Source organism: Gossypium hirsutum, chromosome A09 (assembly GCF_007990345.1).
Source record: "Gossypium hirsutum isolate 1008001.06 chromosome A09, Gossypium_hirsutum_v2.1, whole genome shotgun sequence".
NCBI classification, from domain to species: domain Eukaryota; kingdom Viridiplantae; phylum Streptophyta; class Magnoliopsida; order Malvales; family Malvaceae; genus Gossypium; species Gossypium hirsutum.
In genome coordinates this window covers 83,799,596-83,928,967 of record NC_053432.1, presented here as the reverse complement: position 1 = coordinate 83,928,967, position 129,372 = coordinate 83,799,596, and the positions used below count along the sequence as shown (strand labels likewise).

Genomic DNA, 129,372 nt, shown 5'->3' with positions numbered 1-129,372 from the left:
GTAAAAGTTATGATTTTTAAAAAATTAATTTAGCAATATATCTAAGTTTCCTTTTCATTAAAATACTATATGATTTATTTATTTTTCAATAGGCAAAAAAATTATAAAATGCGGTAAACTATACCAAAAGTTTTCATTTTATACTATAAAAAGTTAGAATTCTCTTTAATTTTATTTAAAAAAAGTTAAATTTTTTATATTTTAAAACAATAAATATGCATTAAGTCCATTAACCTAGACTGACAAATGCAAGGTAAAGAAAATAAATGGTCAAAATACCTGAGAGATTTCTTTACAAATGAATTTGAATATTGGTTGCAGTGAAATGTAAAAAATGTGCCAAAAATGGTTATCAAGGGATACAATAGGAAATAGTGTTTACTTTGGAAAAGAAGGGATTTGGCTATTTTCAAGGGTCAAAATTTTAGTACAGACCAAGTCGTCATGACCATTTTATATTGGTTTAAATTATTAATGTGGATGGCATCTGAGTCACAAAAATTTGTATTTATATTGTAGGAAGTTCTTCAGACAGACAGAGTGGTATAAACTTAATATGGATGGGAGAGTTAACATGCGATCTGGAAGTGCGATAACAGGTGGGATAGTAAAATTCCACCAGGGCGACTGGGGTAGTTGGGTATGGGCGTAACATAGGTGTTAGCTCGATCCTAGAGGCAGAACTCCGAGCAATTGTTGATGGGGTAGAAACAGTTTGGCAGAAAAAGCGCGTCAGCTACTAATTGAAAGTGATAGTAGGACAGTAATAGACCTAATACTTGGAGCCAAAGTGGTGGGATTGCCGAGATTAGCATCGAACGTTTGCAATTGGATATCGAGGGATTGGCAAGTGGACTGGAGATTCGACATGTACTATGAACAACAAATATGGCTGCTAATGCTATACACAAGGCAATAAGGCGTTGCCAAATAGGTTTTTTATTTTTTCTCACAATCTCCTTTGACAATGTAAAATGTAATGTTGAAGGATAAGTGTTGAGTAACTAGTCTATTGTGTTATCGGTTGAGCATTATAGTTGAACTTCCTTTTGTAACTAAAAAAAAAATACCTAAGAGATCCATGTATTATAAGGATTGTATCAAATTAGTCATTTTATTGTTAAATGGACCAATTTATTCTCTATACCATTAAAAAGAATCAGATAAATTCAAATTTTAACAAAATAAACAATTGTTCTATAAAAAATGTTTTAATTTTTTTTCAGTTGTAATTCAATTCTAACAAAAAATTTAATTTATAAAACCATAAAAAATTTAAAAATATTAATTTAGCTAATCAATAAATGATATTTATTAAACAATAATGTTTACTCTATTCTAATTTGACATTATTTAATTATTTTTAATAATATAAAGATTAAATTATTGAATCAACCATCCCATTATGCAAAACACTCGGTGGATTATCAAGTTCTTAATAGATGTTGTTAATTTTTAATGATTTAATTATCATTTTTTCACTCGAAACGCAGCGTTTTCACGTGATTTTAAAAGATAACGCTTAAAGTGATTAAAAAAGGAATTAGGACTAAAGTGACAAAAAGCGTAAACATTAGGGATCAAGTTCAGAATTATGCTTAGCAGCCATGTTTAAAGAAGCTTGTATATTCCAACCGCCATAATGTGAAAAGGGGAAATTTTCTTAAATTCCCATTTTTGCTTTCGCCATACTTTCTCTGACTTTTTTTAAAAATTTTAATACAAAGTATAAAATGATTGGACTACTTTAAAACTATCTTTTGATTCTAGATATTGAATTGAAATGTTATTTTAATGAAATTTTGAACTTGAATGATCTCTATCTCTCCCTATGTAACTTCAACACAAATAGCTTTCGTATGTAAGCTTTATAAAAATAATTGATATCCTGAAAGCAATGGCTTAGGGTCATAAATGCTAATTTCCCAATTCTTTATTGTTTTATAAAAAAAAGTATTCATATTCTATATAAATGTATATCGATCTAGACAGAGAAATTGAATCAACCTATAAACAAATTGTTTAAAACCAATAAAAAATTAGAAATCGAGATAAAAAATCGACCGTTGAACCAATATAGCTAATTTTAGAATATATTATTGTTTCTATGATTTTTTAAAATTATTTACTTAATTATTATCGGATCGAATATTTGACTTGAAAATCAGTAATTTGATCTAATTATTAAAACATTGACATTGAGCAAAGGTCTTATTCATTAGACCCGAATACCAATGGTCCATAAAAAAAGGGATTAGATTATTTTACAGTCATAATGTCAAATTTAGCCCTCAGCATTTATATCCATTATAAATTTGATCCTAATTTTGTAATTTATAATGTAATACATTAATATTAATTTTGTCTAATCTTATACACGACATTTTAGTTTAATTTAATTTTCACAAACCACTAGCACCATTATTGATATCACATAAACAAATAATTATACTTATCTAACATAAAAAATAAATATAAAATTAAATTAAAATATATTTTTTTATATTTAAATTAAAATCAAAGTTTAAAATATGAGTTTAAATCAAAATTTCTCTTTTTATATAAAAAAGAAGTTTCCTTATGTGAACGCTATCTCTGTTATGCAAACTAACCCATCTTTTCTCCTCATCGTATATCAAAGTCAAATATTTGAAAATACTATATATATATATAGACATCTCTTTTGGGTTTTTATATATAAAATATGTTGCCACTTATAGGCGGCTAGCAGTAGTCGCTTAGCCAGCGGGGCTGGTTGCTTAAAATAGAAATTTTTTATATTTTATAAAATTTAAATTAATAACGATACAATTACAGTTTTGTTATTTTAAAAATAATAATAATTTAATTTAATTTTAAAAAAATTAAAAAAAATATAAATTATTAAAATAATAAAATTATATTTTTTTACTATCATAAAAATAACTTGACTCTAAAAAAAATTGTTACTCCCAAACTGGCTAAGAGCCAATTTGCAACGACAGAAATTTGACAGCCTAGTCAAATGTTAAAACAATATAATATCAACATTAACACAAATTGCAATGACCATGTTGACATATATTAAAGGTAATCAATTATTTTCGATCTCTCTAGAGGATCATATACGTATGGGAACAAGTTTCCATCGTGGTGAGAAAATCTACCGTTATCTAAAATTATTTTTTTATTTAACAGTACATATGAGTATGGTATGGATGGGTAATGTGGAGTACAGTGGCCCGTAAATATTATCCGAGCCTTTTATTTTCTTTAAAAATATTCATTTATTACGTATTTAAATATGGATGATAAGATGTGGTTGAATCAAATTAGTCTCAATTTTTTTAAATATGTTGTTTACTTTTATAAAATATAATAAATTACGAAAATAAAATACATTAATATATACTTATAATCAAAACGAATAATTGACTATTGAAAATATAAATACGCGTTCAATCCTTGTAGATTGCGAAAGTTGAAATTTAATCTTTATAATATACATAGAAAATTAAAAGTTAAAAGTTAAATTCTCTCATTTTCTCGCTTATTATCAAAATTTGCTTACTATGTTGATAGTATTGAATGATAATAAAATTTGACAAAAAATACTAATGGTATGAAAGATGGTCTATAATTTCAAATCGAAAAAATAAGAAGAAGATTCCATTTTTTAAAAATTTAACATATATATGGATTAAATTATAAATTTCATTCAAGTACAGTGACTCACAGCATAATTTGACCAACATTCCAGAACCAAATGCAGATTATAATAAATTTCGTCGTCCACTCTCCGACATAGTGTGAAACAGCCAGAAAAGTCCCCAACAAAAAAAAAAAAGCTAACATAATATTCAAAACATTAAATTAAAAAAAATTTCAACAATTGAAATTATTAATCAACTTTTGAATGGCGTGCGGGGAATTCCAACCAAATTTCATTTCTTTACTCAAAATTTACATTATATAAATACCATTCCATCACTTCATAACTCTCCATATATCCATCATTTTGCCTTTGCTAGTTTCCTTTTAATTTGAACAATGGAATCTACAGATAAACCGGCGGCGGTAGCGGCGACGACAACCACAACACCATCAACGACGGTTGCTGCTAGCAAATGCCCTTTTAATTATTCAGCTGTAGATGTTGGTCTTAGGGTGGTATTGTTTGCTGCAGCTGTAATTGCTGTGGTGGTTATGGCTACTAGCAAGCAAACAGAAATGGTTCCTGTTCCAGGCTTGCCTACTTCAGTTAGGGTTCCTTTTTCGGCCGAGTTCACTGATTCACCTGCCTTTGTGTAAGTCTTTTTTAACTTATATCACTCGTACTCGGGTTTGGTTATATTCTATATAAATAGAGGTAAGTATTTAATCGAGTTGAATCAAGTCAAAAAATTTTGAGTTAGTCAAGTTGACAAATTTTATTTTAGCAATTGAACTCAATTTAATTTTTTTTCAAATTAAATCGAATCGAGTCAAATCGAGTTGAGTTAACAAACCCTATTATTTATTCTCAATGTTGCATTTGGATAAACCAATTATTTAACTAGTAGACGAAGTACAATATTATTTAACTATAGCAACAATATAATGATTTTACCTTTTTAACTTAATGGGTAAATATTTATCAAAACGACATAGTTTTGACTTTTAACTTAATTATTTTGAATTTTAACTTTTAAAAAGTAAACATTTATCAAAACGACATAGTTTTATATTTTCTTATTCGAATTTTTGAATAACTTAAATTGTATAATTCATATTCGAGTTAAATAAAAAAACTTAATTTTTTATTTAAGTTGATCCGAATAATTTGATTAACTCAAATAACTCGAATTATTTAATTCAAAATTTAAATTTTTTATCGAGTTTTTTTACATCGAATCGGATTTTGCTCACCCCTAGATATAAATACACATTTCACATGAGTACATTAAAGAGTCATATTATATTTTATCTTCTCTATTTAAAAAAAATAATAAACCAATATTTATTTGTTAGATTAAAAAGTACTATTAAAATTTCATTCGTTTCTAATGTTAAAATTTAGTCCTTATACATTAGGACGTCATGCGTAACTTTTTAATTAATTTATCAATTATGTGAGCTTTAAAATAAGTAGAGATCATATTATATGAGAGATATATCATGTCGAGGTCGGATAAAAATATTTTCCCAATAAAATTTAGTATTAAACAAAAATTCCAAGATTGATGTTATAGGATCATGATTTTTATTATTAAATTATATCTCGGTATATTATATTCATAAAATGAGTTTTCCAATAAACGCTATGAGAAATCTAGTTTTATAATAATGTAATTAATAAAAATAAATATTATATAATTGTGCAGATACTTTATGGCAGCATTATCAACAACAGGCTTATACAGCATCATCACTGCTCTCGCATCAATTTTGCTCGGCCGCAAGCCTTCTTATACCAACACCATCTTGCTCGCCTTTGCATTAATGGATGTGGTAAGGCTGATAATTATTCCTTTCAAACCCCTTTCATTAAGGGTTGTCAATTGATTTGTTTTGGATAGGATGAATTTAAGTTTGTTTGTCAAGTTTTTCGAATTTAAGTAAATTTTTAGGTACATTTTTAAATTATTTTATATTTAAGAAATGTTTTGAGAATTTTAACGACTCATAATTTAAATATTTTGTCTAATTTAAACAATGTTAGGTCTAAGACATTTTAAATTTATATCATTCAAATTTTCAATCGATTTTTATGGTCAAGTCATATTAAATTAAAATCATTTCGAATTTAAATTTTTTTGTTTGGATCATTTCAAACTTAAGTTAACTAAATTTTAAATTTTAAATTTTTTTTATAGTTTCACCTATAAAAAGTTAATAGGTGGGGATATTCAATCAATTTCAATTTAATTTTTTTTTGGAAAATCAATGTAAAATCAGCCGAATTAATTAAAATGCTTTAACCGATTAACAAATTTTCAAAAAAACCAATAACTTACTAAACTAACTAAATAAATTGATTTTCAGATCCGATTAATTTAAATCAAACCGAATTAATCAATCTTAATCATACAATACAGGTATTTGTGGGAATCGTTGCCTCAGCCACCGGTTCCGCCGGTAGCGTCGCATACATCGGATTAAGAGGCAACAGCCACGTCCGGTGGGACAAAATCTGCAACGTTTACGACGAGTTCTGTCGACATATTGGAACGGCAATCGCATTCTCGTTATTTGCGGCCATCTTGTTGGTGTTCCTCACCATGTTCTCCACCTTCGCCCTTTACAAAAAGATCCGTTGATAATTTTTAGAAACACAGTTCTTAATTACTCTCATGTCTGAATTTGGATTGTGTGTTCATCTTTTGACTATATAAGTGGCAAGTGTTATTGTCTGTAAATGATGGCTTAGTTTGTATTTTGTTTTTTTTTTCTTAGATTTGTTTGTATGTTTTTTTATTATATAGTAAATTGAATTGTTTCACATTTAAATAGTTTAAATTAGATAATTGCCCATGGAATAAAATATACTATAATTTATTTACAAAGTGAGTAAAAAAATAGGTTAAAATATGTCATAAGTTTATCTATTTTTCATAAATTTAAAATTTAGTTTATGTATTTTTATTTTTAATAATTTAGTTTTTTTATTTTAAAATTTAAGTTCAATTGTTAACTCTATTAATTTTTGTTGGTCAATTTTATTGGTATGACATTTTGGAATAAAAAAAATACTCATTTGATAGCAATGCACCTATAAAATGTCTTGTAATAAACTTAAATTTAACAAAATAATTTTTGACTGTGTTAATATTTGGATTTCGATTTTGAAATTTGAAAAATAGAAAGATTAAATTCTTAAAAATAAAAGTATAGAGATTAAATTTTAAATTTTCGAAAAGTACAAAAACTTTGAAATAATTTGAAGTTTAAGACCGATTTAGAATGGGTTAAAGTACCTGAGAGGCCATTGTATTATACGGACTAGATTAAATTAGTCCCTTTATTATAAAATAGATCAATTTAATTCTTATACCATTAAAAAAAATCAAATAAGTTGAAATTATAACAAAATTAATATTTTTTATAAAAAATATTTTGAAAATTATTTTTTTCAATTGCAGTTCAAATCTAAACAAAAAAAATTATTTATAAAATTATGAATACTTTAAGTATATTAACTTTATTAAACAGTAAATGATATTTTTATACATTAACATTAATTTTATTCAAATTTAGTCTTATTTAAAATTTTTAATAAAACAGAAACTAAATTAATTTATTTCAAATTCCTATAATATAAAATTTGAGCCATAACTCGGCAACAACAAATGGAAAAATTCATGTACCTAAAACGACGTAGTTTGTAACTTTAAATCACAGCCTTCCGCTAGGAAACTCACAGAATCCTAGATCTCAAAACAGACAGCCAAATCCAAATTTGGCCCACGTTGCAAGAATCCGACAATCGAACATATTTTCTCAGATCTTCTAGTTTCCCATAAATTTCGGACAGAACACAAAATCCCACTTTTAAATAATCCCAAAAATTTAGTAACCAACCAAAAAAAAAAAAAACCACATGAATCAATCAGATTACTCATACAGTTCACTACCAAATGATATAGCTCTCAAAATTGCTTCTTCCCTTGAGGTTCGCTTACTTGCTTTATCTCATTTCTTTTTACTTTTTTTTTTCTTTTTCTGGGTATTGAATTGAAAGTAAATGAGATGTTTTTGGGTATTCGGGTTTTTAGGTACCGGATCTTTCTTCATTGGGTTGTTGTTCTCGGGTTTGGCGAGAGATATGCGGGTCGGATTGTTTATGGGAGTCACTTGTTAAAGAAAGATGGCCTCTTTTATATGAAGCTGTTAAAGACCCTAACTTCAAGGTTGTATTTTTTGTTTTGTTTTTTGGTTAAGTTTTTAATGTATGTAAATATATGGTGTTTTTTCCCCCTCATTTAAGTTGTTTTGGACTAATTGCTCTTGTTTCATGGCTTTGAACTGGGTGTTTTTAGCGAGGATACGAGTACGGGTGTAAATGAGATGTTGGTGCTCATAAGCTATTCCAGTTTAATTTGGAAAAACTTGAATTTGATCTGGTAACTGTGGAGCCGATTTACTATTTGGATGGCTTACGAGCCTAATCAAGCTTTTTCCTTTTTAGTATAATTTTATATCATGAAATTAGAAAGAGCTTAATTTCAAATTACACGATAGCCTAATTGAGCTTTTCCTTTATGAAGTTACATTTTTATTATAGAAAGAGTTTAATTACGAATGAGATCGAGCTTAATCAAGCTCGAGTAGTTGGATCATGTTTGGAGCTGAGCTCAAGCTTTGAAATTGATGTTCGAGTCGACCTTGAGCTTGCCACTATTCGATTACACCCATAGTTATGAGTTTTATATTTGTTTGGTAGAAAGGAAAAGGAAGGAAAATGGTGAGGAAAGAAAATATGGAGGGAAAGGAAGGTAAAGTTTCATATAAAATTATTAGCTTAAATTCATGAATGTTTTCTTTCTACACTTGGAAAGATAGGATTTTGAGGGAAGGAAAACTGTAAATCCACTCATTTTACTTCACTCTTCCTATTTTCCTTCCTACCAAACAGAGAAAATGATGGAAAAAATGTAACTTTTCCTTTCTTTTTTTCCCCTCATACCAACCAAACTATTACTTTTTGTTGATTAAGCAAAAAGTACAATTCCTTCGGATTGGTGTTTGAAACTTGTGAAATGTATATGATATAGGATTGGCGAGGATTTTATGTAAAGCAGCACGAAGAGAAGAAGGGTCAAGCCGATTCTGTCATTAACTTGGTGGAACAATGCTCGCAGTCCGATTCATTGAAGGTTATAGACTATCTGCATGCAATCAGAAGCCTGAAAACGATGCAGTTCGGTTTCAGAGATGTTCAAATGCTGCTGTTGAAACAGAAGCTGAATGTTCTGCTTAACTTGATTGGACTACATTACTGCCTTAACATTCTTCAAGTGCAGGTAAACTTCTTTACCATTTGTTTTCGTTTTGGATCGTGTTGAAATAGTGTTTTTCCTGTCTCCATTAACTGTTAAATCCGAGAATGTAGTGCTGTAGTGAAATATTTTGGTTTAAGTTGTTAGTTGATATATGTCGGTATTGGTTGTTCATGTTGAGGAATTTGTGTTTATGTTGAAGATCGGTTCTAATAAGCTTTGAAGAATTGAAATTCTTCGATGACTGGTGGATCGGAAGCTTCTTTTATTTGATGATGATAAGACAAGATGACGTGTTAAAGAAAATTAACCCCTTAAATTTTATTGACATGGTCTGTTTTCCAAGTCGATTGTGACGTAGGTACACTCACGCTTTCTAATTATGTTTCATGTCATAACCGAACTAACATTTAATGCCTAAATTGACAACTAGAATGACGGTTAAAAATATCAAGGAGGCCCCTATACTCTAACAAATTGCATTTTATCCCCTACTAAAAAAATGGGCAAATTAGTGTCAGTACGTTAGATCAAAGAGTAAACTAGTCCTTTCTATTAAAAGTTTTATCTATTTCTACAGTTAAAAACTTACATGATTGACAAAATAACCAAACAGCAATATGTGTACCTTCTACTGACATATAGGGACCAGTTTTTAATAGTAAAAATGGATGAAATTTTAACAAAATGACCAATTTACTCTTTGATCTAACATAAAAGGATTAATTTGTCTATTTTTTAAGTGGAAAGGGCAAAATGTAATTTGTTTCTTAGTACAAAAGCTTCCATGGTACTTTTACTTAGAATGACCTGATTAATAAAAGACTAATATTTGAGTATTCAATTAGAGTGTTTTGAAGTCTAAGGACTAATTTGGAATCTTTATGATAGTTTGAGGGTGTTTAGTGCCATTAACCCTAGATTTTAACTCTTCATTTCCCAAAAGTAGAGAGCCAAAATCCTCTACGTATGTGGAAAACTTAAATTTTCGAGTACGCCTGTATGAGATATATATCGGTTCTACTCGCCTCCGATTTTGACATCGTAATTGTACAGGCTTTTTGTATCGCAGAAGCACTTCGGAGTGGTAAGATAGTTGATCGACAAGTTTGCGTAAAGTGGCGACAGCCCAGGAGATGGGTCTACGGCTTTCGTATCCGAGATGGATATCATTCCCGCTGTGTCTATCTCGAAGATCTTGTGACGGGAGAAGATGATGGCGAAGTGTTGACGGTACTTGAACGAGGAGCTACTCATGAATTTTTACGAGTTCAGGTGTTTGTTGTTAATTCCCCCAAGCAATCTCCAGTCTAGCCAAACCTCAAATGACTGGTTTCATGTATATATATATCTGTACAGTGTTCTTGCCATAATGGTAATAATGTAGTAATAGAACTAAAAAATGACATTATAATGAACTTCAAATTAACAAAATAGTTAACAATATTAACTTTTGGATTTTAATTTTAAAATTTAAAAAGTTTAGAGATTAAATTTTAAATTTACTAATAATTATGACATATTATAACATAAAAATTGGAATGGTGGTTGAACTGGTTAGATTATTGTTTTTTGATTAAATTGTTGGTTCAATAATAAAAATTTTAAAAATATATTAAAAAAATATAAACTTGTTCAATCAATTTATTTTATTTTGAATTACCTTTTTTATTAGTTCCGAGCGTTTTGACTTAAAATTGATTCTATCTCTTGTCTTTGAATTCATATATCAATCGGTTCCGATCTAATTATAACACTGTAAAATGATATGAATATGCGAATTGTGAAGTAAAAAACAACTTTGAATCATATTAACTTGATTTTATCTTAATTTGATTATAAAAATTGAATTAATTCGAATCAGTTAATGAGAACATAAATTGACTTAATTTAAAACTAGTTTAAACTTAATGTTTCAAAACAATAAATCTAAAAAAAATTTAACTAAAAGAAAATAAATAATCTGAAATAACTCGAATTCATGATAATACAACTTTCAAAAACTAAACTTGAAATCATTTGAATCTGAATTCGAAGTAACAAGCATATCTATTTCAAACAGATTAAAAACATGTTGAACTGTTATTCAGATTAGAAAAAAGAATCCAGTAATTCAATATTTCAAACATCGACAACCCATATATTTGAACCCCAAGCAGCAAATTTTCCCGGAAAAATAGGCGAAAAGAGCTCGTAAATTCTTACAAATTTCAACAAATTTGCAGTCACCGTATATTCGTTTTCCGATCATCGGTAACGATAAACAGCATAAACAGGACGTCGTGGCTGAGGGCTACAAATCGACATCAACAAAATCGCCAAGATTAAAACGATGAGAAATCCGGTGAGACTTAAACCGGCATCATCGGATTCTTCCATGCAACATACTTTCCCCATTGTGAAATATGCCTTTCAGCTCAGAAATTCTTTTTCTTTGTTTATTTGCTTAAATATAACATTTGATGAAAATAAAAACATTTATAAGAAAAATATCTAGAGAGAAAAGTCAACTTGGATTTTCAATGGTTTTATTGTGGAATTTTGGTTTTCTTTGAAAATAAGTAAACAGGGTTTCTAATATTAAATTTCTAATTAAAATTTGACTTTAGCACTGATGAAAATATAAAATTTACAACTATTTTTCTTTTGATAGTTGGGAGTGAGAGAAAGTTGGTTCAAACGGAGGGAGTTTTAGTCTATAGAAGGAAGTATATGAAAGTCTTGGAATAGGTGCGTGAATAATGAGGGCCACGTCATAGTTTAAACCACTAACTAAAGCTTCACCTACCTTCATTGATCGAGACGCTTCTCTCTTTGAGCTGTACACAACTCCCCACAAAAGGTTTGAGACAAAACTTAAAAATTCGAGTCAACTATCTAGAGAACGACACTTTAAATTTTTCTCTTAAAAGAGTTGATTTTCCCAACAATAAAATGATTTTATTACTTTTATTATTTATTATTATAACTAGTTTTTTATTTGCTCGTTCATGAATATATGTGTTCAATTTTCTTGAAAAAGTTTATAAAAAAACACGAGACATAATTTTAAATAAATTGATCTTAAACATAATGTGAAGTCTTATAAATGAGCTAAATACTATAAATAGAAAAAAAATTAACCAACAAACAAAAACCTTCATAATTATAACACCCCTAACCCGTACTGTCGCTGGATTAGGGTTACAATGCATTACGGAGCAAAAATAAAACTCCAAACATTCACATATTCATACAATTCATACTCATAAATATATAAAGCACATGGCTAATTAAATATTAAACATGCTTTATTTATCATATTGCATTTATGAATCATATCTCAAAATTTAACCGAATCTATACCTTTCAAAGAATCACATTTTCATTAACAAATATAAACATACGCATATACTTTCATTATATACCCAACCCATCATTCGAATTAACAATAAAAGTACATGTATACACGTACACATAATTATCAATTTTGCAAAAATGCATATAATGCTCATGGTGTACTATTGCATAAAGCCACTATTCAAATGGTCATTTATCAATGTCTCACTTACAAACATTATTAAACAATAAAATCTCAATAATTCACCATTAATAAACTCATAACTAATTATAGTACTTATACATTTTTTTTTCATGCAAACCGAACTAAACTAATCTTTGCATATTCGAATATAGGCATGCCTCATATCATGCATTTCTAGTATACATGAAACATGCTAACACCTGAGCTTACGTTTATAAATGAATAAACATATATCAAAATCAAGTCATCAAACCATTTTTATTTATATTTAAACATATCAAAACCAAGCAACCAACCACAGCCAATTCCACTTATCATTTCAAGCTATTACCAGCACATATAATACCATTCACATTTACTTTTCATTCGCTTCACATATCATTATGATCAAAATGAGATAAACCATTGCCAAACATAACCATATCCAAACTCTAAAGATAAGCCATATTCACATGGCTCAATATATAAATATACATATTCAAAGTTGAACAAAATACATATTAGCCTATACATGCCATAAGTTCGAAAATAAACTTTTAATAGTACCGAAAGTTGATGATAGTGTAGATGACTTCGATAACGATCCCCGAGCTCGTGACTTACAACCAAAATCTATAAAACAAAATAAACAAACACAAAGAGTAAGCTAACTTAGCTTAGTAAGCTTTAAGCACAATAAACAACTCAATGAATAATCAAAACATTCAACTAACCAAATTATATCAATAATATTACAGATTAACACATTAAGATACCTTAGCCGAATGTTCAAAATCAAATATATATCACCATATATATATTTCTTATATAACCGATTATACAAGAACAAATATGTTATCACATTAGCACTTACATGTATAGCCGAATACACAAAATTCTTAATGGACTCACAAATGGGCGAATATATAAAAGTTAAATAAAACATCATATGTAACCTATAGTTCAAATTCAATAGAACATCACATATAGCCGAATAGGCACATTCAAGTTAACTTCACATATGACCAAATACACAAATTCAATATAAACTCACTTGTAATCGAATATTCAAATTCAATATAACCTCACATGCAACCGATTATACAAGTTCAATATAAGCTTACATGTACTTACCTATGTGGCCGAACATAAACAAGGTAATTTATCTCAATTTCACTTGCTCAATATCCACAATAAATTGAAATCTTATAATCACAGACTTGTAAACAAATCACCAGTATAAAACCTGCTAGGCATAAGCCTGAATCACACACCGGCTCAAGGCCTGCTAGACCTAAGGTCTGATATTTATTCACTGGCATTAAGCCTGCTAGGCACAAAGCCCGATCAAAGTCACCAGCACAAGGCTTGTTAGGCTCAAAGCCCGAATATCACAAATATAGAATCATTCCATAACATTTCATATATCGAATCATATAATATTCCACGTAACACATACACACTTTCAGAGGTTTTAAACTAGTCGAATGAAACTCAACCACAATAATTCAATGATACACACATTCGACTATTATACTAATAGATTATAAAATTCGAATCATCACAATAAAACATTCTATGTTCAAAATAAACCATGTTTAATTGCTTAAAGACTTACCTCGGGTATCGACGGACGTTACAAATCGGCTATTCGACTATTTTTGTTTTTCCCCGATCCAAGTTCGATTTCCTTTGTTCTTGATCTATATAATTTCAAATTAAACTCATTTAAACAAAATTTCATTCAATTTAATCCAACAACACATAAATGAGAAAATTACCATTTTACCCTTGATATTTCATGCTTTTTACAAATTAGTCCTAATTGTATAAAACACAAAATACACAAAATCTCACAACAATGTAGTTGGGCCGAATTTTCCATATAAACATACTAGTCCATAAATTTCATCTATTTCACATTTTAATCCCTCAATTTATTATTTTTGCAATTTAGTCCTAATAACTCAAAATCATCAAAAACTCCAATACAAAATATGTTAATCTAAAACATATTTTTGATATTTTATCATCAAACATCACAAAACACAAATATTCATCAAAGGCATAACACAAAATATTCACCGAAATAAAAAATTAGAGCATGGGTCGGATAGAATTCGAAGCAACGATCACAAAAACGTAAAAATTATCAAAAACAAAACAAAACATGCCTTAAAATTGAACCAACAATGGCCTAATATACCAAGCTTTAGTTCTTTTTCTTTCTTTTTAGTTTCGGTCACAATATGAGCTAAAATGCATGGCTTTCTTTTCTTTTTTTTTATGTAATAATATATCATATATGTCTTTTATTATTTTACAATTTTAACCTTAAAATTTTAATTATAAAACCATATAAATCATGCCTACAACCGTCCACTCATATAGCCAATGGCATAATTACAACATAAGTACTTCCATTTAAAAAGACAATAACAATTCAACCCTTATACGTTAAACTATCAAGTTTTCATTTTATGCTATTAAACCCTTTTTATTTAATTAAGCACACAAACAATCAAATTTTTATACGAAACTTTCACACATGCAAATTCACATATAATAAACACGAAAAATAATATTTAAATATTTTTTTGTCTTGGATTCGTGGTCCCGAAACCACCGTTTCGATTAAGTTCTAAATCGTACTCATCTCAACATTTCATTGGATAGGGTGGATTGGCCATGCCTCTTTAGGATCATTGATTGACGTATTTGGAAGAATCAAAACTTGTTTACCTTTCAAGGCATTTCTTGGAGTAATGATGAGATTCTTAAATTTTCGTTTAGTAGGGCAAAGCAATACATTTTAATCTCCAAAATTGCATGTCACAAGCCTCACAATTATCTCCACTCTTCACTTTTAGCTAGTTGTTGGGTTTGTTTGAGAACAGATAGTTCGGTTATGCTTGATGAAAGTTTTGCAGTAATTGGAGGTTAAATATGTTATCATAATGGTGGGTGGATCATTAGATTCTGCCGATATTTGGGGAATTGCACAATGACAAAGGCTGAGCTTTGGGAAATCTTGGATAGGTTAAACCTTTTTTTGAAAAGATGATTCGATGGGGTCTCAATCAAAACTGACAGTATTGAGGCTGTTAACATTATTCAAGATGGCTCTTCCAGAAACTCTAATTTTATCCTAATCAGGAGAATACTTCAAGTCCTGAATATGTTTAAGTAATGGAAGATTCAACATTTGCCTAAAGAAGAGAACTCAATTGCAGATAGTTTGGCTAATGTTTAGTTTAGCAATGCTTCTCAAAAGTATTTTTGGAGAAAAAAAAAACTTTTGGAGAGAAGCTAAAATTTTTAGCTTATCAAAAAAGTACTTTTGGATTAATTTTTGGCTTGGAGAAACACTGTTTCTCTCAAAAAGTAATTTGTTTAAGAGTGATTTTGTCTCAAAAGTGTTTTTTGTCCCAAAAATACTTATTAGAAGTAATACTAAACACACCCTAAGTCAGTTCGCATTAGAAGCCTTAGTTTAAGATTATTTGAGGATCCTCTTTGTTTATCTAGTTTAATTATTTTGTAATTTTAATTTTTCAAAAAAAAAACCAACCTCGAATTTAGCCCAATTAGATGCATTCATTGTTAGCATACATATAAAATATTAAAAGGTAAAATATATGTAAGGTCATTAAATTATTAGAAAGTTTACATTTTGATCACTTAACTTTAAAAAGTTACAAAATAGTCACTAAATTATTCGAAAGTTTTCATTTAATTCATTAGGCTATTAAAATCGATGTTGGATGGCCTCCTTCGTCTGCACTGCTTACACCAATCAAAAACTCTTATTCCCCTTTCTACAATTCAGTATTTTTTCATGAAATAACTTTGAATATCATGTATCTATGAACCAAAATCCAAACACTTTTTTTCTCCGATCTTTGACATGAATCTAAGGTATGTTATTTTACTTGTTGATGAGTATCGATTCACTCAATGGCGGAGCCAGGAATTTTTTTTTGGGGGCGAAATTAAATTGTATATTTTTACGATAGTAAAAATGCAATTTCACCATTTTAATAGTCTATATCTTTATAAATTTCAAAGGATTAAATCATTTTTTTATTATTTTGGAGGGCCCAAAGTGTAATTTTACCATTATTAATTTAAAATTTTATAAATTATAAAGGGCCTAAATAGAAAATTTTTCATTTTAGGGGGTCGGGGCCCTTGCCAGCCCCTTGGGTCCGCCACTAGATTCACTGTACCAATCTTCGAATCATCTTTTTTTCTTTAGAAAAAATTTAACAATCAAATTACTTAAAAGAAAATTTTTTGAATAATTCAATGATTTAAATAAAAATTTTTGAATAGTTCAATGATCATTTTGTAAATTTTTAAAATTATATGATTAAAATGTATACTTACTAATACTTTAGTAAATAGTTTACCCAATACTGAAAATGTAGTTATATTTTAATTTTTATTATTTAATTTAAATTTTCACAGGTTTAGTTGGTGGAATATTTATTTGTAGCCCTGAAGACTCTAATAACGATTGCTTTTACTAATTTTAAGAGTTACTTTAAAGTAACAATAATATAATAATATTTTCATATAATATATTAATACGTTAACTTTTTACAAAATTAATTAATTATGCCTTTTTATGAAATATTACTTTACTGACCACTTTATTAGTCATAACAGTTTTCTTTAATCAAACGTTAATAAAAAGTAATTTCAAAAGATAGAATAAGGTTGGAATTTTAAAGACAATAATATTGAAAGAGATATTCATGAATATAAAATATTAATATTAAAATATAAAAGAAATTGTTATTTTACAAAAGGGTGACCTACTTTTTTCTTTCCCTTTTTCTGATTTAAATTTGAACGGTCGTGATCATCATGATGACCATAAGAACAACAAACAATAATAAGTGAACATACATTGTAAAACCAAAAATAAACGGTACGGATGTTGGTGACTCACTGAGTCGTGTACATATTTAACGCAACAAAGGCATCATTACAGGCTGAGTCAAATGCCGGCAGCACTGTTCCCAACTTTTTTATTTTATTTTTCTTTTAAATGCATCATTGGGAAAAAAGATATCTCATGATGAATCTCACCGTCCACATGATTTCCAGGTGGAGTATCAACTAAATGGATCCTCCAATTTTTTTAAAGGGTTAATTCTACCAAAGTCCTCTGGTTATGGTCTGGATTTTAAATTGGTCCTTGATCTCCAAAACGTTGTGATTGATTCTTTTAAGTATTAATATCATATTAATCAGGTCCGTATTACATTAGCCGTTAGCTTAGACAATAAATGTTAGCTCAAATATGATGTGATGCATATTTAAAACATGTTGATTGCATTATAAATATGTATATATCTATTGCATAAACTTGGGGGCAGAATGTCATTGGAACCAAAGGGGCCATAATTTTGGAAAATGTTCAACATGTCCTTTGTTTGAATGTTTTAACTAGGTCCCTCAAGAATTTTAAAGATACTAATTAAGCCTTTCAAAAGGTGTAAAAAACTTAATTAATCCCCCTCAAAAATTAAAAATTATCATTAATTTTAATATATATTTTTAAAAATTTTAACTAGACCCACTGAGATATTTTAAAATTTTAAGAGGTCCTTCAAAATTTAATGTCATGTTCCGCCACTACATTGGCTACTTGAATTGACATATTAAAAAGAAATAAAAAAAATTAACCATACTAAATTTTGTTGACATGTATGGTTTTTTTAATATGTTAAATACAAATTGCCCATGTGATATGTAGCTTTGTATTTACAAATCGATTTACGTGTTAAGCATGCTCAACATCAAATCCGAACTTCATTTAACATCTAGATTGACATTGAGGCCATCGTACAGACCTAAATACAATACTCTGAAATTTTGATTATCCAATTAGAACATTTCAAAGTTTAAGACTGATTTATAATCTGAGTAATAGTTTAGGGGCATTTATTGAAATTGATCCTTGTTTCTAAATTTATGTTTCCTGCTCCCCACTCGTGGGGTTTTTTTGTCTGCACCGCCACCGCGTGGCGTGGATTGCAGGCACATGATTATGTCATTTGTTTCACTTTTTTAAAGATTTTTTTTATAGTTTTAATTATGTTTGATTAATGTCGTTTGGTTTTATGTCATTAGTGAAATGAAACAAAAAAAAGGACAAATTTTATTAATAACCCACAAACAAGGAATAATAATATTCGAAAATTTATAAAATCTACATTATTTGATTATTAATTTTTTTAAAATATAATTATATTACAAAATAAAATACAGTAAAACTAAAATTGCTTATTGTATTGCAACTAATCAAAGTTGCCGCCAGCAAATGTCACTGGTGCCAGTGAAGGTGGCTTTTCACAATGGGTTCGTGTTCCATTAATTAAAATAATTTTATATTTATTGAAGGAAAATAGGTTATTGGAAGAAATTTTCAAAATGTTGTCTTTTGAGTAATTGATTTAGATCTTAACAATTAAAGATTTTTAAAGTTTTGTCTTTATCTTTTATGGAGAGGTTGTTTCAATCGGTAGAGAAGTAGGTACTTGCAAGACTTGAGTTAGGTGTTAATTTTGGACAAGTCAATGATAATAGAGATGCATGAGTATGCCGTAATTCAAACCACCAACTTTAGCCTTATATGCACTTTATTTGTAAACATTGTGCCACTCAGCAATCTTGTAAATACCTACCTCCACTAATTGATGCGTTCTCTCCGTAAATCGTATACAGCTCTCTGTGAAAGTTGGGAGTGAAATCCGGAGACAATACCTTTAATTATTAAAATTAATATTTGCTACCTTGACTACTTTGAAAAAGTCAATTCTCTCTTAACGATTATAAATAAAATATAGCACAAATAAATTTATTAATTATATTATGATTTAATAATAAAATAAATATTAAGCTATTCTCGAAAGAACTTTTTCCATAGAAATAAATAAATAAAAATAATTTATTTGAGTTTATTTCAAACAGTAACAATTTTTTTGTGCATAATTATTTATTTAAGGGTGAATGTAACATTTGGCCTTCAACTTGTAAGTAGGTTGATATTGGCTTCTTAATTTTTTTTATTCGCTTTGATATCTAAATTTGCAAATGGTTATTCATTCAAGTATATTTTGTCAATAACTATGAAAAAAATGAGATAATGTAACTTTTGCCTCCTGAATTTGGCAAGTAGGTCCACATTGACATCTGAACTTGACAATTAGGTTTATTTTAGTACTTGTTCTTTTTTTTTTGCCCACTTTGGCATTTGAATTTAATAACTAGGCCTATTTTGATCCTTAACCTTGAAAAATCTAAAAGATTGATGATGTGGTACTTTGAGGTTGAAAAATAAAATAAAATTTTAAATGATAGTATGGTACAATTTCAGAGTGCCATATTTAGTATTTTAATAACCAAATCGATAGTTGAACAAGTTAAGACACCAATTCTTAATTCAACCAGTTTAACTGATTTGACCGTTGGACCAACGATAAATAAATAACCATAAAAATGTGAAAAAAAGTAATATATATAATACTGGTTTTACTTGGCTTTTTAGATTTTTATGAATTTTTAATTATTTATTTAATTGTTGTTGGTTCAACTAGTTGAACCTAGAATAGGTGATCTAACTTGCTCAACTATCAATTTGGTTATTAAAACATTAAGTATGTCACTCTAAGATTGTACCACATTATCATTTTTTTTAGGTGATGATGTGGCATAATCTCAGAGTATCATATCATCAAACTTTTGGATTTTTCAAGTTTGGGAATCAAAATGAACATAGTTGTCAAGTTCAAATGTTAAAGTGAACCCAAAAAAATTATAGGTACCAAAGTAAACCTAGTTGTCAAGTTCAAGAGCTAATGTGGATCTACTTACCAAGTTTTGGGGCCAAAAGTTACATTATCTCCATTTTTTTTACTATCATTAACAAAATGGACTAAAATGAATAATAATTTTTATGTTCAAGGGTCAAAGTGGATAAAAAAATTTAGGGATCAAAAGTTACATTATCCGTTTATTTAACTAAAAAATCTTTTAAGGCGGTGGGTTAGGGTACAGTTGCACTTATGTAAGCGCATTAGACTTGGTCAGCCATGTAATGAACCGAAAGTTACAGTATCGGAAATTGAGTCTTAAGTACTGTTTCCGTGAAATTTATTCATGAATATTTATTAGAAATATTTATGAATTATAGTTTAATGGTTATTTAGTGTTTAATTAAGTGAAGTAGCTTGAATTTAGTTTAAAGGATTAAATTGCATAAGGAATAAAAGTTTAATTATAGATTAAAGATTAGTAAAAGGGACTAATCTAGCAATTAGACCCTAAGTGCCATGTGTGTGAATGTATGATATAACATGTGTAATAGTTGGTATATATGTGTAATAGCTATAAGATATTTTATGTTATAGCTATTACACATGTTAATTTTATATTTATTATAGGTTAATAATAATATAATATAGTATAATGAATAAAGAATAATGAGTAAAGAAACATAGAAAGAGTTACAGAGAGCAAAGGTGAGAAAGAAAGAAAGAAAGAAAGAAAGAAAGAAAGAAAGAAATAGAAAAGGGAAATTTGAGGATTAAGGCCCTAAAGCTTGATTGGTAAGTTGTTTTAGCTCATTTTCTTATGATTTTTATGTTTATGGATGCCTAATTCAAAGTTCTACATGTATGAGGTTAAAATGAAGAAAAATAGAAAATTTTTAGATATTGATTTAGTTGAATAAATTGAGGTTTTATGGGTTAAATTGATAGGAATTGAAGTTAGAATGAAAATTGAGTGATTTATTAAAATAATTCTAAGTTAGGTTTAAATAGGGATTAAGTTGAATAGAGCTCAAAATTTTTGTTTTATAATGAATTTTATGAGTTAGAAATTGTTAATGAATTGATTAAAAGAGAATATGAAGCTTAAGTTAAAGAAAAAAAGATTAGTAATGGAAAAAGGACGAAATTGGAATTTTTGTAAAAGTTTGATAGAAAGTGAAAAATGTGTTTTATGAATTAGTATATTGATGATTTTTAATTGTATGATTGTTAGTAGTAAACGTAGCACCGGATACGTCATCAAAGAAGGGAAAAGAGAAAGTGAACGAAGATATCGATTAAATTCGATAAATAGTGGTTTGTATTTCTATAGACCGAGCTTAATCGTTATTGCTATATTTGATATTTATATTGTATGAAAATGTGAATGAGGTAAGTATTTTTACCATATTGAAATGAATGTGATTTTGAATACCCTATTAACAGTGTCGGGCTAGTCGGATATAGTTGACATGTCATAGGAATTGGAAGTATTGGGATATTCCGACATTGAGTCGATGAGACACTATGTGTCGACTATTGTTAAAGTTCCGGATTTGTTCTGATGAAGTACTTTGTGTACTATAATGTTAAAGTTCCGAATTTATTCCGATGAAGCACTATGTGCTTATCCCGGAGTGTGGGTTGGATCCGTGTATCCATCAGTGTCCGAGTTATGTTAATAAGGGTAAATAAAGTAAAGATTATTAAAGTACTGATTGATATTGAATAATAGCAATAATGTGTTTGAATTACCATGTTTTAAAGTTGATTAAGCTATTGTTTATAGAAATACCACTGAGAGTATTCTCAGCGTACGGTTTGTTTCCGTGCGCAGGCTAGGTACGAAAGTATAAGGACTCAGCATACAAGCCGATCCCCGAACTCAAATTGGTGAAGTTTTTATCTTTTTGGAAAATGGCATTGTACCTAGGATGTCTTTTGGTCATTTTGAAAGTATCTAAGATGTTAAGTGATATTTTGGTATGTTTTGATATGTTAGTGAAGAGTAATAAGAGGAATTGTTGGTAAATGTTGTAGAGAGAAGAAATGAAGATGTTATAAACTTAGTTATCAACATTTTTTTTACTAAAACAGATTTGGACAGTAGCGGTAGTCCAACTTTGAAAATATACCAAAAATAGTATAAAGTGAATTAGATAATGCATAAAATTTTTAATTGAAGCTTAATGAATCTATTTTTATATGGAAGAAACAAAATAGGTAAAAGAGTTGTATTTTATGAGATATTTACGTTTTGGTAAAACAGGGTTAGAACAATTCACCATAAATTGTGTATTAAGAATTAGGACTCAAACTTTATTTGTATGGATTCCTTATTGAGTCTATTTTTAATTGAAACAAATTACATAGTCATTGGATTTCTGTACAGGAAGAAATTTGATTCGTAGTGCACAAGGGTAAGAGTAGCCGAACCCTGAAACAGGGGAGACTTCTTCTAATAAACTGTACTAATTGGCCTGACCAAAAATTCTAGAAAAAAATTAGTAAGTAGATATATGAGTCTAGTTTCAGGGAAAATTTACGGAATTTGATTTCGAGTTTCGTAACTTGAGATATGATTTTTTTAGCGACCGTGACGCAGATGGATAGTTTACTATGAAAACTGTTTAAGTGTTAAGATAAGTTTTGTAATGTCTCCTGCTTGACTCCGGCAATGGTCTCGGGTAGGGGGATGTTACAGGCCAAGTATTTTTGTTTATTCAGATAAACCTTTGTTTCCGACAGGAAAGCGACAGACAGAACAGAAGGCTACAACAAACTGAAGAAATCACCAAAAGGCGAATCTCACTCGTTTTCACTTATTTTATACACTTTTGTAATCTTTATATATATTTTTAAATACTATTATTAATAGGAATTATGAAAAATAATAATATAAAGATATCACATATAGTAAAATGATTAATAAACCACTATAAATTAATACATAAATGTATATAATTTTGAAAAAAAAGAGGTAATTTGACAGTAATTGTAACATTGGAATAATTTGAAAACAAATAAATCATGCATTAACTTGATCAATTTGTTAAAATTTGCATCCTAACTTTGCCATCGTCAAATTAATCTGATGATAAACACCAATCAATTAAAAAAAAAACTACCAAAAGCCCTGAGACACACACCAGATCTATGATACACAAAAGTCAAATCTCAAAAGGCCTACCCCTCCTCGTCTTCTTGAATTTATCACAATCACTATAATTTATCATGATAAAACCATTCGAGAATGGTTTCTAAGAGATTTGGTTGCACCTTTATATTGACAAATATCATGTATATTTGATAACATAATTAAAAGTGAAAATAAAACCATGTATGCTTTAAAGAAAACCGACTGGACAAAATTAAAAAAAAAAAACTAAAAATGTGGACAAAATAAAACCATGAAACTATGGATAAAAACAATGATGATGTGAATTGAAATTAAAAATAAAATAAAACTATGAAGAAAAAAATATTGAAGAAATCACTACCCATAATTAGCCCAAAGTGCGTCATTGTCTTCTACAAAACAAGGATTTAATTTGAAAAAGTTGAGCGGTTGAAATTTTTTTATGAAAGGATAAGAAAATATTCTATTGTTATTTTAATGGTCATTAGTTACATTCATATAAATCATGTAGATTGAGTATTGAGTAAATTAAAAATAATGTAAATTACACTTAAAGTTATTAAATTATTAGCAAGTTTACGTTTTCATCATCTAACTTAAAAAAAGTTATAAAATGATAACTGAATTATTTAAAAGTTTTCATTTAAGTTACTAGACTGTTAAATTTATTGTTGTCCGACATTTTCTGTTTACACCATCTGCACCAATCGAAAGCTTTTTTTTTCCCTTTTCTTCCACAATTAATTTTTTTTCATGAATTAACTTTGAAAATCACGAATTTGTGAACCAAAATTTAAATAGCTTTATTCTACGATTTTTAACTTTGATCATCAAATCGACTTGGATCAAATGTATGTTTTTTACTTTTCAATAGATATTGGTCCACCATACGAATCATTGAATCATCACTTAGAGCTCAGTACTTGGATTTTTAAAAAAATTAACAACCCAATGACTTAACTTTTGAACAGTTTAGTAACTTAAATAAAAATATTTGAATAATTCAGCACTTTGAAGTTAAATGAAAAAAATTAAACTTAATAATAATATAATTTACCCTTAAAAATATCGAAATATTTAATATTATTCTTATTATTAATGTTACAACATACCAAATCACTAACATTCTTAAAATATTCCAATTACTATATACGTTTAACCTCTAAACTCAAAATTTTCTATTCAACCAGTTAAATTGATAATTTTTGTTTTAATTTTCAATTTTTATAAATTTCAAGTGATTTTTGAGTCAAATGATACAAAATTCAACCTCATTGTTTAAATCGCTTCTCAGTTCATCCGATCTAGTCCTATTCTAATAACACTAGTGAGATCATCAAATATAAACACAATTCAAGTTCAAGACTAAAATAGATTGAGTTACCAATTCCAATAACCAAAATGAAAAAAAAAAGTACAAGTACAAAAATAGATGTAGTTGCCAAGGGACCAAAAATTATATAAAGTACATTAATTTAATAATCCTAGGAGAGCGGAGAGCTTCCTATTCCATTTGATACACCAATATTGATTCGACAAAATGATACTGTGTGGGCCCATCCGTAATTCATTCCGATTTTCTTTCTCTTTCCCCTTTGTTTTCCACCTTCAAAAATTAAGGAAACAATCCCATGCAAACCGAAACCATACTACAACTCCATCACAACCGTTTATTTATCAGACTTTCTATAAATTAATTCTCATCAACGGTTAAAACCGTTTCCATTTTTTTTAACTTCTTATGAAAAAGAAAATACTATAAATACTTTGGCGGACTCTCTCACTTTTCCCATCTCTTCGCCTTTCGCTCCTGCACTCTCACTCTCAATTGAAGTGCAAACTCTCAAAGCTTTGGATTCTCTCATTTATTTTAAAAAAAATTCTCTGCTGATTTTCGTTTTTCTTTTTTTTTGTTAAATTGAAATCAGCATTGCTTTGATTCAGTTGGAAATTTGATGATCCAAAAAGGAATGTGTTTTGTTATTGGATTGAAGCTTTGAAGTCCGGAAATCGAGTTAAGGTGAGTTGAAACCTGAGTCAGTTTTTTCTTTCACTGATTTATTTATTTATTTTTGTAAATAAATTCTCCCTTCTCTCTGTTTCTATAATATTTGAAGTTCCCGAGTTGAGTTGTCGACGTGGCTCTGTTTGGCCACCAAGAATATGTGTAGGAAAAGAAAAGAAAACTAGATATAACATGATTTTGTGTTATAAGCTTTTCTTTTATTATTTTTTTCGATTTTTCGGATGTTTCACTTTGAGTTTATTTCTTTTTGAGTTTGAATTCTTGGATTTTGAATCTCCTTTTTGTTTAAGAAACAGAGCAATCGCTAATGAACTTATCTTGGTTTTTTTCAACAGATTCTTAGGGGAGCTAGCAGCTGGACGTCACTGGAATGAGAGCTTTCTGATTCAAATTCAAATATTTAAAGGAAAAAATCTGAATTATAAAACCGAGCTTTGAGTTATAATATAAATTAAAAACTCTTAGCAAGGACTTCAAAATCATTAAAGTATTGTTCGTTGACACAATGGCAATCGGGATACTAAGCACTCTTTTAGCAAAATCAGAGACGATTTTAGGGTCTGGTCACAGCTCAGTAGTTTCAATGAATTTATTCGTTGCTCTTCTTTGCGGGTGTATCGTGATCGGTCATTTGCTAGAGGAAAGCCGATGGATGAATGAATCCATTACTGCCCTTGCCATTGTAAGCTTTTTAGATTTTTGTATATAGATTTCTTTATTATTACATATATTTAATAATAATAATAATAAGCTATTAGTTTTCGTAATTTTGATAATTTTTTATGATAGGGGCTGTGCACTGGAATTGTAATTTTGCTTACAACAGGAGGAAAAAGCTCTCATCTTTTAGTTTTCAGTGAAGATTTGTTCTTTAATTATTTGCTTCCACCTATTATTTTCAATGCAGGGTTAGTTTTTTGTGCTTGTATTTAATCTTTATAATAAAACGATTGATTTTTTGCTTGTTCTGAATTATAAAGTGCACTTATATGTATTTTCTGGTTTTTGTTTTAGGTTAATGTAACTTTTAGTTCTCGAACTTAATAATTAGATTCATCTTGATATGTATATTTTTTTAGTTCATTTTGATACATGAACTTAGGAATTAGGTTAATTCCTAAACTTGACAAATATAAAAAAGTTTGATGATGTGATACTTTGACATTGTGTTACCTAATCAAACTTGAGATGAAATCTAACTTCAAAGACCAAAATAAATTTAGTTATCAAATTTAGGTATCAAGGTGAAAAAAAGTATAATTACCAATAATCATTTTGAGTATGTGGGTATTTGAATGTGAGTTTTTAGTAGGGAAATATTGACACCCTTAAAGATGATATTAAAGGAAAGATATATACAATTAATGGATTATTTTTAGTAATTAAATATTCCTTAAGCTCCTTACTTTTAATTTAGATCATACAATGGGATAATACTTGATAATATAGTCTGCTTTAGTGGAAGCAAATTGATATTATGTTTTTCTTTGGTTCCAGATTCCAGGTGAAAAAGAAGCAATTTTTCCGCAACTTTATGACCATAATGCTGTTTGGTGCAGTTGGCACTTTAATATCCTTTGCCATCATATCTCTAGGTAATGTGTTAATGGGGTTTGATGATAGATAAACCTTGGTATGCATGCACATGTTTTACTCTTATCATTGCCTCTAGAAGTTCAAAAGCATGGACGTTGTTGCATGCGTTGTCTTCAACTACTTGACATTGTAGTGATGCTCTATGAAAAATCCATTGCTTTCAAATAATAGTCTTTATTGGCCTATACAAATAATACAAACATGCACTTTTGTTGGTAAAAATATTATTGAGATTTTTGTATTAGATGTGATGTCATATCAAAAGAGTAAATTGGTTCTTTTTGTTAAAAATTTCATTCATTTCTATTATTAAAAAGGGGCATAGCTGACAGAATAACCGAACAATGATATTTGATATGCCATTTGTACTCATGCTGACATATAATGACCAATTTTTAATAGTAGAAATGGATAAAAATTTTAACAAAAGGACTAATTTACTCTTTGATCTAATGTATAGGGATTAATTTGCCCATTTTTTGCGTAGAAGGGACAAAATGCAATCTAACTTTTAACACAAGGGCATTCATGATACTTTTACCTATTTTTGTTCATACACAATAACAAATACAAAATGAAATTGGTTATTTTCAGAAAGTATGACCTTAAGCTGTTTGTGTTTTTAACTCACCGCTATTTCTTAGTTCTTTCTTTATTGTGCGACATAGGTGCCATACATTTTTTCAAGAAAATGAGTATTGGTAATCTCAAGATAGGGGATTATCTTGGTAAAATTTTCATGCCACTATATCTATTTTAATTCAATTTCTTTTTGTATTTATATTATAGTCTTTTGTTAATTCTACTTGCTCTTCTTAATTGCAGCCATTGGGGCAATATTTTCAGCAACAGACTCTGTTTGCACTTTGCAAGTATGCATGTTTAAGAACTAGAATTCCCTCTTTACAACTCTTAAAGACCAGCACTTGTGCTTTAACCTATTTACCTCTCCTTGTTGGCTCAGGTGCTTAATCAGGACGATACGCCTTTATTGTATAGTCTGGTTTTCGGGGAGGGAGTTGTGAATGATGCCACAGCTGTTGTTCTTTTCAAAGCAATCCAAAGCTTTGACCTTCCTCACATCAACACCACCATTGCTTTGCAATTTGTTGGGAACTTTTTATATTTATTCATCTCGAGTACATTGCTTGGGGTTTTGGTAAGACTATTTCTCTTCTCAGTCCTTGATTGTTGGTCTCTATCTGCTCCTCATGAACACTTTTGTTGATCTCCTGCAGGCTGGATTGCTTAGTGCTTACATTATTAAAAAGCTCTATTTCGGAAGGTTCGTATACGTTCCGGTGTTCGTTTTTCTGAATATTAAGTTGTTAAGATAATGTCCTTAATATCTCTTCCCTCTTCTTACAAACAGGCACTCAACGGATCGCGAGGTTGCTCTCATGATACTCATGGCTTACCTTTCATATATGCTGGCTGAAGTAAGGTTTTCATAATTCTAATGGTGACCCCTTTTTCTTTAACATTATGCAAAAAACAGTCTAATAATCACAATGTTGGCATTACTGTCTTTCTTGCAGTTTTTCTATTTAAGTGCGATCCTCACTGTGTTCTTTTGTGGGATTGTTATGTCTCATTATACATGGCATAATGTTACCGAAAGTTCAAGAGTGACAACCAAGTATGTTCAATATCCACTATCGGTTACTTTGAACACTTGAATTAGTTTCCCACCTTTTCTTGCGGAAAAGCCAGCCAACTCGGAATGGCAACGGGTTTTCTCACTGCAATCCCGGTTTGATTCGGGGTTTTTTGGCCAACCCTACAGCCAACATTGTCGTGCTATTGATATTTCATTACTTATCAATTGATTACTGCAGGCATGCTTTTGCCACACTATCATTTGTTGCTGAGATTTTCATCTTCCTCTATGTTGGTATGGATGCTTTGGACATTGAGAAATGGAGAGTAGTTAGTGATAGGTGAGGTCAATGGTTAAAATATTAATATTTGATGCATTCATAGTGTAAAGTTAACGAACTAGATTTGGACATATATTTGATTGGTAAAGTACCATGTAGGCTCTTATATTATGAGTCCGATTGCATTATGTCATTTTCATTAAAAAAATGACAAATTAGTCCTTGTATGCTAGATTAAAGAGTAAACTAGTCTTTCTGTTAAAAGTTTTATCAATTTCTACTGTTAAAAATTGATCCTTTTATGTCAACAAGAGGTCTGCATTTATGTCTAGTTATTTCTTTAGTCATCTTAATTTTTAACAGTAGAAATGAATGAAAAGAAATTTTAACAGAAATATAATAAACAATGACTAATTTATCTATCTTTTGAGTGAATGGAATAAAATGCAATATGACTTCTAATATAGAGGTTTCCATGGTGCTTTTACCTATTTGATTCATTGGTGATATTGCATCAAATATAAATAAATTTAAACTTAAAACTCAGTTTTTTCGAATTTTGGGATTGATTTAACTCATTTTTTCTTCTCAGCCCTGGGAAATCAGTTGGGGTGAGCGCAATTCTATTAGGCTTGATTCTTGTTGGGAGAGCAGCCTTTGTTTTCCCTTTATCTTCCATTTCCAACTTGACTAAGAAAGCTCCATGTGACAAAATTGATTTCAAACAGCAAGTATGAGTTTCAAAACACTTAATTGACTTTGTATGATCTCTATTCGGTCTTTGAAATGGATTGGTGAATGCTTACTTCGCTTTGGACTTACTTAATTTTTGCAGGTTACCATTTGGTGGGCCGGTCTTATGCGTGGTGCAGTTTCAATGGCACTTGCTTATAATCAGGTATAAAAGATTTTCTTCTTCCGTAGATAATACAACATTATATAATTTTCTGATACTAACGGTAGGATGGATGTTGGGAAAAAAAGAGAGTGCTAAATTACAAGCATGATAATCCATGATTTTATCACAAAAGTTTTACAATTTGAATTTGTTGAATCAATTTAATCAAATTTAGGACAATTTAGATTCAAAACGATTTGAACAAGTAAACTGAAATGATACAATTCTAAAGTAATCAACACATAAAATGATTTAAACTCGTAACGATCCTACTAAAAGACTTAAACTTTAAATCCAAATGACTTAAACCAAAAACAATAAACAACTAATATGATCCAAATTTGAAATTAACTTAAATTGAAATGACTTAAAAATTTAAAATAATAAATTCATCCGGTTTAGATTAACTAGACACAAAATTAACTTAGCTAAGTCTAGTTTTCCTTTGGACCATTTATGAATGTTCCTTAGGATTAGCAACAGGGTGGGGGTGGGGTGGCTTTTTGCTTGCCCTAACCTTGACCTATCCAATTTTTATGTATACTACCCGACATTGCTCGAATCCAATTTTATTTAAAATGTTTACTTTTGTTCTTGAAATAGTTTTTTTTTTGTCTTAATTTGTCACTAAATTTTAAATAACATTATATAATATATTGTTTTTTAAGAAAATAAACCAAATATATATTATAGAATCCTATAAAATTGTTTTAAAATATAAAAATAGTTATAAATTAAAAAAAAAAGGTATTTTAGAAAATATATAAGGTAAAGGCGAGACAAGATGAAGAGGGATTTTACCTAAACCTGACTCTGCTGAAGTATAAGAAATGTGTGACAATGAGCTTAACTATTCGTTTTTTGCAGTTTACCAGCTTGGGCCATACTCAGTTGCGAGGGAATGCAATGATGATAACCAGCACAATCACAGTTGTACTTTTCAGCACTGTGGTAAGAATCTCAATTCATCCAACTCGATTCGAACTGTAACACTCTGGTTTAATCACATGAAAAAACATCGAAGAAATCTGAAAATTAAGTTCATGATCCCCAATTTGATCATTGGAAATCATATGCAGGTTTTTGGCTTGATGACTAAACCATTGATTAGAATCTTGCTTCCTTCACCGAAAAATCGAATGCTCTCTTCCGAACCGTCTACACCTAAGTCACTCACCGTGCCGCTTCTCACCAATGGCCACGACTTAGAGGCTTACGAAAGCGACCGAAATCTAATAACCCGGCCAACAAGCTTAAGGATGTTCTTGAGCACTCCTTCCAACACCGTGCACTACTATTGGAGAAAATTCGACAACGCGTTCATGCGACCTGTATTCGGAGGAAGGGGTTTCGTACCCTTCGTTCCGGGATCGCCCATCGAACAAAATGATCAACAATGGCAGTGAATAATGAAGAGATCACAGATACCAGGTACTAAAATACTACACTAATTTTTATAAACTTGTAGGATAGTGGAATGAAAACCGGCTTTTCAGTGTGAAGTTTGCTAATATATACGTGAGAGTTATGTTATTTGGACTCGGGTTTGGGTTTTAAATATGGGTATATGTCTGACTTGGATATATTCATAAAAAAAATTAAAACAAAATAGAAGGACACAAAAGTGAGAGTTTGGCCGGTTGATTTGATTTTAACAATTTTTTTCCAGCGTTTGCTGTTTAATGTTTGATTGTATCTTACATTGAATGCTGTTTTGGAGTTTTTTTTTCTTTTTTCTTTTTTTTTGTGAGGGTTTTTTTTGTAAAAGGTTTAATTTTATTGATTGTATATCTTTTTATTAAAAGTACTCCCTTCCTTTATTTATATTTTTATTTATACACTCTTGCTATATAATAATAAGGTTAAAATATACCATAGGTTCTTATATTTTTTTAAATTTAGAATTTAGTTATTTTATTTTTATTTCAAAGAATTTAGTTTTGCTTTTGAGGTTTCAAATTCAAGTTCAATTGTTAAATTCTTTTGTTAAATTTGTTGTGTAACAATTTTTAAAATAAAAAAAAATACTCACTTGGTAGCAATATAGCTAAAAAATAACATTCTAATGAACTTGAATCTAATAAAATAATTTTAAAAGTGTTAACAGCTAGATCTGAATCATGAAAAAGTAGAGGAATTAAATTCTTAAAAATAAATGTATAAAGACTAATTTTTAAAATTACTAAAAATTTAGGGACATGGCTTACTATTTGACCTAAATTACTATTTAATAATAAAAATAATATTAATGTAAAAATAATTGGATGATTAGACTAATTTAACCTATTCGAACAATGAATAAGTTAATGTTAGAGTTTAACATATTTATGATTTAATTTCATTGAAGGGATTAAACTCGGGTGAATTTTTTATTTAATTGTAATTATTATTATGATTAAATATAACAATCTCTTTTCTTTTCTTTTTTTTTCAAAGGAGATTGAGTTAGGCTATCTAACAAATCAAAATAGTTGGCATTAGGTAATTGGCAAAATTTGGGGCAATAAAGAGAATAGGTTTGATAGTGTACAATAAGATATAATTATTTTCTCTAAATAAAAAATGTTTTCCAGTTTGGGTAACTATTTAGTTGGTGACCCAAATTTTAATGTGGATTAATTTTGGCCATTTTAAATGATTTTTTTTAATTTGGTCACTCAACTTTTAGAGTGTTTTCATTTTAATTATCTAAACGTTAAATTTTTAATAACGGTTAACTATACATGCCACACCATGTTTACATTTTCATTTTAGTCACCCAACTTTTAAGTCGCTTTCATTTTGGTCACCCAAACTTTTTTTTTAAAGTTTTGATCGGGGTAAAAAAAATTAAGGATTAAAGTGAAAAAGCGGTAGAAACTAAAATAATACACAAATTTTGTGAAATTGTATTTGTTTATACTATCACAATAAATTTTAAATTTCTATTTTTAGTATTCAAATTTTAAATTTCAAAACATCAAAGCAATTTGAACAAATTACTAAAAATATTATCTATTGATAATGTCAATCAATTTGTTACTATAATATTAAAATTACTTAATTTAATCTGCTTTTTAATTTTTAATTTTATTTTATGTTTCTAGACTATCCTTACCAAAATCAACTCAAATAACTCATATTTAATAATTGTCTATAAAATTTAAATTTCTTTTAATTATATAATCTAAAATATTTCATGCTAAGCTAAAGTTAAAAAGAAAAGGTACTTGCAATTAATTAAATTAAATGCTTGTTCTTCGTTTAGGTAAAAAAATTATGATAAAAATTTATGAGTTTTGTTTGGAATAAAAGATAAAATTAATTAATTGCAAAGACTTTTCTTTGCTTTTAGCTTAAAATGGAAGATTCAATATAATATAATCAAAATAAATTTGGGTTTTATGGACAATTATCAAAGATAATAATTTTCATTTATAATTTTTAAAAATAATTTCAAACATCAAAATAAATTAAATAAATTGTTGAATTTTTTTTATCCATTAATAATGTCAACTTATTTGTTATGATTCTTAATATTTTATATTTTATATTTCAAAACCTAAATTTAGAATTTTTCTGTAATGAGATAAACAAATAAAATTTTGATAATTTTTGTGTGTTATTTTAATTTCTATCATTTTTTCACTTTGATCCTAAATTTTTTTTACCCAATCAATACTTTAAAAAAAATATTTTTTGGTGACTAAAATTAAAACAACCTAAAAGTCAGGTGATCAAAATGAAAGTGCAAACATGATGTGGCATATACAATTAACTGCTGTTAAAATTTTATTGCTTGGATGATTAAAATGAAAGCATCCTAAAAATTAAGTGATCAACTAAGCAGTTTACCATTTCATTTTTAATTAGATTTGTTCACTATTTAAAATATTTAAAACTGGTGTTAAAAACATATGATGGTTTTTTAAATTTTATTTATATTATTTTTTTAAATTATAATTATATTAAAAATTTCAATCAAAATCAAATAGTTTAAAATAATGAACTAAATAATTAACTCGACAACTAACTAAACCCAAACTAACTAATTATAATCGGAATAAATTTGAGAGACAATACATATATTTAAAGAGGATTGGACTTGAATTTGGAATCTCAAAATCGCCATTTTCTCAACCTTGTCATTGAGATGAGACCTCGATGACATGTTTATAGAGTGTATTAATTTCACATTAAATGTATCTAATGGTAATATTTAAAGGGTTCAAATGTGTTATAATTGCTTAGATTCTTCGTAGATTTGAAATTTTATATCTATTTTTTTATTTCTAACAATCTAGTCTTTCTAACGTTTAGAATTTAAAACTTAAGTCTAATTGTTAACATTGTTAAAATTATTTTATTAAATTCAAGTTCATTACAACAATTTTTTGGTTACATGGCTACCAAATAATTTTTTTTTGTTTTTTTTAAATCTGAAAAAAGATGGACTAGACCCTAAAAAATGTAGGCATTAAATTCCAAATTTATAAAAAAGTAAAAGAAATTTACATGTTTTAAATTATTTGAAATTAGGATAAGCTACAATTGTAGCCACCCAAGTATTGATAAGTTTATTTTTTGATCTTCTAACTATGAAAAGTTATAAAACGGGCACTCAGTTATTCAATTTTTTCTTCTGTTAAATAACTTACAAAAAGGTGACGTGAAAGCTTTTAAATTTGGCATAATAAAAACTTTAGCCCTCAACATTTATACATTATATCAATTTAGTTTCGATTCTAAAAAAAATAACCCTTAATGATTACATATTGTGTAATTTGCCCTCCTTTTAAAACTAAAATTGTTCAGAAATGTACAAAAAATAGAAACACCCAAAAATTCAAATTAATAAATTTCATATTTTCTCTTTCTTTTAAAACTTACCCTCAATGTCACAAATAAAAGTAAAACTATAAAAAAGACTAAATTACACATTGTGCAAATGTGGGGGTTACTTTTTTTGAATCATTATTAAATTGACACAATTTATAAATGTTAAGAGTTAAAGTTGCTATCATCCCAATTTTAAAAGATTAAAATTTGCTATTAGTAATTGTACTTTTGCAAATGTTGTGAATTTAGTCCCCAAACTTTATTTTGGTCTTTTTTTTTGTCATTGTACTTTTCAAAATTTAAAATTTTAGTCATTACCAAATGATAACTATTAAAATTTTAAGTTCTATTAATTTTAAAATACGATTCAACAAATATATTATCACAAGTGTAATGCCATGTCATGTTGTTATTTCCACAAATTACTTACTAAAATTTTAATTAATGGATTAACGACTGCCATTTTGCATCAAAACTGAAAATTTAAAATTTGAAAAGTATAACGACTTAGAATAATTAAATTAGAGAATATCGACTAAATCTACAATTGTACGCATGGTATAAAACTAGTAATTGAATTTAAATAAACAGATTTAATTGTTACTATTTGGGGTATGACTAAAATTTTAAAACTTGAAAAGTATAGAGACTAAAATTGACCAATTCAAGAAGTACAATAACCAAATTTAATCAAATCAAAGTATAAGAACTAAATCTATGATTTTTGCAAAGTATAAGGACTAATAGTATAATTTAATATTTTAAAAACTGTTGAACTTAAAAAAAAAAAACATTAGTCCAAAGACTTTGCCAAAATAACAAACACAAAATTCTCATATTCCTAGACAAACTTGAAACATGCAATTCTTGTTTAGCTTTGGTTATTCTCCAATTCAATCGTATGGGTTGAGAGCATCTCTTTTTAGTATAATTATTTTTTCCAACACGTGAATTGTTGGTCAATATATTCTCTTTATTTTCATTATTTAATTAATAAATTTATTTAATGCAATTACAAAAAATAATATTAAGGATAAATTACATAGGTCGCGGAATTATTCATAAATTCAAGTTTTAATTTTTAAATTTAAAAAAATTACAAAATGATTATTAAATTATTTAAAAGTTTCTATTTAAGTTATTAAGTTATTAAAATCGTTGTTGTACGACATTCTACAATTCCAATTTTTTAAGAAATAACTTTGAACATCATAAAGTTGTGAAATAAAATTTAAACAATTTTCTTCTCTGATATCTAATATTAATCGATAGATCGATTTAGATCTAAGTTATAATTTTCTACTCATTGATTGACACCAATCCATCATGTCAATTGTCAAATCGTTAACAATCCATAACTCCAATAGAAATTTTTGAACAGTTTAGTAACTTAAATAAAAATTTTAGAATAATTTAATGATTATTTTACAATTTTTTAAAGTTTAGTGACTGAATTATAAAATTGCTAATAGCTTAGTGACGTTTGATGTATTTTGACCAAAATGTTTTCATTATATTATATTATATTATTAAAAAAAGTTTGCCTGATGGAGAAGACAAGTAAGAACAGTGTTGCTTTTCGATACAAACTATGAAATGCAAGTGGGAAATTAATTGCCAAAACAAATCTCAACCAAATTCCAATACCCTCACAAGGCAAAAAAACCACCACCAGAGGCATCTATAAAAACAACTCATTCTTTAAAGCATTCCAAAGAAAAACACTTCAAAACACCCCCCTCCCTCTTCCATCGTGATCTCCGCTCTCTTCTCTCATATCGAACAAAAAAAAACCCGATCCCAATGGCTTCTTCAACTGGATTTTCACTCAATTTCTCCCCTCTTTCAACTTCTTTCAAGCACAACCAGGTCTTCCTTTTTCCCTTTACTTTTTGGTGTTTTTTTATCTGATTATTGTGCTCTTTTTTTTTTGGTTTTTTTAAGTTGGGTTTTGGTTATACATTGATTTTTTTTCTTCTGTTAGGGATGTTTTAGATTTGATGCTGAGATTTGAATATTTAGCTGAAAGATGATCTTTTTAATCACTAATCAGTTATTGAATTTAAGTACAAATAATCGAGTTCAAGCAGTTGGATTTTTATTTTGAATCAAATTTAAATTCTAAAAGTGAAACACGATCGAGCTCGACTTCGAATTTTTCACTGATTTTATTCAATTCTATTTTTCTGCAGGTACCTCATCATGGGATCTCTAATGTCAACTTACTTAGTCTCCCATCTCTTAGAATCCGACCGGGACCTATGCGCCTCCGGGTTTCTTGTGCGGTACGTATCGATTCGAGCCTAAACCGGTGCCGGCATATACCAATATGTGTAGTTAGGGTAATACCGAAATGATATATTTAAACACACCCATATCCGGTACATACCGAGAATGGTATGTTACCGCATCCGAAAATATAGTCATTTAGTGGTACAATGCCTGACTAATTAAGCTAATGCGGTGCCGATTAGCCGATCATTGGAATCCTTTTATACGAAAACAAGATCATAAATGTGCAACTGTACCGGTGAAAGGACCTTTAACTGCAACTGTTTGGGCCTAGCCGAAGTTGTTTTTAGGAAAATATATTATGTTAAATCGGATTTTTCGATTTCTTTGAAATATCTGTATCCGATATTTGCTTTCTTTATATAGTTGGATACATGTAAGTCTAGTTGTGTAAAAATGTGTGGAAACTTAAACTTTGAGCATGCTTGTATTTAACATTCAATTTCGAGTTCGGGTAACATAGTCCATATGATGAAGCCTTTACATGCATTTCTCCGTATCAATATGCTTAACTGGCTCTTTGGATGTTAATATCTTCAGGCCAAACCCGAGACGGTGGACAAAGTTTGTAGCATAGTGAGGAAGCAACTAGCACTACCCGAAGATTCTTCTGTTACCGGAGAATCTAAGTTTGCTGCACTCGGAGCTGATTCTCTTGACACGGTAACCAAATATCTACCCTATAGGATCTATTACGTTTTGATATTTTGCTGGAATGAGTGGATATATTACATTAATAAACTCAAAAAACACTAAAATCCAATGATACTTGTTCTTGTGATTCAGGTCGAGATTGTGATGGGACTCGAGGAGGAGTTCGGAATCAGTGTGGAAGAAGAAAGTGCCCAAAGCATTGTCACCGTTCAAGATGCAGCGGATCTGATTGAGAAGCTCGTGGAGAAGAAAGATGCTTAAAACACCATTGAAAATGGCTGGCTGTCCGGCAACGAGTCCTTAAAAAATATATCCCCTGTTTTTTTCTTTTTGGCTACTCCTATGTTGTTTTAATGTTAGTTTTGTTTTTGTTGCTTATGGAACATGTAAACCAACATGAAGTTTGGCTGTTTCTTCATTGTGGTTACAGTTTTAAGGGTAGAAAACTCAAAAGTGTCTCATTTCCATGTTGTCTTGAGCCATTTGTTCTATGAAATCTCGGATTTAATTTAGTTAGGTTTGTATAATCATTTATTTAGCATTTCTATAGCTCATATTTGGTTTTATTTAGCATTTCCATTCTATTTCGACTTATTTGATAGAATATTCTAAGAGTTAAAATCCTTATTTAAGGATTTTTCAATTTTATGAAATTCGAAAAGATCTCATTATCGTTATAACATGGATTTCTTTTTTAATTCAACGGATTGAAATAAAAAGAATAAAAAACATTAATTTGATAATTTATTTAACAAGTTTTAGACAAACAGAATCCGAAAGATTCTACAAGATCTCCCTAAAATAAGGTTATAAACTTAAAAAGATTCTACTAGATCTCACCAAAATAAGGTTATAAATTTATGGATTTTTAAATTAAAGTTTAATTATAAAATTATCCCGTCTGATTTATGAAATTTGGGAAGTGAGAAGTTAATCCCTTTTTACTAAAATTGTGAACTTGAGTCCAATTGATACTTTTAAACCATATCATTTAAATTGCTGACTTTAAATTCTATACATTAGCAATTTATAGACTAGTAATAAGCAAAAATCAGCACTGCAGCAATGTATATATCATAGTTTAGCAAAAATCAACCGCTTAATTCATGTGTTTACCAGAGGATCGAATTTTGACAAATTATAATAGAGAGGTTAACTTTTCCATTTTCATAAAGTAAATGGTAAAATTCAGAAGTAAAAATCTAAATTCCCATTATCTTGGTTCACAAAAACAAAAAGGGTTAATATACCATTTGGTACCTGACTTTTTCTTCAATGTTTAATTTGGTACTTGGGTTTTTTTTAATTTAGTACCTGAGTTTACTTTAATGTTCAATTTAGTACCTAGATTAAACAACATAACGTGGTTTGATAAGTGTGTTCTGATTAAAAAAAAGGACTTAATTGAGTAAAAGCGCTCAAGTACCAAGTTGAAAAAACTCATGTACCGAAGTAAATATTGAATCCAAAATTCAGCACTAAATTGAAAAAAAAACTCAGGTACCAAATTGAACATTGAAGCCAAATTCAGGTATTAAATAGCATATTACCCAAAAAAAAGGGAGAAAATAAGAAATTTCCCCAAAGAAACTCGGCACGCACGTAAAACTTGTACGTGTGTTTTAGGACCATTTTTATTTACTCTCTTCGGCTTCCTTTTGTTTCCTGAAAAATCAGAGAGCTCCATTCCCATTAATGAAGAGGTTTTCAAGTTCGAATCACTCTATGTAGCTTACCTAAGAACTCTTCGATCTCCGACTAGGTTTGTTTTTGGGCCTTTTATTTGATCGAATTTTCTTCGGGTAGGGTTTTCTCGTCATTGATATAATAACATTTTCGAGGAAAAAAGAACGATCGTTTCTCGAGAAACAAACAAATTGCTAAGCAAGTCGCATTACAGTGTGGTGTAAGTAGTTTTGGATCTTAATTTAGTGGTTTTCAGCTTAATTATAGATTTTCTTCCATAAAAATGCGGTTACTGTGCTAGGACGTTTTAGGTGGCCATAGAAAAGAAAAGGATTAGGAAAATTTAAGTCTCTGTTTTATTTTATTTAGTGTTTTGTTGTTTTATTTTATTGAATTTTCAGTTTAATTACTATCATATACATGGAATTGAAAATCTGTAAGTCTTAAGTGTCTAAGGAATCGAAAATTACAAGTTTGGTGTGAAATGTAGGGATTAAATCTGATGGCTTGGGACTAATAAAATTTTACTTGCTTAGTGGCTGTTAATTTTATAGTTAGTAGGAGGAGATGGCGTCTTCTTCGCATCATGTTGAGTTGGAGGCCGCAAAGTTTCTGCACAAACTCATTCAAGATTCTAAAGATGAGCCAGTGAAGCTAGCAACTAAACTTCATGTGGTATGCATAGGTTTTTGGTCAATTGAGCTGTCTTATTGTGTACTAGTTAGCTCTTAAGTTTAATACCATTTATATGGATTTTGTTTTAGATATTGCAACATATGAAAGCTAGTGGAAAGGAGCATTCAATGCCGTTTCAAGTAATATCAAGGTGAAGTATTTTTGACTTATCTGTCATTTGATGGGCTTTATTAAGAATTCTTGTTAAAAGACCATTGGATTTTTGTAGCTTGGGGAGAGAATGTATCCAAGTTATTTTCATCTATATGGAGATAGCAAAATAGCAAATTGAGTTAATTAAGATAATGGTGGATCTAATAAATAATTTTGATAGAGTGTGCTGTTTACTTTGCTTATCAATTGGCACTTGAAGTTTTAGTTTCTTTATTTTGCTTTAAAGGGATGCAAGTGCTTTATATTATTTTGTAGATATTGAAATGAACCGGTGGAACTATTTGGTCTTTATTTGGGTAGTCATGCAAATCTTGAGACACCTTTAATGAAGAGTGTGCCCTCTGCTGTTATCAGGGCATCAATTACCCCACCATGCATATGGTTGGATAAGCTAAATGTCTCTCTGTCTCAGTTAAAACTTTTACTTTGGTCTGCCCTCTTTTTCGCCAAATGAAGCTGTTCTTACTTTTCTCCTTCTGGATAGAACTATGTATTGTAGCAACCAAGACATGCTTGAATTAAATTAGAAATTTGGGTTAACATTTAGCTTTGTTCGTATATATGATAATTGCTTTTTAACTTTTTATATTTTACTTCAGGGTTACATATGATTAAATTTCACAGCTTGAATCAAAGTGTTCTGAGCTGCAATAAAATTACAGTCACCTAAAATTCAAATTACAACTTGATGTATCCTCCTTTGTTCAGTGTACTTAATTTTATGTTTATTAAAAAAAACCTGTACATGATTTCATATATCTTCATCTTGCATTTGTTCTTTGGCTGATCGAACTGTTGTGTTAACTTTTGTTTGTCCTTTTTAGTATTGGCATGGTTGCAATGGAGTGTTGAACTTACTGTTTCAACTTTTATGTTAACTTTCTTTTGTTCTTTTCAATATTGGCATGGTTGCAGTGGAGCTTTTAACTTCCTATTCCAGCATGTGCACCCTTTCTCTGATGTTTTTTTCTTTATTGAAGGGCAATGGAGACTGTTATCAATCAACATGGTCTTGATCTTGAGGCTTTGAAGTCATCACGGCTTCCTCCAACAGCTGGACCGCAAACATTAGATGCTACATCTGGACAATATTCTGGTAAATTGCTGTTAATCAAACTTCAGTTAGCTTGAAAAAACATTTTGCAAATGTGTCCTTGTTAAGTGGCATACTGAGCTAATCATTTACAAATGAGACTCTTCTGTCCAGGATCTTCCCAGGGTGTTTTAGTTCCAAAGGACTCTAAAGCAGGATTGGCCCAAATTGAGATGCCTAAATTTGATCCATTCTCATCCGGCAGGCAGCCTGTTGGTCCAAGCATTGCTGGACATGACTACTATCAAGGAGCTGGAACTCATAGGAGTAGTCAGTCTTTTGATCATGAAAGTCCATCTAGTTTGGACACTCGGTCTGCTAACTCGCAATCCCAAGACAAACAAATGAGTCAAAATGATAATAAAAAGGCTGCATCTAAGCGAAAGAGGGGTGATCCAATGGAACCAAAATTTGACACTTCCCAGCAACTTGATTCTTGTAATGCTCCGATTGATCCAAGGAAAGGGAAGATGAATAAGGCTGAACCATCTGGCCCTAGTAACTACAACATGGTCCAAAGTAGTGTCCAAATGGAGCATTTTCCATCTTTACCTGGTAATATCAGATCAGTGCTTAGGGGAAGACAGGATGGTCAGAATGTTACAGAAAATCTAGTGGATTCAACTAGCAATTTGATGTCACATGCTCCTAGTTCAAAGTATCCTGAAGAAGTGGAAGATTCTTCCACTCAAAATGCACCTGGGCTGCAGCAAGAGGGACTACTTGGTGCACGTGAAAACTTTCCCTCCGGGGGTGGTTTATGGAACCAAAACAAGGCTGGGTTAGCCTTTGATAGATCTCAACTTCACAGGTTTTCTCCAAATGTTGTTTCTGGCAACATGACAGCTGAAATTTCGTCTCATCAGTCAATGCATGCATCATTTGTACCAGGTGAGCTGATAAAAGGGAAATAATTTCTATTTGTTAGATATTTTAATACTCATATCTGTCTCCCACACTTGTGTTTGAAATAGTTCAATTTTAGCTGGGTGACAAAGGAGAAAGAAACCTTAGCTTTAGATTGTCTGAGTTAGAGAACTTGTCTCTTGACGAGATCATGTATCTTGTCTCTTGACGAGATCATGTATTTTTTGCTCCTTCACTCTATTTTTCTTGTTCTGGTAAAGTTTAGTTGTAGTTTAAATATATACTGGACCCATCTTGGTCTTGACTGTTTTTGTATTTATTTTGGCCTGGCCAATTAAATTTAAACCTCCCCTGCCCTTTTCACAGAGTAAATATATTTGAGAACAATTATTTTTCTTGTTGATAACAATCTATAAACATAAGTTGAATGACAATTTTACTTGAGGTTGAACAGTTCTTAAAATGGAGTCTGGATTTCCTGAATTTCCAAAGTATCTCCTTGGTCAGATAAAATAATTATCAAGTTATTGGTATCGTTCAACTTTCAGGTGCTTTTGGGAAGGTTCAAGGACTATTGCCTGCCACATCTAATTCATATCCTGCAGGTGAGCTACCGTCCTCAGGCCCAGGCCAATTTAGTGGCTCTGAGTGTCAGAAGCATGGATTATCCAAAGGTTCTGTAGCAAGTCCTGATGGGTTGTCCACAACACTTTCTGCTGGAAAAGTCTTGGAACATGATGGAGGAAGTTCAAATATGTTGGCAGAAGCAAATAAGACAGCTCAGGTAGTCACTATGGCTTTTCCTCCTTTTCATGCACTTCTTTTTATTTTTTATTTTTTAAAGTCACCATAGCTCAAATATGCTATTTTTTATCCAAAGGTGCTAATTAGACTTGGACTACTTTTTAATATGTTGCTTTGAATTTGTTAAGAACAGGCTTTTTCTATTCCATCTTATTCATAAGAAATTACATAAATATTTATACACATAGTAAGCCTAACTTAGGAAACTCTATACTAGGAAACAGACTAACTCTAGGGATGCTGTCTAAAAAAAACAGCCTTAAAGTTAGGGATAGTAATCAGTAAAATATTTACAGAATCCTATCTGATACACTTAAATATTCCTTAAATTAGTAAACTGTAATCTGACACTCCCCCTCAAGCTGGGAAGTGGATATCATCCATTCTCAGCTTGCTTACTAGTTTTTGAAACAACTTTCCAGACAACCCTTTGGTAAGTATGTCTGCTAGTTGACCATCAGTGGACACAAATGGAGTGCAAATTAAGCCACTGTCCAGTTTTTCCTTTATAAAATGTCTGTCAACCTCAACGTGCTTCGTACGATCATGTTGAACTGGATTATATGCAATATTGATAGCAGACTTATTATCACAATACAACTTCATTGGACCTTCCCACTTGATCTTCAAATCTTCCAAAATAATTTTTAGCCATAATAGCTCACAAATTCCAAGAGCCATCGCCCTAAATTCAGCTTCTGCACTAGATCTAGCCACAACATTCTGTTTTTTACTCCTCCAAGTCACAAGATTGCCTCCTAGGAAAGTGCAATAGCCCGAGGTTGATCTTCTATCAACCATAGACCCTGCATAATCTGCATCAGTATAGGCTTCAAGGGTTAAATTCTCCCCCTTTTTAAATAGGATTCCTTTACCTGGCGTGCCCTTTAAGTACTGTAGAATTTGATACACAGCTCTAAGATGTGATTCTTTGGGGTTGTGCATAAACTAACTTACAACACCGACTGCATAGGCAATATCCGGTCTGGTATGAGACAAGTAAATGAGCTTCCCCACAAGTCTTTGATATGAACTTTTATCAACTGCTGCATCTTCTAGTGCATCTCCAAGTCTGTGATTCACCTCTATGGGTGTGTCTGCTGGTTTACATCCCAACTTGCCTGTCTCTGTCAACAAATCAACTATGTATTTTTGCTGAGATATGAAGATTCCTTCCCGAGAGTTTGCCACTTCAATACCAAGGAAATATTTTAACTTTCCGAGTTCTTTGACTTCAAATTCTTTTACTAGGCATTTCTTTAAATTCTCCATTCCTTCCAGGTCATCACCAGTCACTATAATGTCATCTACATAGACTAATAAAGCAGTCACTCCCCCTGAAGATGAGTGTTTTACAAACAGAGTGTGATCTCCTTGACTCTGTTTATACCCAACTTGAGCATTACTTTGGTAAATCTTCCAAACCAAGCCCTCGGGGACTCTTTTAGTCCGTACAAAGCCTTTTTTAGTCTGCAAACTACCTGTCCTGTATTTGGACCGAATCCTGGTGGAACATCCATATAGACTTCCTCCTCAAGATCACCATGTAAAAAGGCGTTTTTTATGTCAAATTGCTGTAATTTCCAGCCTCGGTTGGCAGCTAGTGACAACAACACTCTCATAGTGTTCATCTTTGCAACTGGGGCAAATGTCTCAAGGTAGTCTACTCCATACATTTGAGTGTACCCTTTAGCAACCAATCTTGCTTTGTACCTCTCCAAAGAACCATCTGATTTATACTTCACTGTGTACACCCAGCGACATCCCACTGGTTTCTTTCCTCTCGGTAATTTCACCAAGTCCCATGTCTTATTTTTTTCAAGAGCTTCCATTTCAACCTTCATGGCATTTTTCCAATTCTCATCTTCTAATGCCTCGGATACTGTTTTGGGAATGGAGATAGAATTTAGGCTAGTAAGAAAGGCTTTGTGGTTATGGGACAAATTTTTGTAAGACAAAAATAAGTACAAGGGATGTTTTGTACAGGCTCTAATCCCTTTTCTAATAGCAATGGGAAATTCATCTAAATTTTCAGTAGTTTCAGTAGTAGGTTCAGCAATTACCTCAGGTTGTATAGGAGGAGAAGATGATTGAACTTGCACCGGTGCCTTCTTCCTTGAGTAAACCAGTAAAGGACGAGTAGTGTCCTGAATCCCTCTTTGTGATTTGGGTGTATTAGGCTCTGTTTCAGGTTGCTGGACAGGAGCTGGAATGTGAGTGTTTGGTTGCTGGACGGGAGCTGGAATGTGAGTGTTTGGTTGCTGGACAGGAGCTGGAATGTGAGTGTTTGGTTTCTGGACAGTAGCTGGAATGTCAAGAAGAAAGAATTCTCTGTCCTTATCTTCTGTGAATAAGATCTCCCCCTGAAGATAAGGACGAGTAAAGAAATTCTCTTGTTCTGCAAAAGTAACATCCGTTGATACATAAAATTTTTTTGTGGCTGGATGATAGCATTTGTACCCCTTTTGAGTGGAAGAATAACCGAGAAAGACACACTTGACAGCTCGTGGATCAAATTTTCCTCTATTTTGAGAATGTACATGTACAAAGGCAACACAACCAAATATTTTGGGAGGAAGGCTACTTGAAGTACTAAAATCAGGAAAGAATTTTGCTAGAACTTGCATAGGACTTTGAGATTCAAGGACTTTTGTAGGCAATCTATTTATCATATGAGTAGCAGTTAAAACAGCCTCCCCCCAGTATTGTTTAGGGACATTTTTTGGAACAAGAGGGCTCTTGTAATAGCTAAAATGTGACCATTTTTTCTTTCGGCAACACCATTTTGTTGGGGTGTGCTAACACAAGATGACTCATGTATAATGCCTCTTTCTTGGAAATATGGTGAGAGAAACTGATTGAAATAGTCCTTGGCATTGTCTGACCTAAACCTTTTTATTTCAGCTCCAAATTGTGTTTTGATCATGTTGTAAAAGGTTGGAAAGACAGACCTTACATCAGATTTCTGTTTTAAAAGAAATATCCAAGACACACGGGTACAATCATCAATAAAGGATACAAACCACCGAGCCCCAGAAATATTTGAAATAGTGGATGGTCCCCAAACATCACTATGAATAAGAGTAAAAGGAGCGGATGTTCTTTTATTGCTTACCGGAAAAGAGGTACGTTTATGTTTTGCAAGTTCACAGACATCACAATGGAATTTTTCAACAGTTAATCCTTTGAACAATGAAGGAAACATAATTTTAAGGACTCTAAACGATGGATGACCAAGGCGGAGGTGATGGAGCCAAATTTGGTTTTTATTGGTTTTAATAGATTCGGATATGAAAGATAATGGTGAGGAATTCAGAGCACTAACTTCTCCACTGGATTCCTCAAGATAGTATAGGCCATTTACTTCCTTAGCATGTCCAATCATCCTCCTCGTATTCTGTTCCTGAAAAAGACATCGATTGTGATAGAAAACCACACTACAGTTAGAGTCTTTGGTAATTCTTTGGATGGATAGAAGATTGGTAAATAGTTTTGGAACATGAAGGACATTTTTAAGAGTAAGGGTTTTGTTTATGACAATATCACCTTGACCAGCCACTGTGATCACAGAACCATCGGCTACTGTTATCTTTCTACTACTAGGACAAGGTGTATATGAAACAAATTTTTGTGAGGAGTGGGTCATGTGGTCTGTAGCTCCTGAGTCAATGACCCAAGAACTTTTTGTGGGTATATCCGAGATTTTAGAATTTTGAGAAGAGGATATACCTGAAAAAACCAAACCACTAGTACCTATTGAAGGAGATTTTTCCAATGATCCCAGCAGATTCTTCAACTTCTCAATTTCTTCTTTACTGAACTCAACAGATGATTCTTGAGAATTCCCTTCTCCAGTGTTGCTGGTTTTGACAGTTTCAGCCATGTTTCTTTTGAACAAATTCTACAGGCTTGAGGGTTGATCGGGAATGAGAAGAAGTTGCCAGACAAAGAAAAAAATCCCAGAATTTGAGCTAAAAAAACGGCTCTGATACCATGTTAAGAACAGGCTTTTTCTATTCCATCTTATTCATAAGAAATTACATAAATATGTATACACATAGTAAGCCTAACTTAGGAAACTCTATACTAGGAAACAGACTAACTCTAGGGATGCTGTCTAAAAAAAACAGCCTTAAAGTTAGGGATAGTAATCAGTAAAATATTTACAGAATCCTATCTGATACACTTAAATATTCCTTAATTAGTAAACTGTAATCTGACAGAATTTAATTGACTTTATACAGTGAATTTTCTGGCAGTTCATGTTATTCACCTTTTGTAGGTTGGCAGGCAAAATATGGCCTCTGAGATGACCATGGTTAGAGCCACAACTCCAAGAGATATGGGAAAATCTCCTGTCTCCCAATCTTCCACTTCCTCTGGCATGCCCTTCAAGGAACAACAATTGAAACAGCTTAGAGCCCAGTGCCTTGTTTTTTAGCTTTCAGGTAGTACCAATTTCTTGCAATATATGCTACCATCTTTAATGGGGGTATAGGTGGTAAGAATCTTTGCATGGTCTGTTGTTTTTCTTTATTCTGTATAACTTGTGTTCTCTACGTGCAGAAATGGTTTGATGCCCAAAAAGCTGCATCTTGAAATTGCGCTTGGAAACATATTTCCCAAAGAAGGTTGTTTTAATTATTTAAATTTGTTTTGCAAAATTTAATTTTCAGAAGTCTATATCATTTACTTGGTAATCATCAGCTGGCAATACAGATGGCCCTCACAAAGAATTGAATGAATATGGAGGGAAATCACAAACTTCCAATGAGCCAGGTAGCATATCTGAAGTTGCAATGTCATTTGGAAGGATGAATAATGCACCTTCAGGTTTCACATCTACTGGAAGATTCCCTGAGGCTGATTCATTGTCAAAAGAAGCTGAAACATTAAAAGTGGAGGAGAGTAATGGCCCAACTTTTGATCTTTCAGCAATTGTGGACGAAAGGAAACAAATTCTAGCTAGAAGGAAGGCAGAGCCTGAAATTCAGAGCTATGAGACAGTGGGGCCACAGGCATATTTAACTAGACAGCCTGACTCTGCTACTGTAAGGGGTGGTTTTACTGTTAGTAAACCTGTGGGTGGCATGGATAACTGCCATCTGCTAATGAGAAAACCTGATCTAATTTCTTCTGTGATGGTGCTAATATGCAGGTGAACCCTGAAATGATGGGCTGGTCTGGAATTGGCAGTCATAATGAGGTTTCCAGGGCATCTTTGCCAGCGGCTGCTGTCCAGCATGATTTGGTGCTAGAGAGAAAAGATTCTGATTCTCAGTTTCAAAGTCCTGGTAATTTATGGAATCAATATCTTCCTAAAAGTTAACTTCTTATTCATCAACTTAGTTGAAACTAGAATGATAATCTTTAAAGCTTTTTTGATTAATTGAAGTCAACCTTTAGGATGTGGTGAATCTGGTGATTATGGTGCAGAGGATTCAAATTGGGTACAAAGTTCATTCTATTAACCATTTGCTAAGAAATGATGTCTGTTTTACACAGAGCAAGACGAGGAAGATAAATCTGTATCAACTGAGCCTTTGCCTTCTCCAAAGCACACTATGTCAGAGAAATGGATTATGGATCAGCGAAGACGGAAGCTATTAGCTGAGCAGCAGTGGGTTCTAAAACAGCACAAAACCAAGCAGAGAATGATTACTTGTTTCACCAAGTTAAAGGTTTGCTACAAACTTTCTTCTGAAGTTCTTAATACCTGGTTTAACCTTGTTTTTCCTTCTATTTGTCTGTAAAACCATCCTGCAACATTTTTAAGGATAGAACTGTTATTTGCTATATTATTTGTGAGCTTTTATTGAAAGGAAAAGTTTATGTGTCCCCTGGTACCCACAAATTTTGTATGAATAACAAAAGTGGAAGAAAGGTCGTAAAATCAACCGAAAATTTCTCTGTAGAATAAGTGAGATTGGAGTAGAAAGTTAAATTTTAGTAGGAAAGACCAAACAAAATGTTCTATTGTTTTAGTAAAGCAATCGTCCATTTCTAATTTGTATGCACTTTATATTCTTGCCAAGAGAAGTGTTTGAGATTTTCATTCTTTTTTAAGTAAATTTCTTATTGTGAAAGCCAACGAATGGTTTTGTGTTTAGCTTTAGAATTTGGAGTGATTCTGCATCATAGACTGTGATCAAGATTGAAAGGAATTCATCTCTAAAATTTGGTAAAGCCTTATTATTGGGTAGAAATGGGCGATTTTAGCACTTAAGCTTGCAAATTTGAGTAAGAAGCTCACTGGATGGTATAATAACATCTAAAGTAGTGCATGCTTTTATTATGGATTTAGAATTGCATGTGCATATGCTTTTGTAATTAATGCATTCACATGTAGGAAACTGTGAGCTCGTCTGAAGATATATCTGCAAAAACCAAAAGTGTTATAGAATTGAAGAAACTCCAATTATTAGAGCTCCAACGCCGTCTGCGGAGGTAATTGATATGTAAAATTTCCCCTCAAGTTATTATTTTTTGTATTTCGTATCTTGGTTTATTGTTGCCAGTTGTAGCCATAAGTAGTTGGTTTGGCTGTTTCCTTGATTTTGTTATGAATTTTTATTTCACATTTTCTTCTTAAATTTTGGCAGTGGTTTCCTGAATGATTTTTCAAACCAATTACAAATGATATGGAACGCCTCAAATCATACAAGAAACATAGACATGGTAGAAGGATAAAACAACTTGAAAAATATGAGCAGAGAATGAAAGAAGAGCGGCAAAAGAGAATTCGTGAGAGGCAGAAGGAGTTTTTCAGTGAGATAGAAGTTCACAAGTATTTACGACTTTGCTTTTCTTACCATTTAAAGCCTTTGTCTTAGTTGGTTGCTTTGAATAAATCTACATCCTTTCTAACTAGCTTGGTAAATTGAAACCTCAGGGAAAGGCTGGATGACGTGTTCAAAATTAGGAGAGAACGCTGGAAAGGCTTCAATAAATATGTGAAGGAGTTCCATAAGAGAAAGGAGCGTATACATCGTGAGAAGATCGACAGAATCCAGCGTGAGAAGATTAACTTGCTTAAAATCAATGATGTGGAAGGTTATTTGCGAATGGTTCAGGTTAGCTCAGGCTTACTAGCTTCAAGTAGTGCAAAAATTTTTCTTTCATATTCGTATTGAATATAGTTCTTGATGTTTTACAGGATGCTAAATCAGATCGTGTTAAGCAATTATTGAAAGAAACTGAGAAATATCTTCAGAAACTTGGATCCAAGTTACAGGATGCCAAGGCTATGGGAAGTCACTTTGGGAATGATATGGCTGAGATGCGAACTGCAAGTTTTTTTGAGAATGATACTGCTGTTGAGAATGAAGATGAGGCTAAGGCAAGTTTTTTACTTGTGCATTTCTGGAGTTGCTGTCCTTCCTTTATCCAAAAGTTTTTCAGTCATCCTTTGTTAGATGTTGAATTTTTTTGTCATCAATCTGGTCTGCAGCATTATGTGGAAAGCAATGAAAAGTACTACCTGATGGCTCATAGGTATCAGTTTTTCATATTTTTTCTTGTATTTTTTTTAATTAAACATCTTGTGGTTGTTTTGTTTCCTAATTCTTTTCTTAATTAGTATTGAATTATTTGTAATTGCTGAAAGTTTCACAATTAAAACTGTTTTTGCAGCATAAAAGAAAACATCAATGACCAACCAACTTTTCTTAAGGGTGGAAAATTAAGAGAGTGAGTAGAATATGCACTTTGCCAACATATACATGTATATATATTTTGGGGAGGGCTGGCATGGGGAGTGCTTTGTTCATTCTCTTGCTTGAAGTTTCTTTCAATTGTACTTTTTATGTGCAGGTACCAGATGAATGGTCTTAGATGGCTGGTTTCACTATACAATAATCATCTTAATGGAATTCTTGCAGATGAAATGGGTCTTGGGAAGACTGTTCAGGTATTGATGGTTCTATATCTTTTCTTGATTGCAGTTTATTTTATAATTTATTGTAAAATATTTTCATTTGTAATGTTATATACTTTTGTAGGTTATTTCTCTTATTTGTTACCTAATGGAAACCAAAAACGATAGAGGACCATTTTTAGTGGTGGTTCCATCCTCAGTTCTGCCTGGATGGGAGTCAGAAATAAATTTCTGGGCACCTGATCTACGCAAAATTGTTTACTCTGGGCCCCCAGAGGAGAGGCGTAAATTATTCAAGTAATGACATTCAAACTGGGAATAAGAGCCCTTCCTATCCTATACTTTTTGTTGTTTTAAAATACATGTAAGCCTAGTTATCCATTTCTGGTGCAGGGAGAGGATTGTACATCAGAAATTTAATGTTCTCCTGACAACATATGAGTATCTGATGAACAAGCATGATAGACCAAAGCTAAGCAAAATTCACTGGCATTATATTATAATTGATGAAGGTCATCGGATAAAAAATGCTTCTTGCAAGTTGAATGCAGACTTAAAGCACTATCAGAGCTCTCACAGATTGCTGTTGACTGGAACACCATTACAGGTTACCAATAATATTCTTTGGATGCCTTTTAATATATTCTATTCATTTAACATTTGTAATCAATACTTGCTGTCATTTCCTTGTTGCTGAGCCAGCTGTATTTCGTGCTGCTTCTTTATGAGTTATTGTGTTGATACAATGTAATTCTAACCTTTTACTTATCTTTTTATGTAGAACAATCTTGAGGAGTTGTGGGCACTACTCAATTTCTTATTGCCTAATATATTTAATTCATCAGAAGATTTTTCTCAGTGGTTCAATAAACCATTTGAGAGCAATGGGGATAATTCTGCTGATGAAGTATTTAACTTCGACCTTCTAGCTATTGGAGTAATTTACTCTATTATCAAACTTACGTGTTTATGCTAAATATTTTGACTAGGCCTTACTATCTGAGGAAGAAAATTTGTTGATCATAAATCGTCTTCATCAAGTTCTCCGACCTTTTGTGCTTCGGAGGCTGAAGCATAAGGTTTGTATCTACATGGATATTGTATTAAGGATAACTTTTTCTTAGTTAAATACTGATTGTCTTTGTTTGTTTTTATGTGTCTCATCATAAATGTATGCATGACTTAGCACTTATGAAACATTGAGAGGCTCAATATTTTGAAGTCATTGTTTTGTGTGGTACTAAGATCCTCGGAATTCAAGTATGCTAATTGTCTTGCATCTTCTTATCTCTTTTGGTAGGTTGAAAATGAGCTTCCTGAGAAGATTGAGAGACTTGTCAGATGTGAAGCTTCTGCTTATCAAAAACTTTTGATGAAGAGGATTGAAGAAAATCTTGGTGCAATTGGAAATTCAAAGGTTCCCTTATGACATTCTATTCTTATTTATAGACGTGAAAATATGAACTCTTCAGTATATCACTGTTTTAGACATTTACAATTCTTTATTCTGACCATTCTTCTTTTGCAGGCTCGATCAGTGCACAACTCTGTTATGGAGCTTCGTAATATATGCAATCATCCATACCTCAGCCACCTTCACGTGGAGGAGGCATGTCCTTTTCCTATCTACTAATGTTTAGTTTTCTTGAGAATTCTAGGAGATAAAAGATAAGAAAGTATAGGACAGTCTCTTTTCTGAAGCATCCTGTAAACCTTTTATCTTCTTTATGTAATTAATTCTGGAATAAATCAGTAGTTCTTAAAAAAAAAAAAAAATTCCTATGAAAACTTGGTAAGTTGGAATACTCAAAGAGTTAAAGATAATATTGGTCCACTTGATTATTTTCTTGTAGCAAACTAGGATATCCTTAGTTGGCTGGTATAAATTTTGCCTTGACTGGTACAAACCTAACTTTTGGATAAAACTTTTGTAGGTTGATAGTTTGATACCACAACATTATTTGCCCCCAATCATTAGGCTTTGTGGCAAGCTTGAGATGCTGGATCGAATACTTCCCAAGTTGAAGGCAACTGACCATCGGGTAGGCAAATCTTCTGATGTGGTTATGCTAAGATCTGGGTGGAATGCATAAAACTCTGTTTTAGCATGATCATCTGTGATTTTCCTTGCTAGAACCTTCACATTCTTCCTTCGTTAGTGAATGCTTGTAAATATTATAGTTTTTTTTAAAATATAAATTAATGAAACATTCATTCCTTTAATTTGAATTTGTAGGTTCTTTTCTTTTCCACAATGACTAGGCTACTTGATGTGATGGAAGACTACCTCACCTTTAAACAGTATCGCTATCTTCGGTTGGATGGCCATACAGCTGGGAATGATCGTGGTGCGCTTATTGATAAGTTTAATCAACAAGATTCCCCCTTTTTCATATTTTTGCTCAGGTATAATTTTCTCCTTGGTCCTCACATGCAAAAATTAAGTAATATGGATAAAGTTTTAACTGCACCACACCAAAAAAGAAAAAGGGGGGTGGGTGGGTGGGGGAAGAAAAATTCAGCTATGCTGTATGCTTCTGAACTTCGCAGGCTCTTTAAATCAGAGTTATTTGTGGATTGAGACGAGATTAGAATGTTGTAGCAGAGAGGAGTAAGGAGGGAAAGTTCTAGTCTAGAGGTTTATCGAAACTTGGGCATGTTCTTATAATTCATTTTGTTCTAGTTATATCCTAGGGGGTTATATTTTGTAAGGGTTTAGACATTAAAGGGGATCAGGTATTTGAATATTGGATGGTTAGCATGCACTAGGCATCGCTTTGAACATAGAAGTTTATCAAAATTTGGGCATGTTCTTATCATTTAAAAAAAAAAAAATTACCCCTGCAAATCCCACTCTTGGAACTCATCCTTAGTAAATGTTCTTTATTTTGGGAGGTTGAAAATAATTTAATATACTAAAAGAGGGTAGTATTAGACTGGGACTCTTTGCCTAATCATTTGCTACTTAGATTATTTGTATGTCTTACTACTGAGTAAATAGTCTTGTAGTTTTGACATTTGAATGTTGGTGTCAGTATTCGAGCTGGTGGTGTTGGAGTCAATCTTCAAGCTGCTGATACTGTGATCATATTTGACACTGACTGGAACCCACAGGTTTTATAGAATGTTACATTTCCTTGATAGTTTCTTATGATATTGGTTATAATATATATATATTTTGGTTGATACTTCTTAGGTTGACTTGCAAGCACAAGCAAGAGCTCATAGGCTTGGCCAGAAGAAGGATGTACTTGTTTTACGTTTTGAAACAGTATGTTCCTAATCATTAAGCAGTGTTTTCTGTTGCGTACCATTTTGTTTTACCTTGAATTGTGTTTGATTATATTTTCTTTGATAAGGTTCAAACTGTTGAAGAACAAGTCAGAGCTTCTGCTGAACACAAATTGGGAGTTGCTAATCAGAGTATCACTGCCGGATTTTTCGATAATAATACAAGGTAAATTGGGTTGTTTGTTGAGCTATAGTTAGTTGCATGGAGCACAAGCAGTTTCAAGAGTGTTTTGACTCATGCTCTTAAGTAAATTTCTGTGATTTTATCGACAGTGCTGAAGACCGTAGGGAGTATTTAGAGTCCCTCCTGCGGGAGTGTAAGAAAGAGGAAGTTGCTCCAGTGTTGGATGATGATGCTCTAAATGATTTGTTGGCTCGCAGGTATTCTTAGATTTGATCTTATTTATCTATCTGTAATTGACCGGTGAAGGATTCCTTATATAAATAAGAGATTTTGAGCTGTCAGCTTTCTCTGCAAGGCTATGTCTAGTTGGAAATGACTGCATTTTCTTTTAGATACTTCGAGATTTTTATACTGATCCAACTTTACAGTTGTGCTGTAATTTAACATGACAATTACTTTCTAGTAATATTATGAGCTTTTAGTTAATGACATGATTTTGGTATTAACATATATTACATGTCTCTGTGATACAGTGAGTCTGAGATTGATGTGTTTGAGTCGGTTGATACACAAAGGCGGGAAGAAGAGACGGTATGCATCCAAGTCTCTTAGACAGGAAGTTTCTCCATTGCTCATGTGCAGCATAAACGTGCTTGGCCTGTTGTGTTTACTTCTATTTTGATGCCTTTTTTTTCCCTTAAAACATGCAGGCAAAGTGGAAAAAGTTGGTATGTGGATCAGAGATGGATAGCTCTAAGCCTCTACCACCATTACCACCTCGCCTTGTTACAGATGATGACTTGAAAGAATTTTATGAAGCAATGAAATTGTATGATACACCAAAGACTCAGTTACAGCCTAATAATAATATTGGGTCAAAACGGAAAGGTGGATCTCTTGGCAGTCTTGATACGCAGCAATATGGGAGGGGAAAAAGACAAAGAGAGGTTTGTTCTCTCTCTAATATTTATGGCTTTGCCTGTTGCTGCCGTTGCCTCTTTAATCAAGTGAAATTGCATTTTGTCAATCTTAAATTATTGCTGTATTAGGTGCGCTCATATGAAGAGCAATGGACAGAGGAGCAGTTTGAAAAAATGTGTCAAGTTGACTCACCTGAATCCCCCAAACCGAATGAAGAAGCTGTTGAGAGGAACATGCCAAAAGATGCTTCAAGGGGGACAGTCAGTAACACAGAATCTCCAGCTCCACTTCCTCCACTACCACAACCACCTGCGGTGGAGCCTGCACATCAGCCACTGCAGCAGAACAAAGATGCTGCACCACCACCTAAACGGGGACGTGGAAGGCCAAGAAGAGTACCAGTAGAGAAATCTCCCTCTACGCCAGTGTTTTCAACACCTTCTGAGACCAGTAAAGTAGATGTTGGGTTACAAAAAGCAGCAGGCTCTAGCTCATCAGTATCTACTGCTCCTGATCCTCCTAATACTTCAGGAGTTTCTCCGAACTTGCAGCCAAGAATACCTTCTGTTTCTATTACACCTGTTGAATCTAGCCCACCTGGGTTCTCTTCACCAGTGCAATTAAAAGGACAAGGTCAAAAGGCTCAAAGTGGTGGACAAGCACCTCGTCGAAGGGCAAAGAAACAAGAGCCTGCGTCCATCCCTGCTGCTGATGGTTTAGCTAGTCCAGGTCCAGAACCAAATGAGCAATCTCAAATTAAATTAGTTAATCCACCTGATAATCAAGCTGTTGCTATAAGTGGAATTGTTCCCAGTGTCTCCAATGTTCCCATGACCAAGTGCAACAATCCGTTACCCATTTCTCCTGGTATGGATAGTACTAGTGTAACCAATCATCCTTCTGATGCAGGGGTTAGTTTGAACTCTCAGTCACTTACTACTTCTGGTGCTCCAATTGCTCAATCAGCTCCATGCCCTACAATACCTGTCCAAGGTAAAGGCCAAGGCCGTAAGGCTCAGAGTGGGGTAGGGACACCTCGGCGTACAGGAAAGAAACCGGCACAAATATCAGCTGCCGCTCAGGATGTTTTGGTTGGTCAGGATTCAAAATTGAATACTCAAGCACAGGATCAATCTGCAGCTGCATCACCAAATAAAGTCATTCCAATCAGAAGCAATCAAGAATACGATGCTCCTTCCCCAACAAAGGTTATTCAAGAGCAAGCACAGGGAACTAATGCACCTGCTGTAGTAACTGGTCATAATCAACATTCTGCTGAACATGACAATTTATCTCAAAGCAGGCGATCAGAGAGCTCACTGGAAGTACCTAATGCTAATGCCGTAACTCTTGGTAAGAATTTGGATGAAATGGATCCTTTAATAATAGTCGAATGGATATTGTACTATATACTCAGTATGAGAGACTTTTGCAGGGCCTGCTGTGGGACAAATTCAAAATGCTGATGCTCGTGACAAGGTTTCTGTGATTGCAGAAGTTTCACCTGTTATACCTGTATCAAGTCAGACCGCAGTTGAATTGGTAAAGAACCAGATTGCAGCACATAAAGCTTATACAACAATGTCAACTGTGAAAACATCTTCAGTTGCTAGTGCTATGACAGATAATTTGCCTTCATCAAATCCTTTAGAAGGTGGCAATAAAACCATTCCTAGTCCTGGTGCAAAGACTGCTTCGAGCTCTCTGCCTTTTCCAACTAATGCTTCTGTTTCTTCAGCACCACAGTCTGCTGCTTCTAGTCCTGCTGAATCTGTTCAAAGCAAAAGGCCAGGTCCCAAGAACACGAACAGGACAGAAGCACCTAGGCGTAGAGGAAGGAGACCTGCTATTCCTGATGCTTCATCTGGCCAAGACTTGAAAGTAAATTCGCTGCCCTCGAATAAATCAAGGGAATATTTGGTCAATAAAGCTATTACAGGGAAGAGCAATCAAGATTCTGGTCCTCATGAACTGGAAAATGTCACTCCCGTACATGCACCTGAAGTTCTTTCTCCGGGTGCTTCTGTTGGTCATGATTCAAAGAGAAAAGTGACTAGTGCAATTCCAGCATATAGTCGAATACAGACTGCTGATGTTAATGATGTTGCCCGAGTGATGAAGGAAATTTTCTCTGAAACCTCATCAAAAACCAAAGCTGGTGAAACTTCTGGGAGTGAGGGCAGGAATACTCCTACTGCACCCGCACCCTTATTGAACCAGACACCGGATGTGTCAGATGAAAAAAGTTTAGATGGTAAATCAGCTGTCTGCACACCAGCTCGTGAAAAAGCTGCTCCAGCTTGTGATGTTCCCAAAGAAGAAAGTAAAAAGCTATCTGTTACTGAAGCTGATGCTAAAGAACCGGAAAAAAATGCAACTCTTGTGGTCGAGGCCTCTGTTCAGGGGGCTGATTCTTTGAAAGCTGAATGCAAGACCCATACTGGCTCAGAGAATGTTGCAAGTTCAGGACAGGTTCCAGATGAAAATTTAATTACAGAGAGTAATAGGGAGGTTGATATTACATGCCCTCAGAATGCCGGTGGCAAGCAAGATGTGTCTAAAGGAACTTCTGCTTCTGGCGGTGATCAAACAGGTTCTGGAGTTCAAGACCCGTCTCCCAGTCCAACGGAACTGCCTCGAACAGGTGAAAGTGCTAAGAGTGATTGTGTTGAAGTTTGTGATAAAGAAGTTAAGCCCTCAGAAGCATCATCGTCCGAGACAGCTATGCAACCTTTTGAAACAGCAGTTCCTGTTTCTGATATCTCACAAGACAAGAGTATTGAACAGTCCCGGTCAGAAGCAGATGCAAGCAAGTCAGAGGAGAAATCAGTGGCTGCTACGGGCCCTGATAACATTCCAGATTCCAGCCAGCTTTCTTGCGAAACCACAATCACTGAGAGTGGCAAGGAGGCTAAGGGAGATGGCACTGACCCTATTGTTGTGCCCTCTAGCAATCAATTAGAATTATCTGCGGCATCTCCTACTAAGGTAGAATCTGATCAGTTGAATCAGAATAGTTCTGAAAATGAAACAGCTATCTCTTCAGAAGACTCTCTGGAAATGACTCGTGATGTTAGTAAGCTTGAATCCGCCGTAGAGTGTACAAATGGCAGTCAGGGCAAAGAAATAAACCCCACAGGAACAGAACTTCATTCACCCCAGCCGGAACATGTTGCCAAAGCTCCATAGCTAGCCTAAGGTTGATAGTTTTGATGTCTCCAATGACCGAAGCAACTTAATCTGATTCATCATATTCCCTCGATCTATAAGCTCTGAAGTTCTTTTATCTAATCAAGAACTCATTTTTATTGTTCAGAGTATTATAGGATCGAAAATTTTACCCTTTCATTCAGGTTCTGTATGGAGATTGATTGATGATTGCAGCCTTTCAAGGCTCGATGATGGCCGTTATATATTTTTTATTTGACAGGCTTTGTTGAAGAGCTTACTTATGAGATAGATCGCGTTGCATTAATGGCGGATAAATGGTCGCCTGGCTGGGCTCGACTGCAATGCAGTTGAGGCAAAAAGCAGGTCATTATTAAGCTTTGCTATGGTAGAAGCATGTTCCTGTCATGGATTTGTGGCAATGTTGGGGGATTGTTTACCATATCTTGGTCGTAAAGATATATTGGCCATGTGTGTTTTATTTAATCAAACTATGGCATTTAATAGTAAAAATCAAAATTTTATCCTCAATTATGAAAATTATTAGGAACTTATAATATGTCAACATTCACATGATTAGTTTATTTATATAAGGGAAAAGAAGTAAATTGATGTGGAGGATATTGTTAATGCCTTAGAAATATGAATATAAAATCCTTTGAAATTCCAAATTTCTACAATTTTGATTTACTAAGTAGGTCCTTTTATTATTGAGATTTAATCAAATTGATCCTTTTATTATTAAATATAGATAGTCCTTCAAAAACAAGATTAGATAGATTAGTAAATGTCTAAAAAATATCATCTCTTTTTTATGGAGTTATTATTTTTAAAGTTTTTATGGTTTTGCAAATAAATTTTTTTGTTTAATTATGCTATTTTTAAACAGTAAATTTAACTGTGTTACTTTTTTTTAATAATAGAGGGATTTAATTAAAGGTAAATTATATAAATGGTCGCTTAACTATGTTTACGTTTCTTTTTTGCAAATAATTTTTTTTTAACCTTTAAATTTGTTCTTTGGTCATTTTAAATTGATAACAGAAAATTTTTTAACTGATATATTAAACACATTTAGTCCTTAATACTTACATATTCTATTAATTTAATCTTAATTTTAATGAAAACTTGTTTTAAATTGTTTTTTAAAGTTTAATTTTTATTAATCTATTTTGAAAATATTTTGTTTACATAGTTTAAATTTTAAATTCAAGTATGTTACTTAAAAATTAAATTATTTTTAATTTACTAATAATTAGATGGCTACCAATATAATTTATCAATTAAATAAGAACGAATTCAGATTTTACTGTTTAAATTAAAAATTATTAAAATTGAGTAACTAAAACAGGAACTCAAGTATAGTTGAGTGACTATTTCTAAAGTTTACCATTAAATTAATTCAGTTACCAATCATGTAAATTGTAATGGTGAGAAGAACCAAGTATTGATTGCTACATAGCATAAATACATGGTATAGAAAAAAGTGGTAACAGAGAGAAACATGTATCAGCTACTGTTGCAAATCATATATTGAAATATGAAAACTGAATCAAACATTTCGGTTTGATTCGGTTTTCGGTTTTCTTTGGAGTTGAAAAGGGAGGGTAAATAATGGAGAAACAATGCAAGTAGAAACACACGTCAATTTATTCAAAGCTTTTGCAAAATTTGATATTGTCAACGAGAAACAGAACCTAGGAGTAACATTGATTTCAATAGCTGCTACATACCAGCTTCAACCTTTATTTCATTTTTTGTTCAGTGAAAAGAACATGGCGATTTACACGAGGATCGTACTTGCGGAACTCGAGTTTCTCAGCCACTTTCTTAGCACTTTTCCTCTTCACATAGAAGAAACCAGTTCCAGCAGCCGAGACAAGACGAATGAACATGAAAGTCTTTTTCTTTTTGTCACCCATTTCTGGACATACATGATATAAAAAAAAAGAAAAAAGAAAAAGAATGAACATATCAGTAGAGAGAACAAATCCGAGTCTGAGTAGCATAGACATTAATCACTCCAATTGGTAATCAATCATCAATTCTGTAGTTTTACAAGTGTAACCCTAGTCCCAAAACTACGAGGTTCCGCTATGACATGTATCCTTTTCAAAAGAAAAACAAACCCGAGTCAAGTAACACAGACATTAATCATCCCAACTGGTAATCAATCATCAATTCCGTAGGTTCACAAGTGTAACACTCTAGTCCGAAAACTATGAGGTTCGGCTATGACATATAACTTTTTTGAAAGAAAAGCAAACCCGAATTGTGTAATCAATCGCAAATATTGATTACTCAAACTGTAATCAATCACCAATTCCGTAGGTTTTCAAGTGTAGCACCCTATTCCCTAAACTATGAGGTTCGGCTATGACGACTTTTTTGAAAGAAAAACAAACCGGAGTCTTGTAACATAGACATTAATCACCCTAATCGGTAATCAATCACAAATATTAATCACTTAATTGGTAATCCATCACTAATCCTGTAGATTTACAAGTCTAGCACCCAAGTCCTAAAACGACGAGTATCCGCCATGATGTATATGTAAAGAGTTAAACCTACAAGCCACCTTTTGTAAAAATAAAACCGTAAAGTGCTTGGGGCCTTTCTTCATTATATTCCGAGTTCCAAAACCACCCCAAAACCCTAAAATTTCTATGTTGATCGTTGATGGGAGCCATTTCAGAAGAAAAACTGGGTTCTTTTTGGCAACGATTAAGAACATATATCTAAAAACCCATTGCAAGTAAAATATAAAGAACCATAACCCCAATGCAAGGAAAAGGAAACACTTTTTTCTTTTTTGCGTAAATTCAAATTCCATTTTCTACACTTAAAATCAGATGGAAAATCTCTGTAAATTTCAGCAAACTCAGTGCTTTACTCCATCACATGAACCATAGAGAAATACACACATATTAATAAAGAAGTGATTATAGCCATTAAATCAAAACAAAAGGATTTGAAAACTTACCTTTGAATTATGTGGCGGAATCACTTGTCTTGAAATTAGCTGAAGACAAAGCAATGAAATTGAAGAAAGCCACCAGGGTTTTTGGCCATTGGGGACAAATTGAAATGATGTAAAGACGTAAATACCCTTCATTGCAGAAAAGATTAAGGTCAAAATTTGCTTTGTGGATTTAATCATTTTTCCTTTTAACTCTATTTTTCGGAATTTGGGATTACCCTTTTCTTATTCTATTGAGAGTGTAAGGTACTTTATCATTATTTGGATTAAGAGTTAAAATTTAAAAAGGGTAAAATTATTTTTACAGTTCCTCTCAATTTTGAAATAGAATAAATTAGCCCCACTTAGAAAAAATCGAAGGTCCTAATTCCTGTCACTTTTTAAGCAACCAAGGACAATAATTAGTGTGTACATAATTTTAATTGGTATAACAAAAATTATAACCTTAATGTTTATATATTTTATCAATTTGGTCTTGATTTTAAAAAAAATTAATAAATTTAGTCTAAACATTTACACATTTACACAAATATTACAGGCTAAATTTGTTAAATTAAGACCACATTGATAAAATGTCTAAATTTTGAGAGCTAAATTTATTATCGTACCAATCAAAATAATGTACAATTGATAGAAAACGTTAGCTCATGCTAATTATCCTTAATTACTCACTTTCCAAATTAAAAAATATTAAATTGATAAGAATCAATTTGCTCAATATAAAAATTAAGAGGGACTAAAGAGGTCTGGTTACCGAAAAAACTAAAATTGAAAATTAGAGTAAAGAATGAAAGTCGAAACTCAACATAATATAGGGACTAATAGTAGAATTTTATCAAAGTATTACAACCCGTCTTCACCGAAAGTATCAATACCTAACCAAAAAGAACTCCCAATTTCTCTCTCAAATCCCAATCTTCTCTTTCAGTTTAAAACAAAACCCATTGATTGATTAAGGTAAAAGATTAGTCACAATCTTAATTGTATTGAATTAACGACTTTTATTTTAATGGAGTTTGGATTATTTTACTTTGGGTACTTTTTTGATTGGTACAGAAAGAAGCGATCTTTCTTAGGAAATGGCGAACGTGGTTGATGCGGCGGGTGAACCGATCCCGACATCGTCGGTTCTAATGGCGGCCGCTAAGCACATCGAAATTAATTGCATGTCCGAAAACGTGGAGTTCCTTAAGTGTAAGAAGAAGGATCCGAACCCTGAGAAATGTCTCGATAAGGGCCGCCAAGCTACTCGTTGTGCCCTTGGACTGTAAGCATTTTTATTTTTCAGTATTTACCTCTTTTATTTCAATTTCTTTGTTGTTATTGTTGATTTCCTTTTTGCTGGATTTTGTTCCATATGAATTGGGTTGGAATTGATAAGGAATTCGTATGGGATTGATAATTAGGGTTTTTGGGGTAAAAGTATCATAGAGACTCCTATGCTAGTAGTCAGATTGCATTTTGCCCCTTTGCTCAAAAAATAATAAATTACTCCTGTATATTTATCAAAAGGCAAATTGGTCTTTTTGTTAAAAATTCTATCAATTTTTGCAGTAAAAAACTGGTTCTCCTATGTCACCATGAGATAACGCCAAGTGTCACTATGTGATTATTCTGTCAATATTGTCAATAGTATAAATGGATGAAATTTTTAATAGAAACCATCAATGTGCTTTTTGATCTAATGTATAGGGATCAGTTTGCCCATTTTTTGAATATTGGGGGAAAAATGCAATTTGACTTTTAGTATAAGGGCCTCCATAGTATTTTTACCTGTTTTTGGGTTTTAAAAAGTTGAAATTTAGGGAATGATATTAAATCTAATATGTGTATAGTTAGATTATGTGCGTAGTTAGAAATTTCAAAGTTTTTTCAATGTATTTCGAGGATTGTTGAAGGTGATATCCTGTGTTGCTCGAATTCTTCATTTTTCATTAAGTACCTTCAAATACATGGAAAAACTTATAAAAACTCGCCATACCCATGTCAGATACATACCTTTCTTTGACACTCACACTCAAGTCCGAGGAACATAGGTCATATCTCTATATCCTTGTATCAGGCATGAAAATCAGATATCATTACTTTAAAGAAATACAAAGTGGAAGCAACATAGGTTCTATAATGTGAAAGTTTGGCTAGAGAAAACAGGGATCAGTCCTTGCCGGTTGGCAGCCGGAGAAATGAGTAGGCCGGGTGGTTTTGGATATGTCATTGAAAAAAATTACTAAAATATGACAAATTTATGCAAATACACATGATCAAATTTAGAAATGAACCTCTATTGCGGTTTTGATTTGTTTAACATTTGGATGAGCTTATTAGTTTTAGATTTGCTTAATGTAAACCATGTTTTTTATTAGGTTTTAGCCTTCTCTTTGTTAGTAAGATACCGAATACCATTTGGTTAAAGCATCTAACCAGTCCCTATATTTTACTCCAAAGTGTAACTTTGGTTTTTGCATCATAGAACTGAGTACCAGTTTAATCCTTGTACCTTTGCATTGGAGCAAACAAGTAAAAATTGATTAATAATGTTAACGGAAAACAGTCTAAAATGTGTAGATTCAAAGTCGGTTTCGGATTGGGTTTATTGGAATCTACCTCAGCCACATTTTCGTATTTTTTCTATATTGTCTGCTCAATCTGCTTGAATAATCTGTAATGGTAACCATCTTATATATTGATGGTTTGAGTTCCACTATCAAAATCGTACATATATATATGGGCTACTTTGGAGTTAAAAAATTGAATACACACGATATGCATATATAGATGTGTGTATGTGTATGTGTACATAAATATATGTGTGTATACATATGGTGATGTTCAGTTCCCCATGAAAATGTGCTACATTCTATGTATCATTGGATACCAACATGAGTGCACTCAAAATTTGAAGAACCGTTCTCGTCCTCATGTCTAAATATGCATTCAATATAAATGTCAAAAATGAGTGTTTTAAAGAAAACGAAGAATAGGGGTAACATAGCTTCAATACTTTACACTTTTTGTATTTCTTTTCATAATCATAATGTAATGTTTTTGAGTGTGCAGGCTAAAAGAGCTTTACCAGAGATGCAAAGACCCGATGGAAGGATACGTAGGATGCATGTATTACCATACAAACGAGTTTGATTTATGTCGCAAACAGCAACAAGCATTTGAGAAAGCTTGTCCTTTGGAGTGAGTGATATTTTGGCAATGGCAACGAACATTATTTGAGATTTCCATGCTTGAGAAATAAAATTTTTAAAATGAAAAGGACGGGTTTTGCATTTGAGCAAAAAACTTGTTGCAGTACAATTGTATCCTGATTTCCATTGTGATAAGCAGCAATGTCTTTTTTTAAGCTAAAATTTGACTCTCAAGCTGCCTTTTTTTTTTAACATGATTAATCATTATGATGAATGATTTATTCATGGTCTCATTCGGATATGCACTTTCGCATATGATTTTTGTTGACTGGGGTTTTAATAGTTTGGGGAAAAGTCTGTGAAACGTAGTTCTCTGTAGAGAGTTGATAATAGGTCTAGTATTATCTTCGGTGGAAACTGTGTCCTCGCCTTTGCTTAAGAGCCACAAGCAGCAGTGTTGTCATAAGCCTAGACCTTTAGCCTAGTAAACCGGGAGAGCGCCTTTGTCACAGGCTTATACTTTAACCTAGCAAATCGCGTAGTTTTAGGCGGTAAATTCGTTTCAAAAATGCCAAGACACTTAAAAAGCAACTAACTTTGGTAGGCCTTAACCGGTAAATTTATTTCAAATTTACTTAAATCAGCTTGAATTCTCGAAAACTGAAGATTTTTAAATAGAGTTTAAAATTAAGTGTTGAAAAAATAAATGTTAAAAAAATGGGTATTGAATTATAAAATATATTTGGTATTTTATTTAAAATTAAATATTAAATAGATTGTTTGTTAAAGGATAATATAATCTTAAATGAAATAAAATTAAAAAATTATTGAATTTATTCTCTATTAAGTGATAAGTAGGTTCCTATCTATTTATTATTTTCTATACTTTATTTATAGAAAAATATTATATCTATAGTTTTCATTGAGGGATGTCAAATGTGTTTAGCAAATTAAGTTGTTGAAAATATTAATTTTAAGTTGATTAATTTTTTTTCAACACTTTATCGTGTGAAATAAAGCACAAGAAAGCAAAGCTTGAGTAAATGCTCTCAATTTGATTATTGAGTAAAAATGATTACAGTATTGAAAAATACAGATGAGGTGGGAGAAGACTTTTATTTATACTTGAGCTTTTTTAAATCTAATAATACAAATTAAATTATATCAACGACTTAGATCCAAGCTTTTCTACAAAATAGAGTCCTAAGGAATTTAAATTTTCAATAATCTTATTCTTATCTTTAGAATTACAAAATTACCCTGATAATTATAATTTACTGGAGTGTTGTACTGGATCACTAGACGACTTTTCACAATGTTCAAAGACTTGAGCCAGTCTTGGTAGATTAAGCAACCCCAATTTAATAAAATAATTATTTCAGGCTATTCTATGTGCTTTGGTTACGAGCCTTTGTGACTTTGGTTACGAGCCTTTGTGCACGAATTGTAATATTTTCACTTATCAAAAAAATTTAGTAGAATTTGAATTCATGCCTTCACATAACATTTGTGGTAAAATGATACCTTTATTTGGAAGGAAATTTAAGTTTGTTATTATTTGAGTTGGGTTCATTTACACTATAATATGATTAGCAGTCTAATTCGGTCCCAAACCTTGGGCTGGACCATTTGAATAATTGCACCAATACTAATAATCAAAGTTGGAAATATTAATTAATAATTACACGTTTATAAATCTTTAATTTTTGGCCCCATCGTTTTGACTAATTTCATTATCTCAGATATTCATTCATCACAAAGGATAAACAAAAAGTAGGAATAAATAAATATATATATATTAAATGAAAATAAATTAAAGACAAACGAGCCCTATATTATAAATATAGAATTAAAATAATGAATACGGCCATTAATGTCATTTAGATGAAAGCTTTAATTAGATTCAAGATTCTTCCACAAGTGGTGAGATTGGATCAAGATTGGATTAAAAATAATATTGATTCGTATAAATGAGTTGAATTAATTGGATTGAGAATAATTTTAAATTAATTACACTAGATTTTATAATTTTTAATGCATATATTTATTTGCTATTTTTATGAAATTTTTAACAATTTATTTAATTAAAATCAAACGAATTATTGGATTGAAATTTAGTATATAAACCAGTCTGATTCTGAAAACCGTGTTAATTTAAAATTTTGATCTGAATAGATAAGTTGAAGACAATCAGTTTTGACTTGAATTTGAAATTTTGATCCCACTTATTTGAATGCAGACTTGACTTAATTTAATTTGATTATAAAAAATCAATAACTCGAACTTACTTAACCAAAATTCCAAAATGATTTAAACACAAGTTCATAAAATAAAATAAAACATGAAACACGCGTGGATTGTCATGCGGGCTGCCATGTTTAAAAATTTAATGTTTTAATCCGTATTTTTGTTTAAAAACAATAATCCAACTCTTTTTAAAAAGTTAAAAGTTAAATTTAACTAAAAAAGAGACTTAGATCAATAAAAAATATAAACGTTAAGAGTTAAATTTATCATTATACTTTCTTAATTTTATATCAACAATGTTTCATTATAAAACAGTGGAAAACTTTGAAAAAAAAAACCTAAATTATCTATGTACTTTATCAACAATTTGTAAATTTTCAAAATCTTATAATTAATTTGTATTTTGACCTTTGAAGCTTTGCGTGAGATTATCAATGGTGATTTCATCATTTTATTATAATAAATCTTTAGAAAAATGTATATATTTTAATTTTTTTTGTTGTAAGTATATATTTTAATTTTGGTCAACTTAATGAATCCCCCTTTTCTTCTTAAAAGTCACGCTTGCTCGTGCTTTGAAAAAAAAAATTGATCATTAATAGCGTTTTATCAATTGCTTCATTTTTCAATGCATCTAATTCTAACTTCCTTTCCAAGTTTTCTTTTTCCTTTTTTTTTTAAATAATAGATTTTTTAAAAAAAAGAAGAGTTTTGACTAGGGTGAATATGAAATTTTTTTAATTATAAATTATTGAGATATTTATCATATATAAATTTATGATTTTATGATTTTTGAAAGAAAGAAATAATTCGTTTTTATTAATTTATAATTCAATCATTTAGATCTTTTCTATTTTTGTATTTGCCCCTATTTTGGTTTTAACATATTAAAAATCATTGAAGTGTTAAACTTATTTGATAAAAAAAATGGTGTTGGAATTTAGATTATCTAATGCATTCCAATGCTTAAATAATTGGAAGTTTTATGATTTTTCTGGCACATTTTTGTTGAATCTATTCTTTTCTTGGTGGAGATGGTGTAATTAAGTTAATGCCACTAAGTACATAGTTTAGTGACTAATCACTTCTTATCTTAATCATGTACTTTTATTTTAAATCATCAGCAAATTTTTAAATCCATCTAATTAAAATAAGAGATATTATTCATTTAATTGAGTTTAAATTTATAATCTTAAAATTTTTGCAACAACAACTATGTCAATTATACTAATATTTAATTGCCAGTACTTAAAAAGTGTTTAAACGTAATTAAATGTATAATATCCTTTATTTTAATTAGATGAATTTAAAAATTTACAGTTGATTTAAAGAAAGTATGTAAATACTTATTATATATCAAGAGAAACTATTTTTAATAAGATTTAAAATAAATTAAATAATTAGGTAAAGTTTGTATTTTAAGCACCAAAAATAAAAAAAAAATATTTATATATTAGACAACAATAATCAAAACAGGTTTTAACATTAAATAATTTTAAAAATTGGAACTAAGGTCAGCATAAACCCTATCCAAACACATCATATTGAGAATAAAATATAAAAGAGAGGATGTTTTGAGTTTGACCAAAGATTAAAGAAATAGAACTAGTGGTAAAAGGAAAGCTCCTTTAACTCACGTAAAGGCTTTAAATTTTTGTTATTAAAGCAAAAAGCATATTCCTACCCTCCCTAATTATGCATAGTTAAAATATATAAAAGCAATGCACTTTTCAAGTTCCACAATCGATGTGGGACTATTTCTCTCCTTAAGGCCTATAAAGGCAATTCTCATTTAATGGCTGTGAAACAATATCTTTCCGTTAGTGGGATACCCCTTTGAAAACTAATTACCAAACGAGAGTTATATTATTATAAATATAATTAAATTTTTTTTTCTGAAATTGACTCCAGATTATTATTAACTGAATATATATATATGTATGTATTTATCATTTCATTGGTCGACATGCATGTTAAACAAAATTTTCGAAGTTCCTTTTAGATTTGAATTCATGTTCAAAATGGGTTTGATTTTAGGGATAAAGTAATATTTAGCTTTTGAATTTGATAATTTTTCAATTTGCTCCTTAAAATTTTTCCACATCAGTCTTACATTTTGATAATTGTATGTGAATTATTGGTCTGATTTTTCCTTTTTGGGTTCCAGTCCATGACATTTTCACTTTGTTTTCATTGTACTTTTTGCATCAAACACGGCAAGTCATATTGAAGATGTCTCAAAAGAAACAAAGTCTACTGATCCAAAATAAAGAAAATAAGAAACAAAGTCCGAATAAGTTACCTGTTCCCTTACCTGCCAAAACATGTCCAATTCAACCATTACACAAATTTCGTTATTAGTCCCTGTATTATGCATAAATTATGAATTTAGTTTCTATACTTTTTAAATTTTGAAATTTCAATATTACATCAATTAAATACATTTATTGGAATTTTTTTAGTAATATGTAGAATAATAAACTAACATCACATTATACATGTGATAATATATTTGGTCAAGACTAGAATTTCAAAATTCAAAAAAGCATAAGGATTAAAAATGATCGAATTAAAATATAAAAATTAAATCCATAACTTGTATAAAATATAAGGACTAGTAATGGAATATAACCATATGTTTAACTAAGAAAATACCCAATTGAGCAAATGAAAATGAAGACCCCCAAAAAGTCAAAGCATAAGTCTAAGGATCAACCATAAAAAAGCAATGGTTGTTTCATTATTTTTTTTCAATGTTTATTTTATCTCACCTACAACATATTATTAACTATTTAAATGACTCTTTCAAATTTATTATATTTTTTATACTCGAGTTTGATAATTTGTATTTTTTTGTCTAACGTGATACATTTATTTAACAAAAGTTATACATTTTAGTATCAAAGGTAATAATATTAACTTTTAGTATTTAATTTAGGTTTTATGATTGATTTCATTAAAGTTAATTGAATAAATTTAATGCTAATTGTGAATTATTTAATTTTTGTGTTTAATTTCTTAAATATAGTTTGATGATTGTGCTCTTTTCGACTATTAAAGTTGATTTAATGAAATTTAATTATTAATATTATTAATTAATTAAGAATTTCCATCTTATCAATTATAAAAACCGAATTAAATATTAAAAAATTAATATTGTTAATTTTTGTACCAAAATGTATAACTTTTGTGTACCACATGGGGAAGCTTGCCTCATTAGTCCTTTTAGAAATTACAAAATTTTAAGTTAATATAATGGTAAGATTGTATTTCTGACTCCTTCTAAAATTTAAAATTCAATTATGTCTTTTTCAAAATTGAAAAGTTTATAATTTAATCCCTTAAAAAATTGTAAAAATTTACACTAATACGATGCCAGAATTAAAATTTTATCTCTCAAAAAGTTATAATTCATATTCAGCCCTCCAACCAAAAAATAATTCAAGTACTTTTTTAATGTAAATGATGATGCATTAAGGCTAATCAAATTAATATAACATGAGTTTTTAGTTACCCATATGTATAGGTGAGGTGAGGTGCTTGACTTTCAAACATTATAAAATTTCCAACTTTTCCATGTTTTTATTTTTTATTTATAATTTCCGTATTTGAAAAGTTATAAGACTCTGATGCAGTACTCTTAGAGAAGGCATAGTTTCATCTCATTTGTCTCTTGTTTCTGACCAATAAAACCTCCATTAATTTTCAGAACATTTATCATTCAAAAACTCCCCCTAGTTTATTTTGAAACTGCATATATTTATTTTATAATTTCTTTTGAGTTTTATAGTTTCAGACATTGATGTAACACTTGTTTGATCACTTGTCTGAAAGAATTTTCTTTCTTATTTTAGCTATGAAAATGTCAAGGCAACTGAGAAATTCATGGATGGTTATAGTTTTGATCATTGGAACAAGTCTTTACTCTGTCGAAGCCGAGCCTCATCGGATTCTGTTGGATAACGATGCTGATACCGATGATTTCTTCGCGTTATTGTACCTGTTGAAGCTTAACAGATCGGAATTTCGTTTGGAGGTAAGCTATATAAAGAAAAATTGTAACAACTTAAAAATTAAATGAATGGTTCATCATTTGTGATTGCAGGGAATCACTATCAGTACAAATGCATGGACTGATGCTGGTCATGCAGTGAATCAAATTTATGATATACTTTATATGATGGACCGTGATGATATACCTGTTGGAATAGGAGGAGAAGGTGGGATTATGGAAAATGGTACGATACAACCGAATGTTGGCGGTTATCTTCCGATTATCGAACAGGTACTCGGCGGTTCGAGTTTTGGTTTATGTGTTGGTTCGAGTTGTTCTTATATACATGTTGTTTTGTAATTTGATTTAACAGGGAATGACAACGTACGGAGGTTGTCGATATAGGCAAGCAATTCCGGTAGGACTCGGTGGACGGTTAGATATCGACACGAATTACGGTCTTCGAAAAGAGTTGCTTCCATGGGGTAGTCGAAGATATGTTCCTCTTCAACAGCTTACTGCACAGCGAGTGATGATTGATACAATATCTGCTGGTCCTACTAATGTGATTCTTACTGGAGCTCATACAAATTTTGCTATTTTTCTTATGAATAATCCACATTTAAAGAGAAATGTTGAGCATATATATGTGATGGGTGGTGGGGTGCGGTCCGAAAACCCGACGGGTTGTTGTCCCGAGAATGGTACGTCGTCTTGCCAGCCTCGACAGTGCGGAGACCGTGGTAATCTGTTTACGGATTACAATAGTAATCCATATGCCGAGTTCAATATCTTTGGAGATCCTTTTGCAGCATATCAAGTGCTTCATTCAGGTATACCGGTAACACTTGTTCCCTTGGACGCAACGAATACGATCCAAATAACCGAGGAGTTCTTCAAGGCATTCGAGGAGAGGCAGGGCACTTATGAGGCAGAATACTGCTTTCGGTCCTTGAAAATGGCTCGTGATACTTGGTTCGATGACCAATTCTACACGGTATGTACCCTGCAAAATGCTAATGCCGTTAGTCTTATGTCACTAACCGTTGTGTTACGATGTTTTGCAGAGTTATTTCATGTGGGATTCATTCACGTCCGGTGTAGCAGTCTCGATTATGCGTAATTCGCACAAGAATAATGGGGAGAATGAATTTGCAGAAATGGAATACATGAACATAACCGTAGTTACTTCGAACGAGCCTTACGGAATATCTGATGGTTCTAATCCCTTCTTTGATGGCCGAAAAATTCCGAAGTTTAATCTAACAAAAGGCGGAGTGCATAGCGGCCATGTCCAGACAGATCTTCGAGACCCGTTTTGCTTCGTCGAGGATGGAAAAGGGAAATGCAAGGATGGTTACACAATGGAGGTAACTGGTCTGGATGCAGTTCATGTTCTCGTTGCGACAAAGGCAAAACCGAATAAGGATGTTAGCAGCAAACTCGACCGGGAATTTTACATAAGTTTTCTCGATGTAAGTTCTTACAAAATTTTCATTGAATGTCTGATATTTATGTATGATGTGTCTTGAACATTGTTTGAGCCTGGTATGTGTAGGTTCTAAATAATCTGGAGCATACAGGGCGGTTCAATCTTATGACCGAGTTCCCGTATTACAGAGAAGTTTATTACAAACCGGATTTTCGAAACAAAAAGGGGAAACCAGTTGTTTTCGATATGGACATGAGTGCCGGAGATTTCCTGGCTCTATTTTATCTCCTCAAAGTACCTGTTGAAGTGCTCGACATCAAGGTAATGGGTTTTGGTTTCATCGGTTTCACTTGCTTAACTAAGAAGTAAGCCTTATGAGCTCTCCAAAAAAGCAGGTTTGAATGGTTTAATATGCTCGACTTTCTCCTTATGCAGGCAATATTGGTAACTCCGACCGGTTGGGCTAATGCTGCAACTATCGATATCGTCTATGATTTACTACACATGATGGGTCGGGATGATATTCCGGTTGGTTTAGGAGACGTATTTGCAATGAATCAATCCGATGTAGTTTTCCCTCCTGTTGGAGACTGTAAGTATGCTAAGGCTATCCCGCATGGAAGCGGCGGATTCTTGGATTCAGATACTCTTTACGGGCTAGCTCGGGAATTACCGCGAAGTCCTAGAAGGTGTTGTACAATGTCCTTGTTGCTCTTTAACTGTATTTCTTGTCGGAAAATGCTTCGGGAACTGAACTGAAACATGTCGGTTTTAACTGCAGGTATACTGCAGAAAACTCAGTAAAATTCGGAGCTCCTCGGGATACTGATAATCCCGAACTAAGACAACCTTTTGCATTGGAAATTTGGAACTCAACATTGAAAACTTTGGATCATGGATCAAAAATTACTATATTGACAAATGGACCTCTGACTAGTTTGGCCAAGATTATAACTCAGACAAGAACAGCTTCATTGATCGAGGTACTTGGGTTTTCGATGTTTTCTCGGATTCGACTCTTCTTTCAATATCAATATGCCATGTCGAGTGATATTAAGATTTTTTTTTTACTTGCTGTAATTGCAGAATGTGTATGTTCTTGGAGGACATATCAACCGAAGTCACCTTGATAAAGGAAATGTCTTCACTATTGCTTCCAACAAGTATGCTGAATTCAATATGTTTCTCGATCCATTCGCTGCGAAAACGGTCTTCGAATCAGGGCTAAACATCACACTCGTTCCGCTTAGTATTCAACGCAAAGTTGGTCGGTTTCTAAAGACACTCGAGAGGCTAAAGTTGACGAGGAAGACTCCCGAAGTTCGGTTTGTCAAGCGTTTGTTGTCCCGACTACAAGCATTGCAACGAACTCATAAGAGATATCACCATATGGTAAAGTTTTTAAATGAGCTCAAAAGAAAATTTCAGTTTATGCTTGATTTCTTGTGCTACAAGTAACAACCGAATCGAATTTAATTGCAGGGTACATTCTTGGGTGAGATCCTTGGTGCAATATTAATGGCGGAAAAACATCACAACCTGAAACCTGAAACAGAAGAAATGGCCATTAAAGTCATTGCCGAAGGTCTCGAATCGAGGGACGGGCAGATTTTAATTGATAAAAAACAAGGAAACAAGGTGAAAATATTGAAAAATGTTGATCATAAGGCTTATTATGACCTATTTGCCAATAGATTGGGTGATGAAAAGCAATCTGCTGTTTTAGGAAGCTATGATGAACAGAAAAAAATGTGGAGAACACCATCGAATCGAACTTGAAAATGGTTCAGATCACGAACTTGAGTTTTGTTTTTGTGTTAGTGTTGCGGATTTATCTGTATTTGCTCAATCTGTTCATTGTAGAATCTGCCCCAAGGGAGATCATATGCTTCAAATAAAGCTGAGTTAAATGAAGATGCCATTAAAGCTCATCAAACCCAAACTCAACTCGTAAATTACATCAAATCAAAGCGGTTGAAATACGGAGACCTGCACTCGACTTGTTCAACTAACGAAATATTTAACAAATCTCTTCATTCATCAAATTCAAGCTCAAAGTCTGCTAAAGAACAAGAAGAGAACTTCATTTTATGTCATTACAAAACACTATTTGCTACTTAAAAACCCAATTCAATAGTCGGAACTGACCCACCGGATGCCATGATCTGTTGCTCTAACTGCAATAGCAAAAGAAACTCATTATTTTAAACCGAAAACCCATCATGAATGAATGAACCAAATAAGCAAAATAAAAATAAAAAAATACCAGGGTTCTTTTTAAGTACTAACCCTGAACAAAGTTTCAAACTTGTTCTTCACAAGGTAACACTCTTGCTTCACTTGTTGCAGACATGTTAGGCACCTGTTTTGGGCTTCCGTAAATTTCAATCAGAAAAAAGAACAGAAAACGAGATACTTTTCGAAGTGAAACTAAAATCTCACCCTTCAATGTTCTGCACATCACAGTAGTTGCGGAAAGCAATGCAAGCATTTTTAACCCTTTGTGCACCAATGCTGTTTTAAAACACACACAAGGAACCATTGAGTCTTCTTAGAAAAACAAACAACGAGCAATCGCGGCCAAGATGGTAAGGGGTTCTCAGTCGCAAATTCAAGAGAAGATTATAGCAAAAACGAACGGTTTATCGGGAAATAGGCTGGTAGACTCGAACTTTGTTCTTACATGATTGGTTTGATTTCGAACAAGGCAACCAAGTTGTTCGCAAGAATCAAAATGGACAGATATTAATGGTTTCTTCTCTATCAAGTTAATGGTTTTAAGACCTTTTTTATTTGAGTTACCCCAATCTTTTTGCAGTGAAAGTTTGAGGTCAAATTCTTTTATTAGTCCTTTTACTTTTTATAAGTTAACAATTTAGTCCATGTACTTTTATTCAGTCAATTTTAGTCCTTATACTTTTCAAAATTTAAAAATTCAGTCCAAATCCAAACACTAGCAGTTAAATTTTGTACTAAAGTTGCAGATTTTGTACATGTTCTCCAATTAGATAATCCTTAGTCCCTAGATTTTGCTATAATATTTAGACATTTAGTACATGTATTCCACTAAAAATGACCAAATTAAAGTATATGGACTAAATCCACAACTTAATACTAGTACAAGGACTAACAGCAGAATTTAACCAAACTTTAAGCTACAACTTTCAACTACTGTTGAAGAAAACAAAAAAAGATATTCAGACAAAATGTAAAACAGTAAAGGGGCAATTTTATAATTACCTGGAACTGCTACCTTTCAATTGATGAACGTGGCTATCAAGTTTTTTAAAATCCACATTTGGCTGATCTCTGTAAAAAAAAAACAAATGAATAATCTTTAAATAAAAAAAAAAGCAGCAGCCATGGCAGGGATGAATGAAGAATTTTGACACAGTAACTCAGTGAGTTTATTACAAAGCAATGGTCAGTTCATTGAGGAGTTTCTCGAAATCCTCGAAGAAAAGGGACACAACTTCGAAGACAAAGTCTGGGTTACTATCATCTTGAAGCTGTTGAAGCTGTAAGAACTGAGCATCCAGGAAACCCTATATTTTACCAAAAAAAAAGGAAACAAAAATCAAAATATACCCAAAATGAGATTTTTGTTGGGTTTTTTTAGGGATTACCTCCATAAACAAGGATTTTGTGTAGTCCACCAACCTTCTCTGAATTTGAACCAACTCCATTTTCTCTTTGCCTTTCTTTTGTGTCCAAGAACAGAGAAACCAAAATTTTCTCACTAATAAATGCTGCAAATACGAGTGTACATATTATATATAAATATGCAAATATGAGTGTGTATATATATGTGACCCAATCCCGATAAAGGTCAAAGCTTCGTGGCTTAAATTTTGTATCTTTTGGGGGTTAGAATTGAATGGAATTCTTGCACACTCAAAAAGAAAAACAAACAAACAAAAGGGTATAAATGCTTTTATAAACTTTTCAGAGGGATTTGATGTTTATTGGGATTTATAATTTGCTACAAAGATTCCAAAGTTTTTTTTTTCTTTGTCTAAGTCCAAGTGTCGCAAGTTGCCATTTTTTTTGGGTTAATGAAATTTTGTCCCTTGAATTTGTTAACTAAGTTGATTTTAGTCTTGTATTTTTGTTTTCTATTTTGATAATTGAATTTAACAATTAGAACAATTTTTATCCTAAACTTATAAAATGTAAAAGTTTGATTATGCAGTATTTTGATATCCTACCACGTAATTATTTGAAAAATAATTTTTAAAATTTTTAAATGATAATGTGATATAATTTTAAAGTGTCACATCATTAAATTTTGACAGAACTTAATTCTAAAGATTAGAATGAATTTAATTGTTAAAGTTCAAGTACCAAAGCTGACAAAAAATAGAGGTACCAAACTAGACATAATTACTAAGTTTGGGGGACCAAAATTCATCTTAACATTTTTCTCTCTCTCTTTGAGGCCTTAATTTCATAGTCTAATCGAGTCAAACTTTTAAATAAGAAATAAAATTCTCTTAATATTGTATTTTTTCATTTACAAAACTCGAGTATCAAACTTTATTTAAAGAATATTAAACTCACCACTCATAATCTGCTTATAATTATTTTTAAAGTTTTATTAAGCTAAATTTTATTAGTAATTAAATTGAAATATTTTACGTGTTTAAATATGCTGAATTCATAATCTGAGTTATTACCTAGTTAACCCTTTTTATTATTTAAAACATCAATAAAATAAATATTAATTTTATATTAATGATTTTTTAATTATATTAAGTGAAAACTTGTCTAGACTAATTTCTAGCCATATATAAGAGTTATATATATATATAACTAGTATGATTTTCCACGTTTAGCTTTAAGTTAATAGTTAAAATTTAAAAGTTATAATATGCTCTAAGTTTTTGTACTCTTCGTATATTTAAAATTTAGTCCTTGTATTTTAATTTTTAAGAATTTTGTGCCTCTATTTTTTAAAATTTAAAAATTCAAGTTCAATTATTATCATTATTAAAATTATTTGACATTCTAAAATTTAAAAAGCACTCGTTTGATAATCATGTGATAAAGAAATAGTATTGTAATGAACCTAAATTTAACAAAGAATTTTAATGAAATTAACAATTTTAAAAATTCATATCAACATTTTAACTAGAATAAAATATTTCAGTTAACTAATAGCATTATAAATGTTGATGTACCAAATTATATAAAAAATTAAAATATAAAGATTAAATCTTAAATTTAAATATTGTACACGTGTCAAAATTAAAATTTAACTATATTTATATAATTTAAAAATAAAAAACCAAAATTGAAGTTTAACCAATAATGTGAAAAAAAAAAAAACACTTGTCAAAGAAAGAAAATCCCATGTTTCATTTGAGTTTGAAATGGTAAATATGATATTTTCCACCAATTACTTTGTGTCATGTGGTTAAAATTATGGACGGCACGGCTGTATGATAAAAGAATATTTTCAACTATATAAATTGAGTTATATGGATTAACATATGTAAATATTTAGTGTTAAAAAGAAATATAAAATTATATTCGTAATAATATAATTTTATAAAAGAAACATGGTTTATAATAAATTTTCAATTAATGACACAAGACTAAATAATAGTATTAATTTTAATATCTTCCTCTCAATTTCATTTTAAATAATAATTTATTTAAAAAAAAACAATGAAAGAATCTTTGGGAACAAGAAGCCTTACATACAGCTAATTTTACTTATTTTAAAATTAAAAAAAATATTGTTCAAATGATATTATTATTATTTTTAAAAAATTATTTATTATAAAATAAATATTTACCATATTAACTAATTATTACATATTATATATATATATTCAAAATATGATATGGTAGAATCATTTCTCAAAGTTGAATTCCTAGGGATATTTTATTCTGTGTGGACAAGATAAAAGCATAAACGTGGAGAAAGAACCCTTATCTTTTGCCAATATTTTATTCTTTAAAAAAAACATTTGATGGTAAATGAATCCAACGAATCACAGTAGAAGGATTTTTAAATAAATTATAATTAATTTGTAATTATGTTCAAATAAAATTTTCATTATTTTTTATTTTATTTATTCACGAGATATTTAATTGTAATTTGTTATCAGTGCATAAAAATTTATGCATTAACAACACATTAAATATTACACCGAAAAAATTTGGTAGATATCTATGTCCATTGCATTATTGGTCTGTTTTACATTATTGGCGTATGTCATTGGAATGATCACAGTCAATATGTTTATGATGAATATTCCGATTACCTGCACTTAGGCACCCTTTTGTTATTGTTGCTAGAGGACATTGAATTTTTTTTTTTGTCTACCTAAAAATTTTTTGAAAAAAAATTAGTTGTATTATAAATAAAAGTTAACATTTAAAAGATGTTGATGAATCAAGTTCGAGTTGAATTTAAATAGGGATAGATAGCACAATTATAAATAAATTTTGATTTAATTTGCGATATCACACATGAACTTTAATTTTGTATAATTTTATAGATTAAATTTTGATTTGGCTTAATTTTTAAAATCATTTACAATATTACCGAATTAACATAATTTTACGTTAATATATTATATATACAAATAATTATATTAATTTAATATAAAAATAAATGTGTATTTAATTATATAACTCAATTGAATTTTTCAAACACACTTAAAGTACATATTGTTGTTTAATTTAAGGATACGTAAGAATTTACATGTGGTAATAAGAATGGTATAAAAAGAATTTTAAGGTTTAAAAAGGCTGGATCTGATTAAAAAAAATTTCTCAAAAAAATAAAAATATAAAATTCAGGTACCAAAACTAAAGATTATTGATCACGTATTCACAGGCCGGTCCTCATACAACTTTAGTATAAGACTCAACGCATACAGATCGAGCAGCCTCACCGATCTTTGGAGCGGTTTATATCCACCACATAAAAGGTTGACCACTATAACCATATGGGAACATATTGCTTTTAGCTGCAAATCCCCAAGGCATCTATGGTTGGATAAAAAATTTCCGTCCATTTTTTCCAGCTAATATATGTTTTCAAGCACGAGTAGAATATGGAGAATGAAAACTTACCTATCTGATAAAGACTTAAAAGATAAAATGATAATCTTCATAAAGAATGTGTTGACCAATGCTAATAAGACTGAATCCGGTTTTACAAACAATCGGGTTTTTTTGGGGCAGACGGAGGACGAAACCGGTTAAGTACTTAGTAGAGCTAAAGGAAAAGGAACATGTACGAAAAATCAACAAATAATCCACATGAGAAAAGTTCAATAGCAGAAATAATCATGTAAAGATGGGAGAGCATGTAGTGTAAAGTTTAACATACTTTGCAACTTCTTCTACAGTATCCAGGAAGCTCGGGTGATCCAATCATGTATTCCGGGTTCTTCGAACACTCGCCGAGAACAGCCCATCTCTCGCAGCTTTCGTTCGAATCCATGCAGTTATCGCCAGCTGCCAAATTTTTGTCAAAAGAGTCAACATGAATCCACTTTGTTGCCGACCATTTCTCACCTTCAGTTACTGGGCATCCGGCGTGAAGACTGCTTGGATCGGGGATAGCATTAGGGTGGAGACTGAAGAAGAGAAGGGCATCCCCTCTTCGCGGTTTCACTAATTATTTCAGAGATGCAATGGTAAGAAAACAACAAGATATCAATTAATAACTTGAGTAAAAGTATATAAATTTTCAGAAAAGCTGTTCTAGTTTCTATGTGGCTAACCTGCAATGCCTTTCTTTGCACAGTCAGAAAGATCGTCTTTTGCAGGAGTCGTGTGAAGTGACGATTCCTGTTGATGAACTTAAATTAGAAAATTAGTATTAAGTATAATAACATAACCACAATCATCCCCGCCTAGCACCGTATTGGGAAGCTTATCCCATTTATCATCCATAAGCATGTATCTTATATGTAAGAACAGATCTCAAAAACTTCCAAGGATGAAATCATGAAGCCTAAAAAATGTTTAAACCATGAGAAAGCACCAGTCGAAAAGAACATGCAACTTAAATCATGTGAAATAACAGCGGAAGAGTTCTAATACGATTATGGACACTTGAACAAACCTCTGCTTCGGGGAACACGGTTTCACCACCTTTGGTCACATTTGTAAGATACATTAGTACAGTTGCCGTGCGGTGTCCACCCCTGGCAATGTTCACCTTGTCAACAAAGTAATCATAATGCGGATCATATTTCTGTCCATGCTCATATCTCAATACTTGTATGTCTTCCCCGTTTTCTGGAATGAGAAAACAAATCATGTTACTATGTACTTAATTTAATCACAATTTCTAATGTTTTTCCTCCATTTTCCTAAAATATATATACAGATATGTATGTACATGCATATACCTGGCTTTACATTAAACCTATCATACATAAGGTTTGTCACTCAACCAGGGAGTAGCGTGAAGCTTTATGATGAAGACTAGAAGATAATCACACTAAGATTATTTAGATATTGAATGTTCCCAGATCGTTAATGCTCTATTTGGGAACATGAATTTCAAATTTTGGATTTGGATTTCATTTATTATATAAATGCTAAGAATGTGATGCATATATTATGAGCAAATTAGTTGAGATTCAATACAATATATCTTAGAAAATGATAAAAACATCGATTTGTGAAATCCAAGAATACTTTAAGAATTTCAAGTTTATTACTAAATAGGCATCTAACAAATACATGAATTTAAGAAATTATCATGAATGTTACATTTCTAAATAGTTTACTACTTAATTTACACTATTTTTCAAACCCAAATTCTAAAATCTGAATTCTCAAAAGCTACCTAAAAAAAGGCACTGGAGATGCATAAATTAGCTATCCAGCTATCTGATTCACAGACAGAAATGTGCAGAAATAACAACCTTTATCCTGTAAAAGTACCATGGAGCCCCATGTACTAGGAGTTAGATCGCATTTTGCCCCCTTCACTAAAAAATGGACAAATTAATCCTTGTACGTTAGATCAAAGAGCAAGCTGATCCAATTGTACTGTTAAAAACTATGGGGGTTGACAGAATAATCAAATAGTTACTTGTGGCGTGCCACGTTTACCTTGTTTTGACATACAAGGACTAGATTTTAACAGTAGAAATAGATGGAATTTTTAACAGGAAGACCATTTTGCTCTATAATCTAATGTACAAGGACTAATTTGCCCATTTTTGAGTAGAGGGAGCAAAATGCAATCTAAATCCTAGGACAAGGGCTCCATTGTATTTTTACCGCCTTTATCCTACGCAAACTGCAGAACATTCAACATTTTCCATGCCCACAGCATAGTCTCTGGTCAATCTTGTCGATTGAGACTTATCAAATAAGGTTTCGTGCATTCAAACTGGAGGATACAATCATAATAGCAGAACCTAACTAAATTAATCATTAAAATGCAACCTAAAACCTTGACGGCTTGAAGATATATTTCAAAATTCACTAACCTATAATCATTATGGTGTGCAAGAAATCTTCACATCTTGTCAAAAAGTCACGAAAACATAAATTTATGCCAAGGAAACAAAGGAAGTGATTGTAGCAGTCAACACCAGTTGGTGCCAATGGTACTCAGGCACAAAGGGTCAGCTGGTCCCAACGATGCTCGAGCACCAATGAGCAGCTGGTGACCAATCGTGCTAGTACCCAAATTAATTGTGGTAAAAAGTTAAGATAAGGAGAGAAAGATGCATGACCAACATTTTTCTTGAGCATTCATACCTTTGGGAAGAAATGTCCATGTTGAAATCTTGTCCTCAATACCAGCAACAATAGGATCCTAAAAAAAAAAAAATGGAGACTTTACATAATGTGTCTCGTAGAAATACCCAATAATCAAATGCATAATAGTTTCAATGTTGTGAGTGCATCCTTTAAAAACTTATGGCTAAAAGCATGTCAAAGAAAACTCTTTTGAACATCATTAACATATACTTTTCATCATAATATGCCATACAACTCAAGGCTATATAAACAATGCAAAATCATGAAACTATGGGACTAGCACTATTATATGTAATAATAAAAGCATGAAATTTACTACCATTTTCACTAAATCCCACAAAAATAGTTTCCTTTTATATCAAATGGCCAATGTTAGAAAGGGGCGAAGCCAAAACATTGCTTTAGGGGCAGAGATGAATCATCAATTTTTGGGGGCCAAAGTGCAAATTTATGATTATACAAATATGCAATTTCATAAAATTTTAAGGTGCTAAATGGGAAATCTACCATTTTTTTTGGGGGGGGGGGGCAAGGCCGGCCCTCCTACAAAGGATTAAGTGTTAAAGTAAAGCTTAAAGCTTGGTTTCTATAAATGCCAACAATTAGGAACTTCCATGATTGGATCAAATTAAGATTTAAAAGCAATACAAATATAATGCATAAAAAATTGGATAAATGATTGAACCTTTGCTTTAGAAATAAACATCCCTGAGCTAGTACGGACTTCGCTAAGCTTGCTTTTTCCACTAACATTATCAGCAACCGCAGATCTCTTTAGCTCAGATTTCGCCTTCATAGTAATAAAAAAAGATCGAATCATTATAAAAGTACTGAAATTAAATGAATTCAAGTTCTAAAACAATCGATGGAAGTGGAAATGCAACTTACGAGAGATATCAAGTGATCGCATTCGAGGTCCGTCAAGAAGCCTTCATAGACAAAAGCTCTGCAAAAGAACAAGAAAATCTTTTTAAAACAAAAAGAAAATGAAATTTCTACTGAAATCAAAATGAAATTTCTACTGAAAGAAGTGGCGAAATGAAGAGAAAATTGAAACCTAGGTTTCCAAGAAACTTGTTTGACTTTAGAAGGATTGATAATGGAGCTTGGAGGAGACAAGAAGGAATAGCAAGACTGGTACAAGAATGAAGCGATTGAGAACAATATCATGAATCGCAATGTGCAACTCCTCGAAGCTGCCATTGAAAACGTCGAATGATTTGGATCGAAACTGAGATTTTCCGCGAAAAAGAAACGATAAAAGTCAAAATTTTCTCTGGAAAATGACACTTTCTTGATCTGATTCTAAGTTCTAACTTTCTGACAAAGAGAGTTATTTAATTAAACTATAAGAGCAGCCATTCACGACGGTTGGTTATTCTTTAACTGGTTATTATTTTGTATGTGATGAGATAAACGGTGCCGTTTTATATGATATTTTTGAAAAAGAAATTATTAAGTTGTAAAATATGCTTTGTATTATTTATATAGTTGGAATTTATTTTTTTATTTTTTACTTTTATGAATTTCGACACACTATTTTTTTATTTTAAAATTTAAATTTAATTATTAATATAATTAAAATTCTACTATATTTTGAAATAAAAATATTCTTTTGAGGAAAATATAATAAAAAAGACGACATTAGAATGCACTTAAATTTAATATAACAATTTTATTGATTAAATTTGAATTTTTAAATTTGAAAATTAAATGGATTAAATTTTTTAAAATAAAAGTAGAAGGATTAAACTCTAAACCTATAGGGAGTATAGACACTTAAGTACAATTTAGCTATTATTTAACTATAGTATAATGATAAATTTAATTTTTAATATTTACATTTTTTATCAATTTGATCCTTATTCTTTTTTTAATTAAATTTGCCTATTAACCTTTTATAAAGAATCAAATCGTTTTTCTTTTAATGGAAATGTTGATTAAAATATTATTTTTTTATAAATTTTATAAATTTATAATAATTTTTAATTTTTAAAATATATTTTTTGAATTTTTTAAAATTTAAAAAATTAATTAATTGTTGACACATCAATAATGTAAGTTGATTTGATAAATAATGCAAGTTTAAAAATTAAAAGAGACAAAAAATTAAATAAATAGCTAAAATAATTTTTTTATAAAGAACCAAATAAATCATTATGCCTAATAAAATTAAATTTAACATCTTAAAAATTTAGAATTTAGTTTTTGTCTTAAATTTTTTTAAATTTCGTCCCTGCTTCGAGGGCCATCCCTAACCATGTTACAGCATGGACCAGTTTTAATTCTGGGACTCTTAAACAATGAGATGTCATGCATATTTGTCAATTGAATCATGATTAGAGGAATAAAAAAGTTTCTATTAAGTTTTTAGTTAGGTAAAAGTATAGTAGCAAAACGTAATCTCACTCCAAATACTGAGGCCTCATGGTAATTTTACCTTTTTAGTCGATGCCCAACTTCGAGTTGAATCTCGAAGGAACTCCAATCCCTTCCCTGTTATAACTAAACTGAGTGGAATGTAACTTTTCTCAGTCATGTTTTTTTCACCTGTACATTTGGTATGTTGCTATGCTCGAGCTGTTTGATTGGTGATAAAAGAAAAATCAAAATCCATGTCAAAGAACATGATGAAACATAATCCCTTAAATTGTAGCTTCTTCACAGTTCGAATAATCACCTTCTGGCAATGCACAGAAAAGTGAAAAATTCTCTGGTTTTCTCAAAGGAAAATTTTTTTGGTTGAAGTGTCGGCAAAAGAAAATGTAAAAAAGAACAAAAAGCTGGCAGTTTGTTTACTTTGTTTCACGTTCTAAAGACCCAAAATTCCTTCAATAAGCTAATTATAGGAAACAAAGTCGTTTCAAACTTTCAGTTTTCAATTTGTTTTTATAGATTTATGCCAAAATAAGGGAAATGGATTGAGAGAAAGCCTACTTTTAGGCACAAAAAACCAGGTGATCTGTCGAAGTAAAAAAAAAAATCCAATATTTCAATTTTCACACTTTTTTTTAATTATCATTTTCAGTATCTCCATATTCTTTGGCTATTGTTGTTTTTTTGTTTGGCTTCTATGGTCTCCCTGGTTTAAAGCCCAAAAAACCATGGGAGGTACCAAAGAACCTTCTGCACATTCATGGTATATTCTTGCATATTGCTTCTTTTTTTCATTTTCATTTTGTTTGTGTTTTTGCAGCATTGGGTTTCAAAGAATTTTAGAATATTCATATGTTTTTATGCTTTGATGTTATATGTGTACATATATATATATTGTGCGGATGCTTTGAGTTATAATTTTAAGGTTTATTTTCATAAAATAATTAGCATTTGATGATTTGAATCATTTTTTTCTTCTTTTTTTGTGGCTTCTCAGGTCTCCCTGGTTTGAAAAGCCATGGGGGATACCAAAGATTCTGCTAATTGATGGTACTTTTGAATGCATCCTTTTTGGACTTTTAGCCTTTGAGTCCCTCATTGTTTATGTTTTGCAGCTTTGAGTTTATGTATTTATACTCATGTTTGATCTTTTTAGGCCTCTTTTCATATTATATATATATGTGATGGATTTGTAATTTCTTGCCATGTTCTTTAATTTCTTTTCATTCAATTTGTTCACACCATCTGTTTGTTAAAATTTCTCACTTGTAGTGATGAAACACCAATTGGCATCAAACTAATCAAGAAAGCCTCTGAAAGGAGGAGATGGGAGCCTTTCCGGTTTCGCAATCCACGGAGACGGCAACATCGAAATGCTTTCTCCGACACGACCGCAACTCGTGGTAATCAAATCATCCATTTATTTGGTATAAGAAAACATCAACGATCTTTGCTAAAAACATGTTGGTGTCATTTTTCAGACATTGCATCATTAAGCTATGAAGTAGAGACAATAAATGTGCCATCTTCAACAACTGTTAATGAGGACTGTTCAACACCTACCACAGAATGTATAGAACCAAATCAAGAATCTATAGGAAGTTTAGGGTCTATGGAACCTGAACCAACTTCTTGTAATAAGGCCAGCATTTCATCAGATTCCGAGAATCAGTACAGTTTTGCTCAAATCGTTCAATGGCGTGGTTTCCTTCAGTTACTAAAGAAAGGTCCCGGAATTGCTTCTCAAACTTTACCTCAATTCAAGCCTAGGTTCTCTAGGAAAAAAAGCAAAAGGCTTAGAGATGAAATGGTTCCAAATCTATGTTCAGCTCTTGATGCTGAAATGTCCTGTTCTAAATCTTCATGGAAGAACTTTTCTCTTTCAGAACTTGAAGAAGCAACCGATAACTTCAGCCCTGGTATTCGTTTCGATTTCATTATCCTATGATCATTTTTTTTGTGTGTGTTTATAAATATTTATTTGATAGTCTTTGTGTTTTTTTCTTTGAGAAGAAAATCTGATAGGTGAAGGAGGGTATGCAGAAGTTTATAAAGGGAAATTGAAAACTGGAAATCTCGTTGCGGTTAAGCGCCTAAACCGTGGTCCGTCGGAAGATATGACCATCGATTTTTTATCTGAGCTAGGAATTGTAGTTCATGTTGATCATCCAAATATTGCTAAGTTGATTGGTTATGGAATTGAAGGAGGGCTGCACCTTGTTCTTCAATTGTCTCCCCATGGAAGCCTTGCTTCATTACTTAATGGTTCGTTTTCGCCCCCCCCCCCCCCAAGCTGCTTTAAGTTCTATTTTCTTTAAAAGTTCTTCATTCAACTTATTGCAATGCATGCATATGTGCATAAATATATATCCAGGCTCAAAGGAGAAATTGAATTGGCAAATCAGACTCAAGATTGCTTTAGGGGCTGCTGAAGGCCTTTGCTACCTTCATGAAGGTTGCCAGAGGAGAATTATCCATAAAGATATCAAGGCTTCAAATATTTTGCTTACAGAAGAGTTTGATGCTCAGGTACATGCATGCATGCATACATACATACATATATATAAGTATAGGTTTGGGTTGAATTTCCAATTTGTTTGCAGATATGTGATTTTGGACTAGCAAAATGGTTACCTGATCAATGGACTCATCATACAGTCTCTAAAATCGAAGGAACATTTTTCTAAACCTTTGAAAACTCTTTTTTATTACATAAAAACTCTTGTTGTGACAGTTATCTTCCACCTGAGTTCTTCACGCATGGTATAGTTGATGAAAAGACAGATGTCTATGCTTTCGGTGTGTTGCTACTGGAGCTTATCACTGGGAGGCAGGCCATAGATAATTCACAACAGAGCATTGTTACGTGGGTAAGGTTTGCTTTACTGCACCACTTTGTTACTCAGACTTGGTTTAATTGTTGGATATGTATTTGAGTATTCGGAGTAAACTAGTCGATTCTTTACCTGATCAACTGGAACCAACCCATATTGACCATAACAAGTCAATAAATTGAAACAAAAAATGACTCAAATGTGAAATGATCTAATCTTGAAATGATCCAACCCTGCAAACTGAGTGAATTCCCATTATTTGAATTTTTGCAGGCAAAACCTTTGATCAGAGAAAACAAGATGGATGAACTTGTTGATCCGATTTTGGTCGATGCTTATGACTCAGACGAGTTGCACCGTATTGCTGCAACAGCTTCTATTTGTGTACATCAAACTGCAGCAAATCGACCCCAAATGAGCCAGGCATGGTCCCTTTCATTTTCCTCTTAACTAATTTTTTTTCCTTCCAACCAAACAATCATTATAAGTTACTTGTACTCCAAGTAACAACTGCAGCTTTTGATGATTATTTTTAAACACAAGTCCTCATTTTTCTTAAAGTATTTATCTGATACTTATATTTGACATAGGCATGAAGATATAACCCCCATTAAATTCTTCAAATATAGGAAAAAATTATTTTTGATCTATATACTGGTCTAGTTTAAATTGAGTAACATGGGTGTTTGAATATAGGTTGTGGACATCTTGAAGGGGGATCTTAGCAGCTTGGAGATGCTGAAACAAAGAGAAAAAGACCAAAGGACTCACTCAGAGGAGATCTTTGATGCAGAAGTATACAATCCAACAAAGTATTTGAATGATCTTTATCATCAAATGGAGATTCTTTTGGAACACTCTAATGATGTTTAAAAAAACCTTTGTTAGGGGCCTCATCGAAAATGTATTCTTAGTCTTCTTTTTGTAGGTGACTTTGATTTTTTTGTTCTTACTCTAATTTTGTAAATTATGTAAATTGTGGATTTTTTTTTGGATAAGTTGTTTTCTTTTATCTAAGAAGCAACAAAAATTTCACTGCCAACTTAGAAAATTATGGGGTTGGAATAAATTATTTAATTTCACGAGAGTTAAAATATAATTTTATTATTTTTAATAATTTATATTTTTATAATTTAAATATATATATGCAATGTTAATAATTAATTATTTTTAAAAAATTTAAAAAAAATTAATTTTTTTTATATTTTAAATTTTTTTAATTTTAAAAAATTAAATAATTATTGACGTGGCATTCACGTGACGGCTCACGTATATGCCACGTTAACAAAGTATAAATAATAAAAAATTGAATATAAATCTATGAATATTTAAAATACCCAAATAATTATTTTATATTCAAAATAATTCAACCTAAAATTATGTATATATATTAGAGAATGTATGGGTATTAAGGAAATTCCAAACTCCAAGCTTAAAGCAGAGGTATGGGTAAAGCTTCCGAAGAGTAAAAGCAAAGCCATTCTCTCTGTTACACCATTTTTACGTACAAGCAACTCTCTTTAAACGACACGAAAAACCCAAAAGAAAAAATATTTAAATTATGACATTATTAATATATATAAGTCGAAACGTCTCTAAATATAATATAACACAAATGTATTAAAATTTATATAAATATAAAATAGGTTAAATTTTTCTGTTAATCCTTATACTTTATGAAAGTTATGGACTTAGTCCTTGTACTTTAATTTGGTCATTTTTTGTCATTGTACTTTCTGAATTTTAAAATTTTAGTCCTCAACAAACGATAATTGTTAAATTTATTAAGTTCTGTTATTTTCAAAATTTGATGCGGCGAATATATCATCATATATGTAATGCCATGTCAGCTTGTTATTTCTACATATATGGATTAATGATTGTTATTTGCATCAAAATTGAAATTTTAATATTCGAAAAATATAGGGACTTGGAATGATTCAGTTAGAGAATATGAACTAAATCTGCAACTGTATGTAGAGTATAAGAATAGTAATTGAATTTAACTTAAAAAATTAATTGTTGTTGCTTGGATCAAAATTAAAATTTCAAAATTTGAAAATTACAGTATTAAAATTGATCAATTCAAAAAATACAAAGACTAAATTTGATCAAATTAAAATACATGGACTAAATTTACAACTTTCGTAAAGTATAAGGACTAATAGCAAGTTACAACTACACTTAAGGTCATTAAACTATTAGTAAGTTTACATTTTGGTCACTCAACTTCAAAAAGTTACAAAATGTTCACTTAACTATTCAAAAGTTTTTAATTTTAGTCATTGGGTTGTTAAAATCGTTGTTGTATGGCATTCTCTATTCGCAACCCCCAATCGAAAGTTCACCTTCCCCTTCTCTTTTATAGCTCTATTTTTTTTTCGTGAAACAATTTTGAATGTCAAACTTGCAAACCAAAATCTAAACAGTTTTCTTCTCTAATATTTGACACTGATCAACAAATCGACTTGGGCCAAAGCTATATTCTTATACTCATCAATAGGTATTGACCCTCCGTAAATGGTTATCAAATCATCTCTTGGAGCTCATTAATCGAACTTTAGAAAAAACTTAACAGCTCAAAGATTTAAATAAAAACTTTTGAATAGTTCAGTGACTTAAATGAAAACTTTCTAGTAGTTTAGTGACCGTTTTGTAACTTTTCAAAATTAAGTGACCAAAACATAAACTTTCTAATAATTTACTAACCTAAAGTGTAATTTACCCGTATTATTTCCCATGACTCTCTTTATAAAGTACTACTAATCTTTAATCTTTGCAAAAACCATCATCACAACCAAAAGAAAAAAAAAAACCTGTTTTAAAGTCATTACCAGCATTTTCACTTTCAATGGCTAAATTCAAGAATGCTAATCCCTCTTCTTCATCAACTTCAATTTCAGACAAGACGTTTACAAGTTTAGGTAATCTTATCAAGCTCCTTCCGACAGGAACTGTCTTCATTTTCCAGTTCCTTAACCCTGTTTTAACCAACTACGGCCATTGCAGCCCTGTTAACAAGGTCCTAACCAGCTCCCTCATTGGCTTATGTGGTTTCTCTTGTGCATTTTCTTGTTTTACCGATAGTTACAAAGGCGGCGACGGTTTAGTTCATTACGGCATAGCAACGGTTAACGGTCTTTGGCCGTCTTCGGGTTCGGATTCGGTCGACTTATCGAAGTATAAGCTGCGTATAGGCGATTTCGTTCACGCTTTTTTTTCGGTCATTGTGTTTGCTGTTTTGTCGTTGTTGGATTCTAATACCGTCCAATGTTTTTATCCGTCATTTGAGGCAACTGAGAAGGTTTTGCTTATGGTTTTGCCGCCGGTGATCGGAGCGGTTTCGGGTTTGGCTTTTATGGTGTTTCCGAATACTCGACACGGGATTGGATACCCTTCATCCACTGATTCTTCCGATGAGTACTCTTCGGACGATGACTCGTAAATTTGCTGTGTATGGCCATTTTGCATGAGAAAAACTGTATAATTATATTTTAATTTGTTTGTTTGGATTGTAATGTGTGTTTGAAAATATGATTTTTTATGTGTAAATTAATGGGATGTTGATGATGTTTCTATAATTCAAAGGTAAGGTAAGGTGGAGATAGAAATATTGAGGAGTTTATGTATTATATTATGTCTCAGCAAAATTATTTTTTAACCTAACAATCAATTTATTCTTTAATTTAATGTATATAGATAAAATAACTCATTTTTTTGAAGAAAGAGAACAAAATACAATCTCACTCCATAATATTTTTACCCAAAAACATATTTAAAGAAGCAAAGATGACCGTTGATTTATGCTTTAAAAAGTTTGTTTCATGGATTAAAATGTTAAATATTTTTACACTAATATATTAACCTTTTAAAGTTAAGCTTTGTTATAAATTTATGAGAGAATATTTCTTTCATACAATATTAAAGGTGGGGGCAGGGGCGAAGCCAAAATAAATATTTAGGGGGTGTTGGATAAAATTTTAATTTTTTATAGTTTATATCTTTATAATTTGTAAAGGATTAAATCGAATTTTTATAATGTTAGGGGAGTCAAAGTACAATTTTACCTTTACTAATTTAAAATTTTTAAAAAATTTTAAGGGCCAAAAGAATAAATTTATATTTTAGGGGGGGCCGGAGCCCATGCCGGCCCCTGGCTTCGCCCATGGATAGAGGGATGAAGGTAATACAATTTGAACTCATACAAATAGGTTTTTGACAAAAACTTTAATCAAAAATTCATTTAAATTTAGACAAGAATAGATATTGAATCTATATAACTGATAAGAATATCTTCAATAATAGTTAATGCGACGAAAATAATATTAAATATAAATCTTGTAGACTTATCATATGTAAATATGTAAATGGAATTTGTTCCTTAAACCCTCAGGTTTCGTTTAGTTTTAAACCATAGAGACTATTTCCATTTTCACTTTTTTAAATGAAAAATATTAAGGTTCCTGAAACCAAATACGAAATGGAGCGTAAGAAAGACATGTATGGTTAAAATTTTGAAAATAATTTTTTGGAAATATGTAAAATTTGAAAACAATGTAAAGTCATTTCCATTATATTCACTAAAATTATTTTGTAAAATTGAAAAAAAAAAGTTGAAATAAGGATTTTAAATTTAATTAATTAATGAATTGGAACTGACTCAAAAGGACAATCTTTAAATATCAAAATCTCTTCCTTAACCTCAAAAGAATATATATATATATAACAGAACTCTTAAATTAGCAGTTAAAAAAGAAAAGAAGAAATGAAATGAAGTATCATCTTGCACCATAATGCAACTCTCAATAGTCTCAAACTCTCCAAAAGGTATATATAAACTCACATGATTATTCAATTCAAAAGAGTCCCACAAACATTATTGATTTAACACTCAACTTCAAATATATATTAAAATTTACGAGTGAGCATAACGTACATTAATACGCCGCTGGATGGGACTCCTACAAGAAGGGCAGTCCTTCATTCCTTGTTTCTCATGGAGCTCATTGCATGCAATGCAAACAACTTGATGAGCACATGGGATGAAAACCACCGACATCTCCTCTGAAAGACACATCACGCATTCGCGTTCGCGTTTCACGGCTCCTTTCCCCAAGAACTCATGAAAATCTATCACTGTAAGAGGGGTTTGAGATTCCTTTTGACCTGTACCGTGTCTGTTATCTGTAAACCTCCCTGCGTGGCTTCCATCGATGCCCCTTCGAAGTGCAGCGATTTTTGAAGAATCTGTTTTCAGTCTCAATTGAGAGATTTCCTTTTCGAGTCTATGAATGTCTTCTTTGTATTTTTGTAAACTGGTTTCGGCTTTTGACTTCATCATGTCCTCCTTTAATTTTGTTGAGGTTTCAATTTCTTCTCTTTCCTTTCGTATTAAACTAGCTCGAGTAAGTATTTCTTCCTTCGCCTTTTCTTCTTGTTTGAATCTAGCCTGTCATTGTTTTTCTTTTCAATGAGAGTAGGATCACAACATACGAAAGACTAAAGTACCCTCAAATAATATAACTTTTTTAAATACAAAAAAGTATTTTTATAATTTCTCTAACCGAGTTGGTGTCTGGTTAACTCGTGACACCCTTTCAGTAAAGGGGGCTTAAATAATAGTATAGAAGCCATAATTATCAGGAACACCCCCAAATAGCAGAGGTTTATGTTCTTGAACAAAACAAGCATCATACCTCAAAAATTCTGTTAAGTGGTGGCCTGAAACCATACAATTGACATGCTAAATCCAATCAATTTGGAAATACATAGAAATATTTTCAAGAAAGCATGAAATTTGTGGAAAACAAGATAACTCCACCAAATGTTTTGATATAATTTGAAATTAGCGCTACAATGTAAAAAATATTAGCTTCTACCCAATTTTATTCAAAAAACTTTTGACATCAAAATCCAAACCAAAAATGTTAATTTAAAAAGGAAAAAATTAAGTATAGAATTGACCTGCAAATCTAGAGCAATTTAGGCAACCTATACTCTTTTGGCATGTCATTGCAATGAACAATCTCAAAAATATCTACTCTTTAGAAACATTGTCCAAACAAAAAATATGTAGTAATTAATACGATTGACCCACACAGCTTGAGCAATTTACGCAATCTGTACTCTTTTGGCATGTCATACAATGGATAATCTCAAATTTTCTAGAGACTTATTCTTAGCATTTTTATTTACTTTTACTGGCAAAAACATATCTTTTACACCTATTACGTGCAAGTGCACCATTTATATGCGTTTACCGTTTGTCACCTCAAAGGAGTTTCCCAATCGTCTGCTGCACTTACTATGATGTGAATGTAACACCTACATGAAATAAAGGACGCCAAGAGACTGCCATGCAAAAATATTTTAGATCCAACACTTCACTTTGGGGACTTCATAAATGGTGTCAAATCATTAAAAACACTTTCCACAATCTCATAAATGGATTACCTTTGTGGAGCAGATTGGCAATTTCTTTTGAAAATTCAGATTATATAACATGCAAAAGATTACAAAGTGCAACCAGGTCTATTATCAGAAATCCAAATCATCTACATAAAGCAATGGATGATTTCCTCACTAAGTCTCATTTTCATAAAGCAGCTGGTAGAAAATTTTATAACATTACCTCTAGTTTCTATGAGGAGAAAATTTGAGAAAGTAGAGATGAAGATATGCTTGAAAATTAAACGTTCACGAAGACATACCTCAAACTGTTCTTCAAGAGCTTTAGCCTGCTGTAATTCCTGTAGCATCTGGGCAACCTTGCGTTTTTCAGTCATGAGTTCTTCTTGGAACAAAGCTTTTTGCTTCTCCCAAGACTGAACTTTCATCAGTGTTTTTTTCTCCCTCTTTGATACCTCCTCACAGCTAGCAGCCGACTCTGCCGCATGTAATTTTGCAGCTTCCATCTCTTGTCGTAGAGCTGCATTTTCCACCTCAAGCCTGCACACAGTAGCATTGGCACGTTCAACCTGCCCACTAGCCTTAGACAAAGCAACATCCATTTCAATGAGCTTCTTCTTAGTGTTTTCTTCCAAACTCAACTTCTCTTTCTTAAGCCGTTCAACTTCTTCTTTCTCTTGCCTCAAAGTCTTAAGTTCAGCTTTGTCCTTACTTAGCCGACAGGCGGCCTGCATGACCTTTTGATTGGCCCACTCAGTCCATTCCTGGAGCTGATTTTGTAGTTCCTGCACCCTTGGGACCAGCTTCAGAATCATCTCATCCTTCTTATCCTGAGGGGCCCAATGCCCATACAGTATCCCAGGATAGCCTGAACTACTAGCCTCGGAATGAGAAACAGTAGGCACTATAGTTGAATTACTTTTGGCGGGCAATGAGAGGGAAAGCTCCGTATCAGCGGTTGATAATGCAGGTGAATGTGGGTTTTTGGTAGGTGGTAATTCAGGTGGAATGTTTACTGGTGAAGTACGATTATCATTATCTAAGCAAAATGCAGCAGAAGAAGAGGGACCTGAATTAACCGAAAGATTGTGACTCCCATTATCTTGAAGGACATCAGCTTCCATTGCTTTAATTTTCAACGATGCATTTTTTACATTAAGAGCAGTAGAGTCCGAGACTGATTTGAGTTTCTTGTCTGTGATTAAACCTCCAAAACCGCTTACTTTAGCTCTGGATGATCCTTTAGATCCATATGTCCTATAGTTTTTATCTGGATGAAGTGACTTCTGCCGAAGAATATGTTCTCTCTTGGAAGAGTGAATCTTTCTACCCACGAACTTTTCTTCCAATGTTGAAGACTGAGATGTTCCTGCTGCAGTGAAGGTTTTATCTGCACTATCAGTTATGGAGTTTGTTCCATCTTTCTCTGAGGCTATACCACTTAGAACAAGGGAATTCTTTGATTTTGTTGTGTTATTGATTCCTATAGATGGTACATCTGGCAGAGGACTATGAGAACAAGGAATAGATGGAACAGGTTTACAAGGACTCGGAAGGTTCAATTCAGAAGTTTTGGCTTCTGTCTTCAACGCAGGTTGGTTGAAAGTAAAAGAAGTCCCATTTGAACCTCCATCACCAGCAAAACCATTTGTCGGGTCACCATCCATAGCACAAGCATGCGAGACATTCATATCACAAATTAACAAGCACCACATTGCGTCCCCAATGCTGAAGAAAGGCCGAACTTCTCGAAGAACACAAACCAATTCTGCTAATATATATTTCTCCAGCTGCTGCAGATCCTCGAAACAGTGGTCCCTTGAAGGAATACAATCTTGGCCACTTCTCAGATATGCTAGGGTATTGTCCACTATATTCGAGACAGTGTCTTTACAACCATAACAAAGGCCAGACCTCAAGACTGCCTTAATAGCCATCTCTTCTGCATAACCGCAAGCAACAATTTTCTTTATTGCACTCTTGAATATCGCATCCAAATTGCTCAAAACAAGTTCTTCTAGCTGAGCTTCTGTGAGATCACTCCAATCTGCGTCTTGAAATCCATCAGCTTCTATCTCCTCTCTAGGCTGACTTGGCCAAGCCTCGGAAGAACCTAAGGTGCTAGATAATCCCAGGTCGAGTTTTAATCCGTTGGAATGATCCTGATTAACACCGCACAAGTCACATGCACTAGCTTGACCATGAACTGGGTTGACATCAAACCTCTCAGCACAAAATTCATAACTCGGACACCCATTTTGAGGTGAAGTTATAATCTTATTCGGATCACCTAAAGGTGGATCAGCCCGGAACTTCCTCTTATTCCTACTACCTTTTTCTTGAATTGATATCAATGAAGAAACTTGATTACTACTACTACTACTACCTTTAAGAACCATTGATGCCATTTTTTAAGCTGAATCAAAAACAAAAACAATATGAACACATTTATAAAGCTATCAAACCCAGGCAAAACTACAACACAAAAACCCCAAATTCAGAATTGAAATTTTATTTCATAATCAGCTCATTAGATCATTCACCGGCAAACGAAAAATAGTATTAACATCATATTATACATTCAAAATAAGATCGTATCTTCATATCTCAATATCTCATGTACCGAAATTCACAGCACCAAAAATGTAAATTCCGATACAAAAAAAAAAAGAAAAAGACAAACTCAATTCAAATAAACATAAACTATCCGATCAATGCATTAGCAAAAATCCACCAAGTAAAACCGAAAAATTTTTATCCGATCATTCATTTCCGATATGAAAATCTAATTTTTTTTTTTTAAAAGCAAATAGATCAATAAAAAATTTCCAAAAAAATAATCGATTCAATCGAGGCTACAAAAGATACTTTTACTTGATTTATGATCAGATTTCGATAATAGATAAAACATACCCGATTGTAAGCTTATTTTCGTTGTAGCAAAAATCAAAGGCGAATCTCTCAGAGCATCGGCAAAATGGAAGAAAATATATATATACGGGAGAGCTATTTTTTGGATTTTTGTTTTGTTTTGTTTTTATTTTATTTTATTTTATTTTATTTTTATGTTTATGTTTATTTTACATTAAACGTCTCTCGGTCACTCTCTACAAAAAAAAATATTAAAAAATATTTATTTATTTATTTATTTGCTTTTAATGTATGTGGTTGTCTATTTTGCATTCCTAACTTAGCCATGGTTAAAGAAAATTAATTTGGGGCTTGGAATTTTGTTTAATTTTTTGAAAAAAAAATTATTATTATTATAAAATTTCAAATAGAAAATTGTCTCTTCAATTATTATACCAAAAAATTCCTTTAAACCACATTTCTTTCAATTCATTTGTTAGTTCACATTATGAAGTTTATGTTTGATATCTAAAGATGATTAAATTATAACCAAAAAAAATATTAAGTTTTTAAATATAATTTATTATATTTTTTACTGATTTCAAGTAGACAAATACCACGTAAAAAATATTTATTTTGTTTTACAAAATTTAGCTCATTATATGTATTATTTTTAAAAATATATTTCAACTCATTTATTTTATTGAATTTGGTATCTAGCTTTAAACCAGCTCAATTTGTTAACCTTGATTTGCTTCTTTGGTGTATTGTGCACTTTTCATCGTATTAAAATGTAAAATGATTAAAATATATTTTTTTATATTTTTATTTTAAAAAATTATTTCTAGTGGAATAAGATATACAATACAACGATTTATAAAAAAAAATCGATTACAAATAATAATAATAATTTGGTCACACTCAATTAGAAGTGTTCATGGGTCGAACTAAGTTCAAGTCGGACCTAAATATAATATTAACATAATTTATGCTTACTCAAATTTGGTCCAACCTAAAATATGAATCTAAAATTTTACTCAAACACACTCATATTTCAAAAAAAAATTAAACCATATATTCAAAAAAAATTTAACCCAATTTTAACAAAACATGTTTTTCTTAAGCTCCATTTCCAAAAAAAAATTTGCCCAAGCCTAAAATTAACTCATATTTTAAACAAACTTAATTTTCTTGTCTAAACCTATTTTTCGGATCTAATATTTTTATCCAAATCCTCTCAAATTTTAGATAAATTATCGAACTTAAACAAATAACCCGACTTAACCCCAACTAATGAAAAAAGAAAAAGGCCCCCACAAACTCGTAAGGAGGGTTACAAACGACCAAGAGCAAAGACCTCAGACAGTCTAGCCAATGAGGCCATTGATGGTAAAGAAACAAAGACCATGGACGATCTAAACAGCAAGGCAACCGACGACCAACAAAACACGACAAAGACCAAAATAACCAATAAAGACACTGAATGGCTCCAATCCACAATACATTTATCTCAAATGAACAAGGAAAAGAGCATCACCCATTTGAGAGCGGTTGATAAAGGAGATAATCGGAGACGTCTAACCACGAAACTCTTCACGAGGTGTCACACAGACAGCCTAGAAATGCTTCACAAACTTGAAGTACTAGGGGCGGCAAAAGAGAACCTGACCAGAGGTCAAATGGCCAAAGCGGAAAGAGGTTATCTCATTCAAGGTTGTGAACTGACACCGGAGGTCAACGACAAAGTGAAGTGATACCCAAAAAAAAAAAAAGAAGTTCGAGAGAAGCAACCAGCAACCATCTGTCCTCTATCCCACAAAGAAAATTTGTCGAATGGCTATGACGAGGCGAAGGCAAAATGCGCAGCCATTATTATTCCAAGAAAAAATAAGAAAAATAATAGTGTAACTATGACACACAAACAATTTGTGCATCACGTAAGAATCCAAACTAATTATATTATTATAATAACTAAGTATAATAAATGAAAGTGCAATTTAAAAAAAATTGTAAATAGTAATTAATTTATGATTAAAAAATATGCAATCCAAACATATTAACAAAATATACGTTTTGAAATCAACTTTTAAGTAAGAAATATCATATTAACATTGTTTTCTAAAATAAAAAATAAAATATAGTATATTTCGAAAAAATATATATATTAAATGTAAAATTCTCATGATTGGCTTGGTAATCAAGGGTTATTTACTTTAGAACTTATTCGCGTTTGAACTTTTAGAAGAGCGGTGATAGACATTTACTTGGACATTTCTCTTTGAACATTTTTTTTCTTTTGATTAAAGTTAGAAATCTCTTTATAATTAATTCAAAATATTATTTATTTATTTATTTGCAACGAGAAATCCCTCACAAAAAATTAAAAAAAAAAATCAAATTCTGCTATCTTCACAAGAGTTTCAACATGATGGGGTTTTAAGGGATTAATGCAAGAACCCTGCACCTAGACAACAATGGCGTGATCAAATGAAACGAAGGGTTCTCGGTAGTCAACCCCATAAACACAATGCTTCCATCTTCAATCACAAGCAAGAAATAATTTTCCTTTGCCTTATTAAACCTATGAGCTTCATCAACAAAAAGCAGTCTTATTATTCTTAACTCTCATCTTCCTAGCTTCGTCAATAGTATCTTTAACATCTTGAACCCCACAAATAACATTAGATAAAGATACAAATAGATACAAAGGCCGTCCTTGAGCCGAGTTAACAATGGCTTTAGCAATGGAAGAGGGATTCTGTTACAATCAAAAGCAGAACCCCATCAGGTTACAACCAACGGTCTTTGTTATCTATGCGTAGAGCTCTTACAATTTGACTTCTAATATAGAAGCGCCTATAATACTCTTCCAGAAGTAATGATATTATAAAAATTATGTATGTCGGTTGGATGTGAATATTACACTCGAATATCCATTATCCAATTTACTTTACTTTTGCATAAAAAGTATTCAAAACCATATACAATTTATTTTATTTTTGCGAACACTAAAATTATAATTTAAATATTTTTTACTTGCTAAATTTGAATATTTAACGGATTCAAATATCTAGTGAATAATTTATTTAATTCAAATTCAAATAGTAATCCTCCAATTCAACAAACAAAAGTTAACTAGGGAATTGATACAAAGGACTCAAATAACCAAATGACAGTCACAATTGGTAAAAGTATAATGGAGGCCTAGAAACCGAATTGCATTCTGACCCTATACTAAAAAACTAAGTAAATTAGTCCCTGTGTATTAGCTCAAATAACAAAATGATCCATTTATTAAAAAAGTATCCATTTTTATGTTAAAAACCAATCCATGCACATCAACTAGAGATACACGCACGTGTCAGTGTCTAGTTATTCTATTAACCATGCCAGCTTTTAATAGTACAAAGGGATGGAATTTTTAAAAGAAATAACCAATTTGCTCATTGATATAATGTACAGGAAATAATTTGCCCATTTTTTAGTGGAGAAGACAATGCAATCTGACTCCTAATATCAAGACTTTCATGATACTTTTACTTATTTTTTGTTTGTTAAAAATCATACACTTACAGCTTGTTCTTTATGCTGAAACAACCCTTTTTTCCCCCTCATAGTGAAGGAGTTGCATCGGCTGTGACAAACTTGATTGAAACGCTGTTGACACAGTGGCGTTCATCAGTCGGCACCGAGAATCCTTCCCCTTTAAAAACATGACCCAAGTGTCCCCCACAAGCTGCACAAGTAATCTCGGTTCTTCTTCCATCAGGATCAGGCTGCAAAAGCATCAGTTGCATGTTTATGATCTAATTGAAGGCCAATAATACTAGTATGACACCGAAAAGAAGGGGATTCGGGAATGAAAAAGACTCACGGTTCGGTTTATGGCTCCAGGGAAACCCTCGTAGAATGCAGGCCAACCGCAGCCGGAGTTAAATTTGGTTGTGGACTTGTAAAGTGGTGTACCACAACCGGCACAATTGTAAACACCTTCCTGGAAAAATTTGTCGTACTCTCCGGTTCCTCGTAACCTGTAAATGATGAATATCATCAACCTTTGGAGCATTATAGACCAAAGTACCTGGCTACCTACATCAATTAAGCAAAGTTCTAACATTCCATGTTTGCCTAAACTAAAAGTTTAGCAGTCTTCTAGGGCAAATTCCCGCACATTTTGAATTTGACATTTCAAAATTTCATGTTTCAATGCTGGGCTAGGTAGGATGACACTGAGGCTTATGAAATGGAAAAAGATAAAAAAAGGGTCATTCGGAGCTTAAGAACAAAATAGATAGCAATGAAGCAAATCAGTGTCTCCAAAACCTTGCAGCCAATTTAATCTCCAACCATCTAAGATGGATGTCCCAGAGAGACAAAAAGTGTCACGATCCACATCAACTTGCAATATATAGTACCTATTCATACTCACGGTTTTGTCCCAGAAAAAATCATGTAGGTTCAAAATGGCACAAAAACTTATATCTCCAGTCCAACCATAGTACATAGCCGATATGAGATTCGTGATTCCCTCTATGACCATGACACCTTCTCTACCTCTATTATTCGTTTGGTTACTAGTGTAATAACATGAGAAAAACCTAATTTAATATATATGCTCTGAAATAATTAAGACATAAAAGAAAAAATAATTAGTAAAAATTTAAAGATGTAATTAGAAAAATAAGTAAAAACTAACAATAAGCAAAAAAGTTTTCCTCCTCTTTTGACATAAACAAGTCATGTGGCTAAATATTACCAATTGCGATTAAGTTTATTACTAAAGAAAATTTTATGCAAATCTGAAAGATTTCTTTCAGATCAGGCACATAACTTTTCAAAATAAAATAACTAAGAAATCTATTAACTTTTTTTTTTCAATTGACACCCATTAGCTATCAGCCTGGTGGCTTCTTCATCATGTTTTACAACTAATGGTCGCAGCAAGAAAACTGTAAACTACGAAATTCTAAAACAGTCAACAACTTTTACAATTAATATGAATATTATTTTTTTAAATGAACAAAGTCAATCCAAGAAAACTCAACTTTGCGATTCAAATACTTGTTCAATGGAACAAATCAAAGATACCCAGTATCTAAAACAAGTCAAAGTTTCTAAACAGAAGTAGTGATGATGAAATTGAAATGATGGGGATTTTGTTCTTACTCGGTTCCTTTTTGACGTAGGATCCGAAACTGTTCTGGGGAAAGAATCGCCCGCCATTCTTCCTCTGTTTTATGAACGGAACCCGATGATGAACCCATATTCAAAAGGCTACAAATTTACAAAGCTCGAGTCTCGTATACTGCAATTTCACCTTTAAAACCCTAGCGCATGAATCTGGACTGATAGTAGAAAGAAATTGTCTTCTTTGTTATAGATTTTCCCTAATTGCTGGAGAATGAAACTGGACCGAATGTTGGGAAATGGGGAAGAATTTAGGATAAAGCAGCGTTTAGTTACTAACGTCCCTGGACTCCAGCGCGATGCATTTAATTTTTTTTTTATACTAGAGTTTATTTAAATTAGAAAATAAAAATCACTACAGCTTTTGAGTGATGCAGGTAGATTATATAACATTAATTTTTAACAATTTATTGATTTAAATACAATTTTTTGAATAATTTAATGAATATATATTATAATTTTTTAAAATTAGGTCACCTAAATAAAAAATTATTAATTAGATATTGTGATTTAACCTTTAAAAAAATAATTATCCACTATAAATTTTTATGGGCTTTTGGACCAGTAGTGGATACTATGGAGGCTCAAATTTAAGGCCATGGGTTCATTATGAAATCACTCAAACAGCTTTACCAATGGAATACAAACAAAACGGCTGCGTTTTTAGTTACGGAAAACCTGATATAAAATCTAAACTTTTTTGTTGATGAAATTGGGTTTTTATAAAAAATATTTTTTATTTTCCAAGTACTTCTTCTCCTTTTGTCTCCAGATTCAAAAAAAACCCCAACGTAAAACCAAGGTCACTGAGCTCCAAGCTTAAACAAAAAGAAGAAGAAGACCCTTTTTCTTGCATCAGCAAAGGGAACCCATGTTTTGAAATTCCAGTTTATGCCTTAAAAAAGAGCAAAAAAAATTAAAAAGCAAGGTAGAAAAGTGAAAACAATGTCAGGTTTTGGGAAGCATTCAGGTCCAACAACTGCTCCAAAATCTGCAAATCCTTTTCAGTTTCAACGCCCTCCTCCTCCTTCATCCTCTCCTCCAATCAGGCGCTCGAGGTATTTTGCTTTAATGCTTGTTCTTTTAACGGTTCTAATTTAATTTTTTTCGGTGTTTAAGTTCGAAGTAATGTTTTTCTTTTGTACTTCTTTAATGGGTTTTTATTAGTTTGGGGTTTAGGAGATTGGTTGTTTTGAATGAGGGATAGAAGAATGTGTAAAAAAAAGGATTGACTTTTATGGTTTTTTTATTAGGGTTTAAATTGCTAACCTGACTGCTAGTTTATTTTGTTATGCACCAGTTATACTCCTTCATCTAGTCCTCCAATCAGGCCCTCCAGGTATTTTGCTTTAATGTTTGTTCTTTTAATGGTTCTAATTTGATTTTTTTTTAGTGTTTTAACTTTTAAGTTCAAAGTAATTTTTTTTTGTACTTGTTTAATGGGCTTTTATTAGTTTGGGGTGTAGGAGATTGGTTTGAATGAGGGATCGAAGAATATGAATAAAAGAATTATTAGGGTTTAAATTGCTAACCTGACTGCTAATTTATTTTGTTATGCACCAGTTATACTCCTTCATCCACTCCTCCAATCAGACCCTCGAGGTATTTTGCTTAAATGTTTGTTCTTTTAATGGTTCTAATTTGATTTTTTTTTTCAGTTTTTAAGTTAAAAGTAATTTTTTTTTTGTACTTGTTTAATGGGTTTTATTAGTTTGGGGTTTAGGAGATTGGTTGCGTTGAATGAGGGATCGAAGAATGTGAAAAAAGGATTTACCTATACGATTTATTTTTTTGCTAGGGTTTAAATTGTTAACCTGACTGTTAATTTATTTTGCTATGCATCAGTTACACTCCTCCATCTACTACTCCAATCAGACCCTCAAGGTATTTTGCTTTAAAGTTTGTTCTTTTAATGGTTCTAATTTGATTTTTTTTAAGTGTTTAAGTTCGAAGTATTTTTTTTTTGGTACTTTTTTAATGGGGATTTATTAGTTTTGTGGTTTGGGAGATTTGTTTGAATGAGGGATCGAAGATTGTGAAAAAAAATTGACCTTTATTAGTTTTTTTATTAGGGTTTAAATTGCTGACCTGACTGCTAATCTATATTGTTATGCACCAATTATACTTTTGGGATTTAGGTGCTAAGTTTTAGAATTTAGGTGAATGGTTTTGCCTTTATGGAAGTTTTAAGTTGCTTGTTGTGTTGAATCTAGAAGCTTTTCATCGCATTAGTTGCGGATTTGGTTCCTTTTCTTGTTGATTAAAAACTTATTGTTTTTGTTCTTATTGTAGGGTAAATGAAGCTGCAGATAGAGTTTGGACACCACTGTCGGCTTTTGAGAATTTCGGTCCTGCTTTGAGACCTTATCAGTATGGTGGGGTCCAAAGGTAAAGAACTCATGTTATTTTGATCTTATTTGTATGTATTTATTTCTTTTGTTAATGGTGATAGAGCTCCAATTAGGTAAAATGCAACCCTCATGCGACAGTTTATGTGTAATCCTATGATGCATAAATAAGCTTTTTTTCTATTGAAAATTATTTCTCGAGTTGAAAAATGCATTTATCTTGTATTGTATAATATATGTTGCAGTTTTCATGATTATGAAATAGAAAAAATTATTATTTGTTCTGGAATGCCGATTTAATGTTCTGCTTCTCTTCTAGGCCTATGGAATCTTCTCCTAGATGGGATGATGGCAAAATTCCCTTAGAAGATTATGATGCCCAAAGTCGTTTCAGACCTCCTGTGGTCACATCATTTGCTGCTTCACAAAATCCTGAAACTAGTTTTACTGCTAAGGCTAGATTTCAAGAGTCAAAGAGTACTAAATCACCACCGACAGTGTCTATAGATGACACTGTACCAAGAAATTCGAGCCAAACGATCCTTCAAAGGCATGTTCATACATTCGTTTTCCAGCTACTTGCATGAGATAGTATGGTTTATTTTGTTGATAATGGATTTGAATTGGCACAATTTTGTGACATTTTGAACTTGGTTTTTTCCGTTACTAATTCCATTGTTTGTAGTTGTATATCAAGATGTCTCTGGACTCCGGCTTCAATTTTTTAACCTATCTTAAGACTTGTGGCTTGAACTGATTTTACCACAGTTGACTTTATTCTATCTTTTTAAAATCCAGAGTGATCATTTTTTATCCATTCATCCAAGCCAAGTATTTTGATAAGTCAACTCCGTTAACTCACACATGTGTGTTCAGTCATATTCTTGGGGCTTTTGTTGAAGATAAATTCTTTATATGGTAGAGACATCTATTCAATCGCTTTATTCATAAGGATTATTTTTTCTTGCAGACCTTCTTTTAATCCCCATATGCCACAGAATCCTGTCAAGTTGCCAGCCAACTATCCCGATTTCCCAGCTCATCAGGACCGGTCCATGGCCTCACCGCATTTAGGTTCTGCTGATTACAGGAAAAACTTTGTAAATGAAGTACCTGATATGCAAGTTCCCAAACAAGGGAGGTTGCCATCTCAGCAGTTTGATGACGAATTTACCCAGGAGCATCATAAGTCTGTTCGCAATGGTTCTAAGAGGTGAGTATGCTATATTAATGGATGTATAAATGCTTTTTTAGTTTTCTCCATTGAGAACAGTGATCTTAAAAAGATAAATGATTTCCTTTTCTTTTTCCTCTATTTTCTTGCATAAAAAATGAAGAAACTATCTCTTGGTAGTCAAACCAGTCAGTATTCTACGGTGTTGTTCACTCTATAATTTTCTTGCATAAATGCTTTTTCACCGTCTTATGTGTTTGATAGCCATGATCTTAAAAGGCAAATGATTTCGTTTTCTTTTTCCTCAATTTTCTTGTATAAAAATGGAAAAACTATCTTGATAGAGTTCTTGAAGTTAAACCAGTCAGTATTGTACGGTGGTGTTCACTATATGATTTGTTGGGGAATTGAGAGATTATGTACCCATGCGTCCAGATATCTTTACTGCCTTGCTGTTTTTATTCATATGCCTTTGTGAATTCCCTTTTTTCCCCGTTAATTCGGTCATTTACTCTTACAGGCCATCTGGATCTCCTCCGAGGTTAGGTACCAAGTCAATCTCTCCTAGCTCTAATTTTCCAATTCGTCCAAGATCCTTGCCTTCTGCGCGCAATGATCCTCCTCCCACAGTGAGAAACATTGGGCCTCCTGTTTCTAAAAGAACGAGATCGCCTTTAATTTACCATGATGACTTTCTTCAGGAAAGCTCCACTCCTATTGAAGATGATACTGAGCGGTAAATTTTAATATCCAGTAAAACCATAACTGTAAATTGCATTTTATTATAGTTTCAATATTCCTGTTTTATTGCAGAGAATTGCAAGCTAAAGCAAAGCGATTAGCGCGTTTCAAAACTGAATTGAGTGAAACTGTTGAGACGAAACCTCCAGATATTGCAGATCAAAGATTGTCTACGACTAGATTTCAGCACAATGTGGAAGAGAGGAAGAAGCATGTTGGGGAACAGCCTATGGATTCATCTGGGGAGTCCTTGAATGACCTTGTTTCATTCGATTTTGATGGCACAGAAGCATCCAGAGTCATCATTGGGTTATGTCCAGATATGTGTCCGGGTATGTTCCAAGACTCCTGAAACTTAGAGATAAGGTATTGATGGGTATGTTGACCATGCCTTGAAACAAAGAAAGTCACTTTTTATGGTTCATCTCTTTCAATTTCTGTTTTATCTGATTGTCTTGTGTCTTGGAGAAGCAGATATCTCATTACATATAAAATAGCTGTCTGAAAACAGTTTCATTTTTTATGCGATCCAAATTTTGTATCAATTTCCAGAATCGGAAAGGGCAGAAAGAGAAAGAAAAGGTGATCTTGACCAGTATGAACGTGTGGATGGTGATAGAAATCAAACAAGTGAATCCCTCGCTGTTAAGAAGGTAATGTAAAAAGAAACTTCTTTTCTCAGCGGTTTGTGTGTGATAACGAATGATGAATATCTCTCATTTACTGTACAGTATACTCGGACAGCTGAGAGAGAAGCAAGTTTGATACGGCCAATGCTAGTCCTGCAGAAGACAATAGATTATCTACTCAATTTGCTGGATCAGCCATATGATGACAGGTTTCTTGGAATATATAACTTTCTATGGGATAGGATGAGAGCAATTCGAATGGACCTGAGGATGCAGCACATCTTTGACCAAGGGGCAATCACTATGCTAGAGCAAATGGTATGTCCTTGCAACTGGATCTTTCTTGTCGATTGGCCCATTATCTTGATTCTTGAATACTTGTGAATGTTGTGTAAAAATTATCCCAACAAGTATTATTAGAAAAAGAAGTTCAGTTTCATTTACATGGTCAGATAGAAGGTATTCCTATTTATGCTGTGCTTGTGATTTTAATTATATTTAGAATGAACTGATAAACATAGCTGTTTTTTGGTCTTGCCTACATTTTTGTTCATCATTGTTTTGCTCCATAAGTCATAACGTATTGCATTTGGGGACAAATATCTAAATCATTGCTATGATTTGTTCAATTAGTGGTGCTGATTGCTGTTTTTGTCAGATAAGGCTTCACATAATTGCCATGCATGAATTATGTGAATACACCAAAGGCGAGGGCTTCTCTGAGGGATTTGATGCACATCTAAATATCGAGCAGATGAACAAAACATCAGTTGAGCTATTCCAAATGTATGATGATCACAGGAAGAAAGGAATTAATGTTCCAACAGAAAAGGAGTTCAGAGGTTATTATGCACTTCTCAAACTTGACAAGCATCCGGGGTATAAAGTAAGTCGATACAAATGTTGAATCAATTATTCAAACTTCATCAACTTTATTTTGAAAATAAGCACTCCCCACTAGGTTGAACCTGCAGAGCTGTCACTGGACCTCGCTAAGATGACTCCAGAGATAAGACAAACTCCAGAAGTGCTATTTGCTCGTAATGTAGCTAGGTTGTTACTTCCCTTCAACTTTCATTACCACTGGGCTGTTGAACTTGGTCTGACTATTTAAACTCTTGGCACTTCCAGGGCTTGCAGAACGGGTAATTTTGTTGCCTTCTTTAGACTAGCGAGGAAGGCAAGCTACCTTCAAGCATGCTTGATGCATGCCCATTTTGCAAAGGTAGGTACAAGGAATTATTTGATCCTGCACCTCTCCCCCGCCTTAAACGTAAAACTCATTTTCTTGGTTTTGCATTCATTCTACACACATTCATACTCGTACCATTTCTTTGGTTTGCTTCTTGGAACCAGAGGTGGTTTTGGGATGATCATGCCTGAGGGAGCAAACACATTTTCTGTAATTGCACATTCATGCCATATTAGAGTCTGACTAAATTGTGCTATTCACAGTTGACACTTTGTCACGAATCCCCTATAAATTATGATATTTATTTTGGCGTGCTGCATGATTTCTCTTTTCTATATTCATTGGGTTTTAACCTTTGGCGCTTTTATCAGTTACGAACCCAGGCTTTTGCTTCTCTACACTCTAGTCTTCAGAACAACCAAGGCCTCCCTATTTCCCATGTTGCCGAATGGCTTGGGATTGAGGTAATATTATTACCCTAAAACGGAAACTAAATTTTATTTTTCATCATCATGATAAGTTCTTTATTATCTTATGCTGCTTCTGGTTTTTGGATTTTAGGAAGAGGACATCGAAAGCATTTTAGACTACTATGGCTTTTCAATAAAGGAATTTGAAGAGCCATATATGGTGAAGGACGGTTCATTTCTTAATGCTGAAAATGACTATCCTACCAAGTGTTCAAGACTTGTTCATCAAAAAAGATCTAGAACAATAGCCTTGGATGTTGCAACTCCTCACGAAGTGACTTCCTTGCCCATAGGAGCATCGAAGGAGAGTCAACCAAGTAAAGCTTATAAACAAAGGGCAAATGTCTCACCTTCTCCTAAAAGGAAGAGTTCTGTTTCAGCAGCTGATGAAGAATTGCCTGATTCTAAAGGTGTTCCTTCTCCAAAGTCTAGTTCGCAACTGCATTTGGTGACTGAGACATCAAAAGGGTTAGAACAGCTCCCAGAAGGTCATCTCAAGTCTGGTGCCTCCAAACCGTTTAATTTCTCTATGGATCGTAGTTCCCCTCGGTCATTTCCAGCGAAAGTTGTGGTCATGGAGAAATCAAACAATGTCACTGTTTCCTCATTGCCTGACGGAACAAATACTTATGGCATGGAACAAATGCCACCACTAACTTTTTCACAAGCATCTCAGCCTGAGAGATCACCTAGTGGTAGATTTCATCTCTCTGTGGAAAACCCCGTACCTCAAAGTATGGCTATTATTGACAATGTAAAGTCCTCACCAATGAGATCACCTAGTGGTAAATATACAGAGAACGCATTGCCTCAAACGATGGATCTTAATGACTTAAAATCTCAGTCAGAGAGGCCAAGTGTTAAATATGATAAAGCTTTGGAAAATTCAGTGCCTCAAGGGATGGAAATTAATGATTTAGGAGATAAACCTCTGGATGATCATCAAGAAATTGAGAATCAGCAAATAGTTGCAAATATTCAGCGCAAGGAAGTTGCTGAAGCAAAACTCAAGTTGATCCTGAGGTCTGTAACATTGCCAATCTTGTTTTGGCTGCAGCATTGTGTTATATTTTCTAACCAGTATCTTTCCTTTCAGGTTGTGGAGCCGACGTGCTGCAAAGCAAAGGGAATTACGGGAACAAAGACAGTTAGCAGCTGAAGCTGCACTAAGTTCATTACCACTGGGAATACCAGTTCGGCAGAACAACGATGTAAGATTTTTTCGGACACTACTGGAATTTTCAGATTGTGCAATATGTTCTAAGTTTTACTTATTATTTACTGTGCAAGTAAATTCTAATTACCATGTTTTATTTGAGACACTTACATTGAAATTTGAACAACTGCCCTTCTTCCTCTTGGAAAGGATAGTTCCCATTTCATTACCGGTGCCTGTCATATTCTTTCATTTTAGTTTATGCTAGATTTCACTGTGCTTATTCCTGTTCTTTTTACTGATCCTTTGTAGCAATGGAGCACATTTGATGAGCTTGATTTTGATCATGTAATGAGTGAGAGATGCGAAAAATATGAAAGGTCATGGTCGAGGCTGAATGTTTCTGATGTAGTGTCAAGTATTTTGGGTCAAAGAAACCCGGATGCTAAATGCCTATGCTGGAAAATTATTTTATGTTCTCCGGAGAGCAGTCAAGGAGAGCAACCAAGGCAGAATAACCAGGTTGGCCATTTGGCAGCAGGCCCATGGTTGTTCTCTAAGATCATGCCTTCCACAGAAGATAATAACGATGATGATTTAGCAATCACGTCTCCTGGTATGTCTATATGGAAGAAATGGGTTCCTAGCTTATGTTGTACCGATCTAACTTGCTGCTTGTCTGTTGTGAAAGATGCAAATTGCGATAATCTGGATGAGGTCGTATCTGGAGCAAACGCGGTATTATTTATTGTATCTCAGAACATTCCATGGAAGCTCCAAAAGGCCAAACTTTATAGTCTTTTGAATTCAGTTCCTCCTGGTGCATGCTTACCGCTTCTGGTCTTAAGTGGTTCTTATAACGTAGAAGATTCAGATCCTTCCTCGGTTATAGTTAATGAATTGGGGCTGCATGAAATTGACAAATCACGGGTAAGCTGCTTTTTGGTGGTTTTCCTTGTTGGTAAGTGGCATTTTTCAAATGGGTTTTTCAGTGATGAAGAGTTAAGAGAAGGACTGAAGTGGTTGGCCGATAAATCACCTCTACAACCTGTTCTTAGCAGTGTGAAGATGCGCGAACTTGTCATGTCTCACCTGAGTCCAGTGTTGGAGGAACTTGATAAAATGGGTGATTATGAAGTAGGTCCGAATCACTGCATTTCAGTCTTCAATGAAGCATTGGATTGGTCATTTGGAGAAATTACTGCTGCTATTAAAGCAAATCCTACCAATTGGCCTTGTCCAGAGGCTATGCTGCTAAAAGACTTTAGTGACGAATTTTTAGCTGCGAAGTTGTTCCTGCCAAGTGTGGGGTGGAGCTCGCCAGCAAAACTGCACCACTCGAACACGCATTGAAAGATTGTCGACTTGCCCGTTTTCCCGATGATATCTCATTGCTACAAAGGGGTTCAATGATGGGAAAAGATATTGATAACCACAGATTACTACTTGAAAATTGTTTGGTAGAATACCTAACACAATCAACAAAGATGATGGGAATTCCACTAGCTACAAAAGAGACATCCGTGATGATACAAAGAAACACACGGCTCGAACTCCGCAACTTGAGTTATTATCTTGTGCCAAACTGGATCACGATCTTCCGACGGATTTTCAACTGGCGACTTTCGAGTTTATCAACCGGGGCCTGTTCCTTTTCATATGTATTGCAGACTCATCATGTGCCTCCATTGGGAGATCTACTTAAGTTACCACTTGAAGTCGACACTTCACCGAATTGCTTGAGTCATCCATCTTTAGATGAAATACTTGAAGTTGGTTGTAGTCCCCTCGAATCTCGGAGGATCAACTTCGATCCCCAACCTTCTCAGGATAAAGAAGACCATACTTCACAGAAAAATGGATTGGCCATTACAGGTGATGTTGCTTGTACTACAAGTAAACCAGATAGCAGTTATAGTAAAATGGTGGTGGCTGGAACTGAAACTGATAGATTAAGCCAATTGTTGGAGAAATGTAACATAGTACAGAATAGTATAGGTGAGAAGCTTTCAATTTACTTCTGATATACGGTTCTTTCTTGTAACTTACACATCTCATTAAAATTGAGGTGGTTTTACAATGTTATATTTGTTCAAAAATGTTTCTTCTGTCTGATGAGAAAATAACAAAGGTTTTTGCGTTTATTAGCCTGAATATTTAGTTTAGCTTTCCCCATGTGTATAAACGAAGTTACAAAATAATTACTTAATTATTTAATCGTCTTTTTTAGTCATCAAGTTAATAATAGTAATTTTAACCATCAATGTGTATATATTGTGTCAATTTAATTTTTATTCTTAAAAATTTAACTTTCTAACATTTATACATTGTATAATTTAATTTTTTAATATTATTTTTCTTTATTACCCTTTCACCTTAAAAGTTAAAAAACTAAATTTATTAATTAAATTTCATTGAAATTATATAAAAAATAAAAATACTAAAAAATCCAAAATAATACTTTTCATCTTCTATCATTCTTTTAAAATTAACCTTAAATATAAAAATAACAATATCACAAAAAAAATCAAATTACATAATATATAATACAGGAATTAATTTCTTAGAATCTAGGATTAAATTAACATAATTTATAAATAATAAATTTTAAAATTATTATTATATCAATTTTAAAAGCAGCCAATTAGTCAATTTATGATTAGAAAAAGACAATTTAAACTAAAGCTAAAAAAAAATCATAATCCAGGGATAAAAAAAAATTACAAAAAGGCATAAATAGGGATCTTAGACATGGTAAGCTTTAACTTTTCTGCTACAATAGCATTGATTTACCATCCAAGCTTTCTTTAGAGCAGGAAATAGAATTTAGAAAATGGCTACTAAAGAACATGGAACATAAAGGCTGTTAATTTGTCAATTATCTAGCTTATGCACTAAAGTCATTACAATTGATATATTTCACATGAGAATAATAGAATCCATGGTGAGCAGTTAACAAGCAAGTCTTATATCTCTATGCCTCACATAATCCCAGCAGTGTGCGGGAAACAGTTGATGTCTCCTCATGGTAGTGCTTTAGAGGCAATAAACAAAGGGGAGTTCTTCATTTTTCCGATTCCGTGTTTCCATCAAGTAACTTGCTAACTTAATTACCTTCAACCTTCAAAAGATGGGTTCTTTTTCTCTACCTGTTCAGATCGTACTGGGTTCAAGATCACAGCCACCACGATAGGGCCTTGAGATCATTCACCAAGAGAATCTTGTGGTGAAAAAGGTAACTTTCTCTTTGTTTCCCTTTGTGCTTACCCCACATCCAATTGTGAAGGTCTCTGATGCATCATTGGTGATGGAACAACAATAGCAGCACTACGATTCATCGAAACACTATGTTGACAAGACTGTTGTGTATCAGACAAATCAGTTCTTACTGAACCATATGTTTCTTCCGGCTCTGAGACACTGCTCGTATCAAAACTTCCCTTGATTGACTTCATAACCATTGGCCTGCAATCTACTTCATTATCCGTAGCACTAGCACCCGACTGCAAAAAATAAAGAAAAAGGTCAGTTAATCACAATGCAATTAGAGTGCAAAACATCACACTTTCTATAGTCTATGGCCACTACTATGTTTTTTTAGATTACGTAATCAAATCAACACTTTTTCTTTTTTGAATGAAGATAGATTATGCAACTCGTAGCAGTAATTCGGTTTGGCACGAGGCTTAAAATTAGGTGCAAAAGCGGAACTTTCTACTTTGCAATCTAAAAAATCATACTTCAATCACTTCTAAAAAAGAATACACCAGCAGAAGAAGAGTATTTTTATACATTGAGAACATGAACAGCCAGATACGGATTTAAGTAGGGCATACATTAGACAAGCCTTTAATCTGTACAATGATGATTGTAATATCATCGGTCCGATTTTCATTATCCAACCAAAGCTTGTAGGATTCTCCAGCAATTGCAGCACATGCATCCCTAGGATCTGCGTATTCCGCTGCCTATGCGAAGAAAAATCATAAATTTGTTAAGAAAATGCTCAAATGACTCAAATATAATGAGTGGAGAGTTCCCTAACAGTACAGAAAGCAAACGACACAGGAAAATTCATTAGCACTTTCCTTAAGACTTGATTGTATTAAACAGGCTTACAAACATCATTTTGCAAGAAACATGATAAAGACACTTCAGTATTATAAGCAAATGAGAATCATAATGGTGATCTATCAATTCCAAGGATTTATATGAACCATACCATGTTGACAACAGTTCTGCTAGAGAGAAACTCGAAAACTCCATCACTTGCAACAACAAAAAATAGATGATTACGAGTAAGCCGAACAACCGAGATCTCAGGAACAGCAATCACACCAATCTTCTCCGCTATACTATCGCCTACACTCCTCGTAAATGCAGTCCCAGGATACATTCCATCAGGAACCCACAGCCTCGGAGGATCACCACCTTGGCTATATTCGTCGCCCCAATTTTGAATATTGGGGTCTTTAAGGCCTTCCACTTGATCAACGCTCAAGACCCTAGCACCACAAAGCTTCACCCTTTCATACTCATCTTTCCTAAATGGTGTTTGATCCTCAGATAAATCCTCAGCCAAAATTCGATCCCCATCCTTAACAGCAATCACAGCTCTTGAATCACCCACATTAGCAACATAAAGTGTATCCCCAACAACAAGCACAGTTATTGCTGTGGTACCACTCATGGTATCATCAATCTCACTATCATGTAACTCAGAATTTGTAGCTAAAAAAGCTGAATTATAAGCTTTTAAAGGATCATCCAACAATGTGGTGTCATTAGCTAATCTTTCTACAAGTCTATCCTTAACAAAGTTTGAACATTCAGCACCATATTGACCATGTCCATCAAAGACACCAAAGAAATGAATATTCGGGTTACCTTGAAGTTGTGTTTTAATACAGAAACTATCCTGGTTTTCCCTCTCAACCGTTTCTGGATAATAACCATGCTGTGTTAAGACCGAGAACTGCAAAGTGAAGTTGTGAGATGGAACAGGAACTAACTCCAATGACCTTTGTGTAAGAATGTGTTTGCATTTGTAAGGCCTCTTTTCTCTACGGCGACCTGAATCAGCATCAGATGATGATGGATATCTAGTACAACACTTTCCATGAACACACCCCATGATTTCAAAACATAAAAAAATGATTATTTTTTTTTGTTCCAAAAAGTGTAGATTAAGTGTTTGAGAAAAGGCCTCAAAGGATATTGAAAATCAATGAAAGGGTGTAGAAAGATCCAAATTTAGGTGAAAATGGAGAAATGGGTTTTTCTTAAAGTTAACAATTTGGGTATTTTTATAGGAAATTTGGTTAGAAAACATGCCTTTAAACAGAAAGAAAGATAAACAAAAAAACCCAGAAGAAAAAGGCAAAAGAAGTGATTTTTATAGACAATGCAAAACCAGGAGAGTGGGGTTCCAAAGACAGAAAAAAAGAAAAGAAAAGGAGAGAATAAACCCCAAACCAAGCAAAAGAAAAGTGAAATTCTAAATCAAGGGTAAGGGAAAAGAAGCAAACAACAGTGAAGAATCAAGGCAAAAAAAGATTACTTTCTTGAGAGAAAAAAGAAGATCAGACTTGATGATCAGTTTTGCTTGAGTAGGAAAAAGAAAGGAATCAGTGAAAGAATCCCCAATTCAAACAAACAAAAAAAAATTTGGAAAAAGGAAGCCCTAAAACTGAGGGGGAAATCTGGAGTTGATTGCTTCGAGTTTTCAACTTTTCGAAAGAGGGGAGAAAAATCGAAAAGTGTGCATGGGTGAATTTTGTCTTTGTACAGGGAAAAGCAAGGACAATGAAATATCTTTTAGTTTATTAAAATTTTTTATTAAAATTTTAATTTATTTTTATTTTGAAAAACTAAGGTGGATATAATTTATAATGACTAATTTATTATCTTTTAGTAAAAAAAGTAAAATATCTCTAGCTTTTAACACAAGGGCCCTATAATATTTTTACATTTTTGTAACTAATGAGATATTTTTTTTTATCACTACAATATTAGAAGGGGAAATAAGATTATAAGGTTTAAACTCATATTATTTAGGTGCTAGATAAAAAATTTAATTACTACTCTACACATGTCTCGGTGGGATTGAAATCATTTTAGATTCAAATATCATATGCTTGAATTATTAATTTTATATTGAAAACAAGTTAACGTAAGTTGAGATTTAAATTCATTGAATTAAGTTTTTAATATTTTCAAATTTTATCAAAAAATGAAGTATAAATAACAGGAAATTGCGATGGAAGAAGTTCTATGATATTTTTTTTATTAAGAAAATCAAGTGATAAATAGTTTGATATTTTTTAAATATAATCAAAATACGAATACTTTTATGGATCAATATATAATATAAATTAAAGGGGAAAATGAAATATAATTTATTATTTAAAGTTAAAATATAAATATGATATACCTATTGAATGCAACTGTATTAATTTTTTTTAAAATAAATCAATTTTAATAGATTTTTTTTGTTTCTTCATAAGCACTCGATAAAATATTAGTTACACTAGGTTTCGATTAAATTCAAAGTTGAACTAGGTTAGATCTTAAATGATACAAGCATCTTCCAATGTTGTATTCTCCTTTTACAAAACTCAAACTCCAGATCTTATTTAAAAGACGTCGAATTCTTTATCATTTGATCAAACAACTGTTGATAATCTTAACCGTTCTAAATTATTAGACCCAATCTAAATTCAATATTTAAATATACCAATCGAGCATAGACCTTAGGGGTGTAGCTAGAGAGTGGTAGGCAAGAGCTTTGGTCCATCAGAAATGAAAAATTATCTCTTTAGTTGCTTGAGTATTTGTAAAGTTTTAATTTAATTTAATGGTAAAATTATATTTCGACTCCTAAAATATAAAATTCAATTATGTTCTCTCCAAAAACAAAAAATGTATATAATTTAATCCATTAAAAATTATAAAATTTTATATTAATATAATAATAAAATTATATTTTTAACTATCTAAAAAATTATAATTCAAATTTAAACTATTTTAAAAAAATCTGACTTTAACTTTGATAGACCCGAATTTAATCTAATCTAATCAAGAAAACCCCTACAAAAACTTTTCCAACTCACTTTGTTAAAAAAGGTGGTTGGTTTTTTATGGATTAGGTGAAGGTTAGCTGTATAGTTTGCTTTTGTCCAATTGATGAATGTTTTGGAAGTTTCCTTTTTGTACGAGAATAATAGAAGACACCTCAAACATCAAGGCAAATTAGATAGACTTGGGTGAAGGAAAACCAAAGGCATGCCCCTTTTCTACCCCCAAAGTGTATCAAAGCAAAATCACAAATTTTTTATTTTTTTATTAAAAAGCTTTTGTATAATAACAACAATCAATTGTCTGGTTGAGATTGAGCCTGATTTCAAAAAAAAAAAAATCAAGTTCAGGCTCGGGTATGGCTTGATCCAACTTATCTAAATGGGTCATTTTATTGTTTAAAAAAACAATATATATTTAATTTTAATTATAAAATATTAATATTAATATTAATATTAAATTATTTTTATTTTTATTATTTTATATAGTAAAATAGACCAAAACCAAGCCGGCTCAAGATTAAAAACTTTACAACGAAGATACTTTATTTACCTTTTAACCCAAATGTTATAAATATATTCACGAATTACAAGTAAGAATTAAATTGAAATTAATAATATAATTCAGATTTTTTTTCAATCCAATTCATTATTTAATCAATTAATATGTTTTGTAATTGATGATCAATAAATAAGCTTTTATTGCATTTTAATATAGTCTAATTAATAACACCAAAAATAGATTGTTCACTATATCAATCTACGTATATACTTCCATTACCAAGACCTTACCACTTGAGACAATCTAAAAGGACTGGTTTCTACACCATTTTGCAACCAATTTTGTGAATTTTAATCTGCGCTCAAATCAACTCAATTTTAATTAAATTCAATTTGGTCATAAAATAAAAATAACTTAAATTTTAATTAACTTAACTTAGATAATTCGAAATTAAAAAGAAAATCTAAATCTCAAATGACACGAATAAGTAACACTAAATTATTTGAATTTGAAATGATTAGAACTTAAAATAAATTGAACTTATAATAACCTAATTTAAAAAGTCAATCTCCAAATATGAATGATTCGAACCCCTAAAACAACCCAAAGCTAGAATTGATTTAAACCAAAATGACCCCAAAATTTTAAAACTTGGATTTATTCAATCCAATTTGATTTGGTTAAAAAACAAACCTAATCAACTTAGTTTATGTGATTTCATTTTTAGTATTATATAATTAGACGATTAATATTCACACACAATAGGATCACGCCTACATATCATATTCAATAAGAAATTACCCTTAAATTACACCTTCCAATTTGTTTCAATAAACTTGAACCAGAATGAATTTTATAAAGTAACGATCCTTAGATCATTAGTTGGAGATTAAAGTAGTGAAATTTAACATTTAGTTAGTTGAAATAGCAACGGAAATAATGATTGAAAAGTTAGTTGAAACCCCAAATTTGTGTTGTTTTAATCCCACTTAATGCAAAAGCAACCAAATAATCTCCCCAACTGTAACTTTGTGTTGAGCCACATGTTTAACTCCAATAGGTTTATTGTGTACTGCCACTAATGTCCCCTACCAAAACCCAATATGTAGAAGCAACCTTAATGGTTATTTAAACTTACAAATCTCATAATGGGATTTCAAATATTAGGGGATTTTTACCTTAAAATGTTCTAACATTCAAGTACAAGGTTTCATGCTTTGCTTCAATTGCTTTGGGAATATCAATCAGCGATTTTGTTTGGCAATTAAATGGTTCCTTCTCCTTTTATGTGGTAAGCAATTTATTAATTTCTTTTACCTCACATGAATAGATTTAAAAATATGGTAAATTATGAGAAATATTAAATTTTGTTTTTTTTAAACATTTTTATTATATTTTCATGTTGTATTATGAAAATTGTGTTGTTTGTTGCATTCATTTAGCATTTAAGTAGAAACAACTCCTTTTATTATCCTCAAATCTTTGAAAGGTTGTTGTTTTATGCATATATTTTAGAGGTTTTTTTTTTACAATATTCAACCTGAAATTTTATTATAAAAATTTATTGAAATTTTTAGATTAAAATATGCTCTAAGCCTATGTAGTCTATGTACTTTTATGATTTAAAAATGTAAGTCGAATTGTTAATACCGTTAAATTTCTTCTATTAAATTTAAGTTCATTATAGTAACTATTTTTTACATGACTATCAAGTAAGTATTTATTTATTTCTAAAAAAAACGTACTAGCAAATTTAATAGAATATTTTTAATAATGTTTATTAAATCTAAAAAATATGAGGATTAAAATCATGAAAATAAGAATAAGGAGATTCAGGAACTTATATTTTAATCAATTTAATTTGACATTTGGATTGAGTTTTTTTGTCAAACAAAAGAATTAGCCCAAACCCAAAAGCCTATTTAGGACTTAGAATCAAAGCCCAACATAAAAACTTTAGCCTATCTTAATCTACTTTGCATTGGTTAAATAGCTAATCTCCTAAAATAATTGATTAGATTTGTTCATAAAATCTCTTTTATATTAACAACATAGTCTTTTATATTTCATTCTTAACTCTTTAAATTTGCATGAATACAGCCAAACCAATGTGATTATTTTATATATACATGAGTTTATTGAATTAAAGAATTAAATTTGATTAAAGAACTAGAGGTTTTTATATTAAGAGATGAATTATATTTTATTCTTTTTATTTAAAAAAAAGAAGATAAATTATGTTATAACAAAAAGCTATAAAAAGTTTCATCTATTTTTAGTGTTAAAAATTGACCCATGTACGTCAATATAATGTACATATGATACACTATGTGGAACTATCTAGTTATTCAGTCAGTTATGTTAATTTTTAACAATAAAAATTGATAAAAATTTTAACAAAAATTACCAGTATGCTCTTTGATTTAACATTCAGAGATTAAATTGCTATTTTTTTTAATAAAAGAGGACTAAATGTAATATGACACCAAATATAATGGCTTTCATGATACTTTTAGCTCTTAAACATATATAAACAAGTTACAAAAACTCAAACTTGAGGCGAAATTGATAATACTAATTTAATTAATTGAATCCATTGAATTGATCTGATTAAATATTAATTTAATTTTTCCTTATTTCAAAATAATGACATACAAATCAGATAAATGATTAATTTTCAAAATTATCCATTCAATGGATTGGTTTGTTCCTATATATTGACAAAGGAGTCAATGGAATGAAGAAGAAGAACATAAGAAAAAAAGTGCAAACATAAGAAAAAAAGTGCAAATTTCATATAAACCTTTATTTTTTTCCATATCTTCCCAGTACATGTAAACCCCAAAAATCTTAGGCGTGACAATCCTAAGTGGGGTGCATTATAATGGTGATTCCAATTCCCCGCATCTTCTACACCCAACCATTCCGATGATGCCACCTCATCTTCCTAAAATCCCCACCGTTCATTTCTTTAGGTCTAGTTCTGCCCTCACTCCCTACACTCTTGGGACTTTTGAAATTTAAGTTACTCTTCTTTTAATTTCAAAATTTTATAGTATGATTTAAAAAATAAAATCCAATTAATATTATTACTAATTGATTTTCGTTAAATTTAAATATGTGCTATCGGTTGGGTTTTAATTTTAAATCAAATATTAAAATATTAAAATGTTATATATTCAAATTTAACAAATGTATTTTTGGACTTTAATTTTTGAATCACATAAGTAGAAGAACTAAATTCGTGGAATTAAAAGAAGGACTAAATTTCAAAAGCCCAAAGAGTACAGGGCCGGGGCAAAATTAAACCCTTTTCTTTATCTTCTTTCTAATTAAGTCAACCCACATTCATTTTCAACCAATGAAGTCCTTCCACGTCATCATATAAAATACCCCCCAATTTAATTTTTTTTTCCCACGACTAAAACCCTCTCTAAACTAAAACCCCTTTCCCACATTTTTCTTTTTTATCTACCTTTTTTTGTCGTTGTTTCTTTTCCCGATGTTATTTCCGGCGAGCCGCCGTGAATGTTTGGAAAACAACGGTACCGGCGGCGGGGAACTCATCCATGGCAAAAGTCCGACATTTGAGTCCCAACGGTTCCATAGCACGCGCCACCGTCGTCCAAACTTCACGGCTATTACTCGTCGTTGAAACGGAAACCGTCGCCGGCTTGAAAACCTGAACGGCTTTCTTCAAGGTCTCAACAATGTCGACATCGTCATCGTAAACGGAGCCAACGCACTCGAAGCTCGCGTAGCTATACCCGTCTTCAGGAGTGACGTGGATCGTCGAGTAACGATCGCCGTCGATGCCATTCATGGAATACCCACAAGGATCAAACGCAAAATCACAAATGAAAGCTCTAGGGTTTATATCATCAATCCCCGTCAACACCGTCATATCTTTCCCGGCCGAATCCCCTGTTTTGCAATCCCCGGCTTTTTTGTAAAACTTACGCGCCAGATGACGGTCAAGCTCCGTCATACAAATTTCAAACGTAACATCGGAATTCGATTTCTTACAGTGGTTTTGATCACCGGCGGCGAAAACATGCCACGAATAACAAGGATTTTTCGACGGCATAACGGCGGCTTTTCTATAAACAAGATTTTTCGGGAGATTTTCTTCGATGTAAATCACTTCTTCTTTGAAATTCGTATGAGGGAAAGGCTGAGATTTGGGGAAAATGAAACTTCCCCTAGTGTATCGACACCCACATAATTTAAGATTAAGCTTGTTGGCAAAGTGAGTCAATGGACGAATCGATTTGAGTAACTGAGTCGTCCCACAGGTTTTGATTATAATCTTAGTCGGATATACGAACATACTCGATTCCGACAAGACGTAAGCATCAAAAAATGGTTACCGACGGCAGAAACGACGGTGCATTGGACGGCACGAAGGACTTGTTCGATTGATTCGAAATCAAGTAAGCGAAGACCCATATTGTTGTTTATTTTACTCAATGGATCATCACCGAAGAAATGAAGTTCCAACCGCTTCTCAAAACCTTCAAACCCTGAAACCGCCATTGCCAAACAACAACAAAAAACCAGAGACAGGAACTTGAAAACAGGGATAAAAAACAAGAGAAAATGTAGAAAGAAAAAGATGTTGGTTTTTGGTTTAAATGGTGGGATTTGATGGTGTTGAAGAAGATTACTACAGGTGAGAGAGAGAAGTGGGGAGGGAAATGGGGTTTTATAGGTAGGATATTGAGAGAGAAAGAGTGGGAGGGGGGGGGGAGGAGAGTGGATATTGAAAGGGGCATGCGGGTGTGAGGCAACCAAGAATCATTATTGCAGGCATAATGAAGGTGAATAAGATGATGATATGTTCTGGTTTTTGGTTTTTGGTTTTTTTTGTGTTGTTTTCTTCTTTGTTGAGAGTTTCGATTTTGATTCAATGCAAACAAAATTTTCATGAAAATAGAATGGTTTACAAGGGAACCGGGAAATTATGCCCGCGCGCATGCATTTCAGCTCTTCTACGAAGGTTTTCGTAATTGGATAGATAATCGAATTTAAATAATTAATTTTTCTTTCGATTAAATAATTTATCAAAATATTAAAAAGAAAAATGAATTCAATTTAATCAATTCTTACTATTTTTTAAAGTAAACTGTTGTACCTCAACTGGTTAAAACATCATTGTTTGTCTTGTAATTCTTGCTCATGTTTGTACTCACAAGTTATGTGTTTTATTTGAAAAAAATTGAAATTGAATTGAAAAATATTGAATTGAATTTAAGCTTAAACTATCAATCGAGTTGAATTTGAGCACCTTAATATACTCGATTTGAATGGATTTTTTTTACCTTTATTATATTTAACTATGAATAAGTTTAATTGAACTTGAGTAGAAAATCTGATAAAAAAGTTGTAGTTCGATTATGTCTCTAGTTGAGCTCGGTATTATGAATTAATGTTTAGTCAAACTTAAGTCAAGTATTAATCCTCGAATTTTGAGTCAACCTCAAGCTTGTTACTGTTTGAGCTCGATTCAGCTCAATTACACTCCTAGTTTTATGTTTATATCATAATTCATTTATGATATGTAATCATATCGTATTTTATGTTATATTTTCTATATTTGTAAAATTGTTAGTTCCATTTAGATCTATTTATGAGTTGAATAAATCCATTCCACCTTACATGGAACAAAATCATTTTTATATCAGGTCAACTAGGTTTGGCCTGTCTCAATTTTAAAATAAATATTTTTTTACTAATTTTTATTATATAAATCTTGAAAATAAATTATTGAATTGAATCGAATTCAAACTTAAATCATCATGATTATTTTTTAAAAAAAATATCACGATTAAAAATCTTTACGGATCAAATTAGATTGATGACAATAAATCTTATCCAAAATTAATCCAAATAGAGTCCAGCAGATTAGACCAAACAAATCATTGAATCTATGGATAAATCTAGTTGGGCAAGGTTGAAGTCAGGACAAGTTTAGTTACAATCAATTACTCTTACATTACTAATGTGTAACAATTCAATGTCTTTGGATTGAAAAATCACACTATCTTTTTGTTAATTAAATTTTGATTTATGAAAAAAAACACAGAATAAAACAAAAACTGCATTAAACCAACACAAACACGATCTTTTTTTACTGTTCAAACCACTAAATAATATTTTTCATAAATAATTAGTATAATTAATTGTAAAAAAAATCATAATTGAACCACTAAAATTACATGCATAAAGTTTAATACAAATGGAAGGGCAAAACAAGGTTTGATGTTGTCGACTCTAACACGATCTGTCATTACAGTCATAAAAAGCTTCCACTGTTCATAGTTTTGATTAGCCAAACAAATGGGGATTTTAGCATGGCTTCATCAAATCATTGAAAGCTTTTTGGTACATAATTTAATTTTTAAAAAATAAATTAAAAATAAATATTAAAATGGGGTTGAAAAAGAGCAAAAATTAAATCTTTTTGGTCAAAATTACTGTTTATAAGTGATTGGCATGGGGGGAGTTTTTTATAGAAAAAAAGAAGAAGACATAATCATAGGATGGACCAAATGGTTTGAAATCAGGACATATAATAATCAGAGTTTTCAATTTAGAAAATATGTATGTTTTTGAGTGCTTAACTTTGATGTTTATAGATGTTCTCAATTAGCTTAAATAGGGTTTAGAAAAAGCAAACAAGGGAGAAAACAAAAGAAAAAACAGTAATGTTAAAATGAACAAAAAATTGACATTGGTTTTGCTTTTATAAACATGGATGGAAAATAAAATTTAAAAAATTGGAGGGATAAGAAGTAGAAATTTTATGTTAATATGACTTAAACCAGTGGCGAACCTAGGGGACTGGCAAGAGTCCGGCCCCCTAAAATGAAAAATTTTCATTTAGATCCCCTAAATTTTTAATGGTAAAATTGTACTTTTACTCCTAAAATTATAAAAAATTAATTTAATTATTTAAAAATTATAAAGATATAGACTATTAAAATAGTAAAATTATATTTTTACTATCGTAAAACTATATATTTTAATTTGCCCCTTAAAATGTTTCTGATTTCGCCCTTGACTTAAATTGAATTATAGAATTTTTACAGGGCTAAAACTAAAAAAAAATCATTTAATTAAGACAATAAAAGATTAAACCCAATTAATAATTTTAAGAAGAGTTTTATATGAAATTATACCATTTCACCAATAGAAGTCAAGATTAGAAATGGTAGTAGGTCGAATATCTGTATTTTCTTGAGTTATCTAAATTTGGAAAAATCCAAATTTGATTTCCTAATTATTTATATATATATAATTAAAATTATAAATGTGGGTTTGAATAATACATAATTGAGTAATTTATCTACATATGCTCCGAATTTGCAATGGATAATAAATTTAAAATACGAATCCAAATATTATTTGAATCTACAATATTTGAACCTGTAATATTAATTGACATCCCTAGTAAAAGTCTCTACATGCTTTCTAAAGATGTGTATACTCTCGGATCTAAAATCAAATATATATATATTCATACTGAATATATATTTATTTTTGAGATAATATAATTTTTAGCTCTTGAACTTGACAATCAAGTCCACTTTGGTACTTGTATTTTTTTATCCACTTTGACACCTGAACTTGATAACTAGATTCATTTTTGTCATTGATCTTGAAAAAATATAAAATTTTGATGACATAGCTCTTTGAGATTACACCACATCATCACTTAAGCTGGTCAAACCACTAGTTCCCGATTCAATCGGTTTGATTGATTCAACTGTTAGACCAATGAAAATTATGTAAAAAATTAAATTTCATAAAAAAATTTAAAAGTAAAAATATTAAACCGGTTCAACCTCTGTCCCAATTTATTACTGGTTTTGAACAATTCTCGATTCAATCACTTCAACTCCTTTGCTTGGACTAGTATATTGATTGGTTCTCAATCCAATCGGTCCAACCAACCAATCAATCATGTTTCAATAATATTGTTCACATCATTAAATCTTGACAAAACCTAAATTTTGGGATCAAAATAAAAAAAAATCAAATACTAAAATAGACCTAATTATCAAATTTAGAGATAAAATATATTATTTTTCCATTTTTTAAAAATTTGGGATATGAAAACATGAGAGTAGGACTAAATGAAGAAGTTTTGTCGATCTGAAAGAAGGCAATAAGCATATATTGGTGATGAATGAAAAAAAAGAAGAAGAAGTAGACGTGCCAAAAATATCATCAATATTTATTGGGTAAAAATAATAATTATGCAGAACCATAAGCTTGCATAAAAAAAATCCAAAAAAGAAAATTACAAAAAGGAATCAGGCGTGGAAACTAAATAATGAGAGTATCCTTGAAATTAGGGGGAAGCCCCCCCTAGTACATGAAAATCTCAAGCAATCTCGCATCATTCTTTTTAGTGCTGTTCAGGAATTAGATGAGTCGGATATTTATATTTTTTGAATTGCTTAAATTAAATTTAATTAAATATCTGAACTTATTGAAATTTAAAATTTAAAATTAAACATTTTTAAAATTTGTTAGATATTTAAATTTCGGTCTTCAATATTGATGTAAATTTAGATTTTGAATTTGAACATCGAGATTCGTTTTTAAATAAGTAATGTTCGAGGATGTTTATTTATATCCACTTTAATTTTTTAGAATCGAGATATCTAAAAACACAGCATTTAGATCTACAAAAAATAGATTGAATATTTGAATTTATAAATCTAAATTGTCATCTCTCATAATGTTCGTGATTTGAAATTTTTTATTTTAACTACAAATAGGATTGAATTTATACAAATTTGATCTTTCATTTCACTCTTCATAAAAATAAAATATTTTATATTTTATAATTAAATAAAAATGATTTCTATTATTGATAAATAAACACAATTGTCGGTCCAAATTCGAACAGATTTATTATTATTTTTTCAAAAAGAAGAAGGAATTTCATGTTGGTTTGGGGAGATGATGAGATGAAGATGGAGATTGCTTTGGTAGTATGAGTGGAAATTAAATGTAAATTAATTAGTTTGGAGGGTTTAGGGATAGCTTTTTTGGAAGTAGTTCCGTAATTGACTTTAACACTTTACACACCAAATTAAGATTACTATAATAATTCAACATCATATATGCCTACCCAACCCATTATATACTTCATGAATATGCATTTTGGTATAATACAAACTATCATACTTTTTTTTAACATTAATTTTATTATATTTGTTCTTTTTGGTACATTAAAACTATTTATAACTCTTCATCAATATTTAGATAAGAGAATAATGCACTTCAGCACATTCGAACTCATGTTCTCCAGTACTAATAACAATGTTGATGTCAATTGAACTAAGACTCAATCGACAAAATATCATAATTATCTCAAAACCAAAACCATCTCCAAAATTAATTTCAAAGAGATATATCCATTTAAATTTGTTTATTTATATAACCTTTACTTTTATTCGGTCACACATTTTATATATTTTTATAATTGGGTCACACATTTTTAACAAGGGTAAATCATTGATAACTTACGCAATGATTATTCTTATGATTTCAAAATGTTAACGTGAAATCTTTGATATGATTTTTTTATTTAAAGAATACCCGTATTGTTAAGTTAAGAGTAGAAATTTAATTGTAACATAAATTTAATAATTTTTTCTCCCCAATGAAAATTTTTAAGTTATTGATGAAGTGAAGATTTTATTTGAATTTTGAAGTACAATTGCAAAATTCGAATTAGTTAACCTATTTCAATGAGTTTTAATTAAACTTATTAATTATAATTCAAGTGGGAAAATTTGAATCCTTTTACTTAAATTCATATTAACGTGAATAATATTTTTAATTTATTCTGCTGGAATCTAAATTATCTTTAATTTTAAAATTAACCGAACTCAAAATAAAGGGTATAAGACAAGAAAGTGAGGACAAAAAAGGAGAAGGGTGGAGGAGAAGCAATGATGGAAATTGGTGAGTTTTAGATAAATAGAAAAAAAATGCAGAGTATTTATGATTAAGAATGTATGTAAATGTATGGGGGATGAATAATGGTAAATGGGCTTAATGGGTGGATGGTTGGCATAGAGGCCCCATTATGACCACATTCCCACATCTTCACCTGCACGCGCATCCACCAAAGTCTTTCACTATCTCCCTACTTATCCTTAATACACTCATATCCAAATATCCATTCTTAAATAATTATTTTAAAATTTAATTTTGTTAAGGGAGGTAGTTCTTTGAGACGGTCTTCGATCTTTGAACGGTTGAGATATTATTTTTGAGTGTATATATTTGATTTTGTTCTTTTATTTAGTCATAGTGTTTTTATACGTTTAAAAGTATGAATTCGAACAGAATAAAAGTCAAATGCTAAAATATTTTTTTAGTGGTGAGATGTTCCATAAATTCTGTGAATTTTTTTGGATTCTCTTTAATGTCAAGAGACAAAACTCGAGTCTAAAACCATAAACGCTCCGATAATAATATTTTCTTTTAGGATTTAAGATTAGAGAGTTGACCCATCAACAAATTTTAATTAATTTTTTCTAACTATAAAACATAGAAAAATCAATAATATTGGGTACAATAGTAATATACATTGAACTCTTAAGGGGAGACGTAAGTTCGAACTTTGAGGGGCATTTACAAACCTTGAACATGGACCATAAAACGAGTGCGGATATTTTTAAATAATAAAATTGGTTAAGAGTTCAATTTTGGCCTAGTTCAACTTGAATTATTTAGGTAATAGATGAGAACTCTAATTATTGTTAACTAATTTAAATAAGTCTCAATAATTTATTAAAGTAATTTTTTTTATAGAATACTTATTTCTACTCATAATTTCTCCCCAACAATGTACTTAAGTGTATTGCAATAATAATTGTGCCTATAAAAATATATAAAATATGACAAAATACATTACTAATTAATTTTTTTAAAGGGTTTATGCGTCTGTCTCTATCAACAAAAATAGTCAAACACTTCCCAACAATAAACACACATATTGAAAAATCAAATCTTTAAAAAGTCACAAACAAAACTCTCAACAAAATCCCCACCTTTTCTTTTTACATCAAAAGTTGCAACCGAAGGTCCAAAATCTTCCTCGTTAGTCCCTAATTTCTCTTGTGAAAACCCCCCAAAAAAAGGTAAATTTAATGGACAAAGCAAAGGATCTTTTGCCAAAAAGAATGACCAAAAAATATATAAAAGTAGGCCTAATCTTAATTTTTTGGACCCACTTTCTTACACTTTTTTTTTGTCTAAACCCTAAATCATGTAAGCCTAAGCTAAGCTAAGCCCCCCAATGGTTGGTCCTATATTATATGTTTCAATATGTCCCCCGACAACCACCGTGGCATGGTCCCATTGTAAACTACACATCATCTAAGATGTGCCCTAACATCTTGGCAATTTAGGGTCCATCCTTGGTATCTACCTTTTTTTTATTTCTCTTTTAGACTAAATGGTTCTTTGTTGGTCGACATATGCCATCGCTTTGTGCCTTTTTTAGCCGCCATACATGCCTTGCACGCGCACCATTAGCCAACATATGTATAGATCAACTGCTATTGCAAATGTATTTATGCAACCCAAAAAATTAGTGGGTAGCTTTTTGGAGCACAGAAATCGAAAATGATTTTTATAGGATATGAATTGAGATTTATATGTTTGAATTTAATAAAAGTATTTATTGAAATTTTTATATTAGAAGTTAAATTGTATTTTGTTATTTTTATTAAAAAATTTAAAAATTAATCATTATATGTTAGGTTAAAAAATAAATTTATTCTTCTGTTAAAATTTTTATTCATTCATGTTGTTAAAAACCGGTCTCTTTACATTAGAACAAGGTACATGTAGTACGTTACGTGTAACTATTTGATTATTTTATCAATTACGCTAATTCTTAATAATAGAAATAGATAGAATTTTTAACAGAAATGACCAATTTACTCTTTCATCTAATTTACAGAAATTAAAATATAATATGACTCTTAATACAGAAACTTCTGTGATATTTTTACTGTTTAGATTCAGTCCGATTATTAAATCTATTTTTAATCACCATTAATCACATGTAGCAATAATTGTAATTAATTGATGGTCTCTTCTCTTTTTTTCCCCTTTTGGTCCACTAACAAAATACCCTAATTCAAAATTTTCGAATTTAAAATGATAAGTTTGAATCTATATCACTGGTACATGTTGACAATTAGCGGCAAATGCAACTATGGAACCCAAATGTTAATGGGTAGTTAGCCTTTTCATCATTTAAAACACTAATAAATGAGAATAAAAAATGACTCGATATTAACATGTTTGAATCCTTCTGAATGTTAAATTTATTTTTAATCACCAAACATGATCCCTGTAAGGCACATACACTAATTCATATACATGTGTCAATTATAAGTGCGGAACTAAAAAATTGACACGTAATAATAATTGATAAAAAAAAATCCAATTATCACATCTATCTTTAGTTTCTCTGCACACGCCATTTGCTACACATATGTAACAAATAGTGTGCAAATGCAAGTGTGGAACCCAAACATTAATGGGTAGGTAGTATTTTCCTCTTACGGAGCACTAATGAATA

At 31.6% G+C, this 129,372-nt stretch overlaps 15 protein-coding genes and 2 pseudogenes across 25 annotated transcripts; 10 read left to right on the top strand and 7 right to left on the bottom strand.

The window, feature by feature from the left end:
- Positions 1–3,976: 3,976 nt before the first annotated feature.
- On the top strand, positions 3,977–6,462 carry LOC121206401 (CASP-like protein 1D1). The gene is made up of 3 exons (XM_041077316.1): positions 3,977–4,286; positions 5,343–5,469; positions 6,057–6,462. Exons 1-3 carry the CDS (start codon positions 4,030–4,032, stop codon positions 6,276–6,278), a joined length of 606 nt encoding a protein of 201 aa, XP_040933250.1. The 5' UTR covers positions 3,977–4,029; the 3' UTR covers positions 6,279–6,462.
- A 915-nt stretch (positions 6,463–7,377) lies between these two features.
- LOC121206399 (uncharacterized) lies at positions 7,378–10,368 on the top strand. Of its 4 annotated transcripts, none has more exons than XM_041077314.1 (4): positions 7,378–7,630; positions 7,734–7,868; positions 8,733–8,981; positions 10,014–10,368. In XM_041077314.1, the coding sequence occupies exons 1-4, from the start codon at positions 7,559–7,561 to the stop codon at positions 10,269–10,271; spliced, it is 714 nt and encodes a 237-aa protein (XP_040933248.1). In that variant the 5' UTR covers positions 7,378–7,558; the 3' UTR covers positions 10,272–10,368. The 4 variants fall into 4 exon arrangements, 2 of the variants coding, with proteins under 2 accessions (XP_040933248.1, XP_040933249.1); XR_005901459.1 differs by having other exon boundaries at positions 7,431–7,630; positions 7,998–8,981; XR_005901458.1 differs by having other exon boundaries at positions 7,439–7,630; positions 7,734–8,081.
- Positions 10,369–25,232: 14,864 nt separating this feature from the next.
- Positions 25,233–31,675, top strand: LOC107929036 (sodium/hydrogen exchanger 2). 2 transcript variants are annotated; one of them, XM_041077312.1, is made up of 15 exons: positions 25,233–25,444; positions 25,786–26,132; positions 26,240–26,358; positions 26,948–27,045; positions 27,715–27,774; positions 27,872–27,918; positions 28,011–28,205; positions 28,285–28,331; positions 28,419–28,485; positions 28,585–28,685; positions 28,885–28,986; positions 29,519–29,657; positions 29,762–29,824; positions 30,692–30,775; positions 30,904–31,675. In XM_041077312.1, exons 2-15 carry the CDS (start codon positions 25,956–25,958, stop codon positions 31,228–31,230), a joined length of 1,626 nt encoding a protein of 541 aa, XP_040933246.1. In that variant the 5' UTR covers positions 25,233–25,444; positions 25,786–25,955; the 3' UTR covers positions 31,231–31,675. The 2 variants fall into 2 exon arrangements, with proteins under 2 accessions (XP_040933246.1, XP_040933247.1); XM_041077313.1 differs by lacking the exon at positions 27,715–27,774 and having other exon boundaries at positions 30,904–31,623.
- A 4,509-nt stretch (positions 31,676–36,184) lies between these two features.
- LOC107929173 (acyl carrier protein 1, chloroplastic) lies at positions 36,185–38,100 on the top strand. Of its 2 annotated transcripts, none has more exons than XM_016860542.2 (4): positions 36,185–36,511; positions 36,835–36,927; positions 37,475–37,597; positions 37,721–38,100. In XM_016860542.2, exons 1-4 carry the CDS (start codon positions 36,446–36,448, stop codon positions 37,847–37,849), a joined length of 411 nt encoding a protein of 136 aa, XP_016716031.1. In that variant the 5' UTR covers positions 36,185–36,445; the 3' UTR covers positions 37,850–38,100. The 2 variants fall into 2 exon arrangements, with proteins under 2 accessions (XP_016716031.1, XP_040933245.1); XM_041077311.1 differs by having other exon boundaries at positions 36,253–36,511; positions 37,466–37,597.
- Positions 38,101–39,245: 1,145 nt separating this feature from the next.
- Positions 39,246–58,521, top strand: LOC107929074 (chromatin structure-remodeling complex protein SYD). The gene is given in 36 exon segments (XM_041077310.1): positions 39,246–39,494; positions 39,811–39,949; positions 40,039–40,100; positions 41,104–41,219; positions 41,331–42,107; positions 42,632–42,867; positions 47,170–47,317; positions 47,320–47,335; positions 47,454–47,518; positions 47,595–47,938; positions 48,046–48,181; positions 48,393–48,568; positions 49,237–49,334; positions 49,490–49,500; positions 49,503–49,674; positions 49,780–49,960; positions 50,044–50,226; positions 50,338–50,381; positions 50,520–50,576; positions 50,700–50,796; positions 50,888–51,060; positions 51,157–51,370; positions 51,545–51,670; positions 51,753–51,842; positions 52,064–52,180; positions 52,292–52,372; positions 52,698–52,805; positions 53,000–53,169; positions 53,799–53,877; positions 53,960–54,034; positions 54,123–54,220; positions 54,328–54,435; positions 54,712–54,769; positions 54,889–55,125; positions 55,228–56,452; positions 56,535–58,521. Coding segments are annotated over 35 exon segments (7,740 nt in total). The 5' UTR covers positions 39,246–39,494; positions 39,811–39,841; the 3' UTR covers positions 58,289–58,521.
- Positions 58,522–59,899: 1,378 nt separating this feature from the next.
- Positions 59,900–60,191, bottom strand: LOC107929022 (50S ribosomal protein L33). Its single transcript, XM_016860345.2, has one exon. It carries the CDS (start codon positions 60,187–60,189, stop codon positions 60,013–60,015), a length of 177 nt encoding a protein of 58 aa, XP_016715834.1. The 5' UTR covers positions 60,190–60,191; the 3' UTR covers positions 59,900–60,012.
- Positions 60,192–61,655: 1,464 nt separating this feature from the next.
- LOC107929008 (NADH dehydrogenase [ubiquinone] 1 alpha subcomplex subunit 8-B) lies at positions 61,656–64,606 on the top strand. Its single transcript, XM_016860327.2, has 3 exons — positions 61,656–62,204; positions 62,304–62,514; positions 64,305–64,606. Exons 2-3 carry the CDS (start codon positions 62,327–62,329, stop codon positions 64,435–64,437), a joined length of 321 nt encoding a protein of 106 aa, XP_016715816.1. The 5' UTR covers positions 61,656–62,204; positions 62,304–62,326; the 3' UTR covers positions 64,438–64,606.
- Positions 64,607–70,257: 5,651 nt separating this feature from the next.
- Positions 70,258–73,971, top strand: LOC107928991 (uncharacterized). Its single transcript, XM_016860307.2, has 9 exons — positions 70,258–70,667; positions 70,737–70,916; positions 70,999–71,622; positions 71,693–72,100; positions 72,184–72,378; positions 72,493–72,746; positions 72,839–73,040; positions 73,144–73,449; positions 73,540–73,971. The coding sequence occupies exons 1-9, from the start codon at positions 70,488–70,490 to the stop codon at positions 73,834–73,836; spliced, it is 2,646 nt and encodes an 881-aa protein (XP_016715796.2). The 5' UTR covers positions 70,258–70,487; the 3' UTR covers positions 73,837–73,971.
- A 103-nt stretch (positions 73,972–74,074) lies between these two features.
- On the bottom strand, positions 74,075–75,999 carry LOC107928992 (histidine-containing phosphotransfer protein 1). Of its 2 annotated transcripts, none has more exons than XM_016860308.2 (6): positions 75,684–75,999; positions 75,472–75,602; positions 75,298–75,366; positions 74,500–74,571; positions 74,347–74,419; positions 74,075–74,234 (listed from the first exon to the last, which is right to left on the bottom strand). In XM_016860308.2, exons 1-6 carry the CDS (start codon positions 75,741–75,743, stop codon positions 74,175–74,177), a joined length of 465 nt encoding a protein of 154 aa, XP_016715797.1. In that variant the 5' UTR covers positions 75,744–75,999; the 3' UTR covers positions 74,075–74,174. The 2 variants fall into 2 exon arrangements, with proteins under 2 accessions (XP_016715797.1, XP_040933243.1); XM_041077309.1 differs by having other exon boundaries at positions 74,347–74,429; positions 75,684–75,998.
- Positions 76,000–79,167: 3,168 nt separating this feature from the next.
- Positions 79,168–83,185, bottom strand: LOC107929006 (probable prolyl 4-hydroxylase 4). The gene is made up of 7 exons (XM_041077308.1): positions 82,865–83,185; positions 82,696–82,753; positions 82,493–82,597; positions 81,805–81,862; positions 80,147–80,322; positions 79,803–79,869; positions 79,168–79,692 (listed from the first exon to the last, which is right to left on the bottom strand). The coding sequence occupies exons 1-7, from the start codon at positions 83,008–83,010 to the stop codon at positions 79,397–79,399; spliced, it is 906 nt and encodes a 301-aa protein (XP_040933242.1). The 5' UTR covers positions 83,011–83,185; the 3' UTR covers positions 79,168–79,396.
- A 1,587-nt stretch (positions 83,186–84,772) lies between these two features.
- On the top strand, positions 84,773–88,134 carry LOC107929025 (receptor-like cytosolic serine/threonine-protein kinase RBK2; annotated as a pseudogene).
- A 1,667-nt stretch (positions 88,135–89,801) lies between these two features.
- LOC107929078 (protein DMP2) lies at positions 89,802–90,683 on the top strand. Its single transcript, XM_016860415.2, has one exon. It carries the CDS (start codon positions 89,869–89,871, stop codon positions 90,460–90,462), a length of 594 nt encoding a protein of 197 aa, XP_016715904.1. The 5' UTR covers positions 89,802–89,868; the 3' UTR covers positions 90,463–90,683.
- A 1,140-nt stretch (positions 90,684–91,823) lies between these two features.
- On the bottom strand, positions 91,824–96,484 carry LOC107929111 (putative E3 ubiquitin-protein ligase RF298). 3 transcript variants are annotated; one of them, XR_005901455.1, is made up of 4 exons: positions 96,339–96,484; positions 93,728–95,841; positions 93,278–93,368; positions 92,330–92,466 (listed from the first exon to the last, which is right to left on the bottom strand). XR_005901455.1 is itself a non-coding variant. In XM_041077307.1 (3 exons), the coding sequence occupies exons 2-3, from the start codon at positions 95,831–95,833 to the stop codon at positions 92,409–92,411; spliced, it is 2,178 nt and encodes a 725-aa protein (XP_040933241.1). In that variant the 5' UTR covers positions 95,834–95,841; positions 96,339–96,484; the 3' UTR covers positions 91,824–92,408. The 3 variants fall into 3 exon arrangements, 2 of the variants coding, with proteins under 2 accessions (XP_040933241.1, XP_016715941.1); XM_041077307.1 differs by lacking the exon at positions 93,278–93,368 and having other exon boundaries at positions 91,824–92,480; XM_016860452.2 differs by lacking the exon at positions 93,278–93,368 and having other exon boundaries at positions 91,824–92,466.
- A 2,174-nt stretch (positions 96,485–98,658) lies between these two features.
- LOC107928996 (peptide methionine sulfoxide reductase B5) lies at positions 98,659–101,853 on the bottom strand. 2 transcript variants are annotated; one of them, XM_016860314.2, is made up of 4 exons: positions 101,442–101,816; positions 100,150–100,306; positions 99,849–100,051; positions 98,659–99,033 (listed from the first exon to the last, which is right to left on the bottom strand). In XM_016860314.2, the coding sequence occupies exons 1-3, from the start codon at positions 101,537–101,539 to the stop codon at positions 99,887–99,889; spliced, it is 420 nt and encodes a 139-aa protein (XP_016715803.1). In that variant the 5' UTR covers positions 101,540–101,816; the 3' UTR covers positions 98,659–99,033; positions 99,849–99,886. The 2 variants fall into 2 exon arrangements, with proteins under 2 accessions (XP_016715803.1, XP_016715802.1); XM_016860313.2 differs by lacking the exon at positions 98,659–99,033 and having other exon boundaries at positions 99,347–100,051; positions 101,442–101,853.
- A 322-nt stretch (positions 101,854–102,175) lies between these two features.
- LOC107929118 (SAC3 family protein B-like) lies at positions 102,176–111,316 on the top strand. The gene is given in 19 exon segments (XM_016860464.2): positions 102,176–102,520; positions 102,763–102,801; positions 103,026–103,064; positions 103,308–103,346; positions 103,755–103,850; positions 104,130–104,360; positions 104,781–105,023; positions 105,505–105,720; positions 105,798–106,057; positions 106,278–106,378; positions 106,457–106,672; positions 107,013–107,240; positions 107,316–107,407; positions 107,486–107,579; positions 107,918–108,010; positions 108,108–109,039; positions 109,113–109,227; positions 109,485–110,502; positions 110,505–111,316. Coding segments are annotated over 19 exon segments (4,857 nt in total). The 5' UTR covers positions 102,176–102,407; the 3' UTR covers positions 111,197–111,316.
- Positions 111,317–111,927: 611 nt separating this feature from the next.
- On the bottom strand, positions 111,928–114,985 carry LOC107929140 (probable protein phosphatase 2C 35). 2 transcript variants are annotated; one of them, XM_016860498.2, is made up of 3 exons: positions 113,395–114,985; positions 113,009–113,140; positions 111,928–112,675 (listed from the first exon to the last, which is right to left on the bottom strand). In XM_016860498.2, the coding sequence occupies exons 1-3, from the start codon at positions 114,304–114,306 to the stop codon at positions 112,436–112,438; spliced, it is 1,284 nt and encodes a 427-aa protein (XP_016715987.1). In that variant the 5' UTR covers positions 114,307–114,985; the 3' UTR covers positions 111,928–112,435. The 2 variants fall into 2 exon arrangements, with proteins under 2 accessions (XP_016715987.1, XP_016715988.1); XM_016860499.2 differs by having other exon boundaries at positions 112,541–112,675; positions 112,965–113,140; positions 113,395–114,967.
- A 4,556-nt stretch (positions 114,986–119,541) lies between these two features.
- LOC107929016 (S-adenosylmethionine decarboxylase proenzyme 4-like) lies at positions 119,542–121,484 on the bottom strand (annotated as a pseudogene).
- Between the last annotated feature and the right edge of the window lie 7,888 nt (positions 121,485–129,372).

Coding starts and splice junctions, on each gene's coding strand:
- LOC107929036 (XM_041077312.1), top strand. CDS start 25,956: ATGGCAATCGGGATACTAAGCACTCTTTTAGCAAAATCAGAGACGATT. Junction 27,919..28,010: donor ACTCTGTTTGCACTTTGCAA/GTATGCATGTTT, acceptor TTGTTGGCTCAG/GTGCTTAATCAGGACGATAC. Junction 28,206..28,284: donor GTACATTGCTTGGGGTTTTG/GTAAGACTATTT, acceptor GATCTCCTGCAG/GCTGGATTGCTTAGTGCTTA.
- LOC107929173 (XM_041077311.1), top strand. CDS start 36,446: ATGGCTTCTTCAACTGGATTTTCACTCAATTTCTCCCCTCTTTCAACT. Junction 36,512..36,834: donor CTTCTTTCAAGCACAACCAG/GTCTTCCTTTTT, acceptor ATTTTTCTGCAG/GTACCTCATCATGGGATCTC. Junction 37,598..37,720: donor GAGCTGATTCTCTTGACACG/GTAACCAAATAT, acceptor CTTGTGATTCAG/GTCGAGATTGTGATGGGACT.
- LOC107929006 (XM_041077308.1), bottom strand. CDS start 83,010: ATGGCAGCTTCGAGGAGTTGCACATTGCGATTCATGATATTGTTCTCA. Junction 82,754..82,864: donor CAAGTTTCTTGGAAACCTAG/GTTTCAATTTTC, acceptor GTTCTTTTGCAG/AGCTTTTGTCTATGAAGGCT. Junction 79,870..80,146: donor CCGTGTTCCCCGAAGCAGAG/GTTTGTTCAAGT, acceptor GTTCATCAACAG/GAATCGTCACTTCACACGAC.
- LOC107928991 (XM_016860307.2), top strand. CDS start 70,488: ATGAAAATGTCAAGGCAACTGAGAAATTCATGGATGGTTATAGTTTTG. Junction 71,623..71,692: donor TCGATGACCAATTCTACACG/GTATGTACCCTG, acceptor GATGTTTTGCAG/AGTTATTTCATGTGGGATTC. Junction 72,379..72,492: donor TTGAAGTGCTCGACATCAAG/GTAATGGGTTTT, acceptor CTCCTTATGCAG/GCAATATTGGTAACTCCGAC.
- LOC107929078 (XM_016860415.2), top strand. CDS start 89,869: ATGGCTAAATTCAAGAATGCTAATCCCTCTTCTTCATCAACTTCAATT.
- LOC121206401 (XM_041077316.1), top strand. CDS start 4,030: ATGGAATCTACAGATAAACCGGCGGCGGTAGCGGCGACGACAACCACA. Junction 4,287..5,342: donor ACTGATTCACCTGCCTTTGT/GTAAGTCTTTTT, acceptor ATAATTGTGCAG/ATACTTTATGGCAGCATTAT. Junction 5,470..6,056: donor CCTTTGCATTAATGGATGTG/GTAAGGCTGATA, acceptor CATACAATACAG/GTATTTGTGGGAATCGTTGC.
- LOC107929111 (XM_016860452.2), bottom strand. CDS start 95,833: ATGGCATCAATGGTTCTTAAAGGTAGTAGTAGTAGTAGTAATCAAGTT. Junction 92,467..93,727: donor CTCTTGAAGAACAGTTTGAG/GTATGTCTTCGT, acceptor AAACAATGACAG/GCTAGATTCAAACAAGAAGA.
- LOC107928992 (XM_016860308.2), bottom strand. CDS start 75,743: ATGGAGTTGGTTCAAATTCAGAGAAGGTTGGTGGACTACACAAAATCC. Junction 75,603..75,683: donor CAAAATCCTTGTTTATGGAG/GTAATCCCTAAA, acceptor GGTAAAATATAG/GGTTTCCTGGATGCTCAGTT. Junction 74,572..75,297: donor TTGAAAGGTAGCAGTTCCAG/GTAATTATAAAA, acceptor GTTTTAAAACAG/CATTGGTGCACAAAGGGTTA.
- LOC121206399 (XM_041077314.1), top strand. CDS start 7,559: ATGAATCAATCAGATTACTCATACAGTTCACTACCAAATGATATAGCT. Junction 7,631..7,733: donor AAATTGCTTCTTCCCTTGAG/GTTCGCTTACTT, acceptor TCGGGTTTTTAG/GTACCGGATCTTTCTTCATT. Junction 7,869..8,732: donor TTAAAGACCCTAACTTCAAG/GTTGTATTTTTT, acceptor TATATGATATAG/GATTGGCGAGGATTTTATGT.
- LOC107929140 (XM_016860498.2), bottom strand. CDS start 114,306: ATGGGGTGTGTTCATGGAAAGTGTTGTACTAGATATCCATCATCATCT. Junction 113,141..113,394: donor GCAGAACTGTTGTCAACATG/GTATGGTTCATA, acceptor TTCTTCGCATAG/GCAGCGGAATACGCAGATCC. Junction 112,676..113,008: donor AGATTAAAGGCTTGTCTAAT/GTATGCCCTACT, acceptor TATTTTTTGCAG/TCGGGTGCTAGTGCTACGGA.
- LOC107928996 (XM_016860313.2), bottom strand. CDS start 101,539: ATGGGTTCATCATCGGGTTCCGTTCATAAAACAGAGGAAGAATGGCGG. Junction 100,307..101,441: donor CTACGTCAAAAAGGAACCGA/GTAAGAACAAAA, acceptor CATCATTTACAG/GTTACGAGGAACCGGAGAGT. Junction 100,052..100,149: donor CTGGAGCCATAAACCGAACC/GTGAGTCTTTTT, acceptor ATGCTTTTGCAG/CCTGATCCTGATGGAAGAAG.
- LOC107929022 (XM_016860345.2), bottom strand. CDS start 60,189: ATGGGTGACAAAAAGAAAAAGACTTTCATGTTCATTCGTCTTGTCTCG.
- LOC107929008 (XM_016860327.2), top strand. CDS start 62,327: ATGGCGAACGTGGTTGATGCGGCGGGTGAACCGATCCCGACATCGTCG. Junction 62,515..64,304: donor ACTCGTTGTGCCCTTGGACT/GTAAGCATTTTT, acceptor TTGAGTGTGCAG/GCTAAAAGAGCTTTACCAGA.